Source organism: Onychomys torridus, chromosome 21 (assembly GCF_903995425.1).
Source record: "Onychomys torridus chromosome 21, mOncTor1.1, whole genome shotgun sequence".
Taxonomy (NCBI): Eukaryota; Metazoa; Chordata; class Mammalia; order Rodentia; family Cricetidae; genus Onychomys; species Onychomys torridus.
The window spans coordinates 38,717,213-38,823,625 of NC_050463.1; the positions used below are offsets into that span (position 1 = coordinate 38,717,213).

Below are 106,413 nucleotides of genomic sequence, written 5' to 3' on the forward strand. Positions count from 1 at the left end.
TCAGCCACCAACGAGCCTTTTAGACCTGTTCACAGCTGTGTTTGGGAAGTTGGATACAACTTCAAATCCCCTGACATTCTCCCCGCAAATGTTCCTTCTCCTGTGAATGTGTAAGCCCTGCACAGCATGCTGGAGTAGCCATGTGGACAAGGAAGAACAGTGGAGTTTTAACCTAGGTACGTGATGAACAGTGCATGACCAGACTTTACACCTTTCTATGGAAGGGTCATGGAGCTTTCACATTTAATGTACCAGCCGGAGTGTTTAGTTGGAGATACATTTTCTCCTAAGAAAATAAATTTACATTCATTAATGAAATTAAGAGCACAGAGAGAGTCTCGAGATGTATCTTTGATAGGGGGGAAACATGACCACAGAGACTTTGATTAACATACTCCAGGAACACTGCATCCTCTGGGCAGGTGCAGCAATCACGGACACAAAGGTGGGTCACACTGCAGGGGCTTCATATTCCCAAAGATCGTATTGGTCACATAACAGCTGAACCATCTCTCCATCCCTTCTTCTCTGATTCTTGGGGTTGTTTTTTTGTTTTGTTTTGTTTTCTTTTCTTTTCCAATTTTTAAGACAGGGTTTCTCTGTGTAGCCTTGACTGTCCTGGAACTTGCTCTATAGAACAGGCTGTCCTTGAACACTCAGAGATCCACCTGCCTCCGCCTCCCCAGTGCTGGGATTAAAGGTGTGCACCACCACTGCCCAGCCTCTGCTTGTGAGAGGGAACCAGAGGAGGGAGAGCTGGGAATGAACCTACAGAGAAAAGTTGAGGTTGTAAAAACCATTAGCAGCGGTAAGGGAGAGTGCGGAGAGTGTGAGCAAAGCTATGTTTATGCTTTGGCCCTCTGTAGCCAGCCCTCCAGTGGCACTGGGGACATAGGAGCCTGAAATCCAACTCCCCAGTGAGCCTCTGCCTCATGAAGAATGTCTGCAGATACTGGGGAGTGCTGAGAAAAATGCAAATTTCTTCAGTGATGCGGAGATCATCCAGTTGGTCAATGCCACGCACATCCCGGCTTACAAATTGGAAACTCTAATGGAGACTCATGAATGTTGGGGTATCCATCACAGGCAGCTCCTCTCCACAAAGCTTTAGGAGACTTCTCTGCAGTACCTGCCTTACAGAGATTGTAATTACTCCCTGGTGATGGGAGCTTGCTGTGAGAATGTGATCGGATATATGTCCATCCCTGTTGGAGGGGCAGGGCCTCTGTGCCTGGATGGGAAAGAGTACCAGGTTCCAATGGCAACAACGGAAGGCTGTCTTGTGGCCAGCACCAACAGTCACGTGTCCTGACAAGAGGGCCAGGTTCTATCACAACTGTGTCTCTCAGTAATCAGAAAAAAAGTGCAGTAGCCTGCCTCCCATGGAGGAAGAAGTGGGTCAGAGCATACTATGGGACTGTTGGGACAGGAGCTGAAGCAACCTAGGAGGTGCTCTCTGGAGGACCAACCTAGAATGGCCTGTCAGACTTGCTCTAAGCCTAGATTCTCTGATACACATCATTGGTCTCATAGAAGAAGCAACTAAATGGTCTTTATGCCTTGAGACTACAGAGGCTAGACCATGCAGCCTCCAGAGCAGAGGACCCATGCTTTCTGCACTTCGATGGGTTCTCCTTGGCAGCCTGGAGTGCAAAAACCAAATGTTTACTCCTTGCAACTATATTTTGAATGACTACTCATTCCTTAGAAGCTGTCCCATGTGCCGGAGAGAAAAACCTTTTCCTTAACATTTTGGCCTCTTCTCCCCCCAAGCCTAGGCCGACTCGGTGACCTTATGTAGTGCACGGCTGTGCATAGGATCCTCTGTAGTTTCACAGTGCTCACAAGGACTCTATGCTTGGGGCTCCTGCCCGTTGATACCATGTTGAGACCATGGTACTTTAGGAGACCAGGCTCAGCACAGACTAGCAGGGCCAGGCCTACCATGTAGCTACCCATTTTGATGCACTCATTCTGATGCACAAGTCCTTGCCTTCTGTTCTCCAAAGCAGAGAGGAACTGTAATAACACAGAAAGGCTAAACTACAGAGGTCAAAACCTCCAACCCCAAACACCAGTCAGAAGCATCTTTATGAATAAAATATTTAATCGGCTATCTGTACAAAATATTAAAGTGGTGAATGATGAGCATACAAGCTGTTTAACAAATACATACTGCTATTTGCTTTTTGAGAAAAAAATAGTTTGCTGTTTTACAGGTCATTTACATTTCAATATGTACAACCTACTTAAATTTCAGAAGACATATACACACAGAGTCATGTCTGCCTTCCAAGGGTTCTCTCCTCGCTGGCCTGGTCACACCAGCATTGTACAGTGTCATCCAGGGCTGCCCAAGTGGCCAGGCTGAACAGCAGGCAGATGCTCAACTACAGCAGCCTGCAAGCCTTGGAGCTTTGTTCTGGCCAAATCTGAGCTGGAAGACTGCCAACAAGGAGATTTCAGTTTTCAAAACCTCTCCTGCCCCATCTTCTTAGGAGCCAAGCTGAGGAACAGTGGGTGTCATTGCAAAATGAAAGTGACTTCCCCGAAACTAATTAATTCTGTCTTTAGCCGGGAGGGAACAGCATGGACTTGAGCCTTGGTGGCATTACCACTGCTTCCAGTCTTGCCATTTCCTTAAAGTAACAGTATCAGAATCAGATTAAAATTACTTTTTAAGCTGCGGGCCATTCACTATGTGCTGCATTCCACTGCCCACCCAGGACCAACTTATACAGCAACAAGCCATAAGCAGGTTCAAGATTCAGTGACTACCTTCACAGTGAGAGAACTTGAAAGATCTGCCTCTTTATTTATACATAAAACAGAACACAAAACAATCACAAACTTTTCAGGATCACTTATATCATCTACTAAAAGGGCAAGTCACAGGTAGTGTGCTAAACCTTGTTTTTGTTTTTAATGCATGAACTATTCATTTGGAGTGGAAATTTTGCAGCTAAAAGACCTGATCATGACTCCATCAAAGAACCAAAGACAAAAGCTGTTTGTCCCACCATGTAAAGTGAAATGCAAAAATAAAATTACGTTAAAGGTGCTCATGTTTAGTCTGTGGTTTATCTGAGGTGGAGAATGCCAGGGAAACTCTTCTGTGGAGAGTCTTGGTTCCCATCTTGGAACATTAGCTTGTTTCCCAGCCAGGAAGCAGTTGCATGCTGGACTTTCTCACCAAACTGGATCATCATTTCTAAACAGAGTGCAGACTGGTTGATTATGTATGACTCTGACAGGCAGCCTCCCAAAGTGGGGCCTGTTCCTCAAGCCATCCTGTAGTCCTCAAAGCAAACTGTTGCTGCACCCCTGGAGGAATCAAGGACTTCACTCCTGCATCAGGGAAAGGCCACCAGAACATCTTGGCACTGTCTTGCAGGCTTGACACACAGACAGCTCAGGCAACAGCTGCCCATAGCCCACATGAGTTACCTGAAAGGAGCCAGGCTGCTGGAGAGAGAGGGGCACTACTGACTGTCAGAGCATGGACAGGTTATATGCAATTCCTCTTAGCAAGTGGCTTACAGGCATCGGGCCATGTGCACTCCCACAAGCGAGTTGAGATTGTATGCTCTTGGTGGGTCAGTTCACATTTACTTCTAATTCAGCCAGACTTCTGCAACGGCTTTCCCGGAACTCTTGTCTTTGTCTACAATGTGCACATAACCAGATGGGCCAGACATAGTTCTAGATCCTGACAGCCAAGAGTCAGGGGGCACTAGATGCAGAACATGGCATCTCAAATTATGGAAAAACAAATGCAGAAACACAATAGCTGGCCTCGTCCTGAACGCCTGTAGCACAGTGCCTACCTACCGTGCCTGGGTTTGGCCCTCAGCCTTTCCTGATGTCCTTAGTTTATTTCAGCACCCCCCTAAGAATGATAAGAAGTTTCTGGGCTTGCAATGCTCTCTTCCCTCTGAGTAAAAAGCTTCTGCTCTAGAAAGACGTTCCCCTGATGAACAAAATGTGCTTCTCACACCTTCACACCTAACCCAGAAATGGGTCTCAGGAAGTTTCTGTGGTTGCCACAGCCCTCTGGTCACTTAAAGGGGATGCATGTGAAAGAAATGAGTCCTGTGTTTGTCTCACAGGTGCTGGAGGAGGCCTGCAAGCCTGGCACTGAGAGGCAGAAATGGACCTTTGGATAATGTCCTGGCCAGGCTTGCTGCTATGAAGTTACATTGGATGAGCAATAATAGCAATAGGACCTTGAAACTCAGGCTGGTTTTTTCAGTGACCTTGAGCCCTCCCAAGCCCATGCTGACTTGTACTTGTTGTAATGGCTGCCACAGCTGCTAGGAAGCGCCACCTCCACTTCCGCCTGGCTAAAGGTCTAGAGCATTGGTTCTCAACCTGTAAATTATAACTCCTTTGGGGGTTGAGCAACCCTTTCACAGCGGCCGCCAAAGACCGCCAGAAAAACACAGATATTTACAATGCGATTCGTAGCAAGTGGAAAATTTACACTTATGAAGTAGCAACAAAATCATGTTATGGTTGGGGGTCACCACCACATGAGGAGCTGTATTAAAGGGCCACAGCACTGAGAAGGTTGAGAACACTGGTCTAGACTCAAACTGTAAAATGTCTACAAGCACAGTATGGGCGGGGCTTGGTTAAGACAAATATGTGCACAGAAGCAGAGTACCACCCCCCATCCCCCTTCCCCCATGCCCTGTCTTCTGTCCCCCATCCCCTAACAGCCCTGAGTTTAGCCTACTGACTCAGAACCAACTTCCAGTCTCACTGAAGCCTGGAATGTGGCCCCCTTGGGAACAGGTTTCCCTCACCACCACCACCTCACTCACTCCTACCCCTTTGTGCTGTTCTGTGCTCTGGCACAAAAGGAAGGAAGAAAACAACTTGGCTTCAGCCTAAAGCTTTAGAGGCCCCTGCTACTGAAAGAAGAGCTATGTGTGGTGTGTGGGGGGGGGGGTATCTAAATAAACCTCTTTTGGACTTCTCCCTTCTAGAGCATCTTAACGCTTAGTACTACCACCATCTTCCAGGCTGTATAAAGGAAGACAAGAAGTCTGATCCCTGCCACCAAATCGCTCTGCTGATAAGCCTGAGCCGGATCTTGCACCCATGGCATGGAGAGGAGACCCTGGGAGGGCAGCCTATCTGGGCCGGGCTCTCTTATACTTTCCCTGGGGCCTCTGAGCTGGCACCAGAGTCCCACTTTCACTTTCTCTGTTGTCACCAGAGAGGACTCACTGGCCATCAGGGACCCTTCCCCAGCACTGGGTCACTTGGCAGGCTCAGGCGGGATGTGGCTGAATGTGAACACAAGTACATCTTGAGCCAGGGTAGCTCAGAAGACAGAGGCAGGCAGACCTCTTGAGTTGGAGGCCAGCCTGCTCTACAGAGCGAGTTCCAGGAAAGTCAGAGCTACACAGAGAAACCCTGTCTCACGAAATCAAGGAAGGAGAGGAGGGAGGGAGGGAAGGAGGGAACTCTGGTGATGTGGCTATAACTAGGGTTACTCTCTTTGCCTTAGAATATCCAGTTTTCTAGGAAGAATCTTGGAACCTTAGAACGGGATCGTTTTCATTGTAAGAGACAGAAGTTCTAGGCAGGGAGATGACTGGTTTGCCTCAGATGTCTCTCAAGAGATGCCCTGTAGAACAATACACCCAAGTGGGCTCCTATGAGGCCGACCCAGGCCACACAATGAAGAGAGCGGACCTTTTAGTGTACAGAAGCCCTGAGACTCCTCAGGCACATCAGCTGCCCACCCTATGGAGACCTAGCGACGTCTCACCCACTCCCCAAATTTTATAACTCCCTCCTTTCCCACTCCAGACACTTGTAAAAGGGAAATGCAGGCCCACGGCTCCCTGACAAAAAGCTGCTTTTGGACCCTTCTCCTTCCCAACCCATCTGCTGCAGACTGCTAATACTGATGCTGAGTCTACTGAACCTCTGCCTCCCTGGACTCGCAAGAACACACACTCTGGAGAACCAGCAAGGGCCATGACAGTGTGTTCTCTGCTTTTCCGGACAGACTCCAACAAGAGAGGAGCGGGCCTCTTGGGGCACAAGATGCTCTCTTGACTCATTACCCCTGCTCTAAGAACAAAGCCAACCTCCGGCTTCATTTGGGTTGGCCTTGAGTGGGAGTAACTGGTGGGGTGAGGACCTGTACGACTGGCCGTCTCCTGTTCCATCCAGGGTGTGTTCAGGCTCCCTTCAGGACTCTCTCACACCCAGCTTCTGTCCCTGCTGACACCATGATGGCTGTCAGAAAAGATCAACGTGGGGCAGAGAGATCAGCTGGCCTTCGGCAGCACTACCACACATAAAAATACCTGGGAAGTGAGCAAAGGCCAAGCATGAACATTACAGCCCAGTGCAGCGCCAGCCATGCTTCCCCACAATAAGATTAAGAAATGGACCACCCTCTCTGCAAAGCCCAGCCCAGCTGCTTGGTAACCCCCAATCCCACAAGGCCAGAGTCTAGGAATCCTTAAAATGCCTTTCCTGCCAATGGAGGGGTTTACCTTAATCCATAAATTATAGCTTCAAGCACCACACCAGACCAGCTTGGTGTCTGGCGGGCCCCTGGGCCCAGCTGGCCAAACTGCGCCTGCTTCGTGAGCAGGGATGTTAGACTTAGCTCCCTGGAAGCAGTGGTTGAAATTATCTGAAGTAGTAGTGCACTCTCTCCCTCACAAAGCCGAGAATTCTCTTGACTTCAGCGGGGATACTTTGATGATCTCAGCCTGGGGAGGAGGGGACATCCAGACAGACAGGGTCCCTGATCAGCCATCTCAGTGTTTTGTTTTGTGTTGTGCTGTGTTTTTCTTTCTGGAGCTGAGGATCGAACCCAGGGCCTTTCTCTTGCTAGGCAAGCGCTCTACCACTGAGCTAAATCCCCAACTCACAGCTCAGTGTTGACTACAGCTTCCAGAGGAGGAATTTCAGGGAGCAGCTGAGTTTGTCCTGGTCATCCAGCCTTCCTAGATCTCAGATGGTAGACAAATGGTGAAGAGTTGCTCCCAACTGTACAGACAGGGGCATTTCTCTGCCTCTTGGCAAAGCTAGTTTAACCACATCCCATCTGCCCTACATGCAACGGTCCTTTTGTGGTCCTAAAACGCATCCTTGAGAACACTGCCATCAGAAGCAGGATCAAAAGAGGACTAGTGATGGTTTCCCAGAGGTCCAAGGGAGACCTGGGAGGTGTTCCTGAGGCAGTGGACAAAGGTGGCAATAGCCTTCTGTGGTGCAGCCCCAAATGCATGGAAATAACTACTCTCAACCATCGCCTGCAACACATCTTGTTAGAAAGAGGTCATAGCTAAAAAGGGGGTGGACATTTCCCTGCTATATAACGCCCAAGCTAAATCAAGATAGTTTTACACAAAAGTTGTTTGGCCTAGTCATACACACACACACACACACACACACACACACACACACACACCAAAAAAAGTATCAGAATGTTTGGTTCTATCCAAAGGTAGTTAATACTTGAAATTTTTCTCAAAAAAATAATAGTCAACTGTAATGTTCATTAACTTTTTATAACTTTCTAATACAACTTTGAGTGCCGTTTTTATTATTATGACATCAAGCCATTTTGACAGCAGAGCAATCACTATTAAAACCATCATTTAAAACAGAAGAGGGGCCTGGCAGTGGTGGTGCATGCCTTTAATCCCAGCACTCAGGAGGCAGAGCCAAGTGGATCCTTGTGAGTTCGAGGCCAGCCTGGGCTACAGAGTGAGTCACAGGAAAGGCACAAAGCTACACAGAGAAACCCTGTCTCACAAAACCAAAACCAACCAAACAAACAAAAACAGAAGAAGGGAGAATCTTGCAGAATCCAAAAATCTGGACAGACATCTCTGCCCAGTTACCAAAAAGAGATGAGCCACTTTGTGATTTAAAAAACAAAACAAAACAAAACTGAAATAGTTGCATTTTCTGGTTGCAGCTACTCACAGCCAGACAAGTTCACATTCTAAAAGACAAGAAATCTATGTTTCAAGAATAAATTATACATGGATTCTTTTCCCCTTGGGGGGAAATTTTGCAAAATGAAAAGGACTCAGATGGGGCTTCCAAATAAATTAGCTGGGTCTAAATCTTCATCTTCATTGTCACTGGGGAGTGTAGTGTAACCACTAATAACTAAAATACCCATAAACTGTCCTGGGCCTTGGCATCCAAGACAAGGGCAGAATTAATACCTCTCCCACAGCCCAAAGGAGAAAACACAACATGATGTCTAAGCCCTCCAACAGGTGCAGCCTAGATTATTTCTCTTTCCCAACCATTGACAGGAGATCTCAAAGGATGGACAGCCACCCTGAAATCAAACACCACCGTAGAGCAAAAATTCTGGAGATGGGAGACAGGCTTGCACCCTGCTCATCCCACACCAAGGACCACAGTCCAGGAGCAAGGACCAGCTACCTCCTGCACTGCAGGTCCAGGCTGTGCCTTTAGATCTGACAAAGGCATTTGTGTGTGGTCTCACTTCCTGTCACTGTCACATTGTCAGAAAGTACACAACAACCACAGTGAAAGGCACACTTAGGCCAGCACAGATGTGACAGCGAAGCATAGGCACATGTGGCTTTTTGGAGGGGGCTGTGCCCACCTGGCCAGTGGGCTTTGATCCTCCCCTGGAGCTGGCCCAGGACACTCAAGTCCTCAGAGCCTCCTTTGCAGCCTCTTGGGAAACCCTCTTGGTACACCTCAGCTGCCTCTGCAACCCATGTACAGCCATTGCTCTAACTCCCTCCTGCTACCACCTTCTAGATGCTTCTAAACCTGGCGGATCCTATCCTACTCCGAACTCCTTTCCGCCAATTCACACACCGCCAAGAGAAAACTATTCTTCCTACTTCCCAGATCATTCCTAATTGGAACCGATTTTTTTTTAAGTCGATATTGACATTTGCAGCACAACATACTTCTTTTGGGTAAAGCTCTCTTTTCAAAACTGAGACAGCACCAACCACATCGTGCTCGTTTAGGGGATCGGTGCTTTTTCCCACCCCCAGTGGTTCCTTACTTGTTGAAGATTCCCAATGCACACATCCAGAGAATCTGGGTATTACAGCCCTGCAGGTGGACTCAGTGTCCAATGCCAGGAACCCGGCCACCCAGCCTCCAGCTAAATGGAGAATCCAAAGCTAACCCGTTTCTACTTGGAGTTCGTGCCAATTACCGCAACATCAACACAGACACCCTTCTAAAAGAGACAGCGGTTTGTATCGATGTTATATAAGCATGACTGTGACATCCAGTCGTCACGTCTGCACAAGGCTTTCTGCGCCTGCTGTCCATGGTAAATGTGTGCGCGAGTGAAGGAGTGTGTAAATGTGAGTGTGAACTGTGTGCTCTCCTCGGCGCAGGCGGAGGCCATATTCCACTGTCCCTCCCGGCCTGGTGACAGGCCAGGGTGAGGCTGCTCTTCAGCTGGGGTCCTGGGCAGCAAGGCCCTCCCTAGACCGCATGCTACCTGCAGCCGCAGGCCTCCACCACCATGTCCTCGTACTGCTTGTAGACCACGTTGTTGGCGGCATCGATGTATAAGATGCTGATGGGGCTGAGGCGTGCCGGCACGCAGCAGGAGGCTGGCGCCGCGTCGGGTGCCATGGAGTTGAGCAGCGTCTGAATGATGGCATGGTTGGTGGGCTCCAGGTGGGAGCGCAGCGGAAAGTCGCAGACGCCCTCGCAGTGATACGCCTCGTAGTCTAATGGCGCGATGATCCAGTCGTCCCAGCCCAGCTCCTTAAAGTCCACGTGCAGAGGCTTGCGGCTGCAGCGACTCCGGCCTCTGCGCCCGTGGCCCTTGCCGCCACCTCCACCGCTGCCCTGCGCTCCCCGAGTCCCTGCCAGAGCCGTCCGCCTTCGCCTGCGCCCGCCCGGGATTGCTTTCCGAGACCCAGCGCCTGGTCCCGGATCGGGTGGTGGCTCTGCGGCGGCCCGCAGCGCGCGGGCCTGGGCGCGGATCTCCCGGAACAGACTCTCTTTCCTCTGCGTGCGGGAGGAGATCACCAGCAGCGCGCGCTCCTCCTCGGCAGCGGGGCCATCGCCGCCGCCTGGCCAGCCGAAGAAGCCCAGTCGTCGCAGGGACAGCGGGCTGCTCCCGGAGCCGGCCACCGCGCGCAGCACCAGGCAGAACTTGCCGGAGGCGCGCGGCTCGCGACGGTGGCTCTGCACCGCGTCCGTCACGTCGAATGCTTCCCAGCGCGCCACTTCTAGGGGCTCGGCAGCCCGCGAGTGCAGTAGGTGAGGTGTGCGGGTCGCGTCGGGGCAAGTAGACAGCAGCAGCAGGGGCGGGAGGGTCGCACTGTCCCGGTCTGGCTCCGGAGATCTCTTCCGCAGCACACGCAACTCGGCACTCACCAGCTCGTCGGCTTCAGGGAGGCCGGACACGTCGAATAGAAAGCTCTGGCCAGGCTGGGCCACGGATTCCTCTAGGGAAGGACAGAAACAGAAAGAGCGGGGTGAGAATAGAGCCAGTGCACGCAGCCGTGCGGGCAGCTTGGTTTGGCTTGGCTGGCCTCGACGCAACATAGCTCAAGAATTCCCCTAGGAGTCGGCCGTCATCCCCACATCTGGGCTCCAGAACGAGTGCTGTGGATCTTGTCTTCTACACCTGAAGTTCTTGCACCACTGCCGAGGACCACAGATACACACACCTAATCGCTGAACTGTGCAGGGCAAGACCGCACCAGCACACCCAGGACCAAACCTCAAGGCCTCTTTAGTTCTGCTGCGGGCTCCAGCGCCTTTCCTTTGCCTAAAGAGTCAGACTTACGGTCGGTCGGGCACGCCTTTTCCCGAGGACTTGCTCTGTATGACAACTGCCCCTTACTACTGGGCTGAGCGCCCCCAGAGAGCTGCGAGTTCCCCCTGGCTCTCCGAAAACGAAAAATTCCCGTTTCCTAAAAACATTTTTTCTCCTTTGGTTCCTTCTCTTCTCCCAACCTAGCTTACTAGACAAATTGGACGCCGAGAATAGTCCAGAAACGGAACACAACAGCACTGTGACACAGAACTCCCCTCCCCTGCAGGCCACCCTGTCCCTTCAGCAGAAGGGAAATGAAGGCCCGAGTCAGCAACAGGTTCTTCCATGTCCGCGGTGAGCTTTTCTCGTTTTCGCCCTCCTCAACCCGATTCTTGGCTCCTCCTGGTGCTCCCGTAGCCCCCAAAGAGAAGAGAAAAGGCAGAGAGATGCAAAGAACCTTCAAGGGAAGATTAGAGGCCGCTATGGCTGCCACGATGAGCGCTGCTGAGTCTTTTGCTATGGTGTAATTTATTCGGGATTGAGATTTTATTTCTGGTCATGGGCCCTATTTCTTTTGGGATGGACGGGGTGGGGGGGAGATTTTTAAATTCCACCAAAGAGCAGATAAGGCGTTGCCTTTGAAGGGGGTCATATGGTTTCGTTTTGCCCCATCGGAGAGACCGTGCAGACTCCCCCCCCCCCCCCCTTCGAGATTTGTTCACCAACCGTGGACGCCAGGCCGTCATGCCTTAAGTCCAGAGTCTGCGTGTGTTGTTCAAGCAGCTCTCTTCTGAACTGAACGTGGTGGTAGCAAGCTAAACAGAGGTGCTGGGCTGTGTCCCCATCCCACCTCCTCCACCCCGCTTTCCCACAAAGAGCTTTCTCTGACCCCACTTCTCCAGGGAGGGAGGGAGGGAGAAAAGGTGCCTGCCGCTGGGTCTTGCTGGTCAAGCAGAGCTCCCTCCTCCAGAAGGATTTAGTGGGTCCTACTATAACAGTACACCTCACCAAGACTGATGATGCCGCTGTTTTAGGGCCCTTCCTTCCCATGCTTTCACCTCCTGCACCCTATGCAGAGGCAGGTCTGGAGTTTCCCCTGATTTTGTGTACCGGGATTGGAGCTTCCCGTGAGTCAGTGTGGAGTGCCATGACAGACCTTCTGAAGATGCACGCTGGTCCTAAGGGCCATTTGGGCCCTGGATTTCTATGTACCGAAAAGAAAGCTGTGCTTAGGACTGTATGGGTTTCTGAGATGAGTGATTGCTGTAAGGTAGCCTCTGCCTGTTTTTCCACGCTGGTATCAACAGCCTGCAGACTGTGGGTGGCTGCCCAACTTTATTTTTCTGGCCTATTTGCCTTCCTTTCCCTCCTGATTTCCAAGCTAGATCTCTGGCCGGGCAGAATTAAGGCCAAAATTGCTTGCATTTCCGCCTGAAATTAGTTAAAATTTTTCCTATCTGTCTGCTTTAATGGCTTCAATGGAGATTAATAAAAGCCAGATGACACACAGCAACTACCCCACAAACCCACCCACACCCTAGCTTTGGAGGGTCCAGCACAGGGTAAGATGGGACGCTTGAACTCCAGGCATCCCTGTCCTCCCCACACAACAGAAGTCCTGCACTCTGGCCGCTGGGGCCTGGCTGCCACAGAACACAGGCGCCCACACTTAAGCCACTGTCCACCCCATGCAGCCTGCTGAGAGGGGGGACCTCCTGATACAGAAAGAGGCCATTTACTTTAATCGGATACCTGTTTCTCTACCCTAATTTCTCCTTAGCTCCTTCAATCTGTGCATCCCTTCCTGGAGACATGGGTGCTACCATCACTGCTAGTCCCTTTTGGCGGGAACTCCAGGGTCCCCACTTCTCTCCTTTTTTCTACCTTCTTTCTTCAAAGGGCTCCAGTACCAAGGCCACTCTAGACACTTCCCCAAAGAAGCGGATCTTGAACTCCTCTTGCCTGCTTGAGGGAGACCTGCCAGCCTACAGTTCCACAGAGGGACCTCCAACCCCTCAGTCCTCAGAAACCAAGCCGACTAATGCCACAATCCAGGCTTAGAGGGTTCGGATGCGCTGACTTCGGAGACGAAGTTTCTAACACCTGAAGATGGGGTTCATGGGACCTTGGCTCACAGCCCAGTGGAGCAGAAGCCTGCTTCCCCCAGCTCATCTCAGAGCAGGATCAGACAGGCTGTGCTGGCACAGAAGATACCTTGAAAAATACCTTGAGTCGCTTGGTCTATGAAGCCGGTGATCGTGTCCGCGCGGCCGTGCCCCGAGGCTGCGGTGGCCGGAGCCCTCCCTGCCAGGCTCCGGTACAGCGACATCATGAAGTGGTGCGGCACCACCGAGCCGTTCCTGAAGCCAGAGCCCGCAGCGCGGCGCACAGCGCGGGGCCCGGGAACTGCGGCGGTCCGGAGAGCTGAAGGGCCCGGAGCCGGGACGAGGGTCCGCCCGCCGCCGCCGCCCCCGGGGCTCCAGGCTGGTCCTGCCCCCGCCGCACGGAGCACCGCGGCAGCCTCCAGCCCGTCGCGGGGACGGCAGGCGCTCAGCAGCCAGAGACACAGCGCGGCGGCGGCGCTCAGGTCCATGGGCTCCGTGGGCCGTTCGGTCGCGCGACACGGGCTCCGTGGCTCCGGGAAGTCCCCCGACGCCTTTTGAACATAGTGTTTAATAACGGGGGAAGTGTGCGCAGCAAGCCGCTGCCCCCCTCCTCTCCCACCCCACCCCCGCCCAGCGCCCGGAGCAGCGCCCCCTGCTGAACGCTCGACCCGCAGCTCTGAGCCCCCCAACTCAGGCCTATCGCCCAAGGCAGGGCAGGAGCCGCCTCCCCTCGCTGCAGCACGGTGTCCCGGTCCTTGCCAAGTGAGGGCCACCCGCCCGAGGCTCCCGCCACAGCTCACTGCCCCGCCTCCCCACCCTAAGGCACAGCAACCCTCACTCCCCGCCCCAAGACCTGAGCGCTCTCCTTGGCTGGAGGATGGGGCGTCGCGCATACCCGCCCAGCTTCCTCCGCACTTCTCTACGGAGAAACACCGCCCTCCCCGCTACTTTGCAAGTGCTAGGGTTGCCAGACTTTCTCCCACCCCACCTCCCACCCAGCTTTCTCGCCCTGCGCCCCCTTGGTGGACGCTCACCAGGAAGCCACAGGGAGTAGCTACATGGGGATGTTTACTGTGCACGTTTGGTTGGTAGCATCTCCGAACCACAACCCTCTGAGAATCTTAGTGGGAAGCCAGAGCAAGGGAGAGGATCTGTGGCGAAGGACGAAGGAGGAGTAGCTGTAGGGACAGGGCAGAAAGAGACAGATGGATTCGGACCGACTGTCAGAAAGGGAAAAATCTGAGCGGAGATTTTGCGCCAAAGCAGAAGCCAAACTCTAAAGGGCTTGATGAATTAGGAAGGCAATTGGGCTGAGTAGCCAACTCCCACGCAGAGTAAGGGCTCAGAGTTCAAATGTGCAACCATCGCGGTGACCTTCTCTCTACCGTCTGAGTAACGGGGCGATCACATTTCTTCAAGGTCGGGAGGGCAAAAGGCAACAGGCTGCTGGTGTGTTGGCGTGTAGCTACAAGCCCGGAGGGTGAGCAGCAGACCCCTGAGATAGCGCTCTGGTGCCACTGTGGTTATAGTACCCTTCGAGCATGGGCGTCAGCCCACCTCTGCTCTATCCGTAGGGGACACCTGAGCTTGCAGACCCTGGGGCTCTTATTTGGCTAGCCCTGGATCTAAAGACTTCCCTGAGAAGGGAGGTCGCCAGCCTGTGGCCATTCAGTTCAGAGAAAGCGCAGAGAGAGAATGTCCAGAAAATAGATGAGCAACTGTCAGGTGGCCTGGGCCACACCCCTCCACTTTACTTTAAAATTGCATTGGATACCAAACTGAACAACTAAATGGGGCCTGTGAGTCTGCAGGTCAAGGCACTATCTAAAAACTATTTCCAGATCGACTGTGGCCCAGGTGTGCTCCCATCCTGCCCTGTGGATGGACTTGGACACACACACACACACACACACACACACACACACACACACACTCACTCACTCAGTTGATTCTTCCCAAGCAGTTCCTTCTCCATCTGGACCACCTGGAAGACAGTGGCAGAGCTCGGTCTGGGGTCTGGGAGGAAAGCCCTGACCAAGGTCAATACTTGGAGAGTTACATGGGAGGTGAAAGGCCTGAGCTCAGCCCATAGCTGGCACCTGGACCAAGGTTTGGGCTGCCTGCCTACTCAGGGCCTTCCTGCTGTTGTCCGGGTGCCAGACAGCTGGGTTGTCCACCTGCCTTTGGTGCCCAGATTGGGGAGCAGATAAAAAAGCCATAATTATGGGTTTCTTTCTTTGGGTGCCCAGAGGAAGTAGCTCTGGTAGGACAGAGGTTTCCTACTGTAACTCCTTTCCCACCCTTGTACATAATGGCCAGCCAGGGGTCTCTTTGCTCAGAGGGACACCGGCTTCAGGTACCTCTCTGCTCTTCTTTCTACAGGAGGCACTCAGGTCCAGACTGCGTGTTTCACAAGTCAGTTCCATGTTGGAAAATACTTAGAGCTCTGGGCTGTCATCGTCCTGGTTCCAGATCTGGGCTTTGCCCAGTATCCATCTTGGCAAGTCCCTCAACTTGTCTTGGCTTCAGTTTCTCCGATTGTATATAGAGGAGAGTGGAAGGGATCTGGCACCATCTTGGCACTACATGACACCTCTGACCATAGGCCAACTTAGTGCCCAGGAAGCTGGCATAGATTGGTGATCCTTCCTGCAGTGGGTTTGAGTAAGTAAGCCACATTCTTTGAGAGTGAATGCCCTGGTCTCTGAATCTGTGACAGAGGTGGCTTGGTCACTTTGTCCCCTTCCCCTCTTCCCCCCCCCCCGCCCCTCCAGGATATACTGATGGCTAACAGTGAATCTAGAAGAGAAGTTCGATTCTGTGAGCTCACGTGAAAGCTTTGGAAGAGAATGGAAGGCACGGGAGGCTGGACACACCCTACCAGCTGTAAGCAAAGCAGGGTATAACCTCTTCGCTTGTACTTCTTGGTCCAGCCCCATTCATCCATCCATCTCTGCTCATTTCTTCTTGTAGCAACTTCTTATGGCTAGGCACCCTTCCGTGTGTTATGAATTCATCAATACTGCAAGACAGACTCATGGAGAGCCACGGTGGGCAGAAGACACAATGAACAGTATCATACCAGTGACTAACATACATACTGTCAAGGATGCTCTGAGAACCGTGACGATGGGAGAGGTCTTTTTGATCAGCAGAGGACACACCGAAGCAGAGCCCCAAAGGGGGAAAGCATGGGGGTGTTGGGAGCATGCCTGGCTCCTTTCCCTTACTTCTGCTCTTAAATGATGCTAACGACTTATCACTTGCTTTATATGCCCCGTGCCATTTCCTCCCTACAGCTGCTCTATCTGGTAATAGGGATTAGTGTGTCACTTTCTAGAATGTTGAGTCACAAAAATGGTAATGATTTGCCCAGGGTCAAGTGGGAAGTAGCAAAGTCTGGAATGTCAAGCTGTTCCACTGCGCTGTGGAGACAGCCCCTGTGAGGGGCTTTTGTCTGCTAGCTCCCTCCATAACCCTCCCTGGCCATCTAGAAGCTTCTCAGCAGAGGAAGTGACTCTAAGGTACAAGTGGGGATTATGAGAATCCCCCAGTGGACTCTCCTCTCTGCCTTGAGCTGGGAACTCACTGTGCTGAGAAACAGCCCTGTAAGAGCAACAACAGGGCTCACCCACCCTCCCCCTGGCTCCCTTGCCCAGGGCTTCCAAAGCCCATGAATAAATTCCTATCTATGGTAAAAATGCAGAAGACAGAGAAAAAGGAGGTCAAGAGATTCCCCAGCCATTCAACCTTCACTGTGTGTAGATCAAGTCCTGGTACTGAATAGATGGTACCTCTTGGACCCACCATCTCAAACCTAGCCCGGGCATGCTTGGGAGTGGGGGGGGGGGAGTTCACCTTGTGTACAGGGAGCCGTTGGCAACTGTCTGGGCAGTAGTGAGCCAGAGATCCCAGCCAGAAGATGTTGGAGCTGTGCTCCCTTCTGGCTAAGCACCCTGGAAGGAAATGCCTCTCCTGGACTTTGCCACAGGACTCACTGGAAAGCAGCTGTAACATCCCAGTGGCAGATGGCAGAGTACAGGGATGGTGGGGAGCAAACCAGACAGGAAGTCATCACTTTTGTTGCCTGTCTCTGTAGTGATCAGCCCCCAGCACAGTCAGGAGGGGTGGAGACTCTGCAATCTCACTCCCAAGTCCTCTCCCAGGGGATGGGTTGCCCCGGCCTACCACCCCTGCAGAAAGGATTGGCTCACTCTGGGCCCCTGTCTTAGTCAAAGGTCTTCACGGTAATGTAGACCAACTTGCCATGCCAGGGCTCAGTCATAACCAATTGCTGCCCAAGCTGCACTGACAGATCCCAGGCAGCCTTCTCAGAGCGGGATGGAAAAGCAGCTCCATAGACTGCACCCACGAAAGCCTCGACTTTCAAAGTCGCCTTCCTTTGCTATGATCTGGGATCATGGTCTTACAAATCTGGTCTCAGATCCTGTCACAAGAGCTGCTGTGGTGGCTTCTGGCTACTGGAACTTAAAGAAGCCCACCCCAGCTGCCGGCAACAGGCATGGCCTTGGTGGCCCTCCTGCCACACCCAGATGTCTAGTCCTCCTGCGGGCTGGCAAAGGAACTTGAGTCCCTTAGAAGTGACCTGCTGTGGAGCCCACATTATCTACTAGAGGAAGCCAAGTCTGAAGCCAAGAGAAGTGACTCACAGCCTGTCACTTGGCGTCACAGCCGTCTGGACGCACAGGCCCTTTCTGAGTCTAGCTGAACCTTTGCTCTTCACTGCAACCTGGAGACTCTCTGTCTGCTCAGCTCAGGGCACCAGTGGATGATGCGAGACCTGAGGTGGTGAAGGCCTCTGTCCTGGCCACTGTCGGGGGCTCTGGGTCGCTGCAGCCACCCAAACTTAAAACACTCAAGGTGTCCTCTGGAAAGCCCTGAACTCAAGCCGCCCTTTGGCCTCTGGCTGCAAGTCCCTTCCTGGCTTTGCCTCAGGCCAGCTACGTTGAGACTGACAATCACGTGTGGGGCACTGGCTCAGGTCTCCCTCAGCGGACATGGAGGGGGAGAATTGACATCAACCTGCAGAGGCATCTACTTGCCTCCTCCTCTTCTAAGGATGACATTGGTTCCTCTACTCAGCCCCCAGGAGACTTCAGGGGTCTCTCCCAGAAAGACCTGCTACAGCAGAAGTGAAGATTCCAGCAGGTTCTGAGGTTCTGGAGCAGCACCAGTGTATGCCCACCCAGGACCCGGCTTCCTCAAGCTGCAGGAATTTCCCATGCTTAACCTATAACTAGGCTGCCCAGGTTGCCCCAAGCAACAGCTCTGGCATTCACACTGGGGTCCTCAAAGTCCTGGCCTCAGGCCTCTGGGCGTGGCCTGCTCTGTGGCCCAGACCACCCTGTGGGGGAGGGGAGGGAAGGTAATGGGAGAAGGTAGCTTCTTTCCCAGAGGCCTTCCCAGGGGTGCATTTCAGGGCCTCCTATTTGGGACAAACTGCAGAGGACTGGTGGAGAGTGCCATCTGCTGGCAAGAGTATGTAAGAGTGCCTGGCTGGTTAAGCCAGAGGCCGCTAAGCTTCCTTTTTGGGAGGTGTCCTGGGAGAAGAGATGACCACATCCAGGGAGGCCAAGATAAACACTGCAGTGTGGGAGAGGACCTGGTCTTCAAACCACCCTTACTGTGGACTTCCTTTGTGACCCTGATAGAGCTGACCTCTATCCATAATCCCAGCATTCAGGAGGCAAAGTGATTTTTACTTTCCAGCCAGCCTGGGCTGCATGAGACATTATCTTTCCAAACATGCAAAAAATATCCTCTGCCTCTTTGAATGGCGATAGGGTGTGGTCGTGTTGGAGGAGGTGTGTCATTGGGGGTGGACTTTGAGGTTCAAATGCCCATGCCAGGCCCTGTCTCTCTCTCCCTCTGCCTGCTGCCTGCAGATCAGGATGTAAAGCTCTCAGCTACTGCCCCAGCGCCATGCCTGTCTGCTTCCTGCCATGATGGCAATGAACTAACTCTCTAAAACTGTAAGCAAGCTCCCAGTTAAATGCTTTCTTTTATGGGTTACCTTTGTCATGGCATCTCTTCACAATAGAACAGTGGAGAAGACAGCATCTAAAATTAGAAATCAACAAGGACTTTTGGAACCAAAGCTGCCATTGTGTAATAATTTGAAAGGCCCATCCCTCCAACCTTGGTCAAAAAACCCAAGGTTTCTGTTCTAGATACACAAAGATGAAGGGAGTAGTGTGATTAGTGTCTGTCAACTTGACACAACTATAGTCACCTGCGAAGAGGGAACCTCACATGAGGAATTGCATCAGTGGTGGTGTACGCCTTTAATCTCAGCATTCAGGATGCAGAGACACACAGATCTCTGTGAGCTGAGGCCAGTCTGGACGACAGTGCGAGATCCAGAACAGCCAGGACTGGACAGAGAAACCCTGTCTCAGGAAAAAAAAATAATAAAGATTTATTTGTGTGTGTGTGTGTGTGTGTGTGTGTGTGTGTGTGTGTGTGTGTGAAGAGATCGGAAGAGGGCATCAGATCCTCTGGAGATAGTGTTGCAGGCAGTTGTGAACAATCTGATGTGGGTGGTTGGAATAGAACGCAGGTCCTCTGGAAGAGCAGCAGAGACTTCTCTGTGTATTCCTGAATTGTCCCCATAGCCCCTTTGAGCCACAAGGAAATGTGAAAGTTTTTACTTTTCTAGCCCTCATAGTCAAAGCAGAATGATGTTGGTGGTGTTTTTTGATCCACAGCGCCTGCCATACATTTCATCTCACTCAGTCGCTGTGATCACTCCCAACATTGCTGTGGTTCTGTTACACCCATTTCCTCAAGGGAAAAAACAAAAACAAAAACAAAAACAGACCAAGAGCATTCACTTTTCACCACTCAGGTCTGGTACCACCTGCTCCTGGAGGAGTTCTTCATACACCACTCCTGACCCAGGCTGTTACTCATGAGCTCTCCATCTCCAGGGTGTCCTCATGCCCCCAGAGCCTGCATTCTTATTGAAATCTCCAACTATCCCCCAAGTGGTCAGTGAACACCACTGGAGAAAACTGAGTCTTATTGTGCAGCCCGAAGCCTGAGCCTTGGCTGGATGACTAGCTAGATGGCAGACCCCTGGAGCATCAATTAAGAGACAGAGGTCTGCTCACCTTCATGTGGTAACGTGGGAGGGACCACCATCTAGCTAGTCATCCCAGCACTTGGGAGGCAGAGGCAGGCGGATCTTTGTGAGTTCGAGGCCAGCCTGGGCTACCAAGCGAGTTCCAGGAAAGGCGCAAAGCTACAGAGAGAAACCCTGTCTCAAAAAAAAAAAAAAGAGAGAGAGAGAGAGACAGAGACAGAGAAAAAGAACAGGTCCTCAGACCCCCACCCCCACTCCCCCACCCCCGCCGCCCTGACTAGAAACAAGGAGGATGCTGGGACATGGCAGGCCAGAGTTCAGACATCCCCCTGCTGATCTGACAATCCGCACAACCCCGACTCCCTCTGGGAAAAGTGCACTGGAGTGGTCCTCCCAGGAGGAGGCCTATAAAGGTGGAAGGAGAGAATAGACAGCACAGTTGTCCTCTGACCTCCATACATGTTCCCGTGCGCGCAAGCGCGCGCGCACACACACACACACACACACACACACACACACATTCACTCACAACAGTAATGAAGGAGGGGGCACAATAGGGCCCTATGGTAATTCTGCTGTGACCCAGCATCTGTGGATATTTGTCACTGGCGAGAGCAAAGGACCAGTACAGCAGTGTCTTCCCCTCACCTGCCCCTGGTGCGAGTCTCCTCAGCCACAGGCAAGAGGCAGCCAATAACAGGTAACACCATCTCCCTGATTCTCACGGAGTAAATTGAGACCAGTGGGGTCCATTCAGCCCGTCACCTGCAGAGGAAAACACCTAGGACCTCCTCCTTAATGTCATCAAAAGCAAACTAGGCCACAGGCCTCTTCCAAGGTGCTGCCTTCCACCAGAGCGCATGTCCCAGCAGACAGAGCCTGTGGTGGGAGAGACAGGAAACCTTAGGAAGAGTACCAGAAAAAGAGGCTGGAGGGCTGAGCATCCGGGGCTGCGGACTGCTGTGTTCACTGTGCATCCCCCAAGCCTGAAAGGACAGACCCCCGGGGGGGGGGGGGGGGGAAGGCCCTTGTTGACTGAGTGATGGGCTGTGTACATGAAAAACGGCTCCAGGGAGAGGAGAGAGGGCTTCCGTAGCTCGTAGTAGGAGTGAGGTTTGAGGACTAGGGTCTGCGGTCCTGTCGCCTTAGAGACCTAAGCATGTACTGGGATTAAATAGCATGAGGTGACTATGGGGGCCCTGGGGAGCGCTGAACAGCACAAGCCCCTCTCTATTGGAGGCCACGGACTCTGCGTTGTGCAAGGTCGCTGCCACCAGGGGGCGGACCAGAGCAGGGGAGGTGGTAGCTCAGCGCTCGAGCTGGGCGGGGCAGGGATGCAGCGAGGCCAGGATGCCGCTGACAGTCTGCCTGCTTGCAGCTGACTTGAGGTTCCGGATGATGCTTGCAGTTCTGGGGGTGCTCAGGTGACCCTCGCACCCTGGGCACCCTAGCAGCCTGCAGGTTTATTATGCTGCACCCCACTACCCCGCGGGTGTGGTGGCGCGCCATCTAGTGTTCCCGGTTTTACAGATGAGGAAGCTGAGGCCTCCCTAGAGGATAAGGGACTCACTCAAGACCCTAGAAAGGCCTGGGTCTGGTAAGATGACGCTGGCAGGGGCAGGGGTTCATTCCCTGTCCTTGCATACTTGGGGCTCTTTTCTTCCAAACTCCCAAACCTTTCAGCGCTAGCTCTGTGTGTACTCATACTTAGTACTGATACTAAGCATTTGGGAAGTGTGTCAGTCATTAGGTGTGATAGTTTGACTATAATTGGCCACCATAAGCTCATGGGGAATGGCACTATTAGGAGGTGTAGCCTTGTAGCAGGTGTGAACTCGTTTGAAGAAGTGTGTCACTGTGGGGGCAGGCTTTAGAGGACTCCTATGCTCAAGCTAAGATTAGTTCAGACCACTTCCTGTTGCCTATAGGTCAAGATGTAGAACTCTCAACTCCACCTCCAGCATCAAGTCTGCCTGCATGCCAACAAGTTACACTATGATGATAATGGACTAAACCTCTGAAAATGAAAGCCACCACAATTAATTTTTTTTTCCTTTATAAGAGTTGCCATGGTCACGGTGTCTCTTCAAAGCAATAGAAACCCCAAGACACTACGGGGTAGGTTTTGCCAGGCCCTGTCTCTCTCTCCCTCTGCCTGCAGATCCGGATGTAAAGCTCTCAGCTACTGCTCCTGCACCATGCCTGTCTGTTTCCTACCATGATGGCAATGAACTAACCCGCTAAAACTGTAAGCAAGCTCCCAGTTAAATGCTTTCTTTTATGAGTTACCTTTGTCATGGTGTCTCTTCACAACTATAGAACAGTAATGTAATGGATAGCTGTTCTAGCTATGACCTTGAAGCACCACCCCTAGGGAGGCAGCAGGTAACTGCTACACCTGCCTGTGACCTTGAAGTACATGCCCCTGCCATGTGGCCACTAGAGACCCTTAAGACCTGGGATGCACAGATGCTGTGCTCTCTTCACTCCCTGGTGGTTTGGATGCTGCGACTGACCAGGCAGATCTTGGAAGATCAGCATGAGACATAGCTCTGCTCTCCCAGACCCTACGATAAATACCCATGCTGTAGTGAGTTCCCCCCTAATAAATTCCCTTGCTCATTAAATAGACTCCGTGGATTTCTCGCTTTAACAGTAACTAAGACAACATCCAAAATTAAAACCCAGCTAGGTCTTTTGGAATCAAAGCTGCTATTATGTAATCATTTGGAAGGTCCATCCCTCCAACCTTGGTCAAAGGACCCAGGGTTACTGTTCTAGATACACAAAGATGAAGGGAGTAGTGTGGTTAGTGTCTGTCAACTTGACACAAACTGTCACCTGGGAAGGGGGAACCTCACATGAGGAATTGCCTCCATAAACTAATCTTGGAAGAAATGCCTGAAGGACATTTTCTTCATTAATGATTGATGTGAGAGGGGGCAGCCTACTGTGGGCAGTGCTACCCCTGGAGAGGTGGACCTGAGTTATATAAGAAAGCAAGCTGGGCAAAGCATGGGAAGCAATCCAGTAAGCAGGTTCATCCATGATCTGCTTCAGTTCCCACCCCCAGGTTCCTACCTTGAGTTCCCTTGGCTTCCCGTGATGGTGGACTGTAACCTGTAAGGTAGAATCAACCCTTTCCTCTCCAAGTTGCTTTTAGTCATAGTGCTTATCATAGCCACAGAGAAGCAAACCAATACAGGGGCCAAGTTAATTGTGTCCTGGGAAGATGGAATAGAGCAGGAATAGATTTACCAGAAAGTGGATTCCCAGTCTCAGAGGAAAACAGTCTCCTGATTCCTCCAACAGTTCCACTGGATAGGCAAGCAGATTCAGGTGGCAAAGACCTCTGGGTAATCTGTCTGCAGAAGGCACTCCCTGAGTATGCCCCACGGAGAATGGTGTACCTACAAAACTCATGTCTTATAAGCCCACATTTTTTTTTAGGCAAATCAAATGGCTGTAGAAAATGTGAATAAATAAGCATATGTAAATAAGTAAATGAGTATATTTAGAGGGAATACCTGCATATTGACTTAACTTGAGTAGGGAATTATTTTCTAAGTACAAATAAACATTGTTAAAACCACTAAGAGTCATATTCACAACTGGAGCTTCATAAAACAACTTGAAACATGAACATAACATATTCTAAACACAGAATTGACTTTAACCAAATGGTCAAACTCAACATTGCCAGTCTCACATGACGCTTCCCATTGATCCATGAGCTGTCAGCTGATCTCACTGGCAATGGTGTTGATGGACATCTGTCCACCTCTCTGCTTTGATGTGGGAGTTCATAATCATTTCCTGAGTCATTTGACTAGCTCCGTGGTGTTTTCCTTCAATGAGATGTGCAGATATGCCACTAAACAAAACCATTTTTTTTCAAAATCAGCTCTCAAAAGAGAGAGCCTGGTTCATTTTTCTTTTCTCTTCAGAGTCATGGCCATTAACTCAGGTTCCAATGTGTCCAAAATTAATCAAGGTGTACATTAATCTCCAAATATACAATTCCAGCTTTGTGTTTTTCACATGATCAGCCAAAGCCAAGACATTGGAGTTTGGTTCTCAATTCTGTCTCATTGGTTCCCAGACTATAGTTCATGGAGACTTGGAGTTCCCAAATCCCTTTAAAGGACTGTATTCGTGACAATACCAAGATACCAGTTGTCTTTTTCTATGGTGACATTTGTATTGATTGTAGAATAGAGGGTATGTATCTTTAACTGAAAAACTAAAATCTGGAAAATTTGTGCCTGCCATTGTGAGCTTGGAAAGGGCAGGCAGTAGTTACTAGCGGATGTGGCTGTATTTCATATTGTTAAATAAAATATTCTTATCTATATTTGGAAGATCCACATAACCCAGTGGATGAGTGCTTTCAAAGAGACCAATGCATCATGTCACAAAATCATAAGGGTAAAATTTCTATGAAAAAGGCATTAAAGGACAATGGGTTTTCATGTAACAGCACAAAACAGTTTACTAATAAGTTGCCAGATCCCACATTGTAACTAACTCTTGGATATTGGCTGTAGAAGGGTTGCCATGACCCTCTTATTTACAATTAAAGTCACTAGAGAATTGTTTAATGTAGCTTCTCTTGGTCTCACAAATATCAACAATACATCCTAGCCTGTACATTTTCTGAATGAAGGAGGAAATGACCCTAAGATATGTATCTCTAAGTCTTAAACCAATGCCATCTATCCTCTTTATCATGATCATTGTCACTATATGGTGGTGTAAAGGAAAAGGGCCTCCAAAAGTAGTGGCACTATTAGGAAGTATGGCCTTGTTGGAACAGGTGTGGTCTTGTCACAGGAAGTGCATCACAGTGGAGGCAGCTTTGAGGTCTCATTTATACTTAAGATAATTCCCAGTGTCTCAGATCACTTCCTGTTGCCTGAAAGATGTAGGACTCCCAACTACTTACTTCTCTGGCACTGTGTCTGCCTGCACACTGGCATGTCTCACCATGATGATAATGAATTGAACCTCTGAACTGTAAGTGAACCACCACAATTAAATGTTTTCTTTGTAAGAGTTGCTGTGGGCATGGTTTCTCTTCAAAGCAATAGAAACCATAAGACTCCTGAAACTGGGTTCTTCCCTCTTTCAAAAGTGCAATGACAAAGTACTGTTTTCTCGTTAATAGTGAGTCTAGCTCAGGCCAACTGCTCACATTGTATCCTTGCCCACAGCACACAGATATCAGACCAGACACAGTAGGAAATGCATGTAAAACATTTATTATAAATATCATTAGGTGATTAGATGGGGAAAGGGAATGAAGCACCAGGGTCTTTTAAGTAGAGTTTGGAAAACACAGAGTAATTTCTGGAAGCAATCAATGAAAGCTATTTTGTTCCAGTAGGTCTGACTTACCAGCACTTGTTTCTATGCATTGATTTTCCACCATTGATGGGACCTGTCCTATAAGCAAGGTACTCAGAGCAAGAATCCTGGCTTCCCAGTCAGCTCTCCAGAAGGCCTCGGTGTGCAGATGCCAGTGAGGACTTGTGTGTAGCACCAACCCTTACTGTGTAGCTAACAGTCTTCTCCATGGTCTAAGAGCCCTCCTTGTCTGGAGTTTGGCTTTTCCCCTCTGAGAAGTTAGAGCTCTGATGCAGAAGCCATGCAGAGGCTGAGAACTTTCTTCACTCACCAGTGAGCTGGAGGCACATCACAACCAAATCTTCCATCAGCATCTTAGGTTTGTGAGAGGAAGGACCATCTCACTGCCCCTGAGGAATGACACAGCTATGGGAGCTTTTCTCTAGAAGAAAATGGAATGTTTCCATTGGGCATCAGCTGTCGCTACAGACAGTGGGGTTTACTGGACTCTGGGACATTAGAATAGAGTCAATTAAGGAAAGGCAGCTTAGCTGGCCTTCCACTTCTCAGTCACGAATACACTTTCAGAGGTGCAGTAATACAAAATTTAATGGGTTACTTCTGTTCATTTGCAAAATAGTATCTTTCCATAATAAAATTTAGGCAAATGGGAAATAAATTTATGCTAATGTTTTACTCAACAATTTAAAACATCTTCCCAAAAAGTATGTTCTAGATTTTCAGAAGGGAAGAATTGTAGGGTAGCGAACGGCATCATGAAAGGCATCAGTTCACAGCTTCCTGTGCATGGAGCTTCACTGGAGGAACCACAGCGATGAGCCACTCCACGGCCATACACACCAGATGTGGACAGTCCATCCCTCCCTTCTTCTCTAGAGGAGCCTGCAGGGGCCTGGCATTTTAGGGCTCATTGGAGCCTGCTGCCATCTGGCCATCCTGTGGCAGGTCAGAGTCAGGATCCTTCAGCAACTCTGTCTGGTTAGTTGACAAATGTCAGGCAACCCTGATTCTCGGTTTACTGCAGCAGGAAGAAGACATGCTGGTGACCTCAGCCAAGACCCGTACAACGTCTGACGTGCTTTCCTCCATCCCTGAAGGGAAACCAAGCTTACTGCCAGCGTCCCTGCTCATTCCTCCCTGCAGCAGGAAGAGCAGGGGTGCTCTTCTCAGTCTTACACATTTTACACACCTGACTGCACACTTCACACTCATGGGTGGGTTTTCATTCTCTAGTAAGAGTTTCATAATTTCATCCAGGACAATCGACTCTAACGATTCACTTGGAATCACCTATATTTAGATTGTCTTGGGCTTGTCAGGATCCTGTTGGGCAAACTGCACTGTACCGTGCTGTTGGGCTTCTTGTAAAAAGAGGAATCTTTGTGGGGATCTCTGTGTTTCCTGAGTCAGGGAACATGTGGAATGAGTCATCAACTGTGTTCACTTTTAGCACAGGGAGCGGGTAAGACTGTAAGCCAGCAGGGTCTCATGTTCCTTTTCAAGCGTTAAGATTAGACATTCACCAGTAATCAGAACACACCTACAGCTCCCATGAATCAGCTGTAGGTGCATTTTCCCACGGTCAGTTTTTATATTTTGGGCAGTTTATGATTCATCCAGTCAGCAACTATGGCAGCCACCTCCTGGCTGAACCCGAGGACAAAAGCATGGGTGATTCCTTTCTCACAGAGTCGGATATCGCCTTCTGGAAAATCTTTCTTCATGTCTTCATAGTACTTTACTGGACACCAGTCATCTGTTTTACCATAGTAAAATGTCAGCTGAAAGACAAGAAACAGCGCTTTATTGTCCCCTCCCAATGCTAACTGACACCTGTGGACTGCAGTGATTGGACGTAGCTCCTGAGCCCGACTCCACCCACTGGTCCTAAGGTCCCTTCCAGAGCCCTTGGAGACCCGGGATGCAGTAAGGGCAAGTGAGGGGAAGAAACCCACCTGGAGACTCTGTGGGCAGACTCCTCTAACTCACTAAGAGAGGGTCTGACAAGGTCATGTGCACTGAGGCTGGAGTGGACATGGGAGAACAGAGGGGAGGTTGAGGGAGACAGTTAAGCTGACACAGTTCTGCAGGAGTGGTGGCCACACATTAACTGTTTTCACACAGCCCTTTGGGAGGCACAAGTCTGTTCCCACGGGCAGCATGCACCTCTGGCTGAGGCAGGCTAAGCAGAAGATGGGGGCAGAGCTAGGGTGGAAAGCTCCTTCCCTGAGAGCACTCTGCCCCCTTTTTGAAAGCCCCATGGTAGCCCTGGCCTACGGCAGAGGCAACACCACCTTGCCCTGCCACAGCTGCCCACCTTCGTCCAAAGGTTGCAGCCCACGTGCTCTGTTTGTGAACAACTGCAGACCCCTGTGGACCCAGAGTGATATTCAGATTCTGCCCAGAAGCAGCACATAACAGCTGTTTCCAAGAGCCTGGGCCAGAGATGGTCACGGCAGTTTAGAATTTCCAACCTAAGTGAGTTTTCAATGAAAATGTCAAGTTTAGAACCACAGATTCACTTGTCTATGAAGGAGACATGTATCTCCTGATGGTTTAGAACAAGGACAGAATAAGGGAATGTGGACCTTCTTGTTACTTCAGATATACCAGGTGCCTGATAAAGCACAGCAGACCTTGCAGGCGCCCACACAAATCTGGAGTGGCCACATGTACAGTTGACTTTCTTCCCTTGGCTTACTCTAGTCCAGAGCTCACCTAATGCCGCTCCCTCCCTCTATTCCCATTATGTTCAGCGGCTCCTCTATCTCCAACCTTTAACTTGAAACGGCCAAGCATCAAACTTCAGATGGCTTCTTTCTTTCCATTACAGACTTCCGTGGGTGGCCACCATGCATGCTCACAGCTCCAATTCTAGGCCTACCATGCCCAAACCAAAACTGAGCCCAGACTCCTCTTTTTAAGTTTCCTAGCATACATCTGGGCATGCATTTGCTTGGATATTCCACAGGTGTCTCACACACAAGTACCAACCACCTCCCACAACCTGGGACTACTTCCCATCCTCCCTCACTACCAAATCCAGACCAAGGGCAACAGTCTCAGATTCCTTCACCCCATCTGCTCACACCCCACCTGCACTAAGGGCCTTTCAGTCTTCCTCCTGAATCATTTCATCCCCAACCCCACAGATTCATTCTTCTAAAGCCTGCAAACAGACATGCCATCTAAATGTAACTGTTTCCCAATTTTCTCCCAACACTTCCCAGAAATTATCCCTCAAGTGGGGTGATCTCACCACATTTATTAGGACAACTGAATATCTGAATGGGCTGTGGGCAGCTGGTTCTGATTGGTCAGTGGCTATATCATGTAGTCAGATATTCGTAATACCCTCTAGTTCAGTGGTTCTCAGACTTCCTAATGCCGTGACCCTTTAATACAGTCCCTCATGTTGTGATGATGCCAACCATAAAATTGTTATTGTCATTGCTACTATATAATTTTGCTACTTTTAAGAATCTTAATGTAAATGCCTGTGTTTTCCACTGGTCCGAGGCTACCCCTGTGAAAGGGTGGTTTGTGCCCCAAAGTGTGTTGTGACCCACAGGTTGAGAATGGCTGCCCTTGACACTGTCCCTTGCTCACGACTTGATCAGTGCTCGAGACCGCACATCATGTTCCCAGCTACTTTGCCAAATGGGCCTTTTAACTAGCAGTCTACAGACCCTCACAGATCCAGTGTTTGGAGTATAAACTTGTCATTTACCCCTAACTATAATGTAATATTTCTTTCAATTATAAATACAGACAATAAGCCACTGTATTATAAAAGTGCATTTGTTCAAATCATAGTAAACTCACTACAGATGAGTAAAAACAGATTGACACTCATTACTGCAAACTCACAATAGTAACTCCGTTATTATAACTTTAATTATATTTAATTTTTAATTAAATGTGTGTGCATGTGTCTGCCTGTGTATCTATACACATGAGTGGAAGTGTACATAGAGGCTTGAGGCATCAGATCCCCTGGACCTGGAGATACAGCGGCTGTGGGTTGCCTGATGTGGATGCATGAACTGAACTGGGGCCCTCTGCAAGAACTGCTAACCACTGAGCCATCTCTCCAGCACCTGTTATTACCTCTTCCTCATCAATGTGTTAATAAAGGTGCCCATGGTACTGTATCACAAATTAATTTTTAACGTATGTTGTTGACTGTATTCAATATATTCCATATCCCATAAAAGCTTCCTTACTGACCTGTCTTTCCACCCACCTAGCTGGCACCCATTCACTGATGGTTCACCAGAGACTAGGGATTGTGCTGCGCCCTCAGATGAAATAACTCTTCCTTCCGTGGGTGGGGGTGAGCGGAAGGCTGTGCACTCACACCGTGTGTGACAAATGTGACATTCTAACTCTGAACAGGGAGCCATGGGAGCCACGGGATGCTGCAGCTGGGGAAACTTCCTGGAGAGGACAGTGAGAGCCGAGTTCAAGGAAAAGTGGGGGTTAGCCCAGTGAAGAGACAGTGTAGCCTCTGATGTCACCATCGGGCTACACTCCTTTGGAAGCAACTATGGTGCTGTATTTTCATCTGAAAGGGAAGTAATTATTTACTACTGGAGACTGAAAACCAACACAGCTGTCCAGTACTGGGAATACATTCTGCAGGCTTTGCAAGGAAGAAAGCTGGCCTCGACTTTTCAGAGTTAAAATGGTCAGTTTCCCCAAATATATTCAAACCTCTCTTTGTGTGAGCAATGGAAATCTAATCTTCTAATAGAAGAAAATCTAATTGTGACTTTAAAGCTGAAGCCAGTTGATCAAGGTAGAAGAAGGGTCTGGGACACTGTAGAGACTCTGTTTTTAGACTAGTTTTCATATTGTTTCTTGGCTAGATGGTACAAAAATACTCTTTCTGTAACGGTTTTGAGTTGAATAGTGAAAAGTTTTTGCATCAACGATGGCTTAGAAACTTCACGCTGGGCAGTGGGAATAGGCATGGAGGTTCTGAGTACCTCTGCCTCGGTGGAAAGGAGAGAGGGCATCCTTGAACATGGCATCTCAGGAAGAGGAATTTGCAGTCTCAGGAACCGGGCTCTTGGCTTTGACTAAAACAGTTCTCAACCTTGGGGTCAGGGCACCTTTGGGGTCAAAGGACCCTTTCACAGAGGTCACCTAAGACCATCAGAAAACACACATATTATATAACAACTCATAACAGTGGCAAAATGACAGTTATGAAGTAGCAATGAAAAGAATTTTATGGTTGGGATCACCACATGAGGAAGTGCATGGAGATAGGAAGATTGAGAGCCACTGGAAGCAATGATCTCTGGAATTGGGGGGACAATGCCCACCTTCCTAGAACTGTGTGTCCAGGTAACTCCCCTTATTTTCCTAAGCTGACGGGATACTATGCCAAGTCACCTCTATCAAAATTCAGTTGCAGCATGCTTCCTCTGGTATTTCACTTCCTAACAGGAAGTTGCCATCCACTTCCTGTCTCTGTATTTGCTCAGGAATGCTGGGGACCAGGGACAAGCCTAGCTGAGTAGAGAGCTGCCCTTTGGCTGGTGAAGGCATTTCATCAACTCACGGTAAGGGATTCTCAATGAGACAGTAATGGAGCATACCAGCAGGACCAGCGACAGTGGACTAGCCTTAGATTCTACCATGCACTTGATGCTGTCACTTAGAAACACACATATTCCCTGGAGCCTGAGAGCTTCTTCCTGAGCCTGTGTGAACAGCAACCTTGAAATGTTGACTGTCTACCAGCATGCTCCCAGGTTACTCCCGAGAAAGTGTCAGGAAACATCCAGCCCTGCCAATCACCATGAGCAGACCTCTACCTGGGAATGATTACACGTGCATATGGGTTTAACTTAGCACAGGATAAGCTAGCCCCTCTCTGACCTCTTCTGAGCACAGCATACACCAGAACAAGAAGTATTTTACAGCAGCTGGCTTCCCCAGGTGACAGGAACACTTCTAACGTGACAGCTCAGTCTCTCCCCAAGTGTGAAGTTTGGAAGTGAGTGTCTGCCAATCTTACTATAAAGCAGGAGGTGAATCGTTTTTACAAACTTCCAACCTGGAGAACTTAAATGCATTCTGGAAACAGACTCGTTTATAATTTAACTACAAAATAAAACACTGTTTTCTGGTAATTTCACATCCTCAATGCTGGAAGTATTTCAGAGCCCTGGAGAGTAGTAGGTCCTCTTTGCCCAACCTTCTCCAGTCAGCTAGGAACAGCTTCCTCTTGAGTCAACACTTCTATCTCTAGACAACTGCTGCTTAGGAAATATGAAGACCACTAATATGATAATGATATGATGACATAAATATCATGACATAAACCAACAGATACAAGCATTTTCCCAGTTCCTGCTGGAGTGATTATTTGTAATACAATGAAATCTTTTCTGAGTAACATATATAATGCTTGCTTTTAGGAAACTGTGTTGGGGGTTGGAGAACTATGAATCACCACTGTGGACAGGCTTCAGTCTAATGTCTCCCAGTTAAGAAGAGATCCTCACTGCAGTGCGCTACCTAGGATTTGACTTGCAGATCCTATCAGAGTGCGTCATCCATCAGGGATCATTCTACTGTCCCCAGCAGATGTCAGTGTTCCACACCAGCTGTTGAGTTCTAGGTCAGTGTCTTCTCCAGAAGCGTACAGCAAGGCACATATGTACTTCTAGAAACTTCTACTAACGGTGTTAAAGAGTCTGAAGGATTGAGTAAAATTACTGTAGATGTATATTAAACATATCCACTACAATCCATCTAAACTATTTCAACATGTCACCAATATATTAATGACATATTTTCCTCCTAAGCTACCTATGATTTCTGCTTGTGCTGAGGTTGAACTCAGTCCTGGACGATACCAGGCAAACTCTCTCCCACTGATCCACCACCATCCTGAGAACCAGGCACTAAAAGTCAATGTGCCCTTACCTTAGGAAACATCCCAATTCACACTAACCACACAAAGCACTTCTAGTATGTGGGTGTGGGAGTTTAAGAGTGCAGCTCTGGGCTGTGGAGAAGTTCAGTGCAGGTCATGTGCCTTCAGCATGTGCAGTTTGATGGAACTGAAGCAACTGAACAACAACAGTGCAGAATGGGGCTGGAGAGATGGCTCAGAGGTTAAGAGCACTGGCTGCATTTCCAGAGGTCACGGATTCAAGTCCCAGCACCCACATGGCAGCTCATAGCTGTCTGTAACTCTATTTCCAGGGTATCTGCCACACTTGCAACAGACATACGTGCAGGCAAAACACCAATGCACATAAAATTAAATAAATATCTAAAACAAACAAACGAACAAACACCAGTGCAGATCTACCCCTTGCAGGATGACACAGACAGATGATGTCTCAGAAGCGCCACGGCTATCTACGTATGAGGACCGTTGGACATATTCTAAACCATGGTGGCCATATAGCTCCAGATATAGGCACTTCCAAATGTTTTTGTGAGTGTCTAGTATTTGTAGGTATCACACATGTCCGGATATCTCAGAAAGCTGCTTTTTATGTGAGAACAAGACAGCCCTAAGTGTTGGAGAATGAGAAGGCTCGGCTTCCTGTTCATTAGGTCACATGCAATGTTAGCTCCTCTCCACTGTTTGAATTGTCACACTTCAATGGAACGCATTTATTCTACAGGTGCTATTGAGACCTCACGGCTTAATACATTGTTAAAATAAAAAAGCACTTAACAAAACAAGTGGCAAAATAAACTCATGTAGCCGTAATCAGCTTTACTTACTCATGTAACTTTCCAGGGTAACAGAACCTCGTCTGAATCCACAAAGGCTCCATGTCTTCAGTTCTTAGCTAATTCTAGCCTCGTGTCCTCAGTAAGTGTTTCTACCCATCAACTGACATGCCTGCAGCTTCAAAGTGGTTACCTTAGGTAAATGTTCCTTTATGATTTCATCATCTCTCTTCCTCACGTGTATCATTTCCTGGCTCCCGAGGTAGGCAGCATTAGCTTCATTAAAAGACAAAGAAACAAACAGTTAAACACTTAGAATATACAGAAGAAACACAAATGTCAATTTCACCAAATTCATGCTTCCGTCTTCGAGAAGCCAAGTGCTATGTGATGTTCGGAATGCGGGTCTAAAAGATGTCTGTGAGCTCTCTGGCAGGCTTGCAAAGGCAAGGTGTGTTTACAGAGGACTATGGCTCCAGGGTTTGGCTGACCCTGGGAGGGGCAGCCGACCCTGGCCAGCAAGGCCCCACGATGCCAATGCATCATAGGTCCCAAGAGCATGACCAACACCCTTCGGGCAAGTGAGAAGAGCTTCTCCGGTATTCCTCCCCCTGCATGACAGCCTGGGAACATCAAACAATAGCAGCAGAGGATTGTAAATTCACCTCACTGGTTCCTCTTCTCTTAGAACCTCTGCTTTTCGCTCGCCAGCATCCAGGGTCTTACCAACTTTTGCTTTCACATTTTGTTTGTTTTTTTTTTTTTCAGTTGTTTTTGGCAAGAGGGCAAATGAAGTCCTTCTTACTCACCTCAGGAGTGGAGGAGCTATGTGAAGTTATTGCCATTTGAAATGAAAATCCACTTGGCATTTGCCCAATGGAGGGGTTTGGAAACAAGCAATTTAAACACATTGGCTGCCACTTTTACAACTCAGAAGTCTTCATTAAGAGATTACACTTTCTGTCTCTGGAAACATCTAGAAACAGGGCACTCCTCAGATTTCACAAGGAAGACTTGATGGCTCCATTTACAGATTAAATACAGAAATCATTTTGACTAACACTGGCCAAAGTTGAGATACTTCTTGGCTACAAGATTTTATCAAAATACCATCTACAAGGCACCGAGTCACCATTTGGTGCTACAGAGAAGTAGAATTCAAGTCACACTTGTGAGACCTTGGGAGGCCCCTCCATGGCTGCCATGTAGTGGTTAGGCCTTCTTACAGCCCTCATGAGAGCTTTATCAGTGAGCATCCAACATTTCCAGGTGGCCTTTCTACTGTACTCCCTGGCTGGAGAGTTATCAAATGGAGGGTATGGAACCAAAGCTCCTATTCCCAGAAATCCATACCCTGTAGGTCAGAGAGATTCCTCAGTGAACAACACACCATTCCTATGCAAGCCACCCCAAAAAGTCTCAAACCCAGGTGTTTACTCTCTGGAAACTCCAACAGAGCATCCTAGCATCATCCCCTTTCTCTTCTTCAAATTACCCCAGGGCTAATAGGGACCAGGCAAGAGACCACACAGAGACCTCAGATATAATGATAGGCAATCCTAGATCTCCCCTACCAGGTGCCCAGCCCGCCTCATCCCATCGTCCCTGGAATCCACAGGCTCTGGGTCATCTGTCCCTTCTGCCTCCTGACCTGTAAGGGTGCTTCCTTGTGTGGACCTGTCTGGTGTGGCCTCTCCCCACTACTGGGAGCTGTAAGCAATCCCCTCTCCTTTCAAAGGCCGCTGTGTGTATGTTTATCATCCTCCCTATCTGACTGAAACAACTCAATTGCATTCTGCATCGAGGAGACAGGGCCTCTGGGAAGGTGAGCGCAGTGGCTTTGGCAGAGCAGAGCAATGGAGAGGAGAGAGCTCCGGTCACTGAAGGCTTCAGAGATCGACAAGGGTCATCCTTAAGTTCTAGCTGAGTACTGACCAGCACAGTCATGTGACTGACAGTCAGAATCCAGGGAATGAAACTTCAGAAGGGATTGCAGGAACAACCCTTGAACTGGAAACTGTTCCTGCCAGAGCAGGGGAAAAACTCTTAATGAACAACACAGGAGCTGGAGGACTCAGGGTGGCCTTTGGAACCCCATGTCAAGAAGTCAGACGCTCAGCTGTGGCTAGCTTGGCCATGCTACACTCAGCTATGGCCACAGTACACAGGAGAGCTGAGATGTGGACACACAGGTCTTCAGGATAGGAGATAAGCTGGCCCTTGTGGGAATGAAGAGAGTATCTAAGAAAGGAGACAGACATGCACCATACGGCAAAAGCACTGCATATGTTTTAAAATTTCTAGAAACCAACAAGAAAGAGGTGATGGCCAAACATCGAAATGCGTACAGACTTGAACAGGAAAAAATCTGAACCATTGGAAATGCTCTCATGTCTGAAAATGTTGTCCTTGAGAATATACTCCAACCTACTTTTATTTCTACTGTTACCTCATCACTTTTCAGCTCAGTAAACTTCTCCTTTCTCTTACACAAGACCTCCTCCTCCTCCTCCTCCTCTCCCCTCCTCCTCCCCCTCCTCCTCCTCCTCCTCCTCCCCCTCCTCCTCCTCCTCCTCCTCTCCCCTCCTCCTCTTCCTCCTCCTCTTCTTCCTCCTCCTCCTCCTCCTCCTCTCCCCTCCTCCTCTTCCTCCTCCTCTTCTTCCTCCTCCTCCTTTCCTCCTCCTTCCCCTCCCCTCCTCCTCTTCCTCCTCCTCCTCCTCCTCCTCTCCCTCCCCTCCCCCTCTCCCCTCCTCCTCCTCCTCCCCCTCCTCCCCCTCCTCCTCCTCAGGCAACTGCTCTGTGTAAGGCATATTTGTCATTTCTCAGCAAGGCTCCCAGTGCAACACAGGGTCAGAAATAATAGTACCAGCCGGAAGTGTCATTCCCTCAGTGGAAACACACTGCTCTCGGCAATGACTGTCATCAGCATGCCTGATACCCAGCAGATTCCCGAGTTCCAGGCCCTGCTGAGAAGGAAAGGTCTAGCACAAGGACCGAGGAGGAAATGAAAACACAAAAGGTGACACAGGAAACAGCGGCTTACTTAGGCTTCATGAAAGCCTAAATGCAGGGCACAACGGTTCACAAGGAGCTCAATGCTGTGTTCTCGCTGCTATGACCACCTCCTGATGTCTGACTTTCAAGTGTCACCATGGAGTGTCCTTCAGGTGTCCAGGAGAAAGGCTGAAGGGTTCAGGGCAGCTGAGCGAGGTGGACAGTCCAGGGCCAATAGGACACTGACCTCACAGCACAGTGACACTGGGTTTTCCAAGTGCTCATAGTCTGCAAGAAAGGCTGCATTCTGTACAAAGGTGGCCTGCTCTGATGCTGTCCACAGTCAGGCTCAGTCCCCTCTGTTCTGTAACTCCTGTGGCCTGCTCTTATGCCGTCCACACTCAGGCTTAGTCCCCTCTGTTCTGTAACTGACCTAGGTCTGATTTCCTCTAAGTATCAGTCACGTCCTGTTCTTCCAACAGCAGACGCTGGGACACACTAACATGGCCCACACCTGCCTCTCCGCTCCACTGGTAACTCATGGGCAGGGGCTGCACCTCATCCATCAGTCTATCCAGTGCTTTGCTTGCGGCAGTTATATTAAGAAAGAGTTAAGTGACATAAATGGGAAGGGGCTGAGGGAGATGGTGCTAGGTACTTTTGGAGGGATATGAGGAAAAGCCTGCCTCTTTATCTAAAGTGGTCCCTGATCTGTCATCACTGTGGAGACCCAGGATGGAGGCCGACGCACACAGATAAACTATGCAGGTTCACGCGTGGGTGAAGAAGCACAGATAAGAGGTGTCTAGGTGTTTCTGTGGACGTCGACCATGAACTTGTAACCCCCAGGGAGGAGGCAAGGGAAGAAAGACCACAATCAACTAAAAATGCAAGGCTCTAAAGAGATACACCAAAACCTTCGAGCAGAATGTGGGTGGACATCAGCTGTGCAGGCCTTTGGAGGCCTGCGCTCTGGTGCTCCTAGTAGGGTTCACAGGAACGTGTCCCGGAACTGTCTGGTGGTGTAAGCATTCTGGAGGATAAGGATGGTTGGTCCTGAAGCAAACAGAATGACTGAAAATGGACCTAGTTTAATCAGGGCAGGGGACTGTGGAGGTAGAGCATTACTGTGTGTGGGCATATGTACTGTTCTGCTCAATGTGATGGTTCCAGCCCAGTGCAGTGGTACACCACTGCAATTCCAGTATATGGGAGGCCGGCATAGAAGACTGACAGTCTGGGGCTAGCCTTGACTCCTTGACAGTCCCAGTTTCCCAAAACTGAACAAACAAAGCCACTGCCAATCATTACCATCACCAACACTGTGACTGTTCTTCATGGTCTGTCATGACTGAGGTACTTCTCTAGTTACCCCAAGCATCTTTAAAAAGGCGAATAGATCCTATATGTTCACATCACTCATGTTTACAGGAGGGAATTTCTGGTGTTTTCACAAGACTCATTTGGGCAGAAAAGAGTGCGTATGCTAACTCCTCCTTAGGAGAAGAGTGACTATGGAGTTATGAACATTAATAGAAATCAAAGGGCAGAACTTACATTTTAAACTCTCTTCAAAATGTAAACTATCATCATCATGGGAACTGAGGGCCTATGCTACAGACAGGTGAATTGAGGTAAGTTATCAAGAGGGCTAGCCTGATCAAACCAGTGGCCTTAGTCTGAGGCTATCACACTAGGATGGATCAGCTGTGGTCAAGGGGTGTGGTGTTAACTGGCTAGTGAGCATTAGGAAGGTGGTTAGCTCTATGAACTACCGGTCTCAGGATCAGTTCCGGGTGGGGATGTGGCAGGTGTGATGTATTCATCCTAACACCAACAGGAACGCACCCATTCCCTTCAATTCTTCTCCTGAAACTCAAAGCCAAAACCAATGACTTCAACGTCCGTACCTGGAGGGACGCAGCTTCTAGTCTACAGGAAGAGGACTGTGGGAGACACTTTTCTTTCTAAGTAGGAGCCAGTCTTTCCCTTTTTTCCTGCTCTTGCCCTTCTCTCTGTCAATGCTGGAGAGGAGGGTGTAGGAGCTGTCCCGTGCGTGACCCTGGGATTCTGACCAGGAGAAAAGCCCACTAAGGACAGCAGAGTGAGAATACTGGAGTGTCCACATGCCCGACAGCTGTGGGGATGGGTGCTGCTTATTTCTGCACAGGGGTTGCAGCTCTTTCTTGGTGCATGAGACAAACAGCTTCCTATCTGCTGTGGCCACGGGGATTGAACTTCCTGGTAACAATGGTCCATCTCACTCCTACCTACAAAAAACAAAGCCGGGACAAAGCTCTGAATGTCCTGGGAGCAAAGGGGATGTGGTGCTTTACTCTCGCAGGGGAGAAGGGAGGCACATTCTGCATCTAGATGCACAGGAGGTTTCCCTGTATCGGGCACAAGTGCCATAGATTACAAAGAGTTTTGTAGCTTTGATCCCAAAATCTAATTTAGCTGCTGTCTTAGTGGGAAGACCATGTCTCATGAAATGGAAGTGCACCCCCTCCAGGGAAAATGTGTAGTAGCACACATTCCTGAGTTGAAATTAATGGGGGAAATCCATGCCCAGTCTTTCAGAACAACATGTGAGACAATCCAGTTACAATCTAATGCCCCGATGCATGCAGAGGTAATGCTTATAGCACATGCTCATTGAGTGAGGGCCACTCTCCAGCTGGGAAGTGACATTTCTCTCCCTCCCACTGGAGAAGAACTTTACTGCCACAGAACTGCTAGAGGAAGGGTGGGGACGTGAGGTGGAGCAGAGGGCTTGGTGTGCCGTCTTTGCCAAGGGGTGGCAGCACCTGAAATGACTGAGTATTTTGGTTCACGAAGTTTCTGAGCCTATGACAACAAAAACGTGAACACAAACTGAAGGATGCAGAAGGATGCCCTATCTAGACAGGGCAGGATTTACAGTCTTCCACTTGGACTAGCCAACTTCCGCCATTTGTTTCCATAAGATGTCTCCAGGAGCTCAGACATTACATAATGTACAAACACAACAGGGCAGGCTGCAGTCCAACAGGCAAGTTAAAGGTCATCCTCTGAAGGACAATCGGACCATGGAGCAGGTCCACAGGGGGATGATGTAGCTGGACCAGAAAGAGCACTGGGAATGATTTCTGACATGATCTTTTGTTAATTCTTCTTAACTACACCACTGAGGTGGCTCCTAGAAATACTGGTTGCCAGTATTCTAGGGCATGAGATGTGGTTGGGCCCCCTAACCACTATCAGGCTGAGGACATCTCTTTAGAGCATCACTGTTTCAGGAAGTTGCCAAAGGCATGGCCGGACAGGGCCAGCTTCTGTGATGATTTTTGCAAGATGAGGCAGTGAGTCTGGAGAGCCAGAGGAGAAAAGTCATGTGCTGGATGGGATATCTGAGACATTGGTCAGTGTTACTAGATTGAACTAAATAAATATCCAGGGAGAGATGAGCCAAGGACTAGAAAGAATGAGAAGTAGTTCTTGCTTCCTTTCCCTGTAACCAAAGTTACACAGACTGGGAAAACTGAGACCACTGAAGGACTGATTCCTTGATATTGTTAGTCCAGATCCAGAGCTGAGGAATCGGAAGACCCGATGAAGCAGGCAGGCAGGTCAGCAGCAAGAGGGCTGTGTGCACAAACACATCTGTCTGCGTGTGGGTCCTCTGATTAGATGACAAATGTTCACTCTGGTTTTAAGGTCTATTTTGAAAATGGTGAGTCTACTATGGCTGTTGGGGAAAGCCTGCAACAATGTGCGTGGAAGGCTCTGGTTGGCCTTGTCAAGAATGGGAATGTGTACTGGGGTTAAATTGTCTTGCAGTTGAGGCTGCTGGAGTACATAGCTAGAGGCCAATCTCTACAACTACAAGGAAGGTTCCTTCCTTACTGGTGACTGCAAGGGGACCTCTAGGGAGGTATTTATAACTCTCATGTACAAAAGACTAGAAAATATCGCTACATAAGGACTTGCTTAAACAAAAAAATAAGTGATTGTATAGGTATTGTATGTTCACTTGACATATAGCTGTCATTTCATTATTGTACTTAAAGTTTAGAAGCATAATTGAAAGACAAAATTTCTTATGTTCCATATCGTGATCTGATGCCCTCTTCTGGTCAACATGATGCACAGACGTATGTGCAAGCAAAACACCCATACAAATAAAAAAAATAACATGAACAAAAATTTAAGACATTTATAAATACTAATAAGTTATTATTATCCAAAAGTACAGATTAAAAAAACTAATCGCTGGCATATTCTGAAAGTATATACAGCAAAGATTACAGTACTAAAATATGTTAGCATGGTGAGATTTACTCTCTCATAATTTGAACTCTTCCAAATTGACTTAAAAGATGAGCTAGATGTAACCCGTGCACTCTATGGGGCCATTGTGGCAGACACTGAACTACTGGCCACCTCTGGATGCCTGGGAGGACTCCACACATGCTGTGCACTATGCTTGGCACATCTCACCATGCTGTCGCCACAGTGCAGAACCAGGAGCTGAAGAGAACATTAAAGCTCCATGAGGCAGGGCTAGAGAGATGGCTCAGAGGTTAAGAGCACTGGCTGTCCTTCCAGAGGTCCTGAGTTCAATTCCCAGCAACCACATGGTGGCTCACAACCATCTGTGATGAGATCTGGTGCCCTCTTCTGGCCTGCAGGCCGAATACTCAGTGTACACATAATAAATAAATAATAAATAAGTAAATAAATAAATGTTTAAAAACAAAACAAAAAGCTCCCTGAGGCTTTTCTATCCACTTTTCACACAAACTCCCTTCACTTAATCTCAAGTTCTATTCTTAGATTACGTTTAGGGTAGAAAAAGTCAAACATACAACTGTCTGATATTCATGAACATTCCAAGATTATTCTGTCAACAGTCCCTTAGAGGACAACAGACACACACCTTTAAAAGAACATGCTTACCCAGGCAGAATGGTTGAAGAAGGTTCTTCAAAGGAATTTCATCAGTAAAGCTCAGTCTTTCCAGGACTTTTCTGGTTATGAAGGACCTTATTATTTCAGGACACGGTTTAAGCACTAAGTAGCTGGTAGCATACAGTGCGTATCGAAACCAGCACAAAAGTGGAGTAGCGATCCTGCCATTGGGTGTCTCGGACATCCGCTCAATAGTGGGAAAGAGCAGGAAGGTGTGGATGACCTACAAGAAAGAAAACACTTGGATGAGAGGTCTTCTTACGAAAGAGCCCACACATTGGCTGTTCTTCCTATTCTCTCCTGCCAGTGAGCAGGCCTAGAACACCACTAGAGATGTGGCCAGACCCAACTAAAGCCAACTGTATTCTTATTCTGTGAACAGTCTGGAGAGGACCTAAGCTCATTCCTGGAGGCACTGGGGCTAAGTGCCAGAAGGAGGAGGAATGAGGGATACTTCCTAGATCATGATGGCAATTCACCATTCCCTTGAAGGCTTACTGGAAGTAGGAACTATACACTGACTTGACTTTGATGGTACCCAAGACAACAGGGCCACACGAAAGGCTCCATTGCTATCAACATTTCTTTTATTGATTAGACTTGGAGATAGTTAAAGCTCTTCTATTACTAATGCTAACAGCCAAGAATATTCATCAACAGAAACACCTATGTTCCCAACTATGGCTTGGACCCGAAAAGTGGGTTTCTCTTAACCTTAATCTTAACTTTATCTCAAGGATAAAAGCATCAAAAGAGCTCAATCAGAAAAACAGGCAATCTATCCAAATAGCTCAGTGGATGAAAATGAGTATCCATAAAACCATTTTAATTCAAACAGTATTTACCATGTGGTTATTATTGAAATATATGAAAATGATCTCTATAGAAGATGAAAAAAATCAAAAGTTATGCACAAACTATTGACACGAATACAAATGGGGTACCTCAATAATATTAGAGGATCCTAGAACAGGAAAATGACAACAGGGGCTTTGTTCTAAGTTTTTTCACTGGTATTTTTATTTTATATATATGGGTGTTTTGCCTCCACATAGGTCTGTGAACCATGTGTACTCAGAAGCAAGAAGAGGGTGTTGGATCTCCTGGGACGAGAATTACAGACAGTTGTGAGCTGTTATGTGGGTGCAAGGAGAGAACTCAGGCTCTCCTAAAGAGCAAGCAGTGCTCTTAACCACTGTGCAATTCTCCAGCTCCATCCCTTAATACTTCAATAGATTTGAAAATTTATCTAATGTGTGTGAGTGTGTGTGTGTGTGTGTGTGTGTGTGTGTGTGTGTGTGTACACATGCGGTGCGCATCTGGAAATCAGAGACAATTTATGAGATTCAATACGCTCCTTCCACTGTGACCTTAGGATGTGAAGCTTGGCACCAGTCTTGGCTATAGTTTGAATCACTTTAAGGTAAACATAACACACGTACAGTGAGGCACGTCAGATATAAATGTGCAGCACAGCAAGTCATTATAAAGCCAACAGTGAGGCTGGGAAAATGCAAAGAGCCCAGCCTGCCTTGAGTCTCCAGTCACGAGGCTTCACGTCAACATCCATCACCTCCTAATGGTTGTTCTTTCTCTGCCTCACATCAGCACTCACGCTCCCTTCACAACCAAGATCCTCTGGGGAATGAAGTGTATGGACCACAGCACACTTGAGTGTTACTTCTTTATTCACGCCCATGTTTGTAAACCACCTTTGTCGACCTCATCTCTGCTAACTTTCCACCGCATGAACATACAAACGTTCTTCATTTTCCTGATAGTTATTTGAGTTGTTTGCCATCTTTATTCAGATCTTACTTTCTGATGCGGTGTTTTCTGTCTAAAGAACGCAACACAGTCCTTGCAAGGGCAGGTCCTGACGACAACTCTCCTCAGCTGTTTTTGTCTCAGAGTTGTTACTTTTCCTTAACCTTTGAAGGGTAATCTCACAGGGTCGAGATTCCAGATTGGTGTTTTTATTTTTTCTTTCTTTTTTCCTCCTCGACAGTAAAGATGTCACATCTTCTCTCTTCCTGTTTGTGTGGGTTCCATGAAATTGGAAGCGATTCCTGCCTTCTCTGTAAGTAACGTGATTGTTTTTTCTCCTCGTCTCTCGGGATTTCAGTAGTTTTGACTTTCTGTACTTTGGAAACGTATGCCTAACTAGTGTGTTCAAGGGAGGTGTCAATCCACTGTGGTGTCTTCTGAGGTCCCTGCCTGCCTTGTGTGGTGTCTGACATGAATGTAGTTGTTATCTTTTACAGTTTCTTTCTGTTTCTTTCTCTCCCCACGGTATTCCTGTTACTCTTGTTACATCTTTTGTAGAGTCCTACAGTCTTCCGTACTAATTTTTCCTCGTTCTCTTTGCTTTTTGACTTTAAAGGTTTCTATTGAGATATCCTCAAGCTCAGAAACTCTTACCACGTTCAAGTAACTCACGAGCCTATCAAAGGCCATCTTCATTTCTGTTAGAGCAGTTTGATGGGCAGTATCCCCACACCTCCCAGGAGTACCCTATCTGCTCATGTTGGCCACTTGTTCTACTTGAACTTTTAATGTGTTCGTCGTAGCTGCTCAAATTTGCTGACCTGATGATCCTCACAACCCTGCATACACGGGTCTGTTGCTTGCTCCACTTCTCAAGCTGTGCCTTTCTCACTTAGCCTGTCTTGTAATATTTTTTTTTCTTGCTAGCTGGACACAATGTACCAGGGAAAATTAGCTGCTGTAGCGATGGTGTTAGTAACACAGTGCTCTTGTGGAGTTCCCGTGGAGCTTGGTCTCTGCTTTCTGTTTTATTTCTACAATACCTACAGTGAGAGCATGGTTGAGACCTTGGATGACAAATCCCAAAATTATATGGTTCCCACAGGTCTGAGACCTCCTGGGTATTTTAAACATCACAGTTATCTACTCTGAGCCTTCAGGAATTAGTCAACCAACATGCAGCTTTCCTTCCATGGCACTGGCTCCCACCAGGGTGTCAATTTATGACTCTACACTCTGCTAAGTTGTCACACCTTGTATTCCCCCATCTTACCCTCTGATCTTTGGTGGCCCTCAGGCCTGCTTGGCTTTACATGGGATCTGGGCACCTGAACTCGGTCCTCATACATGCATGGCAAGGGCTCTGCCTGGGGAGTCATCTCCCCACACCCCTCTTGCGTTTTATATAGCTGTTGTGTGAATTTGTTCCTGAAGAAACAGAATCAGCATCTTCTCTCCCACACAGGGAATGAAGGACAGAAACAAGGAAATGATCCACTCCATGGCTTTACCTGCAGTTACTTTCAGGACTAGCAGCAACTTCCGGGCGGCTACCCCATTAGGAAAAACTCTCTTTCCCAGCAACTGTTAACTGTTACTCCCTGGGGAGGGGGTGGGCTTTGTGAGCCCCTCCCCTGCCCTATGATGGAAAGTTAATGAGCTCAATTCTGTACAAGTATCCTTCCAGTAATTACAGCTGCACGTTGCTCAACAAGGCAATGGCCACATGGTGTCTAGAGGACCGTGTGCCACAATAGCTACCCCGGCATATCCTCAGTGACACAACTTTGTGGCTTTTATGTGTATGTCCCTGGTGATTAGAGATGTTGAACACATTTTCAGAAATGTATTGCCAATGGTATTTCTCTTTTGAAGACATACCAAGTTTTTGATAATTCCTAGTTGAGTTTGGTTTTCTCTTTTCAAAAAATTTTATATATTAACATTTGTTTATGGTGTATGTGGGGGGGCATGCACACGCATGAAGTGTACACATGTACATTACAGCATCTGGGAGGGAGCTGGTTCTTTCCTTCCACCACGTGGGACAGGAATCCAACTCAGGTGGTCAGACTTGTGAGCCCATGCCGTTACCCAAGAAGCCATCGTGCCCTCCTGGTCTCTTCTTTTCCAGTTACTGTTCTCTCTCTCTCTCTCTCTCTCTCTCTCTCTCTCTCTCTCTCTCTGTCTGTCTCTGTCTCTCTCTCTCTCTGTGTGTGTGTGTGTGTGTGTGTGTGTGTGTTTAACAAATTCATCTCTAACTCAGATTCAATATTTTTTTATTCAAAATGTTTCTTTATAATAAATTAGACATGCTGCTTCTTATCTTCTCTACAGTGTAGTCCCAAGCCCTTGGCGGTTTTACATCAGCTGTGGGTCTGTTCTCTGATTTCAGATATCAACAAATGTTTGACCATTTCCTTCATGCATTTGTGTCTTTTTTTGTGTGTGAAATCAATGCAATTTCTTATGTATGTGTGTGTCAGGGTATTTCCTGAGAGGTGGGTTTCTGTCTCTTTTTAATCTTCTGCTGTGGCCAGTTCCTTTCTCATGGTAACCTGTTAGATGACATTGCCCAAATGCAAACTTTGGTCAGGTGTCCCCTGGAACTCTCCCGTTGTGTCTCGCTAACATGGAGCAGAGATATGAGAGTGAAAACTGAGGAGGTTTTTCTTTCTAGTCATATCTTGTTTTCTCTTGCTCCTATCTCTCAGCTGACTATTCAACTATTTCCTGTAGACCTTTTCTTCCACAACAATAGCTGAGATATTTTCTTTCCATTTTGGTCACAACAAATGAGCTTCTCTGGCTTTCCTCCTCTGTCCAGTAAGAATGTATTGTTCCTGGAGTTCCTGTATGGCCTGGATGATGAGGAAAATGCTTGGGGAGGGGAGGGGGAATGACAAGAGATTTTTTTCAGACAACTTGAAATGCTGCTTTGGTAGCAATACCCTGCAAATGCTTCCAAATGCTTCGTAAACAAAATGCAGCATTTCAGCCACAATATAAACTGAGATTCTGAAACTCACACAGCACTCCATTTTGTAAAATTTCTCATGCTATAATGCAGGAATTTTCCATGGTACTTCAGCACCCAGCAGCATGCTCTAGGAGTCTGAGGGGTGAAACTAATGAAAAATCTTTCAGGAATGGAGTGGTGTTCTATTAACCAATGACTTTCCACCTCTGAATTCAGAGTTCCATTGTTTAGATAATTCTAATGTCATGAGTTCTTTGATCCTGAAATGATAGAGATGCTGTGTTAGACTTGGGGAGACTTAACAGATTTCAAATGGGCAGTCTGTGCAAAGCAGTTCCTCATAGTGGGACAGGAAGGGCTTCTCCTGTGTCCTGTGCAGGTTGCCCAGGTGGGGAGCCTCCTCCCCTCCCCATCTGGCAAGAAGAGCTCCCTCCAGGCCAAGGAGCAGGGTGCTTGGTAGCAGCTGAGAGAGCAACACAGAGATGGAGAAACTGAGTCTCAGTGATGCAAGGTCCTGGGGTGACAACCTGGTAGGGAAGCCAGGCTGGCCCAGCTATGGCCACACAGGCCCTTCTTGGACATTCAGCATTCTTCACAATCCTTGGGTAGACGTCTGTGTGCGGGTGAGGAACGCTGGGCTGTCACTTCCCTTTCTCATCTGTGTCTCAGTTCCTTTGTACGTGAAGACTTTGCTGAGCTGCACAGCATGGGCCCTTCCCCACTATCGAGAAGGGTTAGTAAAATAACATTTTTGTATATTCTCTGAATATTCATTAGCTCTCATCTGTGAAGTTAACTGAGTCTCGGTTTTTATTTTCTAGAAAAGTATGAACTATTGATGTATTCAATTTATTTAATAGTTCAAGCTTATCCAGGATATTTCTTCTCGAATTTGCTTTCATATATTTCCCCCCTGGGCTTGAGTCCATTACATTTGAATCTCCAAATTCACTTGCATAAGGTTATTTATAACTTCCTGTTTTTAATACTTCAGTCTCTGAAGTACTAGTAATGATGTCACTGCTCACATTTCCTATATTGCCTATAGTGCCTGAAGGAGCAAACTTTTATAACTATAAAGCAAGTCACTTCATTTTTACTTAACTTTTTTTCTCTTGAGGCTATTTTGTATAGTATTACCCAACTAAAACAGCTTTCTCTTGGCAAGAATTTCAAGATAAGACTTTTCCTATTCTTTTATTTTCTACATTTCTATACAGGATATGGTTGGAATTTTCCTCTATTGAATCTCACAATTTAGTGAGAATACATTTTCATTTAAAGTTACTGTTAATATTTTAGGTATGAACCCAAGGTACACAGATCCCTTCTCCCAGCCCACCTTTCAGCTATCTCCATATTTCTTTATCTTTCTTATCACGTTTTAATAGATAAAGGTAATATAAATCTATAAATGCACCAGGCCACACCTAAAGAATAGAAAACAAAAACTACATAATCAGCCAACTATGCAGACAAATCATCTGAGAGAAATATGACATCTTTCATGATAAAATTTCACAGCGAGTTAGGTGTAGAAGTTATGTGTCTCACAACAACGGCCATATATGATACCCCTGGGGCTGACATCATATTCCATGGCAGAGAGTTGGTAGCTTTCCCCACGTGGAAGAAGACAATACTACTTACTGGAGATCCTTACCCAGGCAATTATGTTCAAGAAATAGAAGGTCTGTAAATCAGAAAGAATGGAGTTAAACCATTGTGGGGTAAGATGCATAGGGAAGTCCTAAGGGCACACCGGAAACGTGTTTGAATGAGAAAATTAGTTTACTAAAGTTGCAGGATAAGGACAAGAAAATAACACTTAAAGAAAATCGGCCATGTTTCTATACGGCAGCGACAAACTTCTCCCTAAAAGGGATCAGGAAAGCAATTCCATTGTTTTAAATTTAAGAATGGGTTTAGTCAGTAGGGTTGGAGTCATGGCTCAGCAGTTTAAAGTATCTACTGCTGGTCCAGAGAACCAGAGTTCAGATCCCAGCACCCATGTCAGGTGGCTCACAACCAACTTCAATTCCACCCTCCAGAGATCTGACACCCTCTTCTGGCCACTGCTGGTACTGCAATCATGTGTACCTCCTCCCCCAATCCCCCTTTACATAAACATAATCAAAAAACAGAGTTAATATAACCAAAGACCTGTATACTCAGATGTGTAAAATACTGAAGAATTGAAGATATCAATAATGAAAAGCAATTCCATGTTCATGAATAAGAAGACTTCTATGTCCATACTACCTAGCGTAATCTACAGATCAATGCAATTTCCACCAAAGTTATAAAGGTGTTTTTCACAGTTAAAAAAGATAAACCGTACACAGATCCACAGAAGACTCCAAATATCCAAACCAATCTTTAAGAAAAAGAACAAAGCTGGAGGTATCACATCAACTGACTTCAACATACATTACAAAGCTACAGTCATCTGAACAGGATGGTAATGGCATAGAAGTCAGTTAGACCAATTAAACAAAGTATGGCCAATGTACAATATACACTTGGGATAAATATCCAAAGCAGAGGAGGAATTCAACACATCAATAACCAGAAAACAAGTAACTAGATTAAAAAATGAAAAAAAGCGGCAGAGAGATGCTTTGGCAGTGAAAAAGGCCCTGCTGCTGTTCCAGAGGACCAGAGCTTACTTTCCAGTACCCACATCAGAAGGCTCACAACTCCTGTAATTCCAGCTCCAGAGGATCTGACACCCTCTCTGACCTCAGCAGGCACCTGTACTCACATACACACAACCACCAGACACATACACACATAATTAAAACTACAATGAATCTTTAAAAAAAAAGGATGCAAACGACCACCTCCCTGCCTTCAGACCATTGCTCTTCCTTTAGGAGAACAAAACCAAACCCTACCCTCTGTATTCTGAACACAGGTAGATATGGACATTTCAAATGGTGACACTGGAAATGAATATTTTTAGCTCTCTTGGTGAGGTTATAGCTGACCAGTGCAATCAATTCATGAAAACAATCGGTTTTCCTCGAAACCTGATAATTGAGTCTTGTTTGGAAACTCAATGTTCACTTTAGTTTCTAGTTCATTCAATTCAAAATCAGACGCCTGTGTTTACCATGTTGTCCTCAGAGATGTAGAGACTCTAAATGGTTAATTCAGTTTCTACCAAACTGAAAGTATCACCCAGATTCCACACTAGTTGTATAATCCAGAGTCCTTAAGGAACTTTGGGCTGATCAAATCAGCTGGCAGAAACAGGAAGCAATCCATTATTTTTACAAATGATCCTTTACTGTGACCCATGTTAAAACAAAACTGCATGCCAGGAAAACTAAACACACACGAGCAACCCCGGGGTTGTATCTGGTTGATCTCTATCGAAACAGATTGAGAATTAAAGTGCACTCTGAAATCATGGGAACGGACCACAACAATAAGGAAGTTCCACCATTTGCTCTGAACGCCTCATTGCCTCGCAACAACACAAGAAGACCAGAGACTGTTTGTCACAACCAACACTCAGTGGATGGGACAGGCTCCCTCTCCTGCCTGTGGAGAACAGTTAACTACTGCTCAACTGAAACATACTTTCCCCAGACACCATATGATGATTTCAGTGAAATTTATAGTTGAAGTTTGGTAGGAAAAGCCACTGTCAAGATATCTTTTATTCTTCATATAGAAACCTACTTACAAAAGAAATAATCCCCCAGGCCAAGGAAGTGGACCTAATTTTCTAACACAGCTGTGCAGAGCCGCTTTCCAACTCTCTGATATGACCAGCCATGTTCTTATGTTACTGCTTCCTTCCAGAAAGCACGTCCACACTGCCTAGCTCATTCTGCTCTACGGGAACGTTTTCATCGGAAGCCTAGCAGAGTCAGCTTCAAAAATATTATTTTCACATTTAATTTTGGAGTGTGTGTGTGTGTGTGTGTGTGTGTGTGTGTGTGTGTGTTCCTAGGTATATGTGCAAGTACACACATGTGTAGGTCTGAGAACAACTCCTGGTAATGGATTCTCTCCTACCATGTAGGTTTTGGGGATCAATTGTGGGTCATCCACAAGGTTTGGGGACAAGTGCTTGTACCCACTGAGCCATATCACGGGCCTAGAGTTTTGTTTTGTTTTGTTTTTTTAATGTTTTTAAATGTTGTACAGGGTTTCTCTATGTAGCCCTGGATGGCCTGGAACTCTGGAGCAGGCTGGCCTCCAACTCACAGCGATCGCCCAGACTCTGCCTCCCCAGTGGTACAATTAAAGCATGCACCACCATGCCTACCTGAGGTAAGTTTTGATAATTAAGGCAAAATCAGGTTTTCTTAGACATTAGAAAAAAGTAAATATGCATATTAGGACTCTGTATAATGGCTACATTTGGGGGCCAGTGGCAGTATTTTGCTGTTTATTTTTCTTAAATTTACATTATTAATCATTCTTCAGGAAAGAAGTCAGGAAACATTCTGAGCTGTGGCTATGGGGAAAGAGCATGATGCTGAGGAGCAGCTATTGTGCAGCATTTCAGTAAGAATCATTTAGTTATTGTTCACAGTATCTGGAAATCAAACAGGAAATGAATATAACACAAAAGTAGAGTAAATCTTAAAAGCCCTCCGTACATTTCACCATTGGGTTAGCTTACTGTAGAGGCCTCCACTGTCCCTGAAGAGCAGCAGTGATGTCGTCGTGTGGTGACCAAGGGAAACCATGACAGCAACACTTTGACACTGTCAAGAGAACACCCTCATACCCTTGCTATTTGTCCATCAGGTGACCTGCTCGGCACAGTAAGGGTGCGTGCTGTCCTGCTCCACAACGTGAAATGGGCAAACACCGCATACAGCCTTTCTTGCCCTGACTGCCCCCAGTTCTTTACAAATATGCAATATAAACCTTCCTTCCAAAGTCAAGGTGGGACAGTCAGAGTGTAGATCTAGAAATCATCTAGTTCCGTTTGTTCCCTTCCCCATAAAGCCATGTTTTCCTTTCCTCAGTGTCCGTTCAGAGACACAAGCATATTAGCTTTCTTGGTCTCTATACAGTTTACAAACTGCAAATGTCACTTTATTTCAATCAGAGAGCTTGCTTTTGAGACATTATTGTCATTAAAATTTCATGTATCAGAAAGTCAGAAATATGGTTCATTAGCCAAGCACTTGGCTCAGCAATGCGATTATCTGCTATTTTCTAGGCATTACAGAAGTGCACTTCCTAAGTGTTCTCTCATTTAATACACAAAACAGCCTTATGAAGTAGGTGTCTTCATTTTCATAGATGAGAAAAACTGAGGTTTAGATACAAAGTGATAAAGACAGTGCATAAACCCAAGCAGGCTGATTTTGGTGCTAACCACTAAAAGTAATACCTATGAAAAACTTTTTGTAATAGTTATTGTTTGGAAACATCAGTTTCCTCATGATGATACAATTACTACCATTATTGTCAGACAATCTATACAAGTCTTTGAAGTCATTTAACACAAGACAAAACTAACTGCACATCCTGAGAAGCCTGAGATCCTCATGCTTTTTCTAAACTTTAATTATCCCAGTGTAAAAGGGGAAACAGGCCATTCCACGTGTTTAATCTACAGGCCAGAGTGGCTAATTTACAGGGAACACCCAGGTATTTGCAGAGAATCTGCAAGACTTATTACGCAGACATTGGAATTGTGTTTCCTGATCACCCCGTCCTCTCACTCTTGAAGCTGTTATCTTTGTGGCTCACATTTCTGATCCTTGGGGTGCAAGGTGCTCCTCTCACTGGATGGCTCTGGGAAGGAAGCTGCCTGAGGCTTCCACTAAGAATCCCTTGAGATGATGGAACACCCCAGGCTCACTGCAGACCACACTTCCCAGGCTGCTCTAAGCACGGAATCTTTTAGGATGCAGCTGCCGCTCTGGATGGAGTGCTCTCCAGGTGGATCAGAATCAGTGAGCGGTGACCACTGTCACTCACCCTCATGTCTACAGCTACAAAATTCTCACTTCGACAACTGTGGCCTCTGGCATGATGAGCCTTTACTTCCAGTGTTTGCTGCAGGTCCTTAAGTCAGGACACCTCAACCACTGGGCAAAGAGACAGACTGGTCTAAAGTAGACGCAGTCTTCTTTCTACAGGGGAGGTTCAGAATGAGAAGAGCCATGCATTGGGTCCACTGGCTGTTCATGGGCTCTTCCCTCATTCATAGAAAACATACTGAGTATCCTTAATATGTTAGATGCTGCGCCAAGTGACATAGACAGATTGACAAACAAAGTCGTCTCTGACTTCAGAGAAGTGCTGTGTGTGTGTGTGTGTGTGTGTGTGTGTGTGTGTGTGTGTGTGTGTGTGTATGTATGATAATGTGCAAAGGTCTGTATTCTGGAAATAAAGAGCAGGACCAACCATGCCCCCAGAGTCTTGTCTACTGTGCCCTAACCCTTGTAAAAGGCCTCACAGAGAATTTTGACAGCACTCACTGGACACCTCCATGAGCAATGCACTGACAGCAAAGGGTTACTCAGGAAACTCACTGCAGATTATGTCCCATTTAACTGCTGAGAGACACCCAAAAACATTTCTGTACCGTACACAAAAATGCCATTTTAATATCTATACTAAGGTGAGGTAAAGGAATCCTTCACATCATTTTGGGCTAAGATATAGAGACATGGAAGAGACGCACACAGCGGCCTCACCACACATTACAGGCAGCCAAGTATTCTGCCCTAAAAACTGTGCATTAATTTGGGCAGCTACAATCCCACGAGACAGAGACCGCAACTTGGGAATATAAAGGTTTTCTCACAGGCTAAAGCTCATGCAGGAGTGACTGAGAGAGTGTGTATTCTCACACTGGTTGTGATGAGGAAGCAGGAGAGCTGTCCTGTTCAGATTAAGGAAAACTAAAGGCCCATCAGAGAGCCATTCTGTAATACCTTCTTCCTCACAGGTCTCTCTCTCTCAGAGAGATGATCCCTTTCCTCACTGGCTCCCACACACCAGTCTCACAGGCAGCTCTTACACTGGGGTTGCCTTATCTCCCAGGCCCACACCATCCAGGTTAGTTCCTTCCATGGCATCTGACCTTGAGAGTTGTTCTTTGTCCCTGATAGCTCACAGAAAGGACATCTGACCCCAGGAAGGCCCTCAAGCCCCTGAAAAGACCACACAGCATCCCTGGGGTCCTGGAGGTGTCTACGTCTTAGTGCACGAACACTAGGTTTACAGAGACATGACATCAGTCTACCAGTCAAGTGACCATGGTATCAAAAATTCTGTATGAGGGAAATGCACAAGGTTACCAATCCAACTTTCATCAAGGAACTGTGAAATCAAGACATTTCAGAAGCCCCAGATAGCTGTCAGTAAACATGGTTAACATTTCTAATTGAATTAATTCTCATGTTAAGTGAATACAAACTTGTCCTTATTGAACACATTTGACACAGTTATCACAGCTAACTCCTTTTGGTGTGATTCTAAGAAACTCTATGATATTCTCAGTTAATCCCATCGGTCTTTTTAAAGATAAAAAGCAACTCCTTTATCTTCAATACCACACAAGTTCTAGGAACCCTTCTTTGGATTGGATTCCATGGGTAGAAAACAGTAACTACATGAAAAGTACATTTGTTAGGAAAAGTACCTGGAGATCAAATGCCACTAGCAAGTAGTGGTTTCCAGATTTTATTTTGAGGTAAAAATATTTGCTCTTCTCTTTTGAAAACTCCCTATGTAACAATAATGAGACCATGAAACAAACAATTACAATTCAGTGAATCAAGGACACATCTGTAACAATAAGCCATGACACATTTGGTCAGCCTCATAAGGGTAAAAGCCTCTGACATGCTCTCTCATACAGCATATTGTAATGTCTTTAAAGACCACCACTCACTAGTGTATTTCAATGGGTGTGTGTAGTGGAAACTGTACACGCCTTAAATTCCAAATTACACCAAAGCAGAGACAATTACTTAAGAAACTAACAATCTACATGGTTGGATTACAGACTTTGTGAGTGTCTTTTAGGTATGTGTGCACACACGTGCATGGGTGCATGCGTGCGTGCGTGCGTGCGTGCGTGCGTGCGTGCGTGTGTGTGTGTGTGTGTGTGTGTGTGTGTACGGTCAAGAACAATAACTTAGCATGCAAGAATTCACTCTGATGCAATCAGGGTATCAGCTGGGACAGGGACCTCACATGAGGCTTGATGGGGAAAGGGTCAAGGATCACTACAGCTGTCAATAAGAGCCAGTTCCTTGCAGTGTAGGACCCATGGCTCTGGTTTCTCTTGGCTGTTGGCTCAAGGCTAATTTTAGCTTCCAGAAGCTGCCGTAATCCCATGCACACAAGCAGGGTAGCTAAGAGCATGGCAGTTTGCTTTTCAAGCTAGCAAGAGGGACAGGCTTCAACAGGACAGGGTAACAACTTAGGTATGTAACTCACACAACTCCCCCCACCTTGACTGTGCTTTCTTGGTTGGAATTGGAAGCATGGAGACTACATGTGAACATGGGCATGAGAAGTGGACACAAGACTACAGGAGGACACTCAGGCTCTGCCCGCCACATGCATGCTCACTTTCTTCTTCCATATCACAGGATTTTGTACAGAAGTTTGTGCTGTGCAAATGAAATCTTTAGCTAGTCTGAGGCCACAATAATACTCAGTTCAATCTTGTAGAAATTAAACTAGAATTGACACTTTACATATTGTGGTGGTTTGAAAGAAAATGGCCCCCATAGGCCCATAGGGAGTGGCACTATTAGGAGGGGGGGCCTTGTTGGAGGAAGTGTGACACTGGGGGTGGGCTTTGAGATCTCTGATATGGCAGCCTTTTCTTGCTGCCTGAAAATCTAGATGTAGAACACTGTTACCTCTCCAGCACCATGTCTGCCTGCATGCTGCCATGCCTCCCACCATGATGATAATGAACTAAACTTCTGAACTTGAAGCAGGCCCCAATTAAATGTTTTCCTTTATAAAAATTGCCATGGTCACAGTCTCTCCACAGCAATAGAAAGCCTAACTAAGACACATATCCTCTGCTGATCTCTTCCTGACAACAGGGCAGATGTTTTTCTTAGTCAAGGCAGGCGTCAGAGTCCTTACATGAAGAGAAGAAATCAGTTGTCCTCACAAACCAATGACAAAATTAACCAGCAGGAGCTGCTGACATAACTGTCACATGTGGACTTAAATTTAATTCAATTAATTTAATTTGATTCAATTCCTTTGGGGATGTATAGGAGATGTAAGACCCCACCTTCGAACTTGCAGGTTCTGCTTCTGTTCTTGGGCCTGTGACAAAAATTAGACCCAAGCTCTAAACCCAACAGAAGAGCTAGTAGAAAACATGTTTCCGTTTTTCTTATAGTGGATGATATATTTGCATATGAGTATTTCCTGTATCTCTTGAGAATAGTTTCTTCTTACACAGATTCCAAACAAATAGATTAATAAATTAAAGGGTATGAACATCATTTTCCGAAACTTTTCTCCCTAATAATATGGGATCACTACAGAAAAAAAGTGGAAACAAGATAGTCATCACTCCAGGGATACTAGCCATAGCCACCTGGGTTCTCTCTGTTCGGACTGTCAGAACTGTGTGCACATGGCCTGGACTCTATTACATGGCTGTCCATGTGATGACTGCACAGCTCATTCACCAGACACCGTACCGGTCATTCTGTAGACACTAACTGGGTAAGCACCACGTCACACACTGTGGCAGGTATGAATCTTCATAGTTGTTAGAGTTCTCAGGTCCATTATCTATTGCTATCCTTTGCACCTTTATCTGAGAGCTGGCTATTCTTTTTGTGGATTTCTAGAAACCCTTTATAATATGTAGTGGGTATCTGTTCTAAGACCCTGAAGCAGAAGCCTAAAGACATAGTAGGTCACTGCTCTACCTGCCTGTGACCTTGAAGTACATGTCCCTGGGGCGTGGCCTCTCGGCTACCCTTAAGACTAGAGATGTTCATACATAGCTTCTCTTCTCTCCCTCATGGGCTTGGATTCGGGACTGATTCAGATAGCCAGAAGCTCGTGAGACTTGTGCCCCAGCATTCCAGAACTTGTGACAATTCTGTTCTGTACAGTGAGTTTTTCTCCCTTAATGAATTCATTTGCCCTTTAAGAAGACTACGAGGATTTCTTGCTTTAATAATAGCAGGTTAGTTACTAAGCTTGTTGTGTAAGAAGGTGGTGGGTTCAAATCCCAGCACTGCTCCTCATTGGCTGCCTGGACCTGAGTAATTATCAAGGTCCTTGCGAGTCTCCATTTCCTTCTGTATGAACAGGATAATAAAATCCTCTTCAGGATGTTGAAAAGATTAAAGAGCATTCCTCATGATGATATAATGACTAATAAGACTTAATAAGCTTACTGTAAATAAACACAGGGGAGGGAATTGCATACTTGAAACGAAATTTTATATTCTAAAGGTAAGAATTTTACAAGAGCTCAAATTTCTTTTACTAAAAACAAATAGAGGGTACTACATCATTTTCTCTGTTCTGAGCACAGGCATAAGGGATATGCTGGCCTGAGAGTAATCATTTGTGTGTGCTCGCGCATGTGTGCACGTGCGTGTATGCTACAGAGCACGTGTGGAGGTCGGGGCACAACTTGTGGGAGTCCTCTCCTTCTGTCACGTGGTTCCAGAGACGAGGCTAAGATGGTCAGGCCTGGCAGCCTTTAGCCGCTGAGCCATCTGGCTGCCCAAGTCAGGCATCTTTAAAGTAACAGACGAATTAGTAACGACGGCAGCCCTCTCCAGGTAAACGGCAGGCAGATCTAGCCGCCTTTTCCCATGGCGTTTCCATGTTGTTTAGGATGCCACGTGCGGAACAGAAACACGGCCAGCTGTACACAGCCTGTGACGTCCCTCAGGATGCTTCTTGACCTTTGCTTTTTAAACGTTTTTCCTATCTTCCTGAAATCTGAAAATATCTTAACTTTTATAATTAGAAACAAATTCCTTAAAGAAGGAATACAGTAAAAAGAAGTTCTGGATGAAATGAAAACCAACACATGGACTATATCCATTTCTTAATACACATAAAGAAATAAATAGAAGATGACCCACCACGAAGATGGAAGTTTACTCAAGATACTCATGAAAACAAGGAGATCAAAGTCACTAAATATTAGTACCTACACTGCTACGGATGATGGGTTTTCAGATTCATTACATAATTACTTTATTTCTGAAAATTTCAAGTATCTTAATTTTATAACAAGGATTTTTTTAAACCTTGAAAAAATTTCATAATAAAAATGTAAAATTATCAATGAAGAAATGTTTTTCATTTATGCATTGCCCTATTTAATAGCATATACTGCTATAAGTTAAGATGATTTGCTCCTGAATATAACAGTATTTCTTCATTTATTTTTTTATTTTGTTTTGAAACAGGGTCTCAATCTATAACTCAGGCTGCCTGGAACTCACTATGTAGCTCCAAACTACAGTCATCCTCCTGCCTCAGCATACTAATTAACATTCTCAAGTGTGGTAATGGAAGTCATCCATCTGTTGTATGTAAGACAATCACTGTTGTGTAAGGAAGGAAATTAGGCATTGGCTAAGGGAATTTAAGGGCCTTACAGGTATATTCAGAACCAGATATCCCAGACCATACCTATAATCTCAGTATTCCAGGTGCTGAGGCAGAGGGCTTGCTGTGAGTCTGAAGTTCAGCTCAGCTACAAAGTGAGTTCTAAGCAGCCTGGACTTTAGATTAAGGCTCTGTCTTAAAACAAAAACATAAAAACCCAAGCATATTCAGGAGAACATAATCTCAGTGAAAAATATACAAAAGTAACATACAGGGAAAGGGAAATATAAACTTCTTTTGATAATTGCTAATTTTACCTTTTTTTTTTAAGTTTTTTTGAGATAGGGTTTCTCTGTGCAGCTCTGGCTGTCCTGGAACTCACTCTGTAGACCAGGCAGGCCTCGAACTCAGAGAGAACAACCTACCTCATCCTCCTGAGTGATGCAGTTAACATTGTGGGCCACCACTGCCCAGTGCTAATTTTACATTTTTATTATAAAACATTTTAAAAATTCTAAAGATAAATTTAAGGTAACTAATATTTGCAGAAATTAAAAAAAAAAAAATCCCTCTGGACCAGAAAGTGGCATCACAAAAAGTTAATGAAGACAAGATGTGCTCAGCAGCCACTCCACCTGTCTTATCTGTCCTTTTAAGCACACCTCACCGAGGGCTGGCAGGAATGGGAGGCTCTCCACACCTGACACTGTAGACTTAGACCTGCGAAGCTCAGGAACCCCCAGATGAAGAATATTCCATAAAGCACCGAGTGCTGACACGCATTAAGACCGTGCTATTATAAACCTGTTTTTCACTTTCACGCAGCTTTCCAAAAAATTAGCCTTTTGTGGTGAAATTTTCCATGCTTAGTTTCAGCCCAAAGGTGATTATTTGGCAAAGTTGAAACGACTATATTAAATAGTTTTCAGTTATGAAAAGATGACAAAAGACCACATATATTTTCCACTTTGAAAGCAGTTTCAGGATTTGCAAAAATATTCAGATAGCTAACAATGGATGAAGTTGAAAAGTTGAAATTTTCCATGTGTCCAGTTTCCAACAAAGTAGTCTGAGAGATTCAGAGAAGGCAGCATGTGTGCACACACATGAACAAATACATTCTGGATCTGACAGGATTGCTCAGTGAGTAAAGGCACCTGCTGCCGAGCCTGATGACCCAGTTCTATGCCCGTGACCCACACAGTGCAAGGAGTGTGCTGACCCCTATAAGCTGACCTCTGACCTCCACGGGTGTGCGGTGCTGGCATGTACGACCACACACATCTGCACACCCAGGCACACAGAATGCACTAACATGTAAGGAACATTTAAAAGGCAAATACTAATTCAAGTCTAAGAAATCACTGGCAGAACAACCTTCTACTCGCATACAAACTTCCCCAGAGTAGATTTACTGTCCTCGAACATGGGTGTCTCTCACAAGTCAGAGGAGTCATGGCTGACTATCTGGACACTGTGCTTTCTCACCCCAGGGCAATAGTGGGTCCCAGGGACACAAGTGTCCAATGACTGCACTGCTCCTGTGGCATTCAGACCCTTCACTGTACTGTCCCATAGGCCCCCATCTCAGTTCTACAAGTCTGATCCTGTCTGTAGTTCAACCTCTGCCCTTAGCCATGTCTCAATGCCAACTTCTTTTACCTTCTGCCTCGACAACCATTCACACGTGCTCTGATCCCTCCAAATTCTCCCCAAACTCCCTGCAAAGCAAACATTCACCCACTTCCCATTACAACTCCCCTTATGTCCCTGAAGAACTCAACTATTGAAGAAACAACAGTAAACATCTTTAATTAAGTAAAAGGAGCTGGAGAGATGGCTCAGTGGTTAGGAGTGCAAGCTACTCTTGCAGATGATGTCTAACTCCAATCCCAGCAGATATGGCGCCCTCTTCTGGTCTCCCCTGGCACTACATGCATGTGGTACACATGCAGGAAAACATCCTTATGCACAAAGATAAATATGGAATAATAATATATATACATATATATGTATATATATACATATATGTATGTGTTCCCTCGACCACTTCCTTATTTCCTGTATTGAATTTTTCTCCTCACTGGTTGGCTTCTAGATGAAAATCTATCACTCAACATTCTGCTGCTTCCTCCTCTTATTTCACTAACAATGCACTCTCCAGGGTAACCTCCAGGGTTAACTCCAGCAATTGATGCTTTCCACCTCCTTATCTTCTTAAGCAGCTATCCATTACTGTAGAGCACCACTGCTCTGTCTCAGGACTCTGCAGGTGAGGAATTCCAACAGGCCTCAGCTGGATGGCAGTGCGGCTCCCAGATCAGCTGGGCCACTGATGCAGCACTCAGTGGTCTAAAGGGATGCCTTGCCAAGTGCCCTCCCATGCGGCCAGCCAGCCAATGCCAGAGTAGCTAGACCTTGAATATGGCAGATGCCCACTGAGATGGAGGAAACAGAAGGTCCCAGACCTCCGAGGTCTGGACTTGGAAGTACCAGAACCTCAGCCCGAGCACTGCAGTGACTTGTGAAAGCAGGTCAGGTGCCCAGCCTAATGCAAATGGGAGGAAAGGAACTCTGTGTCTTGAGGGTGAATGACAGGGACCAGGGCTCCCCAGTCCTCCACACACTGCACCTCTGCTGACCTCCTTTCCCTTCTCACAGCTTCTGTGCTATACTAGTCTGGATGAATGATTTTCGAAACTTATCCTTAACTCACAATTAGATATACATTCCAGCCTGTAACCTGAGACAGCGGCACACACTTGTAAAATGAGAAACAAATGTCTCACAATAAATACCTATATTACAATAGAAATACACGCTGTTCTATTGTTTCAAGGGATGTTTTGTCACTCACAAATGATTTCTTCTCTCTGGAGAGCATTAGACATCCCAGACCATGGGCCAAAACTGGTCATGTGACTTGCCCTGGACTGTGAGGAAGTAGTGTTATCTTCAGGAGACTTTAAAATGCAGCCACCCCTTTCTGTCCTCTCCAGGAAGCCAGACTATGTCAGACAGGGGCTACGTGATGAGCTTGGATTCTGGAGTAAGACTGTTCAGAGAGAACTCCATAGGGAAGGCCTATCCTCAGAGGACTTGTATTACAAGGAAGAAACAAGCCTTTCTGCTCGGGCTTGTGCTCTCTCCCTGTGCAGCTGTGGCACAGCCCAGAGTCTTACCCATCCATGCTAGCAACCTCCTGCAACATCACAGGGTGCACCTGTGGACTGTGGTGATAGTCTGGGACACAATTGTATTTTCTGGACCTTTCACTCTCTCTTCCTTTACATCAAATGAATCATTACCTCCAGTATACATACTTCTATGGCCCCTTTATTGTACTCTCCACTGGGAATTATGCCTTGGATACTTCATTTCGTGGTGCTCACTTGGACCATTTATTACCTGGTTGTTTGCTTTTTAGTATACGTTCCTTTTTGTTTGATTTTCTTCACTGAGAAATGAGTTTCCTGCATGTCACATGATCTATGCTCCTTCACTGGCTTCTAGCCAACGTGTATTTGTCTGTCCTCCACTATTAGCCCAGGATCTGACCTCTGACAGTCTCTTTAGATATATAACACAGCAACCCCTCTGAACATGTTACCTGCTATTACTGTCTTCAGGAGCCCAGTGACAAAAGGGAATTCTTTCTTTCCCACAGTGTTTCACTGCATAGAGTGTACAGTGACTCCCACTCTCTATCTCCAGGAACGAGTACTTCTAGAAGCCTGCGCAAATATCCCAGCTGTGAAGGAGTTCAGGAAACTCCTGCCAATAAAGCTGGTTTTGATCTTCTGAGCTGGAAGAAGGGTTTGCTCTCAACACATCCAGAACCTCTCAGTTCTTCCCGACTTTACTTCTACTTCTTATCACTAGATCTGGGCACAGGGCTCTGGCAACAGCTCCTGTGACAGGAATCATCTCCTCTTCCCTCCCGGAGGCGAGCATAACTACTGAAGAGAACGCAGCACAGCTCCAGGCGGTTCTCACCTCATGGCTGACTTGGACGGGGCCGGGAAGGCACCGGATAGTGCAGATCACCACAGGCGGTCTAGATAGCTTCATAGCTGGCAGAATATCTGAGTTTATTTTGTTCTGTTATGGAGGAGATGTACTCCTGAATCGACAAGTTCAGTATCTGAACTTGCATCCTAAGTCTCTGGGAAGGTTTTAAAGCTACTCAGTCGCACACATACATTTTAAGTCTAAAATTCAGACTGTGTGATACACTAAAAGAAAGAAATAGGAGCCTGGTGTGGTGGCTCACCCCATAATCACCCCTGGAGAGATGATCAAGCAGAAGGACACCCCAGGTTACCTAAGCCCAAGGCTAGCAAGTCAGACCCTGTCAGAGCAAATATCAAAACACCCTGAAAAGAAAGGCAAAAAGAAACAGGAAGAAGAAGAAGAAGAAGAAGAAGAAGGAGGAGGAGGAGGAGGAGGAGGAGGAGGAGGAGGAGGAGAAGAAGAAGAAAAGCTCTGAGCTCTAACTGAATCCATGCACTTCCTTTGTTCCATTTTACTCTTGGTGTCTTTAGGGAGACACTGTTTATCTTTACAAATGGCATAACATGGCTGTCAATTTCTTCTGCCCACAGTAGTGAGCAAGAATAATGGGTTTTAAGGAGAGAAATGGCCCCTAACACTAGGGGAGAAGATGGAAAAACTATAACATAGACAGACAGAACACATTTCTAAAAACAATGAAAAATGTTCCTTAAACATGTTCCGGGTACAGGCAAAACCTCTTGACTACGTTTTATCCCAGCACAGCACCACCAGGATGACATTTATTATTCCTACTCTGAATCTGTAAGGAAAAGTCCTCTCTGGTCTACAGATCCTGCTGAAGAAAGTACCAACACATATGGGACAAGGCTTTGCTGGGCCTGGACAAGCCTGCTGCACATTACTAAGTTTAAGCTATCGGGCGGTAAAGGAAGACGCTTACATTGTTCAGAAAAAGCAAGCTCTCTGCTACTGTGCACTTTCCCTAGGGAATGCCAAATACCACAAGACAAATCTGTGAAGGTCTGCTACCTCCCAGAGATGTTATCACCAAATGTGAAGTTACTGAAATCACCTCACAATTCAGTCCACAGCCAGGTAAGTCCTAATCCTGACTTCCAGGAGATGGCCAATGGGAAGGCACCTTCTTGACATGCAGAGGGCTGATGCCAAGAAAGCAGGTTCTAGATAACAGGGGAAGACTGCTACTCTTCACTGCTAGAGGCCCTGCAGGTCTCAACCCCCTTTAGTTGACATAAATGCAGTCATGCACACTGTAGGCACACACCACAGTCTATCTCCAAAGGACCATCAGACCCTCTTTATAAACACAGCTAACAGAAATGCATCCCACTTCAAGATTCAGCTCCAGATGAGGCAGAATCCTGATGAGGCCCCTTTCTCTTACTTCTCAATATAAAACAAAGATGACCGTTAATTTACCTCATCTCAGCTCGAAGACACTACGGGTCTAAAAACAATTCTGTTTATCATCATAAGTCAGGGCAGCCACTACTTACCAGTCTTCCAATTAACTTTTTTAAAGAAAAAAAAAGATCCCTTTCCAAATATCTGACAAACTTCAATTTCTATACTTTTATACATCAAACTTGATTGAAGGCAGAAACAAATTAAAAATTTTAATTTCAGATTTTGAAAGGGGAAATTACGTTGCACTGAACGAAACTACAGGTCAGACAATATGTCTGCCATTATGTAATAAGTCTCTTCAAATGATTTAAGAACAAAGCTGTCAATAATTACACAAAGATATTGCAAAGAGCTGAACCAAAGGAGACCAATCCAACCAGCCAGTAAACTGCAAATGTGCCCTCAAAATCTTATGGGAGTCAAAAATTCCAGTAAAAATAACAGAAGGAATGGAAACACAAGTTTCTTATTATCACACTTCATATGTTATAAAACAGAACAGCTAACTTAGTTTTGGCAAAGTGATTAAGGATTGCAACACTCTGGCTTCCCCAAACTCACTTGATTGTCAAATGCATCTCAAATGAAGCATGTCATGTTAACTCCAGGCATGCAGGCACTGTGCTGTCTTAGAGACACTGAAATTTCAACACTTCAGCATGGATCACACCACCAGATTAACAGGCCCTGATGTTTAATGGTTGAGAGGTGGGATGTAGGGGTGGAGAATTTCAACAATGCAGATAATTGAAACCAGATAAAACTTTTTTAAAAAAAAATTATTTATTTGTATGAATGTTTTGCCTGCATGTATGTGCGTATAGCATGCACATGACTGGTGTCTGCAAAGGTCAGAAGAAGACGTCAGATCCCCTGGATCTAGAGTTACAGATGGTTGGGAGCTACCATGTGGGTTCTGGGAATTGAACCCAAATGCTCTGCTGCAAGAGCCACAAACATTCTTAACCACTGAGCCATCTCTCAGCCTCAGATAAAGCCTTTGAATGATAAAAACATAAAACTGTACAGGTGACTTCTTTACCTCCCCAAAGGTGCCTTGTATGTACAGTCACATTATTTTCTAGTACAGACACTCATATCTGTGTGTGCCTCCTTCCGCGTGTACGTGGTTTGTGTGTGTGTGTGTGTGTGTGTGTGTGTGTGTGTGTGTGTGTGTGTACGTGGTATATGTATGTGTGTCTAGGGCATGTAGTATGTGCATGTATACGAGGAAGGCAGAGGTTGATGCTGGTGTCTTTCTTAAGTCTGCTCCATCTTAGGTTCGAAGACACTGTCACCGAGTCTGGAGCTCAATGATATGTTGAGGTTGGCAGACTAGCAAGCCCCCAAGATCTACCTTCCCTGGTCCCATGGAAGTGGTGTTCACACCTGCCTTTTATGTAGCTCCTGGATATCTGGTCTCAGGTCCTTAGGCAGTGGAACAGGCACTTTACTCACAGAGCCAGCTCTCCAGCCCCATTAAAGAGGAGGAAATACAGTTTCTCAGCTCTCTGAAACCCTAATTATAATCTAACTTTACACGTGTATTATGTAATGCTCCTGTTTTTCCCTTTCCCCTCCGTCCATCCTTTCCCATCCCCCATCTTAATCCAAGTGTTCACAGGAGACTGCAGCCCTGGGAAGATACATGACTGTTACCTTGTGAAAGGCTCTGCAGTCTGGGACTAGTGAAGCTGTGATCAGATTTCTGATCAGAAACGGATATACTAAATATGTATCACTTTACAATACAAGTCTTGGTCAAATTGATACACAGCAGTAGGTAACCAATACAGTAGTTAGTCTAATGATTGAGAGGAGTCTAGTGCTATTTCCATAACAACAATAAAAGGTAATACTTGCTTAGAACTTTAAAATCCCAGGCAAGCTCTTAATATTTTGCATAATCCCTCACAAAATCCTTGAAGAACACATAATTCTTTTCAATTAATTGATGGGAAAACTGAGGCCAAAGACTCAACGACCTGTCCAAGTTCACACAAAAATATTTGAGCCTAAGGGACAATGGAGAGCCAGTGCTCACAGGGACTGTGTGAATAGAAACACTCATGTGTAGGGTGGGCATCAGAATAGGAGCACTCACATGTGGGATGGGCATCAGAATAGGAGCACTCACATGTGGGGTGGACATTAGAATAGGAGCACTCACATGTGGGATAGGCATCAGAATAGGAGCACTCACATGTGGGATGGGCATCAGAATAGGAGCACTCACATGTGGGATGGGCATCGGAAGATGGCAGCCACATGTAGTGTGAGAGGGATTTCAAGGACAGAAAAGAGATTCTAAGTCACACCAAGGCTGACATCAAAAGTAAAGCGGCTTTCTGAATAAAACGCCTTATCTAAGGAAAAAAATACAGCAAGGAGAAGTAAGAATTCAATGAATCAATATAATCTTCAATTTATTGAGTTCACGCTTAGACATAAAAATGTATTTTCTAATATGCAAAGGGGAAAATTAAAATCCATTTGGTATTAAAAACCGGGAGATTATAGTTGCACTCTTTCCAAGTGCTGGTTTGAACACTGAATGAAGCAAGCTGGCAGGAAAGGAGGCAAATTCCTAGTGGGATCCAAGACCCTGCTGGAGATATTTTCTCACATGGGTGAAAAAAATGCATGGGCCGGGTCGCTGAGAAGGCATCTCTTCCTCTGGCTTAGCTGTCTCATCATCCACGAGACTCCAGGCTCCTAGCTCAGAAACATGCCTTGTCCCCTGGGGTGTCCGCAAGATGGCACAAAAGTGATTTCATACCCACAAATGCCAAATGAAGACATCAATTATCGAGTAACTTGTACCCACTCGATGGGTCATTTCATGATCCATGAGTTAAAGCACACTTTTAAGGTTCTTCAAGAGTTCACTCCCTTTTGGGGCACTTTAAGTTGGATTCTATGACTTCAATGCTTCAATACATAGTACACTGTTGGACTGAAGAACCAGTTGCATGAGGCTATGGGTGCAGCTCAGTGGAAGAGGCTTGCCCATCATGCACTGGGCCCTCATCCCCAGCATCATAACAACAAACATGAAGACAGACAATAAAATGAAAGGAAAGTACGCACATGTGTCTCAAAAGGGCTAGCAAACTACAGAACAGAAAAGAATCTAAACTTGTGACCACTTTGCAAGTTCCACAAAGACAGGCATTTGTCTGTCAATGATGATGATGATAACACATCATTTTGCTTCTTAAAAGAGACAGGAATAGTTTCTTATTTCAGTTTTTGTAACCATCTGATGCAGTTACTGTGGAGGCCAGAGAGGGCATAGGATCCCTGACACTGTAGTTACAGACTGTTGAGAGCCACCATGTGGATGCTGGGAATCACACTTGGATCCTCTAGAAGAGCAATCAGCGCTGTTCACCACTGAGCCATCTCTCCAGTCCATGGATATTTTCAAAACACTCTTTCAATAAAGACAGAGTCCTTTCCATGCCACTGTTAGTAACTGTTCTTAAATATTGTTTCATAAAAGAGAGCAATCAAACATAACACTAGAACTCCAGAGAATCCTAGATTCAAAGACATTCATTTGGAAAAATCTCTATCTTTCCACCATTATTCACTGCAACATTATGGGAATTTCTTAAGCACGGGTCTTTGGCAATAAAGAGACAAAGATAAAGGCAGCCACCATGCATCCCTCCCTCTGCTCTACAAAAAAGCTAAGGGAAGATGAGGGTTTGGCAGGTGCACAGTCAGGTACCCACAGTCCCAGTCTAAGGCACACTTACAGGCAGCTCAGGAGCATGCTTCATGATCCGAAGAGAAATGAAGCTGCCTATGGAATGGCCAATGAGTATAATCTTCACATCCTTCGGCACGTGAGCTCTCAGAAAGGCGATTTTGTGTTCTATTTGACCATTCAGACCATAGATGTCCTCAATTTCTTGAGCATTTGGCTCTAAAAGCGAAAGTATGAGCGTGTTTTACTTAATAAGTAAACAAGTTTAGTAAAGTAGAAAAAGTATCTACAAAAGTGCCCGGACTCAAAGAAGTAACTTAGAGTTAAGCACTTACCATTTGTCAAAAGCCTGTAATACACTAGCTGCAGTATTAGACACTTAAATTACAGAAATCAGCCCTTACCGCACAACTGGTGAAGAAGCATTATGTGAAACATCACAACTCACAGACATGTAAAGACTGACAGCTATAGACCCATGAAGCAGGGGAGCTGAGATTCAAATGCAGGTCTGTTCTCAAAGCCCACGGACTTTCAACTATTCCATGAACCACTGTTAGTTTAGGCCAGCAGTTCTCAAGCTTGATCACATCAGGAATACTCGGGAAGGAAGGTCTGCAAAAGATGGCTGGGCCCTGACACCAGAGTTTCTGACACAGTAAGTCTGGGTAGAGTTCCAAGAGTTTTCCTTTCTAAGTTTCCAGGAGATGCAGACATGCTGAGTCTAGGATTACACACTGAGAACCCCTGGGTTAAGCTGACTCATATCCAGTGAACTGAGAAAACACATGATACTGCTTGACCATGTTGAATAATCTGTGTATATTTAAAGAACTTAAAGACTTTAGTAGAAACCTCAGTGTCAACTCATACAGTCGTGACCCGAAATGGCCTTTTCTGTCCCAACTCTTTTTCTAGAGTCTTGAAGGCCTAACTAAAAACTGCACTTGCTGAAGCTCACAGACCCTGAAAGACAAACATGGTAAGTGATACATACTCACTTCTAAGTGGACACTAGCTGTTAAGTAAAGGACACTCAGGCTATGATCCACAGACCCACAGAAGCTAAGCAACAAGGAGAGCTCTAGGGTGGACACATGGATCTCCCTGGGAAGCGGAAACAGAACAGGTTTTTGTGGGTGGACTCGGGGAGAGTGGGGATAGAAGCATGAGGGATCAGGTGAGGGGGTGGAGGGAGAGAGTACTGGGAGAGTACTAGAATTGGGGGGTGCAATTCAGGGGCAAGGTAGAAACCTAGTGCAATGGAAACACCCCAAAATCTATTAGGGTGACCCTGGCCGAGGCTCCTGGTCATGATCATGGTAGAAAGGCAGTGATTCTCCGCACTCAGACAAGTCCTGAACCTCTCTCTAACTTACCCAAGAGAAATGCTACAAGAACATTGGAAACACTACTAGAACACTCCTACAGATGTGTATGTTTAATGCCATATTTGAATGTGAGCATATCAGTCTGTGTACAGTTCCCTCTGGGTCGATATATGTCTGTCTAGCTACAGATCAAATATTTAGATTTAACTATGTATTTTCATTCAAACAGTATTTATAAAATTCAGTAAGACTAGAGGTAGGACTAGAGAGTAGTGCAGTCTGCTGGGATGAGTGTGCAGATGGTGACCGCTCACATCTCACACAGGAACTTTCACATCTGCACAATTCTTCCATCTTGCCTCACTGTTACTCCAAGATGACATCCTCATTAACTTCAATCAAACACCTTACAAGTAGAAATAAAGAGGCTGAAACCAGAACTTCATATTTGAAATCCCTTGAGCAAGATGAGTGTAGCATTTATTCCACAGGTGGACTTTAAAAAAAAAAAAAAAAAAAAAACTATGTTCATCTGACACGTATATTATAATAAAAAAAATCTTAAAAGCCCTGAAATTTTCCCTCTAAATTCAAAGTAGAACCAGAAATGGAATATAAAAAAAAAAAAAAAACTTTGTATGTATCTGTTCATTTATAATATTTAAATGAGTCTGGCAATGCTAGCCATCATATAATAATAGAACTTGAACTATTAAATAAGTATGAATATTGAACTTTGAAAAAAAGAGAGGTTTTGACATGCAGTCCTCAGGTATCTTCATCTCTTTCACAGGGGACAAGTCGCTTCTCTGTCACTCAAATGAGACAGAGAAAGCCCAGAGGCCTCTGTGAGCTCATGCTAACGATCAGAGAGGCAACTGGGTGAGAACTGAGGCCCCTAACTCTTCCTGCTTCCTTCCTTCAGAGACTCAGAGGCCACTCCTTTCACAATTGTCCCTAGGTTTGCTATCTGAGATGAAGGGTCACAGTTAGGGACCATCTGCTCCCAGGGCTCTCAGCGTTCTGGAAGCTCCGTGGATGGGACCCTGCCAGCTCTGAAAGTGATTGACACACTGAAGGGGTGAAAGGCCAGCATCTACAACCATTTACAAATGCTACTTTCCTTAGAAATAAATAAAAGCCTATGACACCCCCCACCGAATGTCTTATAAAATAATTTAAATTGCAGGGTGGTGGTGACACACACCTTTAATCCCAGCACTAGGGGGAGGGGGGCAGAGCCAGGAGGATCTCTGTGAGTTCGAGGCCAGCCTGGTCTACAGAGCAAGATCCAGGACAGGCTCCAAAACTACACAGAGAAACCTTGTCTCGAAAAATCACACACACACACACACACACACAATTAAATTATTATTCTCCAAACAGGTAGTATAATCCAAAGTCATCAAATTATATTTCCCATTGAATGGGCATGAATTCTCTGCTAAGGATTTCAACAGGATACATATATGGGGACAGGAGGAAAATTCAAGAGTAACAAAATGCTGTAAACAGTAAACAAAAGGAAGAGGCATGACATGCAGTATTTGCAAATAGTGAAGAGTCTGAAGGCCATTACCAGCTACAGGGAGAAATGGAGCAAAGTGGTTGGAAAAGAAAGTTGTCACAAATCGAGTAGGACATGGGACATTACCCAGGGAACTATATATATATTAGTGGACTGCTGGGTGTGGTTTTCTTTCTTTACAACTACATGGACTAAATTCATCATTAATTGAAAGACTATAAAAAATCTTATGTTTTCACCTGCTAAAGCTAAACCACTATAATTTCTAGCTTGCGTTTCACGTGTTTTGAACAAAAGACTTGAAGTAGCTGATAATAAATTTGCCATCGAGTACTGTTCTCATTAGGTAGCAAAGAGCTCAGTTTAATTGCTAAGTTATTAACACATTACTAAAATAAGTATAGAAGCAATCCAAACAATAAGCACTCAAGTAAAGTTATAAATAAGCAAATATCCATTTAAGACACAAATTACACACATTTCCTAGAAATTCTGATTCATAACATACACACACCTTTTACTGGTTTGGGGCACTAGTGAGCGGTAGGGAAAAATCTATGGCCAGGCTCTGGAAGATGGGGTCCTAGGATGAGCAACATGAACATGGCTGGCAACTTGTTAGAAATACAGATCTCAGGTGGTGTCCCACACTCTGAGTCAGGGACTTATTTTAATAAACCTCTTGGGTAATTTTGATGTATGCCAAGGTTTGAGAACCGTGGTCTTGGGTGATCCTTCACATCTGTTTTCAATATCAAAGTTGCTGCTCACATTCTGTTTATTTGCTTCTGATTTTAGTATAACTTTGGATGGCTACTGTGACAGATGCTGTTGTGAAAATTAAGAATTCTCTCTATACTATATGCCTTTCTCTCCAAGATAAGGATGTAGGAATAAGACATGACAGCTGCGCAAGAGGAAATGGATAATTAATCATCATTAGGGATCCACTAGTCTCTTATATTTAAAGAGTTTCTTGTAGACAGCAGATAGTTGGATCTTGTTTTTATCTACTCTGAGAGACTACCTTTTAAAGTATTCATATTCGAACTGATTACTAATATAATAGATACATGATTGTATATAATTTTACAAGTGTTTTTTAAATTAATTATGTGTATGTGTGAAAGTGTATGTGTAGGTATGTGCATGTGAGTGCAGGGAATCCAGAAAGGTGTATTGGGTTCCCTGGAGCTGGAGTTACAGGTGATTGTGAGCCGCCCAACTTGGATCCTAATAAGAGCAGTAAGTGCTCTTCAGCTCCTCCAAGTGCTTTCTATTTGATACATTTCCCTTGCCCCTTCTCACTTCTACACTTTCTAGTCTTAACTGAGCATATTCAATTGTCCCATTTTCTCTCTTTTTTCACTGTAGCTATATTTCTTCAAATTATTTTTTGGTGGTTGCCCTAGAATTTGCAGTACTTAATCTAAGCCCAGTTTAGGGGACAGTGTTTCACTTTCCCTTTAGTTTGGGGATGTTACATCACAGTGTTTTCAACTGTTCTCCTTCAGCCTCTGTGACACTGCCAACACTCATTCCACTTACACATTATCACCACTAATTAATGGGAGCAATCATTAGGTAAATTTAGAATAAGGAACTTTTAAAACCTTTTACTCATTTCTTCTCCCTTGCTTTTCTTTTTTATATTTTTATAAATTTGTGTGTGTAAATGTGCATGTGTATGTGTGTGTGAGTGTGTTTACCTGTGCATATGTATGTGTGTTCATGTATGTGTGTGTGGTGTGTATATGTGTGTGTACGTGTGTATATATGGGTGTGCATGGTGTGCATGAGTGTGTGTGAGTGTGCACGTGTATGTGTATATGCACACATACAAACACAGGTGCCCACAGAGACCAGAGAAGGTGTTGGATGCTGGGAAACAGGTGGTTGTGACCTACTAGATATGGGTGTTAAGAACTAAACTCTGGTCCTCTGAAGAGCAGCAAGTCCTCCTATGTAGTGGATAGCCATCCCAGCATTGGCCTGGAAGTTCCAACCTCCATTGAGGCTTCAGTAATGATCACGCCCACAAGGCGGGGCAGAGGAGGGAGCGGAAGACCGAGGAGCAGGAGGAGGTGGCTCTCTTGGTTCCGGGATGCTGGACGCTGGAGGTAGACGGAGCAGAGTTCTCCAGAGAACATTGCCGGACTGCCCTATACCTTTGCCAGACCCTGCAACCTACCCCTTCATTTGTAAGTTACCCCACAAAATAAACCTCCCTTTTAACTACGTGGAGTGGCCTTAATAATTTCACCAATACTCCTAACTGGTCAGCCATGTCTCTAACCATGCCTTTCCTTTGTTGTTACAGATTTGGGTTTCTGTCTTCACTCTCCTTCCCTTGTGAGGCAGAGCTAAAGCCTTGTCTAGAAAGTCTTTACTTGTACTTTACTTTCCAAGGATAATTTTATTAGATACAGAACTCTAGGTTGATGATATTTGGGGTCTTTTTGTTTTGTTTTGTTTTGTTTTTGTTTTTGTTTTTTTGTTTCAATTTTTCGAGACAGGGTTTCTCTGCATAGTTTTGGTGCCTGTCCTGGATCTTACTCTGTAGACCAGGATGACCTCGAACTCACAGAGATCCACATGCCTCTGTCTTTTAAAACAAAGTATTTTATTCTTCTCTTCATATATGATAAGAAGGTTCTCAGAAATTTCATCGTCTTGTTTCAAGGGTTCTATTTGCCGGTGGTTTCCTGTAATTTCAACATGTGAACACAGGCGGAGATTTTGAGTATTGACCCTGCTCAGTGTTTTCCAGCTTCCTGAATCTGAGTTTTGTCATTTGACTTAAGGACTTCCATTATTTTGGCTCTATTCTCTGCATTCTGTGGGACTGTAATTATGCAGATGTCACTTGGAAACTGCCATGGCTCTTGAATAGCCTCTTCTTTAAAAACAGTTTGGTTGTTTTTCTACTTGCATTTCAGTTTGGGGAGTTTCTACTGACCTATTTTCAATCTCACAGATCCTTTCCTCAGCTGCGTGAGGTCGAACCCCAAGCCCAGTGAGACTCTTCATTTTGTTGCAGGATTTCCTGGTATCTCCTCCTCTTGATTCCTTCTTAAGAAGTTCCATCCGCCACTGGGTCCCTGCTCTTCCACACTCTGTTACGGTTTTCTCTCACTAGAGTTCACTATATTGATTGTCATGGTTTCTTCAAATGCTCTATCTGATAGTCTGAAAATCAGCAATAGGCACATCGGAGTTTGCTTACGATTCACTATTTGTTTAGTCCTGTTGATTTTTTTTTTCTTGCCTTTTACAAAGCCTTGTAGCTTTTTGGCTAAAGTTGGACATGATGTACCATTTCTAGGAACGCAAATATTAGATCCTTGCATGAAGCTTTGTATCACGGCGGCTAGGCCTGAGCTACATCTAATATCTGGTAGAGACTTTGATTTCCTCCAGGTCTTTGTTTCTTCCCCTTCTTGCCACCGCTTTGCCCTAAGACCTCCTTAATGGATCCTGTGTCTTGCAATGCACACACCTTTGGTATATTGAAAGCCTCCTGAGATAGTGGTGAAATATGGGAGGAAAGCATTCTACAACCTTATACTTTTCAGTCTGGGGGGAGGGGGAGACACTGTGCTGTGATCATAACAAATACTTTTCAAATTACTTTATTCTCTATTGAGGCAGGAAGACCAGGAAGCCCTCCCCTTGGGTTAGACAAGGTCTGGCAGTGTCTAGTCCCTTGGAGAGCAGGCCTTTGCTACTGAGACTTCTTTGGGAATGCTGTAAAATGATTTCTTCTCTTCCCCCTCAGGAAGAGCCTGGGGGATGTTCTCAGATAATCACGGTGTTGGTTTTACTGCCAGGACAAAGCTCTCACAGACAATAATCATGTTTTCAGAGGTTTCAACCACAGCTATCTAACCTGATTGTTTTGGGGATTTGGGGAAAAGACCATAAGGCAAGGGATGGTAGAGCAAGGTTGCTGGCTTTCTGGCAACCAGGAAGTAAAAAGAGAGAACAGGAAACAGGGGGAAAAAAATATCCTGCAGGTTATGACCCCAATGACCCACTTATTCCAAAATGGTTTACCACCTCCCAAGATCTCATTACATGATGAATCCCTAATTGGAGGAATTCACTCATGAGGTCAGAGCCCTGCTGACATAATCACCTCCCACAAGCTCTACCCTAACCTCTGGGAACCACTGCACTGGAGACCAATCCCTCAGCAGAACATTCTGGGGACACTGAAAATCTAAACTGGAATTGGGCATGGTGGTACACTCCCACAGCCGTACCACTAGAGAGGTAGAGGATTGGAAGTTTAAAGAGAGCTTGAGCTTTTTAGTGAGACCCTGTCTTAAAACATTAACAAACAGGGCTGGAGAGATGGCTCAGAGGTTAAGAACACTTGTTGCTCTCGCAGAGGACCTGGGTTCAATTCCCCCAGTATCCACACCTGTGACTCCAATCCTACCTCTTCTGACCTCCTCAGAGGCGTGTGTGCAGACATACACGCAGGCATTCCACCACACACATAACACAATAAAACAAGTCTAAAACAACAAAAACAAACAAACAACAAAACTACAATCACAGCCACAACACTGACAAAGAACGGAAATGGGAGTTCCTAGAGCTAATGCTCAAGAGAGTGTGGGAAGCCCCCCACAGTTTGCATTTCACTCTCAAAACAGTCGGCATTTCACCTGTGGTCTGTAATTCATCGCAAACACCATCTGTGTTCTACTGGCTTAAGGCTTCCTAACGTTCTTTCTGATATAAAGTTCAAGCTGATATAATGGAGAGTGGCCAGAGTACACAGTTAAAAAGAAATATCATCAAAACTAGCCTTGAATATCATGTAGGTCATTTACGGCACACAGGTTTGTATACTGAAATCTGTATATTAATACCTAAAAGATTCAGGAATATACAGTCATAAAGAAAACAAAGGTAAATGCTACTGTATCTTTAGAACAGAGAGAGAGGCCTGTAAGAACCAGGAGTGAAACAAGCAATAAAGCTCCTCTCTCCCCACAGCAGAAGACTTGAGCTTGACATCTGTAGGGAATTTAAATTATGGACTTCCTCTCACTTATAAAAGCTTTAAGAAAGTAAACATGCTAGAATTCCTGTGGGTAAAAAACAGGTAGCTTGCCATGCTACGGTAACATTTCTTTCCCTTATAAACCATCTAGCACATTCTCACACAGAAGCCCAGCTCTCCTTTCTCAAGCTAGCCCCACACAGCAGCAACATACCTCCTGACCTCACTTCCTTCCATGCTACTCTGTCAGTTACACGGCTACACTTGTGTCTCCCCGCAACCTCCACATCCCAGACCCATCCATGCATCAAAACCTCCTTCTATGATCTAATGATCACATCCCCCCTTCATCTACAGATGTGGTATTAGAGCGAATCCTTTGTGAGGGAGCACTCTTATGGGGCTACTGCCCTTAAGGGGATCTCAAGAGCTTGGTTCTCTTCCCACTACAATGAGGTACATAGAGAATGCCTCCATGAAGCAGGCAGTGGGATCTCCTTCCCAGGTATCCATTACCCAGTGTCTTCACCTTGGACTAAGCTGCCTTGAGAAATTATGACACAGGGGCTGGGGATGTGGTTACTGGTGGAGTACTTTCCCAGCACCACACGATTCTAGGTGCAATTCCCAAGCCTATACCCTCTCCACCCAAAAGCAGGAAGTAGTGAGAAACAAATCTGTAAGTTTTCTAGGCAATGGTATTGTGCCACGGCAGCTCCAACTATGACATCCATTACTCCACCAAGTCTCCTTTGACCTCTACTGTGGGTCTCACGTGAGCAGCAGGGCATTCTGTCCTGTGGTCATTCTTTGCACAGGAGGGAGAACGTATCTCTAAAGATCTTAGACTCTAAATGTCTTATACTTTCCCTCTAGCATTTCTTCTGGTAGACTTTGGAAGTATGTTATCAACAAATATATGGCTAGTCACTAGTTAGGAAGTAAAGGAGGTGATTCATACTTAAATTGTTGATCTGCTCAAATTCTTAAGAATATTATCTGCAAAAGACAAACTATCTCTAAAATGATTAACATGTGGCACCTGGGGTCTAAAACCACAAACAGGTGACCACTTGTGAAACATGAATGCTAACAGCCTTTCTGGAAGCAAGAAGACCCACTCACTGTCAATCAAAAAGGTGTTAAAAAGGACATACCATCTGGTGCTGTAAGAATCTTCTTATCTTTGGGAACCAAGGCAAACCCAGCATGAGAGATTATCCACACCGGAAAGCTGCCTTTTGTCAAAGAGTATAAGGTCTTCGCAAATGGCAAGTAAAAGGGAGAAAAGCCTGGGTTACCTAAGAAAAGACAAGACTTTGGATTAGAAAGACAACGGGCCCATGCAAGATGATGTACACGCTGACAGAGATGGCTCTGGGTTTTCTCACATCATTTTCTACAAATGCAGTAATATTCACACTTACATTTAGGTGTCATAAGAAATATCTTCAAACCACAAACCATTTAAATCATCCTTATGTGGCTTCCCACTATTAACAGAATAAAGTCCCAAGCCATTAATTCTGTCTCTATGGCATTTCAAGATCTGACCACCTCAGTTATTTAATAAGCTATACAAAAACTAAAACTAAAACAAAATAAACAACAACAACAATAACAACAACAAATAAAAGAACCAAGCCAGTCAATGTTAGAATCTTAGAAAACTTTAAATGTTATCTTGCTATTTCAAGTATTTGTTGTGTATGTGTCTGTGTGTCTGTGTGTGTGTGTGTGTGTGTCTGTGTCTGTGTGTGTGTATGTGTGTGTGTCTCTGTGTGTGTGTGTCTATGTCTGTGTTTGTGTGATCAACCATTGATGGACATATACACTACACGTGATTTTTCTTGTGTGTATAAGATGGTATTTTTGACATGGATTTGGTATAGAGAAACAGAATATTCAATACATACATCTATGGGGTAAAAGACAATGAACTGGGGTGGGGGGTAGCTTGAATGCGGTCCCTTGTCAAGTGCACCTCCAACTGGGCTACAAGCTTTAGGCTTTGCTTTCATGGACTTGAGAAGCTGGTGGAGCCAGCCACTAAAGCAGTAGTGGAGGTCCTAGCTGTGATGCTTAGCAGTTTTTTTGCTCATGCAGACAAAAAAAGACTAGAGATACGCAATAAAGACAGATCCCAGATAGGAAAAAACAAAACAAAACAAAAAAACCTCTAAACAGGTTACAGTGTGCTTAACAATGTGCGTAGGCTTAAGAAAGAAAAGAGAAAGATATAAACAGTTACAGAAAAAAGTTTAAAAATAATAAAATAAAGTTTTTAAAGAGAGGTGTAAAGTAATATTTAAAAAAATAATAAGCCATACAGAGATGGGGAATACACAGGGAGTCTGGATTCTGTATTTTGCTGTATCGACCTTGAATATTTTTTTTTGGTATTTTTTTTTTCTTCCAGAGCTGAGGACTGAACCCAGGGCCTTGCGCTTGCTAGGCAAGTGCTCTATCACTGAGCTAAATCCCCAACCCTCAACCTTGAATTTTTGGATTGCTGATAAGCAAACAACAGCTTCTGGTTTCATCAGGGGAGACCTCCTGAAACTAGACAGGTGAAATCTATCAACAAAGGCTACTACTGGTCTTTCCAGGACTTGGCCATTGTCTCAATTTTCTCAGGGACCCCTAAAGATGCCTTTGCCCACAGACAACAGGAAGCAGTCTAGAGAACGACACCCACATTCCCAAGTGGCGGGGTGTGGATGGGTGGTGGTTAATTGGTGGGTTATGGATCTTTGTTATCACTTAGGGGAATATAAGAATACAGGATAAAAGAACAACTATTAATCTCAGATAGTTTGCTTTTGTATGGATTTTCATACATTGATACAAATTTGAAGTTACTTTTGTTGGGGTTGGGGATTTAGCTCAGTGGTAGAGCACTTGCCCAGCAAGTGCAAGGCTCTGGGTTCGATCCTCAGCTCCAAAACAAAAACAAAAACAAACAAAAAACACATCAGAAGTTACTTTTGTTACAATGTATATATGTTTCTACTCTTGTTCTGGGTAGTGTGCTTATGCAGTTCATTTAAAAATGTAATGTATAATTAAGAAATGAGGTTAGTAGTTAATCTATAATAATCAAACTTAATAAGTCACATTAGTTATGTTTTCAAGGTGAAACAGGTATATTTTAGATAGATGATTTTCAAACACTTCAAAGACCTACAGAATGTGGCGTTTAAGATGTTTAATAACCTAAGGTCTTTTTCATGACAATCAGACATGTCTGCTCCTGGAAGCACCAATTTACTTCATAAAAGGTTGATGGGCATTGAAGAAACTCCATACGGAGTTTGCCTTCAATGTGGCAAGGCTAGCCATTTGGGCAAGAACCTGCTCTTGCCTTGACTGCTGACAATATGCTGAATAGACTGGACAAGCAGGGACATAGGAAAAAGACTGTTGAACTTTGCCAAAACAAGGTAGTACAGTCCTTGAGAGTCCTGCTTCACAGAAGAGTCTGCCAGACATTCTGCAGGACACAGAGGAAAGTAACTGATGAACTATGCTAATACAAGGCAGGACAGTCCTTCAAATTTCCTGCTTCAATGAAAAGTCTGCCAGATAGTCTAGGCCTGAAGGCTGAAGATGGATGCCCCAACATTGCACAGGAACTTTGGGTGACTGTCCAGGCAGCCAGATGTCTCTGTTGTTAGGTAATATTACATCTTTCTGGGGTCTTTGATGAAGTTAAAAACTAAATAGTTAGAGTTATTGTTTTCCTTAGTTATGATAGAAAGTAAATTAGTTATAAAACTTTGGAATCACTAAGATAGATAATGGAGTATTTTCTCTGAATTTGCTAAATACAAATGGACTAAATATTGTAAATGCAATTCTTACTTGATAACTGTTTTTGTTGTATATAGTTTTACTATGTTAAAGTTGAAATCTTGCATTTTTATTTAGACAAAAAGGAGGAAATGTTGTGGAATATTATTTTAAGATGTGTTACATTCATTTATGCTGTGGAATATTTGCTTAATAATGCAAAGATGTGTTGCATTCTTTTATGTTGCATTTGTTTAACTCTATAAAGCTGTGTTACTTTTCCTGTCTAAAACACCTGGTCTAATAAAGAGCTGAACAGCCAATAGCAAGAGAGGAGAGAGAAACAGGCAGGGCTGGCAGGTCGAGAGAATAAATGAGAGAGAACAGACAAGAAGGGAGGAGGACACCAGGGGCCAGACATCCAGCCACACAACCAGCCACAGAGTAAGAAGGAAAGAAAGGGATAAAGAATAGAGAAAGATCAAATCCCTGAGGCAAAAGGTAGACGGGATAATTTAAGAAAAGCTGGCATTCACAGGTAACAATAAGTCTCCATGTATTTATTAGGATTTGGGTGGTGGGCCCTCAAAGAGCAAAGAGGAAAAAAAAAAAAAACTAGATTTCAATCATTTTTTTCTACATTAAAATAACAGGGGATGGGGATTTAGCTCAGTGGTAGAGCACTTGCCTAGCAAGCACAAGGCCCTGGGTTCAATCCTCAGCTCAAAACAAAGAATAGTTAGAAAACATTATGATTTGGGTAATTACACAAAATAGGCAACTTTCTATAAAGATAGAAAAAACATCACTGCTTTTTCTAGAAGAATTAGGTAATCTCAATAGGCTTACTGGGAACTAAGAAAGTCAAGCTTAAAGATTGAAGAGCTCACAAACAAATCCAGACCTACATGGCTTCACTGGTAAATTCTGCCAAACACTCAAGGGAAAAAATATTATCAGTTTATATGTATTTTCAAGAAAACATGCAAAGAAGAAATAGTTACCAACCCATCTGTGAGGTCTATATTACCCTCATACCAAAGCCAGATGCTACTTCTAGAAAAACAAAACTACATGTCAGTATCACTATGAACATACATGAAAAATTGTAAACTAAAAGGTTGACAAATTAAATCTATCAAAATTTAAAAAACCAAAAAGGTACATTATGACTGAGTAGAGTTAACCAAAGTTGACAGGATTTATTTAACATTTAAAAATTAATTTTATCTGTCATATTTATAAACTGAAATGTTCACACACTCATCTTAATAGATACAGAAAAGGTGGAACTTAACTCTTGCATGAAATATATTTAGTAATATAGATATAATTTTAAACATAAACATACATTCACACAAAATACTGAATCAGAATTCCTAAATTCTATATATAGTCATTGCACCTAGTAAAGCTAGTCTCTTTCCATTAATGGTTTTTTTGTTGTCAGTGGTTTGTTTCTGTTTTGTTTTGTTTTTTGGGTTTTTGTTTTGTTTTGTTTTGTTTTGTTTTTGAGACAGGGTTTCTCTGTAGCTTTGGAGCCTGTCCTGGATCTTGCTCTGTAGACCAGGCTGGCCTCGAACTCACAGAGACACACCTGGCTCTGCCTCCCGAGTGCTGGGACTAACGGCGTGCGCCGCGGTCGCCCAGCTAATGTCTGTTTTTCTGTGTGCATATTGTCTTTTTCCCCTTTGAGGTAGAGTCTCTCACTGGCCTGTACTATGGAACCTGGGATGTCCTCAACTCGAAGCAATCCTTGTCCCTCAGCTGCCAAATGACGGGAGTGCAGACATGTGCCATCATGTCCAGACTATTTCTCCAACTAATCTATTTCCACATGCAGTAAGGATTTAGTGACGTGGGTCTGGGGCACAGTGCCATCCTCTCTCTTCACATTGCTCCCTCTGTTGGAGGACTGGGCTGGTCTGACTTCTTTACCCATTCTATTAGCAATCATGTCTTGACAATGAAGGCGCCATACAACCCCAAATGGACAGGTGTAGAGAGCAACTAGACAGTGCAACTTGCGGAGGCTGCTGAAAGTGGCATGCCTGGGGAAAAACACCAAACTCTGGATGCCTTCACCCGTAAGTGTGCACTCTAATTTTCCTGACAGTTTGCATAGGTGACGCCCCAAATAAAGGGCACCAGAACCCTACCAACTAACAAGCAGAACCAGCCTAGGCCTCTGGGGAGACTGCGGGAAACGGTGGGGGGCCTCAGAGGAACAGAGTAAGCATAAAGGACACATCTGAAAATCTCAAAGTGCCCCCAAGGAAAGAGCTCACCGAACAAGGAATGGGTCGCACTTCCCTCCATCTGCAGCGCCCCCACTAACTGCTCCCCGCACCTCCTCACCACACAGGAAACCCTGGGGTTCTCCACCTTTCAAACCTCTTCAGTAGAGGCCTCACTCCAGATTCTCTGACACTTCACACACCTCAATGGCGGCAAAATATTTTTTGCAGCATACTCGGAAGAAATGAATGAATAAAATGATTAGTGCTGGGTGGGGAGTTCAGTGGGCTGTCTTCCTTCATCAACTATTCACATTACTCACTCCGCCTGCTCTGACCCATCAACTTCTCAGTCACTCACATATCCCCTGACAAACTGGATCCTTAGCTGACAGTCCTCCTCTTGTTATGCACATCTTAAGAGATTTCAAAATCGAGCTGAACTGCGTCATCACCTCTGCCCCACAATTCAGCAGTTATCAAATCCAAAGAACTTATCTACATTACCTTTAAGCAACAAATTCCCATAATGGGACCTAGCATGCACGTCATGGTTGCCTGGAGGGCCTTTTAAGAATGACTGTGCCACCGCCCAATTTTCTGGATCAGAAGTAGGTGATCAGATGAAGGAACACTGTGTTCTCAGGTGCTATCTCTCGTGGAGACACTAAGTGTAAGAACTTCATGCTTAGGTCCTTCCACCAGCCAGAAACAACTAACATCCAGAGCATGCAACTCTGAGGACCCTTCTCCAGATGAATCTTGGGCCCTTCTACACCTTACGTACAATACACCTGCTATTCTATCATGAAGCTGCTGAAGAATTCACATACTTCTTTTTGGAAGCTAATTCCTTTCATTCAGCATCCCTGCTATTCTATCTACCCTCACCCTCCACTAACATCTCTCTCAGAAAACGGCTTTGACCCCTAAGGGAAGACAGCCATGGGGGCAGGGCAGAGATTATGTCACTCTCCTCTTAAATCCTTTCACACTTGTCCACTTTAGTTGCCAAACTTACTTACTTCCTCCCTCCCTCCTTCCTCCCTCCCTCCCTCCCTCCCTCCCTCCCTCCCTCCCTTTCTCCCTCCCTTCCTTCCTTCCTTCCTTCCTTCCTTCCTTCCTTCCAGTTGCAGGATTACACCTGGCCTCCAGTCCAGGATTACTAGTCTAGTTATTTTCTATACCGCTTCATCACCAAATCTCAGCTACACAGAGTAGCACCCGCTATGCCTACAACTTCAAAGTCTCATTCACTACCAGCAGAGTATGTCTATTTTTCCATTTTTTTTAAAGATTTATTTATTTATTATGTATACAACATTCTGCCTCCATGCAACCTTGTAACTAGAAGAGGGCACCAGATTTCATTATAGATGGCTGTGAGCCATAATGTGGGTGCTGGGAATTGAACTCAGGACCTCTGGAAGAGCAGCCAGTGCTCTTAACCTCTGAGCCATCTCTCCAGCCCCTATTTTTTCATTTTAACACATGCTACCAGCCCAATTTTCAAGAAGAATGTTAAATCCCAGATTATAAATTTGTTTCCGGAGGAGGTTAAACCAAAGAGAGATGCTGGCTGAGCATGAAGTCTCACACTGAAGAGTAAACCCAGCTGAGCACGGAAGTCCACACGTTGCCTGCAACCAACCAGGTATCTCTAACAGTGACGGCCCGGAAGAAAATCCCAGAATAAAAACTCCCTATTAAACAGATATTCATCTTAAAATAAGGTGGGAGGAACTTGTTAAAAACTGAAACTTTGATACAGCCTGTGAGTATAAAAACTTTTACAAGGGAAATTGCAAAACTGTGCATGCGGTACCTTCTGCGTATGATCGGTCATATGACAGATATCAATGTAAAGAAAACTAAAACACACACTCAGGGTAGTAACTGTGCTTGTTATGAGTTGCCATTTAATTTCCCTCCCGTTCTCCAGTTTACCACCAGTCATTCTGAAGTCAGAGTCTTTGAGGACCCGTGACTTACCTGGAATAATGAAAATAAGCAGTTTTGGCCTGGCGACACTTTGTGTATCAAAGAGATTAGTCCAGGGCCCACATTTTAATATCTGGGTTTCAACTCCACCACAGAGAAAGAACTCCTCATGCACAGGGATTTCTTCCTGAACTTCCGAGGCCATCTCTAAAGAAAAGGGTGGAGGAGAGGTGAGAAACAAAATAAAGACTGAACAAAAGGCAGCAGCAGTGGTGCAGAGGAGCAGTCTCTGGCCACGGGGAGGGGGGAGTTCAAGGTTAGCATCTCTAGCTACATAGAGACCCTGTCTCACCCTCCCTCATCTCCCACATAGGCAGTAGAATATAAAGCCTTGAACCAAAGAGAGCATTGAAGAATAAAAAGGGGACATTTCAACACCACCCAGAAGAGAAGCCACAGGGCATGACAAAAACACAAGACTATTCAGCTATCTGCATTAAAAGACTGAAAGGCAAATTCAATCCACCATCAGGGGGTTTCCTGAGAATCAGCAGTCATGTGGTCAGGAATGAAAACAGACAAGCAGGATTCACAGTCAGTCAGATTAACCTTTTCCCCTGTGTCTGTTTCCCGCTGGAAGCCACAGTGCCCTTGGATCACTTCCCCCTCCACTAGTCAGGAGTTCTCTGATAGCTCAGTGCCTCACTTGGGACAGGCCCTTTACCTTCACTTGGCAAAGGTTGGGGGGAAAGCTCCGCTCTCCCAGGCTGGAGAGCCACTGGGTTCCTCTATGCTCATTCTAGCCACCCTCTTCTGTCCAAATTCTGTAAGCACACTGTTTGGGGTAACTATGCCATTGAATTATGAAGAGGAAGGCAGAGAATACCCAGGACATGAGGCAGTGGCATGCATGATGGTCTGAATGACTTCATACATACAAACGGGTGACCCTGAAATCTTTAAGTAGCCCCCCCATCCCTGCTTTTGCCCTCCTTGTACTGGGCACCAGGTCTCAACACTTCAAAACTCTGTCCTTCCAGCCCCTTCATGCCAGCCTGCCCCCTGCCCCAGGGTATCCTTTCCTTTCTGTGGTGATATTGTATTTATGCTGAAATGTGATATTTTATTTGTATGTTAATAAAGCTTGCCTAGAGATCAGAGGTCACATAGTGAGCCATAAACAGTCAGGTGGTGGTAGTACACGCCCTTAATCTGATCACATGGCAGGCAGAGTCTCTGTGTGTTCAAAGTCACAGCCAAGCATGGTGACACACAACTTTAATCCCAGTACCAACCAGAGAGACCTGGAGGTCTGTATAGAATGGCAGTGATGAGGATGTGATGTGGGTGGGCTTAGAGCCAATGAGAAGGGAGAACAGGAAGACAATAAAGGTGCAGGTTAGACAGGAAGAAGCTCTCCCTGGGGAAGCTACAGCGTGGTGATAAGTTAAGGCCAGTCATGGCTCTTCGCTAGTTCTCTGGTCTCTTCAGCTATTACCTCTGTATTTGGCTCTGTGTTTCTTATTTAATAAGACTGTTTAGAAATTCGTCTACACCTTTCCTTAGTGCCCACTGCTTTTCTGCTATCACTGCTCATCATTTTATCCTCAGTGACCTCTGGAGTGCTTTCCTGCTGTTGTCAATGACTGAATTACTGCCCCTCACCTCCCAGTTCAAGCCCCACTGGCATCCCTGCATTCACAGCTCTGACCCTGGTCTTTGACAAGGTTTGCTTTTGTCAGGGGAGGCCATGCTGAGTTCCTGGTTGGGGACGGGGATTGGGGGGGGGGGGGGGCAGTGGCAGCTGGAGCTTCCCCAGCAGGCTCTCCCTAGCTTGCACTGCCCCCCCCCCCGTGCTGTTTAGACTGTGATATCACCCTGCTTCCCAACTGAGAAGGATTTTGTCACCAAAACATACAGAGCAAAAACTGAAGCTACTTTTCACTGGTAGAACTGAGAACTCCTGGCATAGAGAGATTAGGGGCCAAAGATGCAGCTAAACATCTAGTTGCCACAATAAAGCATGCAGTCCAAAAGGTCAAGGAGGCCCAGGATGGAAAACACTGCCCTAGTGCTGGGCGTCTCCAGAGTGCCACTTACACCAGCAGTGGGTAAGGTCTCAATGTCTGTCCCGAGACAGACCATCTTAATGAAGACAGGTGCAATGATGGTGAGGAGTCAGTGGAATGGGACACTCCACACATCTGGAAAACTATCTGACAGCGTGGGCCAATACTTACAACATTTTTGCCTCATTTTGAGGAATTAATTCTAAATAAACAAAAATCACAAAAATACGTCCGTAAGACCGATGCAAGGAGTGCTGTGGATAACCAAGTGCTGAAGAGCCAAGTGGCCATTAATGGAGTTACCGGAACTGTGACAGAGGACTGCACAGTCAGTTACACGAGGACGCCATACTAGGGAGTGATAAACGACAGTTCCGGTCACACCCGCCCCACCAAGACAGCTTTGCTGGTTCCATTTAGCTTTCCCTTTTCCCCCTAAAATTTCTATGATGTCACTTCTCTAAGAATCTGCTGCCCCTTCATCCCCCTTGCTCTAGGTTTACATTCCTTTTACTGTCATTTTTGTGAATTTAGGTAGGAAGAAGAAATTTAAACATGAGTGTTTAAATTTTCATGTTTAGCCAACAGTCTTTTTTTTTTTAAACTCTTTTTAAATTTTTATTTATTATGTACACAGATGGTTGTGAGCCGCCATGTGGGTGCTGGGTATTGAACTCAGAACCTCTGGAAGAGCAGTCGGTGCTCTTAACCTCTGAGCCATCTCTCCAGCCCACTAACCAACAGTCTTAATTGATTTTTCTTAAGCAAGAATGCTTACAGAGAGTTCAAGCACAGTCCATAAAAACTGGAAAACAAAACCACAACTGCAATTCTAAAGCACTTCCAGCAAACTAGAACCGGACTGAGAAGTGTGGGTTCACACGCCTATCCCCAAGGCACCTTTCACCCCCCTCACTCCTGTGTCTGATTCTCCCCAAGCAGTGAAGAAGGGAAGAAAATCTTACCTGAAGAACTGAGGTAAGTCAGTTCTGCAAGGGACAGATTAACAAAACACAGGGTGATGACAATTATATGTTGTTGAAGGGGACAGTTCCGCCCTCTGCCTTGCCTGCAGCCTATGAGCAGGCCTGGATTAAGATTAAATCCACTTGATAAGCACCAAGAGTCAGGCTGGATGACACCCAAGGGTGATGATGACTTTGCAATTTACAAAAACCTGTTTGTCTAAATACACATGCTCATCGATATGAATAATTTTTAAATTTTACATGCAACATATTTTATTCAATTTAATCTTATGCAAAACTAGGAAATATAATTTTGCATAAATGGGCAAAACAGAGAACCACCATTTGATCAGTATAAATTTTAGAAGATGAAAACTACATCTTCATTATACTTATTATAAGATTTATAATGTACATATGTACACCATTTCTATTGTATGAAATCAATGAGAACAGTAAGGCTGAAATGCTGAACAAAAGTATTCAAAGTAGATTTGTATGTGTATTTTATTCAGCTTTACATCCAAATGTCTGCTATGTATTTTAGCTACTCAGAATCCCTACAATCATGTAGGAACTGGTAGTGATAACATCTAAAAAGCTTGAGGTAGACTGTCCCAAGAGTTTTCAATCATATTAAACATGAAACAGACAGGACAGGAGGTTTTCAGATTTCCCCTTTTTCTTTTGGTATGTGTGTATGTCCTCACCTGTAGTGTGCATGCATGGAGGTCAGAGGTCAACTTTAGGTACCTTTGTCTACTGCTCTCAGGAACCTTCATTTTCTCAGACAGGGTCTCTCTGAAGTGACTGGCTGTCCAGCAAGCTTCCAGGACTCCTATGTCAGGTCCCCTCCCAATCTCCCTGTGCTGGGGTCACAGCAGAGCTCTTACGTGAGTCTCAGGATCCAAACTCAGGTCCTTCTGTTCGCACAAGAGATGTCTTACCCACTGAGCTGTCCTCCAGTCTGCAAGAGTTCAATTACTAACTATATCTAATAATAACTTGTATCCTTACTACACACATCAGGTGTCTAGGAAGCTTCTAGAACATCCTCAAAAGCCAATCTTCCTGTGAGTCATCAAACATGCACACTTGTTGTCTCTCCACGAAACACGGCAGAACATACACTCTGTGTGTCTGATTCTTGAACGGAAACTGATTCCTATGCTTCCTGGGTAACAGTGTTTCACCCACCTGTGAAATATTTAGCAACTGGACATGCACAGATGGACTTTGAAAGGTTCGTGGCAGACACACAAAGTTTGTACTTCATATGGGAAGACAGTATGAGAAGGAAATATGAAAAATAGCAGAAGCTCTACTTCAAATACTAGCATGCTGGTTATCTCTTGTGTTAAACCACAGAGCTGAGACTGGCAGTTGGTTTTGATGAGGTTCTTTGAGTGGTGCTAGGGATTAAACCCAGAGCCTTGTATGTGCTGGGCAAGTGGTCTACTACTTAGCAATATTACCAGCCAGTTGAGATTCATCTTTAAGTCTAAAATGTGGTGAATCTGATTTGCAATAGCAGACCAGCTTGCTTCCAAACAATCTTCCACTGATGAAAATTAGAGAAGCCAGGGAAAAGCGTTTCTGCCTGTTTAAAAAAAATACCAGTAACTACTAAAAGAACTGTCCAAGAATGTGTAACAAATTTGTACAACAGGAAAAACAAAATGTGATAGATGAGTGAGTACAAAGCAGAGAACAGATTTAAAAATATAACATCAAAAATATGGGATACAGAGCCTGCCCGCAGACCTTCTCTGCTCTCTCTGTTCCCCCAGACCCAATCCCTCAGACTCACCCCTAACACTACAACAGACACCAGCTGCAGCCTCCCTTTCCCCTGCCCTCATCTCCTAAGGATCCCACAGACCATTCTCCTGGCTTCTCTTCCCAGTCTCATTGCTCTATCCCAGCCCCCAACTCAAGCAGATGTCCCCTGCTCAACTGAAAGTCAAGCCTGCTGGAAATCCAGGCGGGCTGCCCACAGACCTTCTCTACTTCTCTGTTCCCCCAGACCTAATCCCTCAGGCTCCTCCGTAGCTCTGCAGTTGCTCATGTCTCCTATGGATCCCAGGCACCGGTCCCTTCCCACTTCCTTCCCCCAACTCATTGCTTAATTCCAGCCTCCAACACCAGCAGGCATTCCCCAGCTGAGCAGGACAGGAAAACAGGTAACACACAGCCATCACACACTCTGAAAATCCAGAGAGGAAACAAAAACCCAGGAGCAAAATACCCACCCAACAAAGAAAAACCCAGAAACTTGGGTAACTCTAACCAAGCAAGTGAAAGACTTGTATGATAAAAACTTCAAGTCTTACTGGGTATAGTGGAGCACACCTTTAATCCCAGCACTTGGGAGGCTAGGACAGGCAGATCTATCTGAGTTTGAAGCCAACCTGGCCTACAAATCAAGTTCCAGGACAGCCAGGGCTACACAGAGAAACCCTGTCTTGAAAAAAAAAAAAAAAAAAGTCTTTGAAGAAAGAAATTGAAGAAGATATTAGAAGATGGAAATATCTCCCATGCTCAATGGATTGGTAGGATTCACACAGTAAAAATGGCCATCGTACCACAAGCAATCTACAGGTTCAATGCAATCCCCATGAAAATTCCAACACAATTCTTTACAGATCTTAAAAAGACAACTCTTAACTTCATATAGAAAACAAAAACAAAAAACAAAAAAACAAAACAACCAAAACAATGCTGAACAATAAAGGAACTGCTGGAGGTAGCACTCTCTCTGATTTCAAATTGTACCACAGAGCTATAGTAATAAAAAAAACTGCATGGGATTAGCATAAAAACAGACACGTTGCTCAATGATATCAAATATAAGACCCAGACATAAATCATTACACCTACAGTCATTTGATTTTTGATAAAGAAGCCAGAAATACACAATTGGAAAAAAGAAAGCATCTTCAACAAATGGTATTGGTCAAACTGGATGTCTGCATGTAGAAGACAAGAAAAAGGAAAATGTGAGGGGGAAAAATCCAGCTATATCGGGACAGAAGTAAGGAAAAGATGGTCTTTCAGACAAACAACATATGCCAACTAGATATCAATATGGAAAATGAATGAACCATAACACGGAGTGCCACATGTAGGTTAAGATCAAAAGACAACATCAGAGGCTCATGTTTCCATTACAACATATCTCCTGACCTTTGGACAGTCAAAGGTTACCTAAACAAGTTATAGTACGCTTTCACCATAAAGGATAAGAGTTTTAGCATGCATCCTTTAGATGATATCAATACACACTGACAGTGCCAGTATACTCAGGAAATAGAGTAAGAGAAGATGCGCACATGTGTGTTCAGTTTTCTGGTTATAAGACTGTTGTTAGGGTATTCTTCAAGAACAGGTTTGAATCTCAAATGCTACTCATGTGTCATTACGCGCGCGTGCGTGCGTGCGTGCGTGCATATGTGTGTGTGTGTGTGTGTGTGTGTGTGTGTGTGTGTGTACGTACAGGTTTACAGTGATCTCCCATTCTGTGATTTTCTTTTCATTCTCTTAATCTCTCAGTATACTATCTATCTGAACATATAATTACTTTTTAGTAGGGACAGGGGTTGAACCCAGGACACTGCATATGTTAAGTGCTTGCTGTATCACTGAGAGTACATCTTCAGTCCATATTTTTTATAAAACCTGTGTGTAGTAGCTATACACACAAAACAGATTTCCTCAATGCACAGATTCAGAATATGCAAAGAACATCTACAAATCAGTAAGATGGAGACAACACAATTAAAATACAGGCAAAACATCAGAAGGGTGCTTTATAAAAAGAGAATGGCTCAAAACAAATGGCTAATAACCATAAAGGCTTTCTAGAAGACTCAAAGAATACCAATATGGAAAGTATTGTTTGGGTATGTGGGTGCACGCCCAGAATCCTAGAATTTGGGAGGCTGAGGCAGGAATGGGGTGAGTCTGAGACCAGTCAGGGCTATATGATACATAATTGTCTAAAACACACACACACCACCACCACCACCAAAAACAAAAACAAAAACCCAGGTGCTGTGGCTCATGCCTATTCTCCTAGCACTAGGAGGTAGAGGCAAGATTGTGGTGGGTATTGTGTTCCCTGAAATATTGTGTGTTCCCCAAAATAAACATATCTGGGGTCAGAGAACAGACAGCCACTAGAACAAAGCCAAAAATGGTGGCTAGAAAATGGGTCAGAGCAAGCCATAACAGAAGTTGGGCGGTGGTAGCACACACCTTTAACCCCAGCACTTGGGAGGCAGAGCCAGGTGGATCTCTGTGTGTTCAAGGCCACTTTAGAAACAGCTAAGCAGGGTGACCCACGCCTTTAGTCCCAGAAACCCAACCTTTAATCCCAGGGAGTGGGGGCAGAAAGAGAAAGGTATATAAGGCGTGAGGACCAGGAACTAAAGGAGTAAAGCATGTAGTTAGTTAAGCATTTGGTTGGTTAAGCGTTCAGGCTTTGGAGCAACACAGTTCAGCTGAGATTCATGTGGAGGAGGACTCAGAAGCTTCCAGGCTGAGGAAACAGGATCACCTGAGGAACTAGCAAGGTGAGATAGCTGTGGCTTGTTCTGCTTCTCTGATCTTCCAGCATTCACCCCAATAACCTGCCTCGGGCTTGATTTTATTAACAAGTACCTTTAAGATTCATGCTACACAAGATCAGGAATTTAAGGTCAGCCTGGATTACAGAAAAAGACCTGGTCTCAAAAAAAAAAAAAAAAAAAAAACCTCTACAAAGTATAATGCTGATCACAGGGGACAGATTTGCAGAAACACACACACACACACACACACACACACACACACACACACACACACACATATTTAGATCAGGGCTGGGATTCTCCTACTCCAGACCATGAAGACCTTGAATATCAGGTTAATGAGTTAGGGGAAACCAGTTAATTCCAGACCGTATCTTGCAAGAGACATGTACTGACAGTTGTTACAGTTTAAAAAAACAAACTTTGCAGGAAATACAGGGCACCCCATTTATTCTTGCCAAATGGCACACCCCTAAAACTTAATGCCTTTAGACAACATTTTATATCCTCACAGATTATGTGAGTTAGGAACTTTAAAAGGGTAGAGCAAAGTCAATCTCGGTCCAATCCCAAGCAGGTTAGCTAAAAAAAAAAAAACAACTGGCTTTGACTTGTTCCCTGGGATAGGAGTCATCAAGGAAGTAACTTCATAGCTAAGCCTGACAATGGGAACTCCAGAACAAAAATAGGCTGTTCTTTTGAGGACCTGAACACATTATCCCTATGCTTTCCACATGGTTTATTTTGATAGGGTTTGGCAGTGCAGGTAAGCTGACTTTCAAACCCAAGTGTCTCCTGAGGATGAGATTAAAGTCTCACCTCTTAGGACCTCACCTCATCAGTCATGTAGCATTAGTTCACAACCCACTGATAAACATTGTGAACCTTTAAGAGACAAGTATACCATACCACATTTCAGAAAGTGATCTGACATTTTGCCAATGATGACCATACCAGTCTCTCCTAACTTATAACATCCCAATTTCTTCCTCAAAGTAGTTTGGGAAAATGTTGAAGACATCGGGAACATAATAGTTTCCAAAATGAGAAAGGACTTGATTAAAATATTCTTACCAGAAAACAGCAAACCATCACAAAAATGTGAGTGCATACTAAAGTTTAGAAGCTACCAAAAGAATGCTATATAAGAAACAAGAGCAAGGAGATTTAAAAAGTAACAATTAACTTACATGGTGGGATCAACCAGAGTGGAACCGACAAGAACCAGATCAGAGAACTTGGATAGAGTCACAGAATTTACAAACTTGCATTAGTGGGAAATAGTCTAAAAACTCAGCAGTGGCCCGGGGACTGCTACTACAATGACAATCTAAAACTCACACCATCGGAGTTCCAGAGGAGAAAACGCGGGGCGGAAAGAGACATTCAAGGAAACAGATTCTGAGAACTTCCCAAATTTGAGAAGGACATAAATCCACAGATTCAAGAAGCTGAGCAAACCTCAAGCTGGAGAAATCTACAGAAATACAAGGCATGCCAAAGATGCATTTTGAAATACTAAAAACAAAGAAAAAAATCTTAAGATCAATCGGAGAGCAACAACACATTATCTACGATGGTGAACGTAATTCTCAGTTGGATTTCTCAGGAGAAACTGCGAGAGACAGAAAGGCTTTTCAACTTTAGATGGAAAACAAGAAAGCATTCAACAGACACCAAACACACCCGCTTATGGTTTAAAGTTTTGTTTTAAACAAACCGTTGTGACTAAGGACTAGAGATCTCTCTACTTTCCGGGTCTGTTTGGTTGCATCCCCCACCCCAGCTATAAGGACGTGCTTTTCAAACTAAAAGGGCAGAGAAGGGGGGGGGGGGTTCAAATGGCATACTGTAAGTTCTCCCACTGTTGAGCATACAGGACAGAGAGCAGACGGTCAGTAATAACCTGAATGAGAAAAAAATTAATCAGTGAGTCATGAAGTAGTGTCTCAACCTGTATTCTGAGCTGTGAGGGGAGAAAAAACAAACAAACAAACAAAAAACCGCCAAAGGTGAAAGTTTGCAACTAAGGCATGAAAAGCAGTGTGGACCTCAGATGTGTGGGCAGCCCCAGAACAGACTCTGACTCATTTCTAGCGGACTGGCTAACAAGGCTCAGGTTGGTTCATCCTTTCTCAGAGAACCTCTGGCGACCTTGCCGCAGGTAGGATGCTCCTAGTACCAAAGGGTTCCGTGTAGTTCAGCTCAGCGGCTCTGCACCCGGGGTGATGGCAGCTCCGTTATCCTGGCACCGCCAGGCGCAGCACGCCTGCCTATCCTCAGGCAAAACCACCCACAGGGCAGTCTGCAGCAGCTTACCTGTCCACCTACAGGGTTGCTCACAGAAGTCCTGGCAAAAACCGGAAGTCCCCGCCCGGTCGTGACGCCATAGCACAGCGCCGCACCGCGCCGCTCCAGGAAGTTGGCACTCTTAGAATGCTTTCCGAGCAAACATAACGAGTGTGAGAGTTTTGATGGCAGCTTGGTAGCGAGATCGCTGGGAGCACATAGAGCGTTTCCCTTATTTCATTCGAATTTTACACGCTTTCTGTTCTTTGTGGTTTTTGATTATTTCGTTTTTCCTTTCCTCCCACGTCCTTGCATTTGTTCTCTGCATATGTGTCGTCCCCCGCTCCCCCCCCCCCATTTCCTTTCTTCCATCCACAGTTGCTTTTCTTCCCTTCTTCATGAACACAGGAAAGTTGACTCGCAGTTAACCTCAGCGTTAGTATTCCACATCACATATTCTGCACTTTGGGATAATGCGACTGTTCCAGAGGTATATTCAGCTTACTGCCAACTTCAAGATTGAATCCTGGGCACTTGGTACATTGTAGGTGATCAGTGTATTTCTGTCCTAAAAAGTACTGCAGCGGATATGGCATTCTTATATCCAGAAGCAGCAGCATGGAACTTAGAAAAATCGCAGTAATTATCACCCACACAAAGAAACGAAGCTTTGCTCTTGTATTCAGTAACTCAGCGATGGCGCGACCATCCAGCCAGCTGTGGAATGCAAACCGCTAGACTTCATTACTCTTCCTTGTCAGTTCTACTTTCCGTATCGGATAGGTATCATTTAATGACTATAGAAAAAGCCATTCACTGTGCTAAGAGTTTTTCCTGAACTAATTTTAAATCCTCATGGCAGTTCAGTGAGGTCAGTATTAAAAGTGATCATTGAAGTCTGGAGACATAAATACATAGAGTAAGTGATTATGTTACAGTGACATTATGGGATATGTTCAAGGTGGTGTCCCTCATGCACACAGTTTTATGTGTGTAAATTTCCCACCACTAATGCTATAAAACTATATTTATATGATGCCACAATTCACCTATCTCTCCAACAACAGTATACGTCCCAATGTCAATGCAAAATGGAAGTGGAATCTTAAAAACAACTGGAAGCCGAGGTATGGGATTCTCTCCATCTCCTGACTTCAGATCTCTCTAGATATCTGTCCCATCCTTCTTTCATCCACAGGCTGTGTGACAGAATGTGTTAACACAGTCATGTAACATCTCTTTTAATTCTTGCACATGCATTTGTAATACATTACTTCAATTGATTTATGATTCTGATTTCACTGAACCTGTGCCAGAAATAACTAAAAGTTCAGTCTTTAAGTAACAACAATCTTTCCAGACCTTATAGATACTCGAGGTTATTTCCATTCACCCCACAGTGTAAAATGAGGTGTGGAGAAACTAAGTAACTTCTCAAAGTCATCTGGGAGAGCTAGGCTCAGGTTGCTGGCAGCAACTTCTCAACTGTTCCTCATGTCTATGCTGGACCTTCTGCTTCGGGGCTATACATGCTTTCACTAATTAAGTTGTCATGTGTGTGTGTGTGTGTGTGTGTGTGTGTGTGTGTGTGTGTGTGTGTTGGAGCTGAGGATTGAACCTAGGGCCTTGAGCTTGCTAGGCAAGCACTCTACCACTGAGCTAAATCCCCAGCCCCTGGATATCTTCTCTTTGTGTCCTTCCTTCACAGCTTTGCAATCCCACACAATCCCCACCATGGTGGTGTACCTCACCACAGGCAGAAGAAATGGACTGAACTCTCCCAATTGGTAAGCCATAAGTTTGTTGTTTTTTGTTTGTTTTGAGGCAAGGTCTGTCTACATAGCACTGGCTGTCCTAGAACTCACTATGCACATCAGTTGGCCCCGAACTCAGAGGTCCATCTGCCTCTGCCTCTCAGGTGCTGGGATTAAAGAAAGGCATGCACCATCGTGCCCAGCCAAAATAAGTATTTCATCCTTTAAATTTCTTTTAGGTGTTTTGTCACAGTGATGAAAAGTGACTGACACAATCTGTATACCTCTTTCTTTTTTCTATGCTTTTCTTTTTTCACATTGGTTTCCAGTTCCTATTAACATGAGGTTTCCCTGTAAATTGTCCTTCTACAATCTTTAAATGTTAAAATCCATGTGCATTTTTCACTTATTTGAAGGCTTGGAGAATTTTGAAATGACTTTCTATGCATTATCTTTATTTGTACTTCTTGAATTTTCGTGTAAGAATCCCCTGGATTTGTTATGACAAATGATTATGTAGTAGTTCTCAGATGGAGCCTAGAATTTACATTTTAAGCAAGTCACCATGTGCTGCTGCTTCTGGTGAGTGTTAGGCGACATTCTGAGTGACTTTTCTCTCTATAATAATAATAGAGAAAATTCCTAGGGGTAAGGTGATAATCTTCATTTATATTAGTAGGCATATGAAAATATTGGTAAATATTACGTCTTGTAATGTATGTCCTACACCAGATGTTTCATAATATTTCTGGGGAAATCGATCTGTACTGCATCATTTATCACAATATGTTAGATACTGTTCTGAGTGCCAAGAACGAGAGAGAAAGCTCTTCATTCTCTTGGGGGCAAACAGGTAAACATGTGATGATATAAGAAAAATTAGGTGTGACCACTAGAAAAGCATGGAATCTCAGTCCTGGTGATCCAGTGAAAGATATTTCCAGATTCCTCCTCATCCTCGGGCTTCTTTAGTCTGGCCACCTTGTATCTTCAGCACTCTCTAATAGGAAATCACAACATGTCCACATGGTTGGGCTTGCCCGGCGGACCGCCTAGTTATTTCCAGTTCAAAATAGCCATTCCCAGGTCAGAACATCTTGGTGACTAGGACTCCGTGGCTTTGCATGGCAGCGAAAAGCGCGCATGCGTGGAGTAGCCACATGCGGTCCTGTACACATGTGTGGCCCACTCTTTAAAAAGCTGGCGCCATTTTGCACAGGTCTCTCTTCTCTCTCTCCTCTTCTCACTCATGTGTGCGTTTCACACAGGCCTGTCACGTCTCTTCTATCCTATATTAATAAACAGCTCTTCTGTGGATTTGTCGTGTTCAGGACGTGTTCCTCGAGGGGTAAGAGCGCTGCCAAAATAACTAAAAATAACTAACACTCGCCTTGCCCCCTTTTTTTTCTGTCTACAATCTCTCCGTAGGTGATTACATCCAGTTGCATATATTTAAATGTTGGGCATAAACAGATAAATCTCAAGTCCACACTGACAAGCCAGAACTTTCCAATGAACTCCAAGCTTGTCGGTAAATCGCCCATCAAATACCTCCACTTGGAAAACAAATGGGCATGATAAAGTTAGTGTAGCCCACCCACAACTGTCCACTGGAACTGCAGTGGTCAGATATAGATGCACCCAATATAAAATAAAGATAGGACCTGAAAACAGTTTGGAGCTGAGACAGTTTTTTCATATCTTGACTTTAAATCACTTTGGACGTCTATTTTATCATTCTTTGATCCAAAGGCAATTGTGCAAGCCTTAAGCACAGTTAGACAGTGGTTGTTTACTTCCAAGATAACAGTGCTACTATTATACCATTGGGGATTGTGGTGATTTGGGGGAAAAAAATGGCCCCCACAGGCTCACAGGGAGTGGCACTATCTGGAGGTGTGACCTTTTTGGAGTAGGTGTGACTTTGTTGGAGGAAGTAAGTCGCTGGGCAGGCTGTGAGGTGTCAGAAGCTCAAACCAGGGCTAGTGGCCTACTGTTCACTTCCTGATGCCTGTTGATACAGATGTAGAACTCTCAGGTCCTTCTCCATCACCATGTCTGCCTGCATGTTGCCGTGCTTCCTGCCATGTCAATAATGGACTAAACATCTGAACTGTAAGCCAGCCCCAAGTAAATGTTTTTCTTTATAAGATTGCCATGGTCATGGTGTCTCTTGACAGCAATAAAGCCATAACTAGGACAGAGATATATTGCTGGACCAACCACTGTTACAAAAGGAGAAAACAAGGGGGTGAATGGAGACTGGGGAGAGGGGAGGAGAGTAATCCAGAAGAAAAAGGAAATAAATAAATATCACACTAATGATATTTCACAAAGCCATAGGGAAACATACTTACAAATTTACCTAAAAATACATATGCGTTATATATAAAGGTACTGTATACACACACACACAGAGAGAGAGAGAGAGAGAGAGAGAGAGAGAGAGAGAGAGAGAGAGAGAGAGAGAGATTTTAAGTATAGTTACACTATATGGTGGGGTAGTATTGTGTTCCCTGAAATATTGTGTGTTCCTGGAAATAAATTTATCTGGGGTCAGAGAACAGGACGGCCACAAAATTAAACATGAGGATAGGCAATGGTAGCACACACCTTTAATCCCAGCACTCCGGAGGCAGAACCAGGCAGATCTCTGGGAGTTCAAGGCCACATTGGAAACAACTAGGCATGGTGACACATGCCTTTAATCCCAGGGAGTGGGGGCAGAAAGATAAAGATTATGTAAGGCATGAGGACCAGAAACTAGAAGAATTTGGCTGGTTCAGCATTTTGGCTGAATGCTTCTTTATAAGAGTTGCATTGGTCATGGTGTCTCTTGACAGCAATAAAGCCATAACTAAGACAGAGATATATTGCATTCAGGCTTTGAGCAGCACAGTTCAGCTGAGAGCCATTGGGATGAGGACACAAAAGCTTGCAGTCTGAGGAAACAATACCAGCTGAGGAACTGGTGAGATGAGGTAGCTGTGGTCTGTTCTGCTTCTCTGATCTTCCAGCATTCACCCCAATAACTGGCCTCAGGTTTGATTTTATTTAAGATTCTACCTACAATATGGGATAACTCCAGGAGTAATAGGCCATCCTAGAAAAAATTCTGAGTGCTAGGCCTGGGAAACATCCTTTGAAGTTATTGGTCAAGGAGGCTGGTGTCTAAGCGACTCCCCAAACAGTATAGGTTATCGCCATTTTCCTTGCTTGCCTCCAGAACTTGAAGGTAGACATTCTTGCTGAAGACAACACATACTTTGGACACAGATCTTATAGGAATCAAGCTGGAACTGGCCTGAAAGTATTGTCCTCAAGGACAAGCTCTCCATACCAGAAGTTGCTATACAGGCTGCCAACAGAGAAGAGTACAAGTATGCTATTTTAATCTTTAGCAAGTGTATGAAAAAACCAGAGATAATAGCTACAGACTTCCAAATACATTAATATAACTAAAGTGTTCTCTGTGATAGTTAATAATATAGAAGGCATCTGTCATCTGTAAAACTTGGAGAGTCTCACTAAAGAGCTGTTCTTTTTGAATTTCCTTTACAAAGACATTTAAAAGAATTGAACAAAAATCTGACAAATAGCAACATTTAGATGTCTGTGCCATAAAAATTATACAACATATACACACATTAACCTATGTATGTACATGTGTGAGTGTGTTGTAAAGAGACAATAAGTAATGTTTTTAACGCCTTCAATGTAATTCACAACATATAATCTCACTGTGACTCCAAATATTTTTGTCCTACCCCACGCTGTATTCATTAGTCCTTTTCAATGAGTCCACACCATAAAGAAGCATTTAGTGGCAGGGCAGGGTAGTGTGAGGATAAGAAAAACATGAACACTGTAGTTCAAATATCTCTATAAACTCAAACAGGTCAGCATTAGCTACAGATGGACTCCACCTCACAGCACAGTGTGTTCCCATTTTATTGAAGTTCTCAGAAGCTCACTGCACCATTCAGTGAGGTTTTTGTGGGCTAGTAACAGTACTTAGGACTTTTACAAATCATTCCTTTTCATTTTTTAATGGAGACTTCATATTCTCCTGTAAAATAAAGATCAGGGTTTTCACAGATCCAAATACTCTTCCATGCACTTCTTCTTTCCAAATGTGGGAAACGCAATGACAGCTATTTGGAGCTGCTAAGGTCCTAACCTTGGGAACTGCTCCATGCTCCATTTCATGGTTAAAGGACATTGCCAATGTGCTGAAGATTGTGATATGGAGAAAATTATCTTGGGTTCCTCTGATGGGACCAAAGAAATGACAAAGGTCGAGGAGGGAGGAGGAGGGCCAGAGTTACAGAAGACACTGTGACATTGGAAGCAGTGGAGGGGAGACAGGGGTGTGGTAGTTGAAGCAATGACATGATGGGGGACTCTGCATTGCTGCCTTGTAGAGAGAAGATGGAAGCCACAGAGCAAGGAAGGCAGGAATTGCTGGGGGGAAGAAAAAATATTCCGAGGAAGCATAGGCCAGTCAACACCTCCATTTCAGCCCATTGAAACAAACTTGAAGTTCTGACTCCCGGAACAGATGTTGTTTCAAGGGACTGCATGTGTTTCAGAAGTCACACCAGACGGATAGATCAATGGAACAGATGTCCTGACAATTTCTGCTTTAAACATAAATGGATGATATTGGTTGGATAGGTGTCACGCTCCTGAGTGCTTGTTTCTGTCCCTGCACTCTTAGGGTTTCTCCACTGAACCTTTGCCTTCTTAGCTTCAGAAACCTTTAAACGTCTCATGCTTGCCTACTGTTTCTCAGACCAGCTCCAGTCAAAGAACTGTGCTCATGTTGTTAATACAGAGTTCAAATCCATTCCAGGATCCCATTTCATTTACGGTTATCTATGGAATTCTTACCTGAAATTGAAAAGGTGAAACCAAGTTTGAGAAGAATTGGTGAATTCTGATATCTTTAGTCTCCAAACTTCTGGTTGTGGAACCTTTCATATCTAATATTTCAGGAAGACTAGGCAAGCATGTACTGTGTCTCCCCTCCCCTCCCTTCCCTCTCCCTCTCCCTCTCTTTTCTTTCCCCCCTTACTTTCCTTCTATTTCTTTTTAATCCCCCCCATGTTGAAACTGAGACATCAACCTGAACATATGTTGAAATCAGGAAGATGTGTTCATTTTTGGCCGTTCACATCTGATAGTCTGTGTTTGGAGAATGCCCGTGTGGTGAGTCCTGTTACATTCTAAGCCCTGTGCTCATCCTGCTTTGGGAAACCTCCTTCTGGTCAAAGAGATGCAGTTATCCTGTGGGAAAGTATGCCGGTGCTGCCAATGACCTCGGGGACAGGTTGGACAGTGAAGAAGGAGAAGTTCAGAAAACTGTAGATTAGATAGGAAGGTCTGTGACTGAAGACAGTTCTTGAGTCTTGCCTTGAAAGATGATGTTTGTGTGAAGGTAACTGAAAGTTGCATTATTGTTGATGTGGTTATTTCAACAAAATATATAAAATTATTTGAAATGGCATGATCCAGTAATCCAGCATAAGACACCACGCCTTTGGCCAAATACCCTATTATACAGCCTTGGAGAGTAACATAAACTCTGACTCTCTGGACTTTGTCAAAATAGAAACAAGCCACAAGTTCAAATCTTTGTGGGCTCCCACTCAGTGACTTACCTAGGTCAGTTCTGAAGTTATGCTAAATGAATGTTGCAGGTTCTTGGGTAGTGGCTCAGTCCTGCTGGCCAGGGATGGATTCTTAGGCTCTTGTCTATATTTCTTCCCAGCACGGCACCTTTCTTCCATAAAAATGGCCGGTATTGGAGCTGATTAGTAGTTTGGCAATTCGAAGGTCTCTTTTCTTTGTGTTCCACTTCTTGTTTCCCATCTAAGTTTACATGATTACTTTACAAATTCTGCGAGCATTTGTGTATCAATTTGTAATCCTCCCTGTTAATACAGGAGAGGCACTCACTCATCTCTCAGTAAGACTTCACCTAGACTGTACCCTTAAGATTCTTAGCTGCTCCATCCCTTCACTGTTGTTTCTTGACTTTGTCTTCAGGCTTGCAGAATGCTGTGCAAAGCTTACCCCTATCCCCTTACCCCAGATTTTCCTTTTACGTGTCTTTCCTGGAACTGCTGTTCCAAAGCATCACAACCCTGGGTGGCTTAAATCAATAGATTAACAATTCTGGAGATGAGTCAAGGCATCCATCAGACCTTGCCTCCCTTTCTATTACAGACTCTAATTCTTTTAGCTCTGTTTGCATGTAAACATGTTGTGTGTTATAGATGCACACGTGCATGTGGTTTGTCCACCCTTGTGCATGTTTCCAGAGGCTGGAGGACTACATTGGGTGTCCTCCTTCATCACTCCCCATCTCACTCCTTTGAGGCAGTGTCTCTCCTGGAACCCAGAACTTGCAATGTTTGGATAAACAAGTGGGAAGCCCCGTGAGCATTGTGTCCCTGCTTCTTACTGCACCGGGCTTACAGGTGCTCATGGTGCCATTCCTAACTTGTACAGAGGGATCCCAGATCAGGTCCTCATGGCTGAGAAGCCAGCACTCTTAGCCACAGAGCCATCGCACCAGGCACATTTTTTAGAGGCTATGGAGGAGACCTTATAAACTCTTTCCTAAGCTTCCCACATCACATCACATTCAGTTTACAGACTCGCCACTCCAGTCTGCCTCTTTCATCGTGTGGCTGTCCTCTTGTAAAACAGCAGTGTGATTGTCAACTTCACAAGGGACCCCCCTACAACGGTTTATCATCTTACCATGTACACTCCAGTTTTGGTGATAGAACCAACAGTGTGCCTAGAGCACTTTTGTAATTCCAGGCACAGGTTAGGGGTTGTTGTATTTTAAAAGCACGTAAAGGAGTCACACTATACAACAGGGCCCACGTAGGAAGTTGACTTAGAGGAGGGGAGAGAGAAAGGGGCAGGGACCAGTCCCTGGGGATGATGAAGGGAAGAAGAAAGGAGACTGTAGGTGGGCAAAGGCCTGCCTTTTATAAGGAAACGTAGTGAATATGCACAGGAGGTACTCTTAGTGGCTGCAGCTGAGGTACATCCTGTCAGAACCCTAAGGGCTAAGGCATTGCTCAACTTTACAGTGGTTTAATTATCTATTTTTAATTATCTATTTTTAATTATCTATTAATTATCTATTTCTTTCAACTAATAAGCATTTTATCTATAAAATGATTCAAACATCCTAGTTCTTGTCCAAATTCCTTCTGAAGGAATTCCACCCATTGGTGATTACCATGGTGGTTGTAAAAATAACCCTCAACTGCCCTGACAGTTCCCAGTAGGTCCCTGACATACTACTGGAAGCAAGAGACCTTCTTCTCCTTTATCTCTTTGCTTAAGAATCCCAACGGATGCAGGGCATGTGGGCTAGACTTTTTGTTGCCATGACAAAAATGTCAGGCAGAGCAAACTTAAGAGGAAAAACTTGAGTTCAGCATTTGCTTTCAGAGGTTGCAGTCTGTAGGTGGCTGACTCCATTGCTTCTGGCCCCATGGTGAGGCAGAGAGCCATGGGAGGAGGGCATGGTGAAGCAAAGTTGCTCACTTTATGGTGGGGAAGGAGACAGAAAAGGAGAGGATGAGAGAAGAGGAAGAGAGGGAAGAAGAGAGACACCAGGACAGGCATATCTCTCATATCCTGAGCAGGCAGACACCACCTCTTAATAGCCCATTCAGTATGAGCCCATCAGTGGAGAAACCCATTGTAAAGTTAATGCCAGGAACCTCAAAGCCCGCCCCCACACTGACACACTTCCTCCAACAAAGCCACACCTCCTAATAGTGCCCCTCCCTGTAAGGTTATGGGGGCCAATGGCATTCAAACTACCACACTGTCTCAGAAAAAAAAAAAATGAGAATGTTCGTGGAACTCTTATCAGATTAAATGATCTCCACTGCCAAAACTAGATCTTAAAATTAATGTAATTTTAAATGGCTGAGTATAGGAAGTTAAGAGTACCACCTTGTTTTAAAAATAGGAAAACTATGGGCTAGGGAGATGGCCGAGTCCCTAAAGTGCTCACTCCAGAGCACGGAGAACTGGGTTTAGTTCCACTCACCCTCATGAACAGCTGGGCACAGTGGCATACACTTATAATCCCAGTCTGGGGTGGGGATGGGGGGTTCTCTGGCCAGCCAGAATAACTTAACCAGTGAGCCACAGGCTCTATTGAGATATTGTGTCTCCAAAAACAATATGGGTGCTAACAAGATGGCTTATTTGGTAAAACATGTGGTATAAGCATTAGGACCAGAATTTGAATCCCTGGTGCCCACATAAGTGCCAGTTGGGCATGGCATCCCACCCCTAATCATAGGGTTTGTGAGGCAGTGACAGGGGGTCCCAGGGCAAGCTGTCTGGCAAGACTAACTGGATTAGGAAGTTCTGGGATCAGAGAGAGACCCTGCCAGAATATATAAGGTGTTGAGTTAATGAGGAAGATATCGGACTTCAAACCTGGCTTCTGTATACACTCACACATTTATCCACACATGTACTCACATACTTAAAAGCGCAAAAAAAGTATATGCATACATATCATAGTCACATACACATGAGAAAAACCAAAATAGACAGTTCCTTACCTACATGCATAGGACCTCCAAACACACACACAAACAAAAAATAAAAATAGGGACAATGTTCCTATAAAATTATCCTAAAATTCAGACTGTAAATATGTTCTTCAATTTTTCTCTTAACTCACTGGCTCCCAGAAGCTGTGTGGTCTTTGTAACTAGCACTCTGCAAGAGTGCTTGCTTAATACATATTTGTGAGCAGAAAGAATAGTCAGTAGGAAACAATGTATAAAGACACATTGGCAAATCTCCCTGACCTGAAATGGATTAGATGATGGTCAGCTACCATAAATGTATAATTTGAGTAGTTTTCAATATGAAGCAATGGCTGTTAAGACTTTGGTCCTCTGGTGGGAAAGTTGTTATCTTTGGAGCTGGTTAGAAATATTGTAGAAGGTATAGGCAATGGTGCCAGGTTGTTTTGAAATTACATCTAGCAATGCAAACTGTCTGAAGGCCAAGGTTATGACTCACGATCAAAATAAACCGGGCATACTGGAACCCTGTGCTGTCTGATAGGAGACATCTATGGAAACGTTGAAACTTCCTGTCGTGAGCTCTGCCTCGTGCTGGGTTTTAAAATTGCATTCCTGGATGTGTCTCCTGCCTGAAACTCACAATGTCACATGGGGCAGAGAAACACCATCTTTTAAAGGCCTGTTAAGGACTCTGAACCTAAAAGGAATAAGTCAACCTAATAATTTTTTCTGGAATTATATTCAAATTCAAATTTCCTGGCTCATCATCAGTACTATTGCTCTTTAAAACATCAAGAGAAAAATAAACCCAAAGCATAAGAAAATAAAAAGTGAAAAAAGTTAAAATTTATAGGCTATTACAAATGATAGAATCAAAACTATTTTTAAAATTAATATGAAGAACTTTTTCTTGGGAGTGGGTAAATGGTTTGAATTTTTAAGTTTGGATATGAGGAAAACATTAGCATTGTGAAATAATGATAAACTCATATGGAAGCAAATACTAAATGTCAATCATTCACTCCCATATGCAGCAAGTCATGGGTCATTCTAGATTCTTGTGGAAGTTTTCTGTTGGAGATTTCTTCCTTTCTGATTCCACACAGATTCATGGTAGTGCTCTCAATAACCAATGCAAGTTCCTGTTTTCTGAGAATCCTCTCTTCCAAGTGTCAGTCAGTGCATTAGGAGAGAGGGGAAGCTTAGGATGAAGGAAGGCATAGGTTGAACTCAGAAGGTACACTATTGTTGGACATTGTTACTGGAAAATTGCCTAATGCAGAGTCTACTCCAACAGCGTCATCCTCTGTAGGGAAGAAGTCAAGTCCAAGCCCAGATCTAACACTGCTTTATGCAACAAGCCTGAGAGTGGACAAGCAAGAGAGCTTCCCAGGGCTCCGAATGACTGTCCTTTTCATGGCTGTTCTTCTATCTATTGCAAGGCATGCTTGTTCTGTGCCTCTTGAAGTGCAGGATGAAATCTCCTATTTTTCTTGTCTGCTAAGAAGTTAGAAATTCAATCTCTACCTCACTTGGACCTTTACAAAATGCATAAAACACACTCGTGAAAGTCCATTCAACACATCAGCAATTGCATCCATCTTTTAATGAGTAGCTTTTTGTATAGTGATGACTCTTGAGAATCTTCTATGTTTGAGACAGGGTCTCACTTTAGTTTCAAACCTGTGCCCATCCTCCTGCTTTGCCCTCTTGAGCACTGGGATTCAGGTGTGTCACTATACCTATCTTATGACACCTGAATCTTAATAAGAGAGTTGACTCCTTTTCCAACACATGATAGGAGATTACTTAAAGCCATAGAGTTGTTTCCATATCCCACTTGAACTTGCTAGCATGATATTCTGTAAGCTGACATAATAGTGAAAATGTAAATTACACGCTATAATCTTGAAAACAGATCATGTGCCAAGTCGAGAGCCTTCCTCCAAGTTCCTCCACATCAGGAGAGTTTGTATTTTTCCTGGGTCTGAGGATGACACCAGGGCCAAGGTTGACTGTTGGGTCAACTTCCTGTGTAAATCTGGTCAGATGGAAGAAATTTTATTTGTGTTGACTCAAGTGCACATTAGACATGCTATCTGGGCTACTTTCCCTAAGAGGAAATTAAATATAACATGTTGAAAGTTAGGGCGAGTTATTGGGAAGGCATGGGAACTGTGGCCACTGTCGAAGTTGAGTCTGCTTTAAGCTTTGTAACTGTTAGGTGGCACCATTTTATTCCCTTAAGGGAGAAACTTCTAGTCAGCTGGACACCAGGGAAGGAAGTGGATGCTGAGAAAAGATTAGATTTCTTATGTGTCCACTCTGGCGAAGTGGTCTATCTATAAATTCACTCATTCTATTACTAAAAGAATATTTATGAGTATCTGCCCTTTACCAGGCCCGTGATAGGCTTAGAAAATAAAATAGAAATAGTGTAAGGCACAGTGAGTTGCCTACCCAAACATACTGTTTAGTAGAGAGCACCAATGCTTCTCAGGATCCATCTGTGTCTCTAGCTTCTGCACATTTTTCTTGGAAGAACACACTCACTTTTGTAGCTTCACTTGCCCTGTAAAGCCTGGTGACTTTACTTCTATCCCAGATACTGACTTGCATTCCAGGTATGTATGTCTTATGCCATTTAGCTCCCACTGAATGCCTCTCAAGTGACCTATGCAACATATCAAAATCTTCCTCATTATATCTCTCTAATAGTATTTTTCCTTTTCCTATTCATGTAGGTGTTATTTCTACTTGGACCCCAAGTCCCGAGACCATCAGCTATAAGGGGTATTTGCTCAGTGCTTAACCTTGACCTTGGACTGTGAGAATATTTTGGCATACGTTGTCTGTTATTTGTTTCTTCTTCTTCTTCTTCTTCTTCTTCTTCTTCTTCTTCTTCTTCTTCTTCTTCTTCTTCTTCTTCTTCTTCTTCTTCTCCTCCTCCTCCTCCTCCTCCTCCTCCTCCTCCTCCTCCTCCTCCTGCTTCTGCTGCGTTTTCTTCATCATCATCATCATCATCATCATTATCATCATCATATCTTTGCTCTCACTTCTCAGTGTGCAACCTTACTTCAGTCTGTTAAGTTTAATTACTATGAAGTTCTCTAACTCTCTCTCTCTCCTGTTAGTATCCAGATTAATGTTTTCTCACTTCCTCTTGTGATAACTTACTTCCCTCATTCTTTTAGTATACTGTCAGAAATTGGATGACTTCTTCCCCCTGCATAATAGTCTCAGTGTGCCATTAGAAGTTCTACACGCCATACCTAGTCTTGTGCCTTCCATGCCCTGATGTGTAGATCCAGCGATGCATCCTTTTATAATGGGCCCCAATCTTCTTCTGTTATGATATTTTACTTGAGGTGTTGATCTCTTTGGAGGATCACCCTCCTGTTCTGTATTTCTGAAATCCCCAAAGGCTCAGCATCATACCTTAGCCTCCTGTCCTCCCACATCTCTTTGGACTATAGTAATAGTTCCCTCTCCTCTACTTCCACAGGGCTTTCTTTGCAGTGTGGTGATGACAATCATCCAGATGAACGTACATGAGGAGGAGGCAGGCTATGTCTACAGCCAATCTTTCTTGTTATGCATATAATTTCAAATAGGGCAGTTGGTTATCATAAGCTCTATGACCTTGGCTTAGACCCTGAATCTGTGGGTAGAGTACACCCTGAACTAGTTACCAGCAAGATAGCTTTGTTTTTGCTCTAGTTAAAAAAGGAGAAAGTTATTCAGAATATATAAATGTCTCGTGTAAGTAAAATCAAACCACTTTTGTGCTCAGCATAGTGGTATCACTGGAGGAGCTTAAAAGGAAGGGACAGGGGACAGCTAATTGGGCTAAGAATGTTTAA

The 106,413-nt window shown here is 45.0% G+C and overlaps 2 protein-coding genes across 2 annotated transcripts; both read right to left on the reverse strand.

The window, feature by feature from the left end:
* Positions 1–7,789: 7,789 nt before the first annotated feature.
* On the reverse strand, positions 7,790–13,476 carry Gdf7 (growth differentiation factor 7). The gene is made up of 2 exons (XM_036171092.1): positions 12,998–13,476; positions 7,790–10,457 (listed from the first exon to the last, which is right to left on the reverse strand). Exons 1-2 carry the CDS (start codon positions 13,362–13,364, stop codon positions 9,493–9,495), a joined length of 1,332 nt encoding a protein of 443 aa, XP_036026985.1. The 5' UTR covers positions 13,365–13,476; the 3' UTR covers positions 7,790–9,492.
* Positions 13,477–25,221: 11,745 nt separating this feature from the next.
* Ldah (lipid droplet associated hydrolase) lies at positions 25,222–92,291 on the reverse strand. The gene is made up of 7 exons (XM_036171182.1): positions 92,239–92,291; positions 82,363–82,518; positions 75,499–75,642; positions 66,515–66,684; positions 40,991–41,225; positions 33,252–33,334; positions 25,222–27,129 (listed from the first exon to the last, which is right to left on the reverse strand). The coding sequence occupies exons 2-7, from the start codon at positions 82,514–82,516 to the stop codon at positions 26,938–26,940; spliced, it is 978 nt and encodes a 325-aa protein (XP_036027075.1). The 5' UTR covers positions 82,517–82,518; positions 92,239–92,291; the 3' UTR covers positions 25,222–26,937.
* Positions 92,292–106,413: the final 14,122 nt, after the last annotated feature.

Bases quoted from the DNA above. Each gene is read 5' to 3' on its own strand.
- Gdf7 (XM_036171092.1), bottom strand. From the start codon at position 13,364: ATGGACCTGAGCGCCGCCGCCGCGCTGTGTCTCTGGCTGCTGAGCGCC. The intron at 10,458-12,997 runs GTATTTTTCAAG...GTCCTTCCCTAG, and splicing joins CATAGACCAAGCGACTCAAG to AGGAATCCGTGGCCCAGCCT.
- Ldah (XM_036171182.1), bottom strand. From the start codon at position 82,516: ATGGCCTCGGAAGTTCAGGAAGAAATCCCTGTGCATGAGGAGTTCTTT. The intron at 33,335-40,990 runs GTAAGCATGTTC...CTTTTAATGAAG, and splicing joins TCTTCAACCATTCTGCCTGG to CTAATGCTGCCTACCTCGGG. The intron at 27,130-33,251 runs GTAACCACTTTG...CTTGTCTTTCAG, and splicing joins TAAAGGAACATTTACCTAAG to CTGACATTTTACTATGGTAA.